At 38.4% G+C, this 124,703-nt stretch overlaps 13 protein-coding genes across 16 annotated transcripts in view; 8 read left to right on the forward strand and 5 right to left on the reverse strand.

The window, feature by feature from the left end:
• syt17 (synaptotagmin XVII) overlaps nucleotides 1-15,329 on the forward strand; it is a 17,048-nt gene extending 1,719 nt beyond the window's left edge. The window contains exons 2-8 of one of the 2 annotated variants that reach the window (XM_079894688.1): nucleotides 121-138; nucleotides 1,620-1,768; nucleotides 5,428-5,579; nucleotides 5,666-6,282; nucleotides 7,174-7,294; nucleotides 8,402-8,557; nucleotides 14,021-15,329. In XM_079894688.1, the coding sequence (XP_079750814.1) occupies nucleotides 121-138; nucleotides 1,620-1,768; nucleotides 5,428-5,579; nucleotides 5,666-6,282; nucleotides 7,174-7,294; nucleotides 8,402-8,557; nucleotides 14,021-14,217 (1,410 nt within the window). In that variant the 3' untranslated portion in view covers nucleotides 14,218-15,329. The remainder of the gene's footprint in view (nucleotides 1-120; nucleotides 139-1,619; nucleotides 1,769-5,427; nucleotides 5,580-5,665; nucleotides 6,283-7,173; nucleotides 7,295-8,401; nucleotides 8,558-14,020) is intronic. The other variant, XM_079894689.1, reaches the window with a different exon arrangement.
• Nucleotides 15,330-16,563: 1,234 nt separating this feature from the next.
• On the reverse strand, nucleotides 16,564-22,276 carry clec19a (C-type lectin domain containing 19A). The gene is made up of 5 exons (XM_079894710.1): nucleotides 22,078-22,276; nucleotides 20,058-20,235; nucleotides 19,864-19,957; nucleotides 19,268-19,400; nucleotides 16,564-18,657 (listed from the first exon to the last, which is right to left on the reverse strand). Exons 1-5 carry the CDS (start codon nucleotides 22,163-22,165, stop codon nucleotides 18,581-18,583), a joined length of 570 nt encoding a protein of 189 aa, XP_079750836.1. The 5' UTR covers nucleotides 22,166-22,276; the 3' UTR covers nucleotides 16,564-18,580.
• A 3,141-nt stretch (nucleotides 22,277-25,417) lies between these two features.
• Nucleotides 25,418-60,003, forward strand: smg1 (SMG1 nonsense mediated mRNA decay associated PI3K related kinase). Of its 2 annotated transcripts, none has more exons than XM_079864791.1 (62): nucleotides 25,418-25,665; nucleotides 27,986-28,143; nucleotides 29,425-29,577; nucleotides 29,697-29,833; nucleotides 29,927-29,985; nucleotides 30,377-30,590; nucleotides 30,674-30,799; nucleotides 30,885-30,957; nucleotides 31,038-31,135; nucleotides 31,216-31,389; nucleotides 31,564-31,785; nucleotides 31,939-32,040; nucleotides 32,121-32,390; nucleotides 32,558-32,688; nucleotides 34,183-34,344; nucleotides 34,897-35,015; nucleotides 35,175-35,262; nucleotides 35,374-35,475; nucleotides 35,603-35,746; nucleotides 35,992-36,191; nucleotides 37,006-37,202; nucleotides 37,313-37,474; nucleotides 37,799-37,953; nucleotides 38,058-38,194; nucleotides 38,671-38,869; nucleotides 38,970-39,079; nucleotides 39,405-39,549; nucleotides 39,635-39,791; nucleotides 39,890-40,010; nucleotides 40,555-40,800; nucleotides 40,896-41,165; nucleotides 41,987-42,131; nucleotides 42,235-42,373; nucleotides 42,766-42,987; nucleotides 43,072-43,252; nucleotides 43,357-43,518; nucleotides 45,726-45,946; nucleotides 46,039-46,193; nucleotides 46,315-46,537; nucleotides 46,619-46,865; nucleotides 47,699-47,928; nucleotides 48,822-49,070; nucleotides 49,173-49,311; nucleotides 49,387-49,496; nucleotides 49,588-49,806; nucleotides 51,249-51,442; nucleotides 51,590-51,762; nucleotides 51,860-52,139; nucleotides 52,829-53,101; nucleotides 53,228-53,462; nucleotides 53,549-53,775; nucleotides 53,864-54,020; nucleotides 54,163-54,352; nucleotides 54,478-54,950; nucleotides 55,027-55,164; nucleotides 55,245-55,577; nucleotides 56,363-56,590; nucleotides 56,722-56,933; nucleotides 57,025-57,125; nucleotides 57,222-57,398; nucleotides 58,097-58,203; nucleotides 58,311-60,003. In XM_079864791.1, exons 1-62 carry the CDS (start codon nucleotides 25,589-25,591, stop codon nucleotides 58,386-58,388), a joined length of 10,926 nt encoding a protein of 3,641 aa, XP_079720917.1. In that variant the 5' UTR covers nucleotides 25,418-25,588; the 3' UTR covers nucleotides 58,389-60,003. The 2 variants fall into 2 exon arrangements, with proteins under 2 accessions (XP_079720917.1, XP_079720918.1); XM_079864792.1 differs by having other exon boundaries at nucleotides 35,606-35,746.
• Nucleotides 60,004-60,329: 326 nt separating this feature from the next.
• On the forward strand, nucleotides 60,330-71,675 carry arl6ip1 (ARL6 interacting reticulophagy regulator 1). Its single transcript, XM_079889246.1, has 6 exons — nucleotides 60,330-60,684; nucleotides 61,567-61,700; nucleotides 66,490-66,609; nucleotides 67,240-67,357; nucleotides 68,291-68,375; nucleotides 70,801-71,675. The coding sequence occupies exons 1-6, from the start codon at nucleotides 60,649-60,651 to the stop codon at nucleotides 70,917-70,919; spliced, it is 612 nt and encodes a 203-aa protein (XP_079745372.1). The 5' UTR covers nucleotides 60,330-60,648; the 3' UTR covers nucleotides 70,920-71,675.
• Nucleotides 71,435-73,405, reverse strand: LOC307168948 (uncharacterized protein). The gene is made up of 4 exons (XM_079889259.1): nucleotides 73,383-73,405; nucleotides 72,763-72,921; nucleotides 72,380-72,581; nucleotides 71,435-72,276 (listed from the first exon to the last, which is right to left on the reverse strand). Exons 2-4 carry the CDS (start codon nucleotides 72,823-72,825, stop codon nucleotides 72,164-72,166), a joined length of 378 nt encoding a protein of 125 aa, XP_079745385.1. The 5' UTR covers nucleotides 72,826-72,921; nucleotides 73,383-73,405; the 3' UTR covers nucleotides 71,435-72,163.
• A 3,330-nt stretch (nucleotides 73,406-76,735) lies between these two features.
• On the reverse strand, nucleotides 76,736-80,084 carry LOC307161886 (uncharacterized protein). The gene is made up of 2 exons (XM_079876828.1): nucleotides 79,781-80,084; nucleotides 76,736-79,585 (listed from the first exon to the last, which is right to left on the reverse strand). The coding sequence occupies exons 1-2, from the start codon at nucleotides 79,848-79,850 to the stop codon at nucleotides 78,372-78,374; spliced, it is 1,284 nt and encodes a 427-aa protein (XP_079732954.1). The 5' UTR covers nucleotides 79,851-80,084; the 3' UTR covers nucleotides 76,736-78,371.
• Nucleotides 80,085-81,608: 1,524 nt separating this feature from the next.
• On the forward strand, nucleotides 81,609-87,651 carry LOC307160063 (uncharacterized protein). Of its 2 annotated transcripts, none has more exons than XM_079873875.1 (13): nucleotides 81,609-81,808; nucleotides 82,701-82,899; nucleotides 83,055-83,081; nucleotides 83,552-83,619; nucleotides 83,712-83,808; nucleotides 83,902-83,985; nucleotides 84,080-84,154; nucleotides 85,337-85,576; nucleotides 85,710-85,816; nucleotides 85,903-86,068; nucleotides 86,784-86,871; nucleotides 86,961-87,005; nucleotides 87,137-87,651. In XM_079873875.1, exons 1-12 carry the CDS (start codon nucleotides 81,720-81,722, stop codon nucleotides 86,990-86,992), a joined length of 1,272 nt encoding a protein of 423 aa, XP_079730001.1. In that variant the 5' UTR covers nucleotides 81,609-81,719; the 3' UTR covers nucleotides 86,993-87,005; nucleotides 87,137-87,651. The 2 variants fall into 2 exon arrangements, with proteins under 2 accessions (XP_079730001.1, XP_079730002.1); XM_079873876.1 differs by lacking the exon at nucleotides 81,609-81,808 and adding an exon at nucleotides 82,213-82,416.
• Nucleotides 87,652-88,011: 360 nt separating this feature from the next.
• elob (elongin B) lies at nucleotides 88,012-93,328 on the forward strand. The gene is made up of 4 exons (XM_079863230.1): nucleotides 88,012-88,133; nucleotides 89,297-89,431; nucleotides 91,734-91,842; nucleotides 91,920-93,328. The coding sequence occupies exons 1-4, from the start codon at nucleotides 88,131-88,133 to the stop codon at nucleotides 92,030-92,032; spliced, it is 360 nt and encodes a 119-aa protein (XP_079719356.1). The 5' UTR covers nucleotides 88,012-88,130; the 3' UTR covers nucleotides 92,033-93,328.
• Nucleotides 93,329-94,216: 888 nt separating this feature from the next.
• Nucleotides 94,217-98,161, forward strand: LOC307153426 (uncharacterized protein). The gene is made up of 4 exons (XM_079862864.1): nucleotides 94,217-94,342; nucleotides 94,669-94,983; nucleotides 95,405-95,645; nucleotides 96,713-98,161. The coding sequence occupies exons 2-4, from the start codon at nucleotides 94,669-94,671 to the stop codon at nucleotides 97,432-97,434; spliced, it is 1,278 nt and encodes a 425-aa protein (XP_079718990.1). The 5' UTR covers nucleotides 94,217-94,342; the 3' UTR covers nucleotides 97,435-98,161.
• On the reverse strand, nucleotides 98,114-100,775 carry LOC307153502 (uncharacterized protein). Its single transcript, XM_079862982.1, has 2 exons — nucleotides 100,558-100,775; nucleotides 98,114-99,022 (listed from the first exon to the last, which is right to left on the reverse strand). The coding sequence occupies exons 1-2, from the start codon at nucleotides 100,649-100,651 to the stop codon at nucleotides 98,388-98,390; spliced, it is 729 nt and encodes a 242-aa protein (XP_079719108.1). The 5' UTR covers nucleotides 100,652-100,775; the 3' UTR covers nucleotides 98,114-98,387.
• Nucleotides 100,776-101,153: 378 nt separating this feature from the next.
• Nucleotides 101,154-109,971, forward strand: armc5 (armadillo repeat containing 5). Its single transcript, XM_079862313.1, has 7 exons — nucleotides 101,154-102,040; nucleotides 102,165-102,195; nucleotides 103,724-103,834; nucleotides 104,396-105,293; nucleotides 106,068-106,873; nucleotides 106,962-107,094; nucleotides 108,110-109,971. The coding sequence occupies exons 1-7, from the start codon at nucleotides 101,618-101,620 to the stop codon at nucleotides 109,347-109,349; spliced, it is 3,642 nt and encodes a 1,213-aa protein (XP_079718439.1). The 5' UTR covers nucleotides 101,154-101,617; the 3' UTR covers nucleotides 109,350-109,971.
• Nucleotides 109,972-110,241: 270 nt separating this feature from the next.
• Nucleotides 110,242-112,625, reverse strand: cox6a2 (cytochrome c oxidase subunit 6A2). Its single transcript, XM_079863110.1, has 4 exons — nucleotides 112,448-112,625; nucleotides 110,933-111,010; nucleotides 110,597-110,739; nucleotides 110,242-110,444 (listed from the first exon to the last, which is right to left on the reverse strand). The coding sequence occupies exons 1-4, from the start codon at nucleotides 112,608-112,610 to the stop codon at nucleotides 110,355-110,357; spliced, it is 474 nt and encodes a 157-aa protein (XP_079719236.1). The 5' UTR covers nucleotides 112,611-112,625; the 3' UTR covers nucleotides 110,242-110,354.
• Nucleotides 112,626-124,672: 12,047 nt separating this feature from the next.
• Nucleotides 124,673-124,703, forward strand: part of LOC307153198 (uncharacterized protein) — an 18,432-nt gene continuing 18,401 nt past the window's right edge. The window contains exon 1 of the mRNA XM_079862443.1: nucleotides 124,673-124,703. This exon is cut by the window's right edge and continues 86 nt beyond it. The gene's annotated coding sequence lies outside the window, so the exon portion shown is untranslated.

A 124,703-nucleotide genomic window follows, 5' to 3' on the forward strand; every position in this document is an offset into this window, starting at 1 on the left:
TTGAATACAAATAGTGAACATTCAATAAAGAGACCTGTCCTCTCACTGAACTCTTTTTTTCCTCTATTTCCTGTGCATGAACTCAATTCTCTGCTGCACTCGACCTTTGAAAAAGAACAGTTGGAGCCTGTCAGTGAGGTATGTACAGAAAAGTAATTAATTCAACCTTCTAACTGCTCATATCTCTTCATTAACAATGATGTAGAAAAATGGCTACTGTATTTTTATAGCAACTCCAAGATCCTGTTTAACAATTTATCCATACATGCATGACTCCAAATAAGTTAGAAATGTAGTTAGAAGCTTGACACACCCTCAGACCATTAAATGCTTTGAAACATAAACTTGCTTCCATTCAAAAAAAAGAAAAAAAAAGAGAAAATGATTGTGTTTACATAATCAGAGTTGTATTTTGACCTTTTATTTCTATCTTTTTGGCTGGATTTTTTTTTTTTAAACATCCTGTCTCAAGTCATTCATTATTTAACCAACTACATATTCAGCCTCAGCGGAGGTGAGAGTGACTTGGCTTTTTGGAGCGAGTAATCTTTATGATCTTGTTGTGTTTTTCTGTCTCGTTGGAGTCAGCTAGTCTAAATCAAGCAAGTTTTGTTGTGAAAAGACTAGCATCTCTTTCTTGAAGGACTTCTATCCAAACATCTGGTCTCGGTTCTGGTCAACCTAATAACGGTCACACTGAGAAGTGACTGAGTAGGACTGAGTTGGTCCCGCCCCAGTTTCCTGTTTCAGTTGGAAGCATGTCCCAACGGGAAACAAAACTGTTTATTAAAATGTGTGTGTGTATATATATATATATATATATATATATATATATATATATATATGCATACATATATACACACTATCGTTCAAAAGTTTGGGGTTGGTTAGATTTTTTAAAATGTTTTTGAAAGAAGTCTATATAATTTAAATAATAATTTAAATAACTGTTTTGTTTTTAATATATTTTAAAATGTATTTTATTCCTGTGGTGGCAAAGCTGAATTTCAGTATCATTACTCCAGTCTTCAGAGTCACATGATCCTTCAGAAATCAATATAATATGATGATTTGCTGCTCAAAAAAACATTTCCTAATATCATCAATGTTGAAAACAGTTGTGCTGCTTTATGTTTTTGGAAAAAACATTTTTCAGGATTCTTTGATGAAAAGAAAGTTCAAAAGAACAGCATTTATTTGAAATAGAAATCTTTTATAACTTTATAGATGTCCTTACTGTCACTTTTGATCAAATGAATGCATCCTTAAGTAAAAATTATTACATTTCATTCAAAAAACTATTTTGCATAGTAATGTAGATATCTTTAATTAAATCACTCGAATTAATTTTTTTTTTTTTTTTTTGTGGATTGGCTCTGACTTATAGTTTACTACAAAGTCCCAATAGAATTTATTTCTCTGAGGCTCTTGTTACATTTATACTTCAAGCTGCAGTTGACTAGAAATAACAAACCAAAAAATATCTTTGAAGCACTGATCGTTCATTGCCATTTTATCATCATAATTTGCCTTGTAAGTATATTCTGCTGCCTGTGCAGGTCAATCAGTTACTGTTTACTGGATGGTCTCTTTGTGTCCCTTTGCGGTCTTGATCTCAGGGTCTTCTGTCCAGACTGTCTGACTTGCTGTTGTGTCGCTGGTCGTGTCGCTCCTGTTGGCAGTGGTGCTGGGAGTGCAGCTGCTGTCAGTCCACTGATGAGGAGGTGGAGATTCTGGGGCCTTTTCCAGCTCAGACTCCATCATGGCTGTGAGTACACACCCGTACACAAAATAACCCAGAACAACATGCATCTCATCTGTCTGCTCTCGCATCATAAGAGTCAGAGTCAGAATGAGACTGAATACAGAGTTACTGAAAAAGGCTCGTTTTTGATCATGTCACATTTGATCGATTTAATGCATCCTTGCTAAATAAAATGTATTGATTTCTTTCAAACAAAACATATTACTGACCCAAAACTTTTATAAACAGTAGTATGCTACATTATTGTCACATGGCCTCAATATATTTCATATTTAATTCAGTAAATGGTGCTAGCAGTTATGCAATTAAGTTGATACAGTAAGTCTGAATGTTAATCCAATTTTGGGTCACACTTTACAATAAGATTTCATTAGTTAACATTAGTTAACATGAACTAATAATAAACTGCACTTCTACAGCATTTATTAATCTTTGTTGATGTTAATTTAAACATTTACTAATACATTATTAAAGGAGTGGTATAATGCCCTTTTCACAAGATGTAAAATAAATCTCTGATGTCCCTGGAGTGTGTATCTGAAGTTTTAGCTCAAAATACCCCAGATATTGTTATATAGCATGTTAAAGTTGTCACTTTTTGAGGGTGAGCAAAAACATACCATTTTTGTGTCTGTCCCTTTAAATGCAAATGAGCTGCTGCTCCTGGCACAGAGGGCGGAGCTTCAAGAGCTTGTGTCCTTTTACCTCACACACACATGCACTGAAAATTTCAAAAACTTTTAGCCTTTTATGTCCAAACCGGAGTCAGACAAAGATGGAGAGACTCAAGAAGAAGTGACAATATGTAGACAATTCTGAATGGTTAGTTGATGATTTTATGTAGCTTATGTCTAGTTATCTTCTAGTCATTGATTAGCATATTCTGTCATGATAATCTATAAATTGTGTTCCTGGGGGAGGGGTTTATGTAAATTTTAGGGTTTGTTATGTCACTAACCCAGCAGGAATGTTTGTTATAGTCCTTAAAGCAATTTCTTTAAAAGAAAATATCTCCCTTTGCTTTCAACTTTGAGCATTGTAACTGCACATGTTGTTTATGCTCAAACAGCAACATTACACATTAACTAAAGTTAGAAAAGTGAAATCATAATCAACCACCCTTTAAAATCAAAAGTTGTATTTGTTAACATAAGTTAATGCACTGTAAACTAACATGAACAACTGTATTTTTGTATTTTAACGTTAACAAAGATTAATGTATTGCTCATGGTTAGTTCATGTTAGTTAATACCTTAACTGATGTTAACAAATAAAACCCTTTTGTGAAGTGTTTCACAATTTTGTATAAAATAATTTTGTATAAAGTTGGCACTGGCAGTCTGATTAAAAACATAATAATTCAAGAAAGAGATTATGTTCATTATGAATATGGATGTAGTAGTAGTAGTATGCCAAAAGTTTGATGTACTACTCTCACGTTGATTATACTACATTTCAGGTTTAATTCAGCATGTGGCATACAGATATCATCTCAGAATCCAGTTATCTTAGTTCATTTGTATTTTAAATTCACATGTAAAATATCTTAAATGTATCTTCAACTAATGAAGAATTACTCCACTGATTTTTATATATTTTTTTTAAATTGGAAGCATAGTGGAGCACACTGCATTGTGACATAATTTCTCCATCAGTGATTTCAATTTAACACTACGCACATTCTCCTCAAAACATTGGATTCATCCACACTGTGCCGTGCCGAGGCACAACCCACGTAAAGTTGATAATTACAGAAATAATTGCAATTGCAGATTTCGAACAGAGATGGCGACAAAGAGGAAAAACTACGGACGGTTAACAGAGCAGTAAATCATGTAGCTCTAGTTTGTAGTCATTGGTTTTCCGGGCTAATGGAAGTGATATTGATGCAACAGATGGCTTTCCTGAGACGTTCTGATCCTGTTTGTCTATTCCCTGTTATTCAAGATCATAATGACTGGGGTGTGGAGCTATTTGTGTTCCCATGCAGGAACAGCAAGGGTAATATGATTTAAATGAAGAAGTGATTCATGTGTTTGCTGGGATAATTTGTTCTTTGAATGCACACATTCACCACAAGCTGGCAAGCCTTTTATAAGCATCCTTCTTAATGGCATCATTCAGTGACTTTTACCAGGACTAAACAAAGGTGGCCGTACATGTCTATTTCTCCATTTTGCAATATTTTCATTATTATCATCAGTTTCCTGTTGTAAAACTTGGGATGGAGATGATGTGGTCACCAGAGACTACTGGTTTATGCTGGTCTGGCTGAGCTCATGCTTTGTGGGAATTGGATGTTTGTGTACTGTAAAACCAAATACGGGGACAAAATGGCTGGATGAGTGGCAAGACTTTTGACTATGAGCTTCCAAAACAATGAAGGGTGTTAAATTCATAATACATTGGAGATGCAAGGGATGCATCTTTAATTGAATAGAGCTTGTACTTCCAGACTGTGATTGTACGGTCATTACATATACCTCCCCCTATAAGTCCAGCCTCTCTCGTTGCCTCGAATTGCTCCTAAGGCCATTTGTTTTAGAATCGTCCGTTGCTATGACAACTATCTCCCTCTGAGCTGTAGTCATGGACACAAAGGGTCCTTGATGATCCCCAAGGGATGACTCGGAATCAGGCCTGGACAAAGATATCCCGCACAGAATATTTACCTCTATAGTTGGAAAACAACCAGATTAGATGATGATGTTACAGATATTACACAACGCTGGGCAATAATATGAGTGCACATTCATTAAGAAGTGGATTCAGTCACTATGTGTCAGATTTGCACAACAAATTGAAGAGCTGGATTGTAAGATGTTTTGCTAGTTCATGCCGAATGTTTCTATTTTTGTTTTTCATTGTCAGGCTATGTTGGTCAACAAACTCTGCTTTTTGTCATATTTTAAGCTGTGTATGAACTGACATCCAAATAGTATAACTTAGCCGAAGTTTGTTCCCTCTTCTAAATGTGGTTTCTTTTCAGAAGTTGGCACCAGTTTAGCATGAATTTGTGTGATAGACTTAATGGGCTGAAGCATCTGTAATCATACTGTTTCATGCAAAGTGATAACAGTAATATTACCCCACACATAATGTTTCATAAACATCATACAGCTTAAATAACCCTAGTCCTTCTGCTGGTTGACCAAGAAAGTTTTGCTATAGTTAAAATGGTAACATAACCTGTAGTTCGAACAGTAGAGGATGACGACACTGTAAATAATTATATGATCAATACGTTATGACAACATATGTTTTTCGTTACTTTTACTCATCAAAATAAGTTAAGCAATTTTAGTTATACAAGATTATACAAGATCAACTTATTTTCTTAAGTCAGTTTAATGTAATTTAAGTTGAAATGACTTAAATATCCAAGTTGATAGTACTGAATTTAAGGCAGCTACTTTTTTACGGTAAGGTTATGGGTTTGATTTCTAGTTATTTTAAATTGTAATAATGTTTCACAATGTTTTTATTATATTTGGGTTAAACAAATGCTGCATTGGTGGGCATAAGAGACTTTTTAAAAACATTAATACATCTTACCAACCCCAAACTTTTGAACGGTAGTGTAAATGTCAATGTACGTTGGTCTTTTCAACAGGGAATATGCCAGTAGTGTCACTAAGGCTTAACAAAGTCATCTCTTTCAGTGTCAATGAATGCAATGACGAGAAAGGCACAAATTCTCACATCATGGCTCTCGACCATGCTTTACCTGCTCAATCTGACACCGCAACAAACCGCAGGCCGCCCACCGCAGAAACGTCCCGATCCACCTTCAGCCTGGCTGGCCAGCTCTCCAGTGAGCCCAGACTTCACTCTCAATTTAAGCAGATTAGCGTGAGTATGTTGACTTGAATTCTTCTTAATGGCTCTCCCATATCACAGGTCTGAACGCCCGACGACCAAGCTCCCCCATGGTGGATGTAAAGCCGATTGAATTTTGGGCCATGGAACCCAGGAAGGAAGTGGTGCAGCCCCTGCGCAAGCCCCCGACACCACCAGATGACTACTTCCGCAAACTGGAGCCTCATCTGTACTCCCTGGACTCATGCAGTGATGATGTTGACTCTCTGACGGATGAAGAGATCCTGGCGCGGTACCATCTAGGCATGCTGCACTTCAGCACACAGTATGATCTTATCAATGGCCACCTTAGCGTGCGAGTGATCGAGGCCCGGGATCTGCCCCCTCCGGTAACGTGCGACGGTGCTCGCCAAGACATGGCGCACTCAAACCCCTACGTGAAGATGAGCCTGCTCCCCGACCACAAGAACTCCAGGCAGACTGGGGTTAAACGCAAGACCCAGAACCCCGTGTTTGAAGAGCGCTTCACTTTTGAGGTCCCCTTCCTGGAGGCCCAGAGACGCACCCTACTGCTCTCTTTGGTTGACTTTGACAAATTTTCACGCCACTGTGTCATCGGGAAAGTGTCTCTTCCTCTTAGTGAGGTTGACCTAGTGAAGGGAGGGCATTGGTGGAAGGCCCTGGTGCCCAGTTCTCAGGTAATACCACTCGTACCTTTTTTTGCTTTCACTTATTTTAGGGGTGCCGCTTGCACAATGACAAACATGATGAAGTGAGGTCACATAAAACTAAATTAAGTTATTTAGTAAAATGTGAAATCATTGCAGCCATATGCCAGAGTGCCCTGCCTCGAAAGAATGCACACCACCCACCTACAAGATCTGTGTTTAGGATGTGTTAAACGAAAATTAACCTTGTATTTTGAGAGGTTTAAAACGTTAAACTACCATTCAAATGTTTGTGGTCTGTAAGATTTTTTTTTATGCTTTTGAAAGAAATGCTCACCTAGGCTGCATTTATTTGATCAAAATACAGTTAAAGCATTAATATTGTGAAATATTATTACAATTTAAAATAACACTTTTCTATATATATACATTCTGAAGTCATTCTAATATGATGATTTGCTGCTCAAAAAACATTTCCTATTATTATCAATGTTGGAAACAGTTGTGCTGCTTAATATGTTTCATGAAACTGATACATTTATTCAGGATTCTTTGATGAATACAAAGTTAAATAGAAAAGCATTTATTTGAAATAGAAATCTTTTGTAACATTATAAAAGACTTTGCTGTCACTTTTGATCAAGTTAATGCATTCTTGCTGAATAAAAGCATTCAATTCTTTAAAAAGAAAAGTTTACAGACCCTAATATTTTGAACGGTTCTGTATGTATCTTTGTTCCAATTGATATTAACCTGAAGCATTTGTCAAGAAACTATCTGAACAAACCAGCAACAAATGCTTTCATTTTAAAAATGACTCTGACTTTAAAGCTTTCATTTCAGTTTTGGCAGTAAGTACAAAGTGTTAATTTACTGACGTCATGATCATGACACTGATTTCTTGAATGTGATGTTTCTCAGAATGAGGTTGAGCTTGGTGAGCTTCTTCTGTCCTTAAACTACCTGCCCAGTGCTGGCAGGTTAAATGTGGACATCATCCGAGCAAAGCAGCTGCTTCAGACTGACATGTGCCAAGGTTCAGGTAAATCTATTTCAGTGTGTTTTCCTCGTTCAAGTGAAATAGGAATAGTAATTTGTCAGTACAATAATGTTGTACTGACAAATTATTAGTTGGTGCAGTTCACTTACACGAGAGTTCTAACTAAAAAAGAACTGTAGAGAGTAATTGATAATTATATATACTTGAATTGTATTTGTATATGAAAGTAATTGATAATACTTAAGATTTACTCTTGACTTAGTGTAGCTACTCAGAATTAATGACTCCTGGAGTGCATTAGGGCATGAATAAATTAAGCAATTCCAAAAAAAAAACTGTTAATGTTACAATTAATAAATCATAAATAAAATGTATTATATAAACCCAATTAAAAGTTGTATGATTCACAAGGTGTTAATGACATACAGTTAGATCATTTCAACAGTTTGTTTGTTAATAGATCATAATTCTACATGAAAAGTAGACTAGTCAATGGTCTAGTTAGAACTTAGGCCACCTTTTAAAAGCAACCTATTACTTCTCTTCCTTTGAAAGCATAAATAACTGTGATTTCTTGTTGCATCACTGCATCACTTGGAAGGGAATTAGTAACACAAATGACGTGCAGTGCACAACCAAATGGAATAGTAATTACCATAATAGTGACTTCATACAAACCCATTTTAGGAAATCAATATCAATTTATGAAGACAACTTATGTGATGTTCTCTTAAACTTTGGAAAATGAGTGAATGCAAGAAAATGAGTGGAGAATGGAAATGAGTGAATGCAAGAGAAAGATAGCTGCAGAAGTGGGTGAAAATTGTTTTAAGAATGACAAAATGGTACTCAAACCAATTAATTAATATTAATTTGGGTTTTAGATTTTTACAATTAAGTTAATACATTAAGTACAGTTGACTAAATAGTGTTAGTTAGAACAACTGTTAGATTTTATAGTTTGGTCTTGCTCCAATTTGGTATGTAATGTGCACTTTCATAATCCAATCTTTTCCTGATGTATAAAATCAAGTCTTGCCCTGGATCTTTTATCACTGAAATATCTCAGAAATGTTACAGTTCAAAAGTGAAATTTGTTTCAGATGGCAATTTACGTAAACTTTAACAAAGTTACTTTTCTGTTATCAGATCCTTTTGTGAAGGTGCAGTTGGTGACAGGTCTTAAGTTGATGAAGACTAAGAAAACGTCCTGTATGAGAGGCACCATTGACCCCTGCTACAATGAGTCCTTTAGCTTTCGTGTACCTCAAGAGGACCTGTGTGAAGTCAGTCTTGTGTTCACAGGTATTGTTTTGAACATAAACATGTACACAGAAATATGCAAACAGAAAAACATTCATACAGATCACTAAACAATGAAATATGTGAGAAATGTCTTTATGATGACCTTTCTTGACCTTTCTAGCAAACACATTTTTTAATTTACTTAATGGCTCAAGTGGTAGGAAAATGTATCAAATTAATTTAATTGGCATGATTGTATGCATTATTTTTTATATATTTAAAAATATATATATAATATATTTTTTATATAAAAAAGTAAGGATTTATTCAATGAAATGTATACTTTTATTCAGCAAGGACGCATTCGGTTGATCAAAAGTGACTGGAAAGACATTTATAATGTTACAAAAGATTTCTGTTTCAAATAAATGTTATTCTTTTAAACTTTCTATTCATCAAAGAATCCTTAAAAATTGTATCCACAAAAAATATTAAGCAGCACAACTGTGATAATAATCAGAAAGGTTTCTTGAGCAGCAAATCATCATATGATTTCTGAAGGATCATGTGACACTGAAGACTGGAGTTATGATGCTGAAAATCAGGAGTTAGTTTCATTTTAAAATATATTAATATAGAAAACAGTTCTTTTAAATTGGAATAATATTTAACAATGTTACTGATTTTACTATATTTTTGATCAAGTAAATGCAGCCTTGGTAAACATAAGAGACTTGTTTAAAAAAAACACTTAAAAAATCTTACAGACCACAAACATTTGAACAGAAGTGTATTTTTGGTGTGATATATACACACACACACACACACACACACACATATATATATATATATATATATATATGTATGTGTGTGTGTGTGTGTGTATATATACATATATATATACACACATATAATATATCTTTTTTTTTTTATTCACACTAAATTAATGTATTAAAGTCACTGCCCTGTTCATAACAGTTGAAGCTATCTAGCTGGATACCTAATACAATAAAGGTGAATAGCCACATGTAGGACATGCCCATTTTTTAACCTGGTGATATGTATGTTGCAATTCCTCACAAATTAGTGTAATCAAGCTTGTGACGAAGGGCTGCCTTGGGAAACCTCATTAAGGTTAGCTTAAATTCAAATAGGATTTATTCAATTACCAATGCTGCCAGTCAGAACCTGACCTGTACCTAGTTGTTCATGCTGAGATTTTATGCACTGGTACACACTGACATTTAATATTTGCACTCGTCACCCAGGTGCAGCCATGCACTGTGATTGCATAGGGCCGAGAGTGGCCTACGCTTATAACCTGCCGTTTGAGACAGTAGAGAGCAGCAAGCCCAGTCCAGCGTTTAGTTTTCACTGGCTTCCTCAGCTTTAATCTGTTGAGTCAACAGTGATATTTAAATACAGGAATATCTCACTCTAAAGAGTGAGTGCAGCCTGTGCCCCATTTAGGCTGGTCAGCATGTGTCTCTCTCAGTGGTACCAGCCAGGGCCGTCTGCCCACCGCTTCTCTCTGATGTTTCTGACTACAAAGACTTGCAATCAAACACTGCCTGCAATCCCACCCCTGCTGGGCCTCTGTCTCTCACTCCTGGTCTGTTTGATGAGTCTCTCTCTTCTCTCCAGCTCGCTTTTTTGTCAGTTCTTTTACTTTTATATCTTTGCATATCCCGTTATCATTCTCTTTGTCTTTAACTGAAGGACCCCTCTGGCTGAGCAGGTAATAGGAGTTTAATGGTGGTGTTATGTCCATATGCTATCCATAAGCAGTGAGTGGAAACAGATCTTCTGGCTCTGTTCAACATGACTCCCATTAGGCAGCTATGCGCACTGGAAAGGGTCAAAACTGTGCCTATCATCATAGGTGTAGTGCTTTCACTAGTGGTCTGAGATATTTGGATTGTTCTGTTTAGTACAAAATGTACACAGACACGTCATAAATGTACTTACATGAGTGTAGGTAACACAAGCAAAATGTAGTACAAACATCCAGTGTTTTAAAATAAATTAATCAGATAGGCCGTTTAGTTACTATTCTAATTATAGAAATATGTATTTATTTATTTGTTTGTTTGTTAATAATATGAATAATATTAACCTCTAAATTGTTGATTGTATAGTATTATTTTTATTAAGATATAATACAAACATCAGTGTTTTAAAACAAAGTAATCAGATATAAGTTTAGTTACCATTCTAATAATACAATATTTATTTATGTATTTGTTTTTGTTTGTTTGTTAATATTAATAATAATATGAAACACTAAATGAATGATTGTATATTATTGTTGTTATAACTATTTTTATGAGGTTAATACAGACATCCAGTTTTTATAATAAAGTAATCGGATATCAGATAGTTTAGTTAGGATTTTAATAATAAAAATATATAATTATTAATAATAACAATAATAATAGCAATAATAATAACATAATTCATTTTCTTTATTCACATGCTTAATCTAAACGGTATTTTGTGCATTTTTCATAAAAATAAATAAACAAATTTCAAGTTCACTTTTTTTTTACTTTGTTTTTACTTCAGCAATAATCTGGCAAGTGTCATCTTTATAAAAAGATCAAACTTAAATCTGTTCTCCAAACCATTAAAGATTTATTTATTTTCAAAGCATTAAAGATTTATTACTTTTCAGGTCAATGCTCAAAAAGTGAATAAATGGATTATAACTACTGCATAAATATAATTTAGTACCATAAAATCCCCTAAAAATACAAAATATTAAGTAAAAAATATTATTGAACTAAAATATAATACAATCATTACGTTAAAATAAAATAAAAAATTAAAATAACATTTTTGACTGCCATGCGAACATTACCAGAGGGTTATTTAAAATAATGAAAGTGGGGTAAATGATAGTGTTCATATTGGTTTACTGCCGTTAAATGTTTTTTGAGCTGAAGATTTCCCCTCTTTACTTTTCAAATATGCTTCCTTTGATACACAATTGTGCCTTTGGATTAGGAGATATTCATGCGTTATAAGAAAAAACTTGACTCAGCCTTAGTTTTTCCCATTCAGAGTTAACAGGAAAGATCTGTACCTCATCACAACCCAGAGTAGGAGAGCTCCCTCAGGACCGTTGAATGTGACGCATGCTGATGATGTCAACAGCTCAACATAGCGAGCCCAGTGCATGCGTCTGCGCCAAACACTCACCACGCCTGTTCCTTTGCTTTAAACTGATGATGTCAGCCATCCAAACAGCTCAATGTTTGTCTCCTAACTGACATATATTTTCCAGAGCATTAAGACATATGAATGTGGTTTGACAAACTCTTTTATCGAATAATACGGTTATAAGAAAGATTAATGTTGATGTGTTCTTTCAATTATTCCTGTTTAAAGGACTGGTTAGAAATGATCAAATAAGTCACAAATAAAAATTCTGAAAAAAATCAAGCATTCACCCTCATGTTGTTCCAAACACATTTGTTTGGATACATTTTGGATAACATGCTGATTGCTCATTTCCATACAAGTACAATGAATAGGGAGCTTTCAGATTCCAAAAAGGATGCAAAAGCACATAATAAAATTATCATAAAAGTTGTCCATTCAACTTGTGCATATTCCCAAATCTTCTTAAAGGAGTAGTTCACTTAAAATGAAAATTCTGTCATCATTTACTCACCCTCAAGTTGTTTCAAACCACTATGAATTTCTTTCTTCTGCTGAACACAAAAGAAGATATTTTGAAGAAAGTTGGTTGCCAAAAAGTTGATGGACCACACTGACTTCCATAGTAGGAAAGAAATCATCAAAATATCATCAAAATATTCATCAAAATATCTTCTTTTGTGTTCAGCAGAAGAAATTCATAGTGGTTTGAAACAACTTGAGGGTGAGTAAATGAGGACAGAATTTTCATTTTAAGTGAACTACTCCTTTAAATACTGACTGAAATTGATTTATTTATTTTCACTGGTAATCACCCCTTTTAATTGGCTGTTAACCATTGCAACCGGAGCATTGAGTCTGGGAGGTGAACTCAAGAAATGGATTCATGATCATTCAATCATTCATTCAGCAATTCACAATGGCTTCATCAACTGAATCAGCTGATTCATTGAAGATATTAGACTCACACGCTTGGGTTGGAATATAGCGTAAGAGTCATGTGGACTACTTAATATTTGTATTATGTTTGTTTGTTTGTTTTTCACATTTTGACATTTTTCAAAATTCACTATATTCACATTTTGTTCCACAAAAGAGTGTCAGCTAATCTAATTGAAGGATCTTTAACTTGCCACTTTAAATAGGACTGTCTCCCACCTTGAATTCAAATAGTGATGAGGAGAAGGAGTAGTCAAATGTTCGCTCCTGTAGGCTGTAATACGAACTTTAGCTGTATACTTGAGCCACACCAAGGTGAAGGAGTCCTTGGCGTTCAGTTGGGTAAAGCTCTCCTCAAGAGCTGCTGATGTTGCTTGGTGACGGCGTTTCACCAGCTCTGGTCTGCAGCTGGAGTCGTGATGCTGTGAGATCCTTGTCTGAAGTGCGGCTGCATCCTTGACTGCCACCTCTGGGCTTTGTGACAATATTATTTGCGTTTCCTGCTATTTTCCCAGCACTCCGCTGCCAGTTACAGGAAAGAGGGGGAAATCAGCGGGGAAAAAAAGTCTTCAATCTTGTTTATGAGCAACGTGATGAAATTAACAGTGTCTCATACTCTGACCCAACTCCATTAACAAAATTGGATTGAGGCGGAGAAAAAGAGATTGACGGAAAAGCTGAATAATAAGCAAAATAAATGAGGATACGTTCATGTTATTGTAGTATCATTGATACTGTATGTAATTATAGTTTTTATTCCTATTTTGACTTACATTTTCTGTTTTCATTCTAATTTAAGTTAAAGTTTTTGTCATTTTGTTGTTTTTTTATATTTGTTTTTATTAAGTTCTAGTTTATTTAAAGTTATTTTAGTACTTCAACTTAAACTAAATGAAAATGAGAAATGTTGCCTCTGCATCTATAGCTGAAATAAAATAAGTTTACAGTTTTTTTTTTTTAAATTTTTTTTTATTTCAGTTAATGTTTTTTTTTTTTTTTTTTTTTTTTTTTTCAAATAATGAAAATGTTTTTAATGGTAAAAACCCTAATATGTGTGTATAAAACAATGGATAGAGGGGGGAATCTTAAAGGGATAGTTCACCCAAAACTGACAATTCCATCATCATTTATTCACCCAAACCTGTATGAGTTTCTTTGTTCTGTTGAACACAAAAGAAGATATTTTCAAGAATGTTGGTATCCAGACAGTTGACGGCACCCATTGACTTCCATAGTAGGAAAAAAATACAGTCAACTGTCTGTCTTGAGGGTGAGTAAATGATAACAGAATTTTAGTTTTTGGGTGACCTATCCCTTTAATTCATTCGCAGTTCAGAAACTCCAAGCAGCCATTATCACTAATAAGGTGTTAGTCTGATTATTTCCAAATGTAACATTGATTTGATGTCTTTTCCTTCTTAGTTTACGGGCACAACATGAAGAGCAGCAACGATTTTGTCGGTCGCATCGTGATTGGCCAGTTCTCCACCGGCCCGCAGGAAACCACGCACTGGCGTCGGCTCATGAGCTCCCAGCGCACCCCGGTGGAACAGTGGCACAGCCTGCGCTCCCGTGCCGAGTGTGACCGCGTCTCTCCCGCTTCTCTCGAGGTCACATAATACTAACACAGGAGAGTCAGTGATCTATGGAAAAGAACTTTGACTTAAAACGCAAACATCTGGGAGCGTCTTGAGGTTTCAGTGTGTCATTTGTAAGGGTTTGAATCTATTCTCTATAGAATGGGGGGCTTTATCTCGGTGTTATTTGTGTTCACTCTCCCTTATCATTAATATTATGGGGAGACGTAGATTGTTGAAGAGACCTCAGAGATCGTAAAAAAGACCTCGGAGAGTTTTTCCATTTAAGATGATGAGCAGAAGCCTGCTGTCCATGTTTTCTTTTTATCACATTGATACTATCTTACACGGGAGCTGAATAATCTCATCATCATCTGATCCTCAGCTGCATTCAGGCTGTGAGGCTCAGGCAGTTTGGACCACATCTAACCACTGGTATGGTCTGCAGTGTCTTAATCATATTGTTTCTTTTCTTCAGACTTCAATATGATTGCAGGTTTTGAGGTAGTTGGAAATCTGTGACAGCACAGATGGATTTTTTTTATTTCCCGGTTTGACTGTTTCAAATCTGATTTTACACCAAAGCTTGTTTTGTGACTCGTATCACTGTCCTCCATGCACATTTTGACCTTTGATTGTGTGTGTGTGTAAGTGTTTGTGAGTGTATGTTTGGTAAATGTTTGCACTTATGGCAGCTGAAATTTACCGAAACCTTAAGAGGCCATGCATTATTTTATTTATTTGATTGTTTTTGTCTCTTGTTTCTTGTTTTTTCTTAATCTTGACTTAATTTTTTTGTGATATGAATATATCAAAGGTTTTGTTTTTTCTTGTGGTCTTTACTTTTGGTTTTCTGTATGTTGCTCACTATTTCTCATGTCGTCTCTTAAACAATTATATATCCATACACTTCCTTTCAAAGGTTTTTCTTTAAAAAAAAAAGGATTTTTAAAAAAAATTAATTTATACTTTTATTCAGCAAGGATGCATTAAAATCATCGAAAGGCATTTATCTGTTTTCAACATTGATTATAATAAGAAATGTTTATTGAGCATCATATTAGAATGATTTCTGAAGGATCATGTGACACTGAAAACTGAAAATTCAGCTTTTACATCACAGGAATAAAATTTAAAAAATGTAAAATATATTCAAATAAAAAAGTCACTGTTTACTTGTATTTTCTGATCAAATAAATGCAGCCTTTGTGAGCATACGATACTATAAAAATATAAAAAATTCTTACCGACCCCCAACTTTTGAGAAAACAACTTTTCTTTTGTTATTTCGAGATCACAAGGAAATTAAGTCAAAAGACTCCCAACAAAAGAGAGAAGTAATCATTTATGGCCTCTCAGGGCTTCCGTAGAGGTCTGTATCACTGTGTAAATGCATTAGTGTTAGTGTCTGCACAACAGTGAACATGTCTTCACAGCTTGGGCAATATAATGCCATGCCAAGAAGGTGCAGATACATGCATTTCTCTTCGCTCTATTACCTTCACTCCTAGTCCAACGCTTTTGCCAAGTTCAGTTCATATACTGTATATTATCGACATGTTGGAGCTGTATTTTGTCTATGAAGTTCATAAGCATAAACAAGATATGATTGGGAAAACAATGTTATCATTGAATCAAAGTGCAATCAGAAACTTTACTGTATCTTTCGTCGTGTGTGTTAATCTTGTGTGTGACCTGTGCGAGATAAGTGCTTGTTTCAGGTCAAGAGTCAGTTGTATGTTTCCACCAATGTCAATGTTAGTGTAGATGACAGTACAAATGATTAGAGTGGTAATAATAACATAATAATAATAATAATGAAGCTGTGCCAGTGAAGATGTTTATATTTATTTAGATAAAAATTAATATAATGATAGATATATTCATCTCTAAAACATATCTGTATATATTTATAACTTACAGAGAATTGAACAAAAGCATGTCACAATAGAGGAAAAAAGAAATGGATAGAATATAGATAAATCAAAGGCTATTGAAATGACTTCACTGACAAATAAAGTCTTCATTATATTTTAAACAAAACAAGACAAAAAAAGTTTAGTCCACTGTCTCCTTGTCTGATCTGAACCCTCTGAGAGTGTGTTACGCTGATGCTGTCCATGTAATGGTTTATTAAGTGTGAGAAGAAATCAGCAGAATCCCTTTAAATGTCTCTTTCATGGAGATTGTAATGTGTGAATCCTTCAGAGAGATGTATTAAGTGTGGAAAGTGTATTTTGGTTGTTCCACAATGCATTAAAGTGATGTTTGTTACTGGGCTTCTACCTTGTTTCAGTATGTTTTGTAATATTTATAGGTTTTTTTATTGAATCTTCTTGTAGTCCTATTTCATACACCTGCACGATGGTGCAGATTGGACATTGGTAGTTGTTTTTTTATGTGTGAACCCTTTGTTATTCATTTGAATAATTTGTTTAAACCATAATATTTTGCAATTGCAGTGATGACACTGACAATACACTAATTAAACCACAAAAAAATGATTCAGGCTTGTTTGTGTAAAAATGTTCTCTCTGCAGGGAGATAATTACTGTCGAGGGCTAGAAGAGGGTCACTTAATTACTGGTCTTCAACAACAAGGGAACAGCTTAACCCCACTGTGCACATGAGTCCTGGGTCTGTGTCAGGCACAAAATGATGAAAGATACCATGATTACAGATGAAATCATATCAACAAACTTGAATATTGCTCTTGACATGCATTTTAGGATATGTCATGGGCGTTTACAAAACAGCAATTAAAGGCCCCCAGCTGAGATTTTCACTTGACAACTTTAAAATGTATCTCTGCTGTACTTCACAAATAGATTAATGTTCACATTGAACCATGTTGAAAGAAGAATACTTTATTTCCCAGGATTTACCCCAATTTCAGTATTACTTTTCTATCTGTGGTGTGGTGAACTGATATGGCAGAGTTAAAATTAGTTTTGATGGCTGTCAGTCACACAGAATGTACCTAAACGGACATGGTGATAAAAAAAAAAAGTGATTTTATGGTAATGCTTTTGCGTTCTTTCAAAAATGTTTTGCGTTCCCCCAAAATACTTTTTGTTTGCTTGCAAAATGTTTTGCGTTCCCTGAGGAGCTTATGCAAAAGCATTGACAAGTAATTTTTCCTCCCATCTCATATATCACTATAGCCTTTAGGGGCTTTGTACAGAATGTGTTTATGCGTTTAAAATCACGAGACTCATGGCAATGGAGATGCATTTTTTAGATGTAGTAGAACTTATTTTAACTTTAGCGCCGCACTTTTAGAACTCACTTTTAGTGACACATGCAAGACACTGCAAAAGACGCCAGTGCAATGGTCAATGATGTCCATTTTGGACAATGATGTCCCCCAAAAATTAGTGAAAATTGTGTATTTATTTCATCACCAAACTCCTCTATTGTGTGACTGTTGAATTTATTTGAATTGTAATGTAGTAAAACCTCTATTTCATTGTAATTCAAATTGAAAATTGAAATCAAAGTGAAACTACAAATCAGCTCATTTGAAAAGAAGACAGTCTTTAAAATTCTGAATTTTGCTCATCTCTGTCTGTGGCAAACATTTAGGTGCGCAAGGTTGTTTTACCAACAGCTGTGTGGACAAGAACAGGGATTTTTTTGGTCACTAATTGGAGAGAAAAGCAGAAAAGGTCAACAGCCTGGCTGAGGTTAAGCTCTTTCTGTCGTTTGAAGCTTTGCAGTCAACAGAGACTCAAATCCCTTCTCTTTCAGAATCTCACCTTCTAGGTCAGTGATAGATAAATGTGCACGGCTGGACATTATGGCAGCATTTATGGATGCCAGATCCAGACTCAGGGGTCATTAAATGGACACACGTTAAAAATAAGACCATCTTCTTACAAAAATAACAGAAGTTTGGGGGTTCAGCAAATATATATATATATAAGTCCACCAAATATTAACAGCCAAATGATTAAGGGTGGGGACCTCAGTTTTCCTTGTGAACTAAGTTTTCTGTCTATAACAACAATACTGCAGCTTACTATCTCGGTGGAGACCAGTACTAGCTAATTCCCAACAACATCACCAAGTCAATATCAACATATAAGCAACAGCTCCTCTGGTGAGAAAAGAAAAGGTTCATTTCCATAAGTGTTGAACTGAGGAATGTGTACGTCATGAGTCATGGCCCTAGAGGAACAAGAAAACAGCAACAGTGATGGAGGGACGATGGGGGCAGGGAACTGGAGGGAAGGGGAGAGAAACGCATGTGAAGTGCCTATAACAGGCTAGAGAGAGACCATCATCACTGCAGGGATGCGGACGAGCTGACATCTTGGTGCCGCACTGTGATCGAGGGATGTTGGGGTGTCAGTGTTGATGATGAATGATGATAAAGAACTGGATAACAATCTTAGATCTGAGCTTAGCTTTCCAGTGTAGGAATCTTACAGACGAATGGAAAGGCCTTATCACAGTTGTTGTCATTCCAAGACCTCAGAGCTGCAAAAGATGGAAAGATGCAAACAGTTTCTCCATTTTGTAATGCATTTTAATGTTACATAATTAGTGGGGCTGTCAATCAACTTATGAAAAAAAAAAAAATAGAATGAATTACAACATATGCTGATTCACCAAACTAATATTTTTGTAAATATACTCTACTGTTCAAATTGTTATAGTCAGTATTATTTTTCTATTCATCAAAGAATCCTGGGAAAAAAAAATGTATCACGGTTTCCACAAAAAAAAAAAAAGAAAAGAAAAACAGCAAATCAGCATATTATAATGATTTCTGAAGGATCAAGATGCTGATGCTGAAAATTTAACTTTGCCAAAATTACATTTTTAAATATATTCAAATAGAAGTTGTAATAATAATTCACAATGTTATTGTTTTAGTGTATTTTTTGTCAAATAAATGCAGCCTTGAGAAGCAAAAGAGATTTTTTTTTTTAAACTTAATGGCCACAAACTTTTGAACGGTAGCATATGTTACAATTTGTTGTTGTTGTTTTTTATCATGTTATATTAACTGTACTAAATGAACTAAATTATTCACTGTTGTATAAAAAAATTGCAACCAGTCCATTCAGTCCATTGCAACACTCACCACTGTTTTGTCTGTACCAGATCTCCACACAGTCCTCCTCCTCAGGGATGCGATGGATGCCATCATCTGGCTGATTTCCATCCCAGTAATTGTATTCATATGGTGACCCATCTGTCCATTCCATAGTGCCCTCCTACCAACAAACCTTGATTAACAACGCTATCACAGTCTGCTTGTTCCTTGCCCTTTGACCCTGAAGTGATAATTGAAGTCATCATGCCAAGCATGAGTTCACAGATTAGGAGCTTTGCATCATTTGATCCAGGATCTCTGAGAACCTTTGCTTTACCAATCAGAGGGTTTGTTACATCATCCATAAACTATCTACCTCAACTTGGTGTTAGACCAAAATGTTGGTTCACCAGTGTCTGGAAATGATTAAAAGTCACTCAAAGAAACTATATTTTCCGTAAATGAGATTATTAGTGACAGACTGGGCTTGCCTTTTACAACTCATATGTAAGCCATGTAGCTGTTAGTGTTTTTCATGCGTAAGAACTGCTTCCCATTGCAACCTAGTAAATATAACATCAATTAATCATTCATAAAATGCACTGTGTGGGAATGTTTTGAGTTGCACTTGTTATCATGTTTACCTGTCTTCTGTCGTGAAGGCCAATCCAAATATCTGTTGGAATTCCTGGTACACGGCTGTTCACAAGATCATAGACAAACACATTTTCTTCCCAGCTATGAAAAAAGTTATTAGAAAGTCAGATTTTCCAGCAAAAATCCTGTGCTCTAAAAACAAATCATGGGATCTCATCACTCAGTCGGTAAGGGATCATACCTGTGGATGGAGGTGAGTTTGGCTGATTTGTGTCCGTTTGAGAATTCAGCGCAGTACAGATCTGCCTCGGCCCAGGTGCGGTTCAAGGGGAAGAAGCGGTAACAGTAACCCTCAAATTCAGTCCAGAAGAGCGGACATGTCGCAGGCTGGTTTGAGTCTGACAGTTGCAGGGGCAGTGCTAGAGGAAATGGTAATGACATTAAATCATTTTGCAGTGTTTATTTAGATTTAAATCAGCAGTTCGGTGCATGAACGTTTAATAGGTCATACACTTGAAAACACCGTTACGTTATTTGAAACATCATCTGGAAAGTATCTAACCGATTACAAAATATATTGTCATTGTTTTCTTTTCTCAGCAACAGCCTGCATTCAATTTAGTTTGAGCTGTGCAAGAGTTAAAGGAAGTCTGTCATGCAACAAAAACTAATAGGTTACACTTTCCATGAAAATGTTGATTATTGCACTATTTAAATATTACATTACAATGATTTAACCCTTTAAGTGTCACCCCCCTTTTTTTAAATATACATGAAAATGCACATTTCGACTTTAAATGGTTGTAATTAAAGAATGCTTTGGAGTATAGACGTAAAATTGGTCTTGTTTTAAAGAAGACATTTGGCAGATTTTTGTTGAAGTGAAATAAATTAAGAAAGTGAAACAAAAAAAAAGTTATATAAGTTTGTGTTTATGAAAATGTACAATTTAAAAAATTTAATTATTCATATTTTATATAAAATATATATTTTTAAAACCTGGCCGACTCTAAAACTGCTAGAAAATCAAAGCCAAAAATCTGAATAAGTTGTGTTTCAAATTTTAGGTTGATATCTCAAAAAATGAGCTTTCAGTGAGATTTTGTTTGGGCGCAGTACCAAACATTTTCACTAGGTGACAACCAGACTCCATTACTGCCCATATAAGGGCGCCTTCATTTCCATATGCGTTATTAAAAACATATTAATATATTTTTTTCTAAAATAATTGAATGGATGATATCTTTTGAACTCTTGGCATGAAAACAAACTGAGGTTTCATCCATTCTTTCATGATTTTTCATGTTCATTGCTATTTCAAAATAAAGGTCTGAACACGCCTTATAAATATGAAAATATTCTTGTTGCAAATTGATAAATTACAGCTCCTCTCTAATTTATTTTGGAAATCATTCACCAAATATGAAAACTAGAGTTTGTAAGCTTTCAAATGATATATAGTTTGTCAAGATTAGTTTATGTTTATTATAGGATATTACTGTTTTAAATATGTAATGATTTTGGGCCCACCGGTGGGCCGGTGACACTTAAGAGGTTAAGTCAGCTTAATGTCAGAAAAAGCTTCCTAAATAAACAATTGATCAATTAATTCCAATGTTAATGCATTTGTGCATACAGAAAGCACTTTATAATAAGGTCCTAACACATTAACTAACAATGAGCGATACATTTGATACAGCATGGATTAATCTTTGTTAATGTTATAGAAATACAACTGTCATTTAACAATTGTTAATGTTATACAATGTTGTTAACAGTTCATGTATAGCTCAGGTCCATCAAATAATTGTAAAAATTAAAACATTTGATTTTTAATAATCTAGTAAATGTTGAAATTAACATTAACTAAGATTAATAAATGCTTTCAAAGTATTTTTCTACCTTATTGTAAAGTGTTACCTGCATTACTTAATATTGTGGCAATATTTTTCATGAAAACTTTTCTTGCCTATACTATGAGTCATACTTAACCTTTAAAGATGCTTTCACTGTTAGTCCAAGCTCTTGTAAATCAATAAAACATTTCAAGCATAGATTTTACTGTACTGTCACATTCATTCAATGGAAAAACTGACTGCAAAATAGAGGTAAAAACTGTACATTACAAACAGATGCATCTATAACTTGGCAAACAGCTCTGGTTTAACTTGAGACTGTCTATTCCCTATTTAAAGAAACAAATTAAAGCATATTATCTGTGTCTGTGTTGTATCCTTGTCTTTGGTTCTGGTGGCACTCACCTTGTGTGATCTTGATGTTAGTTGAAGGCAGAGCCCACGCTGGGAAGCCGGTGAACAGTAGGACTAAACTCAATTCCCAACAGAGCATGTTTAGTGCAAGAGAGATGAGACGTGTGAGTGTGTGTGTGTGTGTGTGTATGTGTGTTTGTGAGCATGTGTGCTGCAGAACTATGTGGAGTTTTGGGGAGATTAGAGGGTGTGTGAGCCTCTCTCAGCCCCTGCCTTTTTTTTTTTTTTTTTGGACTCTTCCTACTTGGTCAAGTCCAGAACACTGACATCAGACTGTGTAAAGAGAGGAAGAGAGAAGCCTAAGATTTATATTTTGGGTCATCATTAACCCAATGTAATTCTCCCTGGGCTTTCAAATGTTTGGGTTCAGCATTTTGTTTTTAGAGAAATGAATACTTGTATTCAGCAAGGGCATTAAAGACATTTATAATGTTACAAATACTTCAAATAAATTCCTCAAATAATTCTGGAAAGAAAAAATGTATCGGATTCCACAAAAATTTTAAGCAGCACAACTGTTTTCAACATTGATAATAATAAATAAATATTTATTGAGCAGTTAATCAGCATATTAGAATGATTTCTGACAGTACTCTAAATTATTTTCACATAAAGAGATCTTTTGGATGTAAATAAATACATATAAACAAATGCAAGCTTTTTTATTGTTTGAAATTGTTGATTTGGTTCAGATTTAATTTATTTAATTGCATAATTTCATTTATTATTCAATATTAATCAATATTATTAATCAATATCAATCAATATTATTTTTATTGGTGAAATTCTGTCAATATAACGTCTGTTAAAGGATTATGAATTGCTCTGAACTTATTCATTTTCAAGTTTTAAACCGTTTTACATAACCAGATCATAACCTGCATCTAATTAGCACTGTTGCAGAAACATTAAACACAAATTCAATCCGCAAACGCCATTATGGCATGAATGGGAGAAGATGATGTAAGAGTGTCCACGCAGCAACCTCCTGGAGTGAGTAAAGATTAATGATGCTTCAGAAAATGTTTGGCCCTAGAATAAAGCCAGAAAATATCCAACGGCTGGTTAACCTTAAAATCCATGGAAACATTTTACATTGTAATAATTTGTTGAAAGTATCATGATGTCCAGCTTGTTATTGAACACCCACTTCAAACTACTTGCTTAGTTCCATTAGTGTCCCCTGACACCGTCTTGCGGTTGATAGCATGTCTGCTTTATCTCAGGGCCTACAGACCACATGCTATTAAAGGCCCAGAATTCGTCTTATCTTTGTGAGGGCTGCCGTCTATAATAGCTTAGGGCAGGAGCATGGAGATATGACTCATTCTTATACTGAAGAAGACCTCGGTTTAAGACTTTCAGATGGGATTGCTGCTACATAAATGAATGGTGGTGGAGCTTTCAGCATCATACATGTACACCTTCACTGTAAACACTGGCAATACATTGATCAGGGTTCTTCATAATCACACTAAATTCATTCCCTGGATCACCAAGCATTCGACCAAGCCAACAATGAGAAAGTAGTTCAGACATTTCCATCATTGGGCGTACCCATGATCTTTTTGAGGAAGATGAACTATGATGTGTGTGCTAGCTAAAAATATCCTTTTTGAGTCTGGTATTGATTTTGAGTCAGTTCAAAGCCAACTGATGTGCAGACATGAGATAAAAACATATCACCCCTTGTTTTATTGGCAGAATTCACTACAAAAATGTTCTTATAGACTACAGTTTACACTGAAAAAGGATGATTCTTTTCAGGAACATTTTTCCGATTACCTTTTGCAGTTGCTTGTAATCCCTCAGGTGTAGTGCAGAAGGTAGTGCACATTAGATAAGCAACAGCTGTGACATTCAGCACTTTCTGTTGCAGCACAATCGAACAGCTGCACATATTGTTAATTATGAGAGCTTTCTGACCTCAAATGTGCAATTCCCATTGCTTTCTGTAGTGCTTACAAAACACAAAAACATGGCCAGTAATGAGCTGCAGTATAGTTATAGTCTTAATTAATAGTCGTAGTTAACTCAAAGGGTGCAATAACACACTGTGAGCCAGATAATCTCCATAAGTTACCAGCTGTCATCCCCATGTACTGACACAGTGTTTATTGTGCACATTGTTGCTTAGCAACTTCAATCCATGCATTGAGCTGAGTGCCACAAAACCTATCACAGCAATGCTCTGTGAGAGAGAACGGGCAGCTCTCAGTAGACCATCTCTTTCTAATTACTGGAACAAGAGCGATGGTTTGAGTGTTACTGGATTTCACTGCAAGACGTGAGAGAAAAGTAGGAGAGAAAAAAATTGGGCTGATGAATTCTGCTTTAGCTCCTTGCTACCATCTTGTGGTATAATTATGCAACCTGGGTGTGGTGAATGGATATGCATAACACAGTTTGATCTTGAATAATAACAATACACCAAACATATTTGCTTCTTATTAATATGTTGATATTGTGTAATAATGATCGAACTTCTTTTTGTTTAAGATTAAAGTCAGGGGGTCCCATCTGTTGCCATAAGCTGTAAACTATTAGTTCACAAAATCTACAGTACAGAAGGCATTTCATGCTGCACACTGCAAAAACTTTAACTCAGGAGAATTGGAGAAACTATTTTATGAGCATAACTACCAAGAACAATTCACCAACAAAAAAAAAATCAGTCATCATTTACTTACTCTCATGTTGTTCCAAACCTGTATGAGTTTCTTTGTTCTGTTGAACACAAAAGAAGATATTTTGAAGAATGTTGGTAACCAGACAGTTGACGGCACCCATTGACTTCCATAGCGGGGGGAAACAAATACTATGGAAGTCGTTGGCTACAGTCAACTGTCTGTCTTGGTGGTGAGTAAATGATGACAGAATGTTAATTTTTGGGTGAGCTATCACTTTAAGGAGGACAGAGGATAGAACCTGAACCTCTATGGTGAATGGAAAACTTTTACAAGATGCGTTTCAGAACTACAATTCTGCATTGTTTTCTTCTGCTGTTTGACTCTCTCTTCTTTCTTTTTCCCTCCATTTCACACACATCCTGTTGTCACTAGGCAACCACAGTGAATTTGGCTACACCAAGATGTTGCTATTTTCTGCTTCGAGTGAAAAGGTGGAATCTCACATTTAATTAATTACTTTTTTTGCTTAGCCTACACTTGCCACTCGTTTATTTTAAGCAACAAGCGAACAAAAACCCCAGGAGTTATTTTAAGCAAGTCCGTGTTTTTTCCTCTGTATCTGTAACGTTACTAATAACAATAGAGCTGCAGTTATTTCTATGCACCGATAGATGGAGCTGCCGCCGTGTGAACACTACAGCGGTAAAGGAAAGTGTAGAGAAATAGATGGGAGGGTCAGGCCGCTGCCTCTCAGTTTCAAACACGCTCAGAGCATTTCAAACCTGTGCATGGACATAAAGTGAACGGTGAAATCAGGGTTTGTTTGCAGACTCTTCCCGTGTTAGACGGGTCATGCTGTCTTCGGAAAGGTAATGAGCCGCAAAGCCCTTGGGTCTCGGCTGAGCAGCGCCCACAAACTGCAGCGAAACTGGAATGACTGGCAGCCCAGGTCAGTAGCGCACCACACGGCCGAGCGCTCGCACTACAGGCCGACGCTTCAGCTAGGCCTTGCTTTCGTTCACCCCTTTATCAAACACAGCAGCCTCTCTCTCCACGTGAGGAGACTTTTCTAAGCATTCGTCTCATGATACTATAGTTGAGCTCTAGCCTGTGGGAAAAACAACGCCTCACAGCTAAACCGACAAATGTCAATCGCTCATGCCCAAATTTTCAGGTTGGTTAGCAGATGTTAGCATAAGCTAACTCACAAACAATCGGTGTACACTGGCTATATTTATCATGTTAGTGTTTGTTTGCCAGCATTGGTTTGTAGACCGAGCATAAATGTGACTATAACGGCAGGGATTTGTGTTTTCGACGGACAAGCTGATGTTCCCCGCGTGTCGTGGCTTTCATTTGTGGTTTGTGTGTGGAAACACGCGTCTGGTCTGACACGTTTAGCCACAAACTCTATAACGTTGGTATTTCAGCAATTACCAAGTCGATTCATGTTGTAGAAGGTATATTGCGTGCATATGGGATAATTTTCGTCTCGTACTTATTTAACGCTTTTTCAACTCCTCATGCCACTTTGCTAACCATTATTTGTTATACCCCTGACTGTGCAGCTGATTTCAAGCGTATAACCTTGAAAGTTTACATTAAACCGTTTTAATTTGGATATTTGCGTAGATTAAATCGGACAATCCGACTGAAGCGTGGACTCAATGTCATTAAGTTCTGTGTACCTCTGTTTATCTGGAAAGCTTATGAATTGGCAGTGAGTGGATTGAACTTTGAGCTTAAAACTGTTTAATTGTTTGAGTTCAGTCTTCAGCTCGTCTTCAAATCAAATAGTCATTGTCCAGTCAGAATATGAGCATTGAAACACCATTTGAAAGTTCATTCACAGTTTGGTTTAGTTGAGTTACATTATTTGAAACCATGTGGAAAAATGAAATCTTAACTGGACTGTCAAATGACATCTTGTCTTGACCATAAGTCCCAGATGCAGATGCAATTTTATGAATACTCTGGAAGATTTATTAATTTTGCTTATAGTGACTTTGTATCTTTATCAAATAAGTGGTTCAGATTGTGAGTACTGTTGCTAATACTTTTTGCCATAGTAAAAAGGTTTTGTTTTTCATTACATGTTTGGCAGCTGCTGCAAATAGTCGAGATTACATTTTTATAAAATGTTAGAATCAAAATGTTGGTAAATTTATATTGATTATTAACGGAATTGTTCACCCAAAAAGGAAGGTTCAGTCATCTACTCATTCACTTCCGTAGACACATTTCATGATCTTCTTTCTTCAGTCTTCATTGGAACACAACATATGAATTGTTCTCAACCACACCATACAGTGACAGCCCCAAATTTCATTTAATTAAAGTTCCAAAATGGGAGGGACAAAAAAGTTAATTAGAGACTAGTGATCATCATTCTTTTTATTGGTCTTTTCAGTGAATCAACTGATCCAGTTCGCTAAACCTGAATGATCCGTTCATTTCGTGAAGTGGACTGATGCAATTTAGCCTTTTGTGTTCCACAGAAGAAAGATGTATGTGTTAAATGCAAAGTTTGTAATATTAACTTGTCCTGTTATTTCATGAAATAAAAAATCACTATCAGGGTAGAACTTAAAGTGCTTAGAACTATTTTATATTTAAAAATCTGTAAATGTATATGTAAAAAGTCACTGATTTGTAAAGTAAGTAATAAAATTAACAACTAAGTAACGCATTACATAGAAAAAGTGGCAGGTCTATTTTATTGCATTTATGCTCCAAGACTTTATTCACATATCAGTTGACATACAGTATCAGATTCTGTTTTGTTTTGTTCCATTTATTACTATGGTTATGACTGTCATTCGAATTCAGTCGTGCATTTAAACAGTATTGTCAATCCAGAAACTTTGCAAAGTGTAGTAGCATGAAAAATGTAGGCTATATTATATAAGGCTACAGAAAGCAAGCAAAAATCACTGAAGCTGACATTTATTTCAGTTTAACGTGAGGTGCACCAAGCTGCACTCTTGCAAAGACTCTCGTTATCAATGAACCTGTCCACACTGTGGAATGAATCTCTTATTGACATTGTGTTCATGCTTTATATAGTGTTATAATGAAAGAATTTGTGAGTGTGCAGAACTTGCGCTGAACAAAAACTCCACTGGTTTCTGACTAACTAAAACACATCCAATTGGCCAATCACGTTCACGTGCTCAACAGATATGTCTGTCATTGGCTACAAAGCTTAACGCTGCAAAGACACGGAAAGTTTAGTCTATGAAGTCACTGGTATATTGAATGCTTTACAGAGGCAACAGTCTGTCTGCCAGCCAGGACGGTGTGAAGTGCAGTGTCTCTAGAGATCGCGGTTCAGAAGTTCTTTTCAACATTCTGCCCTCTGACCAGCCTGGCACCCCACCACTGCACAATGATGCCTTCACTGCCACAGACATACTCGAAGAAGGAGGTGCGTGCTTCATCTGGCCCTTTGTTTAGCCTGGCTTTAATCAGCTGGATTACATGCCCCCAGTGTTTTTCACCTGCATTATTGTAGTTTTCAACATCAATTTCATTCTGCTAGTCCAGTATCTGAGGGTTTGATTCATCTTTTGTGTCTTTCCCTGGTTAAGGTTTCTGTTTATAGAAATGGAAAGAGAAAGTAACCTCAGCAAGTGTGTTTGTTTCTTTTTTGGAAGGTCCCAGAGTTTCCTTGTGCAAATAAGTCCATATTTACTTAAAGTAGATTGTTGGGATTTTTTTTATCTAGAGCTAGGAAGTACGATGATATATATTGTGGTGATGAAATAAATTGTCTATTGATAGAGATTTAAATAGTGTATAGTATCAATATATTTGTCCTGTTGTTTATTTGCATTTTACTTATTTTTAATAATCAAAAAACGATACACGTCACGATTCGATACAATTCGCGATACTGAACTCATGATACTATACTATCATAATATTTTAAGCCAAAATAGTGTTTTTTTTTATTCAAATAATTATATTACACTATAATTATTTGATGATTACCAGAACCCACAAATATTCCCCCATTGCATTATTATACATTATATTCAACATTATATATAGTTGTTTAATGTAGTAATGTCACTGAAACGCCATAAACTTTAACTTTCCTCAATCAGTACTTATACACAATACTATTGTGGTTACAGTTAGCATTACTACATTAAATCCATGATGAATGTTGGTGATTTGTGTACTGAAAAGCCTTCTATAAATTGTTTGTTCATGGCACAATGTTTCTCCTGGTTTCCACATCAGTGGTGTTTGATCTGAGATCTATCATTGTTTAAACTAGAATTCTGCGCCGAATTTGAATGCTTCTCACTAGTAAACTAGTAAACCTTCTGAGCTATCTTTATCTAATATTATCTATCGTATTATAGCTATCTTCGTCTAATATTGGTCCGAGCTGATCAACTGAAGTGCAGTTTCGTTACGCTTTTTTTTTTTTTTTTGGACGTTTTTCGTGTTCCACAGAAATGGCAGCTCTTATCAGCTAGGCAACATGGTGGGCAACTCTAACAAAATTTACTTGCGCACCAGCAAGAAAAAAGGTAGCAAAATGCGACCATTTGGTTGCAGTCTGGAGCCCTGATGAAAGCATAGCACCTACTTTGCTATTGGCACAATGTTACATATATATTTTGTTGGGTTTTTTTTTTCACAAACAAATGTTATGCTTTCAGTAAAGGGAACTGACAGTATGTTTGCTTTCTAGGGGAATATGATGCTGATGGAGGCCTCTCAGAAAATACTTATGGTAGGAAGTCGCTGGGGCAAGAGTTGAGAATCAATGATGTGACTTCTGATATAACCACTTTTCAGCATGGAAACCGTGCTTTAGCTACAAAGGACATGAGGAAATCACAGGGTACGTTCACCTCATTCATTGTGTGAACAACCTCATATGTGCTCATTCATTGCTTGCAGATTAACTAAGGCTGATGAATTTGTTTATTTACTAGCATCACATTCTCTGTTATGTTCCAGACCGACCGTTGGCTCACTCTGAGGAGTCTCGTCTGGCCAATCTTCTGCGGAGAGCATCACGGGAAGATGACCGAGAACGCAGACTGGCCACTGTGAAGCAAATGAGGGAGTTCATTGTGCACTCTGAAAATAAAGTGGTATGATCTGAGCTGACATGCACAAATGGATTTGAATGTGTACCTGGAATTATACTGTTTTTAATCTGTATTGTTTGTATCCGTGCTTTACAGGTCCTAGTGAAACAGTTGGATTCCATTTTGAGCACCCTGAATGACATTTTGAATGAAAGGTTCGACTGCACAGCCTATTTTTAACAAAATGGGAGAGGGGGGTTATCAGAATTCACTCTCTTGAGGGTATATTTAGCACTTCATTGTTCATGAAGTGTTATGAACACCATGCTGAATCCTAGTCGTAAAGCATTTAGCTGGCCATTACTACAGGACATACTTGATTCTCATTTCTCTTCATTCTGCTATTTTTGTAAACTGACCGATAAAATGTATATTTGGCTATTGTCCCTAGCAGCCATGAATCTCTTGCACTGGGTTTGGCACATAATAAAATCATTTAAACTTGGGGTATTGCAATATAATGTACAGTCAGTTAGTCATTATTGAAAAATAAACCCCTATAATACCTTATCACAAGATTCTGTGTGTTTCTGTTTGGCCTTACAGTAGTAAGCTCCTGCAGGAGCTCAGGCAAGAGGCTGCGTGCTGTCTGGGATTGCTTTGTGGCGCCCTCAGTTATGAAGCCGAGAGAATCTTCAAGTGGATGTTCCTCAAGCTCAGTGTGTCCACAAAGGATGAGGTGAAGCTGCTGTACCTGGTGGCAGTGCACAAAGCACTTGAAACCGCAGGGGAGAAGAAGGCTTTTTCAGCTGTAATGCAGGTATTTATTCAGCTTATTTTTCTCTTCTATTACACTTAAAATCTATTTCTGTGACTGAAAAGTTTTACCGTTTTGTCGTTCAGCTGGTGATGAGCAGCCTTCAGTCTATCTTGGAGAACTTGGACACACCGGAACTGTTGTGCCAAAGTGTAAAGTGTATTTTGCTGGTGGCCCGTTGTTATCCACACATATTTAGCACCAACTTCAGAGTAAGAAGGACAAGCAGTCTTAACTTTAGTCCTAAAATATGAAAGGAACAAATTTGTAAATGAACGGCTGTTTTTTGTTTTCCAGGACACAGTGGATATCCTAGTTGGTTGGCATATAGATCACACACAGAAGCAGTCTCTTACTCAACAAGTGTCTGGTAAGATTTCTTTTATATTTAGTTTCATTTCCCCTTTTTGGGAAATAACCTGTCTAACCTGTCTCAATCTATCTTTCTAGGCTGGTTACAGAGTCTGGAGCAGTTTTGGGTGGCAGATTTGGCCTTCTCAACCACACTGTTGGGTCAGTTTTTGGAAGATATGGAGGCATATGCTGAGGTAAAGTAAACTTTTCAATTGATTTCCCATTGTCCCGTAATTATGAGATGTCTGATGTTCTAATACTCTTTTCTTCATAGGATTTGAGTCATGTTGTATCTGGAGAATCAGGAGACGAGGACATTCCCCCTCCCACAGTATCCCTGCCTAAACTGGCAGCCCTGTTGAGAGTTTTTAGCACTGTTGTGCACAGTATCGGAGAACGATTCAACCCCATCCGAGGGCCTCCTATCACAGAAGCATATGTCACTGATGTTAGTGTTCAACACGCATTAACTCCGTTTCAATTATCTGTGTTACTGCAATACAAAGAGATCATCTAAGATAAATTGCTGACAATTGTAAATAAACTATTTTTAACATGTTCAGAGTACACGCACAATCTTTTACTGATCTGACATAAATTGTTTGTGTTTTCTCGCTCACAGGTTTTGAACCGTGTTTTGGCTTGTGTCACCACAGCCAAGCAGGTGTTCTTCTCTGAGGCGGTGCTGACAGCAGGAAACGAGTGTGTGTCTGTCCTGCTGGTGAGCGTGGACTTGGGCAGCCTGCTGATTGATGCTGTAATCACTTATGGCCTAGACCAGCTGGACAGCTGCCAGTGCTGCGGACCAGAATACAGCATGTCCGTCCTCACGCTGCTTACACTGGTAGGACTTGACTCGATTAATCCAATAATCAATAGAATTGATGGGCTTCATGTAAATATTGTTCACTAACCACACTTTGGCCTCTCTACAGTTGGTTTTCTGTGATTTTAAAATGATCACACATTTAATAAATTTTTGTTTGGGTGGTTGTAGATTGTTGACCAGATAAACACCAAACTCCCAGCTGCTTTTGTGGAAAAGTTGTTGGCCCCAAATTCTCAACTATTAGAGCTGCGCTTCCACCGAGAGAGAGAGGTAGGATCAGTTGTATACGGTTGTATAAATTCGTCAAACTGCATTGAGTTAACGCATCTTAAATGGGTTTTGTGTCACAGGTGATGGCAGCAGCCCATGGAGTCTATCATGCTGTGCTGAGCCTGAAAAACATCCCTATACTGGAGGCAGCATATAAACTGGTCCTGGGCGAGATGGGCTGTGCGCTGAACAGTTTGCTGAGCCCTCTGGGTTTTTCTGCCGCCTGTCCTCACATACAACATCCTGCTTTCAGCCAGCTGCAGTTCAGCCCAGAGAGAGCCGAGTTTATCCTCATCTTCAACCTCAGTGCTCTCACCACCATTGGCAACACCAAGAACTCACTCATCGGGGTCAGCTTGAATTCAAACTGTTTTTCTTCAATTCTTAAACAGTCCATTATTGTCAGTTCTGTTTTGAGATGCTGTCTAACTTTGGCACTATTATTATCAGTTCTGTGAAAGCAGTTTTTTGCAGCCATACAAAAAGAGTAATAGCACTCATCTTTTATGTGTTACAGATGTGGGCTTTGTCCCCTACTGTGTTTGCCCTGCTCAGTCAGAATCTGGTTGTAGTTCACTCTGATTTGGCGTTCCATCACCCTGCTGTCCAGTATGCAGTGCTCTACACTCTCTACTCTCACTGCACCAGGTAACAATGAAACATTTACATCTAGATGATGCTTCCTGAAAAATGTATAGTGTTCCCACAGTCATGGTTTCCAGACCGGAATATTCATGACTATACATATTATTATTATAATATAATATAATATAATATAATATAATATAATATAATATAATATAATATAATATAATATAATATAATATAATTATACACTGCTGTTTTGGGGTCAGTAAGATTTTTGAAAGAAATGAATTATTTCATTCAGCAATGATGCATGAAATTGATCACTAAGACTTTTATAATGCTGCAAATGATTTCCATGATGTTCTTTGCAATATTTTACAATATTACTTTTCTTACTGTAAGATAGTCAAATAAATGCTTAAAATAAACGTATTTCAAAAACACAAGTCTTAAATAAAATAAAATAAAAACGACCCCAAACTCTTGATCAAAAGTGGGCAGAAAATATAATAAAGTACATATATTTATAAAAATGCTCTTCTTTAGTTGTTGAACATTGAATAGCTTTATTGAGGTAAATGTAACGTTAATTGACATTGCATAGCCTACAAGCTGTTTTATGGCATTTATTGAAGCCTTTGCGATTATTGAATGGCTGGCTCTCTACAAATGTTTAGTGATGTTCATGCTGTGCATCAACAGAAAACAGCACAGACTAAAAGATTTTTGATTTAAGAAACCATATCATTACATCTTAAAATCAGTCAATCCAGAGCTGGTGTCCACTCAGCTGACACGTGTAACTGATTTATCTTATCCATGTTGTGTGCACGAAATAGACGCTGAATGCAGTCAAAATGTGCCATCGGAGAAGCGCTAATTAAAATGCACACACAGGAATCCATAAGCAAAATTGAAAATTTTATTTTATTACAAGTGTCTGATTCCAGATCGGGGATCGAGGCTTTTTTTTTTTGATAATAATAATAATTCGTTACATTTATATAGCGCTTTTTCTGAGACCTCAAAGCGCTTTACATAGATGGGGGAATCTCCTCAACCACCACCAATGTGCAGCATCCACTTGGATGATGCGACGGCAGCCATATTGCGCCAGAACGCCCATCACACACCAGCTTACTGGTGGAGAGGAGACAGTGATGAAGCCAATCAGTATATGGGGATGATTAGGAGGCCATGAAGGACAGAGGCCAAGGGGCAAATTTGGCCAGGATGCCGGGGTTACACCCCTACTCTTTTTCGAAGGACATCCTGGGATACTCTTGACCATACATCATAAGTCAGTTCACTAGTAAATCGGTCTGAATTGAAAATATTTTTTAAAAACCCTTAATTATTAATCACAAATTTACTGGTCAAAAAGCAAAAAGTGTTTAGCAAGTGGCAGTGTGCCCCCCCCCCATCCCCCCTCCCCCCTCACAGTGTAAGAAAGAACACTTTGTCATTAGACTCACACATAAGCTTGAAATGAGCCTCACACACTACAGGTGTGATTACTGATAGACTGCTCCCTTCCTCTCTATTTCTCCCAAGACATGATCACTTCATCTCCAGCAGCCTGAGCTCCTCATCTCCATCCCTTTTCGACGGTGCTGTCATCAGCACAGTTACCACGGCAACCAAAAGGCATTTCAGCACACTCCTTAATTTGCTGGGTATGCTGCTCAGTAAGGATCATCTCAACCCTGAGGCGAGGTACAGAGCTCACACTGCCTGGCTATAATGAGCCTTGTTGTGATTAATTTATCTGAACCACTGGCTCTCACAGCTGTTATAATCACTTGTACAGTGAATTGCACCTTTCTTTTTCATTTCAATTATTTTAAAAATAAAATAAAATTCCTTGTCTGCATATGGCAACAGTTTAGTATTTTAGTTTAGAATTGTAAGAAAATTTAGTTTAGCATTTTTGGGGGTCCAAAAATGCTAAACGGGAGTGTTTTCAATATTCAAATTCAATAAAAAAAATTGTTCTTAATTTTGTTTTAAATCATAATTTCAGTGAAAACCTTTACATGAGTTGGAAAATTTCTTTGTATTTGGGATGTATCGTCCTTAATCTCCTTTTGCTAGCGAATTTCTTATTTATTTTACTCGGTATTATGATGTTTTTCTGATTCCTTAAACTTTAATTAGATTTTTAATCTCAGATTTTCAGTATGGTCTTGGACCCCACTCTATGTAATTTCCTTGTATTACCATAAGACCATAATGATTATTTGTCTTTTTTTACCACCCATTTTTTAGGCGGCTGTTACTCACCTGGTCTTTAGAGGTGTCTTTGATGATGAAGAAATCTGAAACTTACTCCCCTCTGTTCTCACTCCCATCCTTCCTCAAATTCTGCAAAGGGTTACTGGCAAATTGTGAGTTAATATATCCCTATTATTAATTCTGCATTTTGAGTTCACAGAGGCAAAACAATGTTATGAACAGTAGGGGGGGGAAACAAATAATGGTTTAAGAAAAGAATAATCTGGTGACCAAGTGAATGTACATTTACATGTTGCTATTCCTCTGTGTAGCCTTGAATGAAGACCCCACCATATGTCTTCAGGCATGTAACAGTCTCCAGGTTCTGTCGTCTTCCATGACCACAGAGCTTCTCCAGAGGTAATCACACATTCTCTGCACTGTCTTCCTACTGGAACATTCATTAATGCTGCAACATTTCCTGCTGCTCTTGTCTGATCAGCACTGGTTCTGTCCCCTCTTTCTGTGCAGGTGTGTGGACGTGTGCCGAGTGCAGCTTGTCCACTCAGCAGTCCGAGTCCGGCAGGCCTTTGGGAAATTGCTTCGATCTGTTCCCATGCACATCGCCTTGAGGTTCGTCAGACTTCTGCCTCTAATCCACACAATAGAAACCTGGGGGAGGAGAAATAAAACCTACCTTGTAGTTTTATCTCAAGGCAGCTGTAGTTGATATGATGGTAATTGTCGGCTTGTCTCCCAGCAGTGCCCGTAGTCACTCTGAGATTAAGGAGATTTCTCTGGCCATCCGCCGACACATGAGCAAAGTGCCTAGCAACACATTCCACCCACAGGACTTCTCTGACCTCATTGGGTTTATTCTGTATGGAACGGTCCACCGTGGAGGGTGAGTAGGCAGCCAGGATGTCAGCGTGCAGCCACTGGTGGCATGATTTGATTTCTTAATTCTCACCTTTTTTGAGAACACGTGGGTACATGTTTGTTTGTTTGTTTGAATATATTTTATATTTGTTATTGGAACTTATTAAACCCTGTAAGATGATTCACAGCTAAAATAAAATCAGTTTGTGCAGGTGCTGGGAGTCATCTTATTCTGAATTGTTTAATAAATATTCATCCTTTAATTCGCAGTAAGGAGCCCTGGTTGGAGAGACTGTACCACAGCTGTCAGCGGCTGGAGAAGAAAGACTCTGCCATGGTGCCTCGTGCCCTGCTGAAGACTGAAGCAGTGCTGTGGCAGTGGGCGGTGTGGGAGGCCGCTCAGTTCACTGTTCTCTCTAAACTCCGTACCCCTCTGGGACGAGCCCAGGATACTTTCCAGACCATAGAGGGTTAGTGAACCGTCGCTTTAGGAATTTGTATGAACTAATCCCAAAAGCATTCCAAGATTTATTAAACATCTTGTTGAAATTCTGACACTATTCACTCACCATATGTCATTCATAATCTGTATGACTATGTTTTGAAAACTGTGCTCGTCACTCAATTCCATGTAAATGTGATTTTAATTGCAATGAGTGCAATGACCAGTCTCCCCCAAAAAATAATTTTAAAGGATTATAAAGTATTAAATCTGAAATACATTATGGGTAACTAGTTAGTTTGTGACCTGATACTTGATTGATTTATTTATTTTTCGTTTGGGTTATGAGTGCTCAGCATCATTATAGTGTTTGAAAAGTTCTCCAAGGCTGCATTTATTTGATCAAAGTTCATTAATACTTATAATTGAAAATAAATGTTTTATCTTAATGTAATTTATTCCTGTGATGGCAAAGCTGGGTTTTTAGCATCATTACTCCAGTCTTCAGTGTCCCATGATTCTTCAGAAATCATTTTAATATGCTCATTTGATGCTCAGGAAACATTTCTTATCAATGTTGAAAACGTTTGTACTGCCTAATATATTTGTGTACCATGACACATTTTTTAGGATTCAATTTATGAATAGAAAATTCAAAAGAACAGCATTTTATTTGAAATAGAAATTTTTGTAACATTTGTAAATGTCTTTACTGTCACTGATATTTATTGTCCTTGCTGAAATAAAAGTAATCATTTCTTTAAAGTCTTACTGACCTTAAACTTATAAACTGTGTTGTGTGTCGTGTGAGAATCAACATTTTGTCCCCTGTGCTGGTGTAGGTATGATCCGCAGCCTGGCGGCTCACAGTCTGAACACAGAACAGGAGTTGAGTCACTGGAGTGGAGGAGAGAGTGATGAGGGTCACCACACCAATCAGCTCCGCCTGGCTCTACTTCTGCAGTTCCTAGAGAACCTGGAGAAACTCATGTACAATGCTTATGAAGGCTGCGCCAGTGCTCTCACTGCACCACCAAAGGTCTGTCTTCTGTATAGACAGATAGCCTTGATGTTAACACTGCTAGCTTTATTTTTTCACTGACATTTCATGTTTGTATCTGTTAAATGTTTTTCTCTCTCCTTATTTAGGGTATTAGAACGTTTTTCTACACAAACAGACAGACGTGCCAGGACTGGCTTACCAGAATTCGTTTGGCACTGATGAGAGTGGGCCTTCTCTCAGGTCAGCCAGCAGTCACGGTCCGTCATGGCTTTGACCTGCTCACTGAGATCAAGAACAGCAGTGCACAGGTAAGACTTAAACCAGTGTTGTTCCACAGAGGGGAAAGAAAAAAAATAGTGAACAAATGAAAATATGAATTAAATACAATCTTAAGTTAACTTTTAGATGTTTCATTGTCCTTCACACATTTAACTTTATGTAACGCATTTTAAATTTTGCAAATATATGACTGAAATGTTGAAGGTCCCAGACTTTAAACTATTACCCTGTATCTTCCCAACACTGCTCCTTTTTGAGGTGTCAATCACTGTGAGCCACCGGCTCTTGACCTTTTGGACTGTAATAACCAAAAGCCTTACTTCATAGTCTTTGCTCTGTGTTTTGCCCTGTAGGGTCCAGAAATGGAGGTGCCAATCACCATGCTGGTGGAGGCGTTGTGTGAGCTGAAATGCCCTGAGGCCATACAAGGTCTGGCAGCCTGGAGTCTGGCCAACACTGGCAAGAGTCTGGGCTGGCTGGGCTCAGTGGCACTGCAGGCAGAGGGAAAGTAAGTGTTTGGTCTTCTAAAAAAATAATTAACCCAGTTTATACCATGCAAACTTGTCTAGTCGCTCTGTTCTCATCCAATGTTGATGTTGCTTTGTTCTCAAGGTTTGAAAAGGCAGCATTAGAGTATCAAGAGCAGCTGTGTGCTGTCACAGGGATGGACTGCTCCATTAAAGGCTTTGATCGCTCCCTGTTAAAACTCACTGGCACCAACACCTCCAGCCCTAAACACACCACCAGTGGTGAGGAGTTTACTCAAATCACACTAAATCCCTCACACCAGTTAACTTAATAGGGGTAGGAAAGAATTGATTCACATATGAATCACAATTATATCTTCTACCGATTTGAGTTGAACCATTGCACATCTCCAAGCAGCGGTGTTTCGTTGCTGAATGAATCTGTTTTTGAATGAAATATTTGAGTGAATGATTCAATGAGCCATTCATGAAGATGATGACTTGCTTTGTTTCTAAATGAATGAGCCGTATGAATGAATACATATAATAAGATTATAAAAATGAATCGCTATCATCCAGAAATGAAAGATGTGAAACAAACTTCTAGACATTTTTGTACAATATATTTTTACTATATTGAATCGAATCAGGAGATTCCAAAAGATTCCCATTCCTAATCTTTATTGATATCAGAAGTTGTTGACCCCTTGTCTATTTTAAGATGTTTCTGATTGTATCTGTCCTGGCTGTTTTAATAGGAGAGGGAAGAAAAACTGTGTTGTTGAAGTCCAGTGAGTGTTCTCCAGAGGTGCTGAACTTCCTGGCTAATAAGGCTTGTGCGTGTTACGTAGCCTTGAGCGACTGGGAGTCTGTGCAGGAGTGGCAGGCCAGCATGATGAACCTCAAAAAGAACAGCAGTTCCAGTGTCAATCTCAAGACAGACTTTAACTATATCAGGTGTGAAGCAGCAGAACTGTTGACTCTGAATTAACTTCTCCTGACTTTAGGTATGCGAGTTGTTCATTTAAATGATTGTTTTGGTCTATATGTCCTCTAGAGCTCTGAGCAGGTTTGAGGAGGGGGATTTTGCAGAGTGCCGTGCTCAACTGGAGCTGCTCCCCGGGGAGGATTATGGCCTTCTCAACTCTACAACTAAAGACAAGATTGGTATGATCACAGCTTATACTATCCATAGTCATGTAAAACCAGGAATTTTTGGGGAAAATTTTTGGCAATAAAAAAATCATATTAAATTTTTTTCCCTAGTTATTCTCAGCTCAAATATATATTTTTGACTAGAAATTGCTGTTTGTAAGGATGATCTTCATAAAATAATTTATGAAGATGAAAAAAATCCATATCCCTTAATCATGAACCTTTTAATCGTGATCCATTTGTTTTCCATTGGTCAGAACACGTGCAGTAAATTTTTATGATCAGCTTCACTCAACATTTTGGTGTGGTATGAATTAATGGTCTTTTGTTTTGACAGACCTGAAGAGGCTTCTTCCTGCTGTGTTGAGTCCAGACCCATCAGAACTCCAGAAGGCCATTGAGGTACAGCTCCTCAGAAGCGCTGTGGGAACAATCACTGCAACCAATCACGAACAGGACCAGAAGGTTCTTGCGTCATCTGAGTAAGTACATATTTCTACTGTAAGTTTTCCTACAAGTTTTGAGCGTTTATTGATGGCAGTTCTACTTTTTGGTATTAATTTTCAGCACCCTGGTGAAGTACCTGAAGCAGACGGGTCGCATCTCTCTGGGTCCGCTTCGTCTCTCCACTCTCACCCTGTCCGACTCCTTGCCCACCCTCAGCACCCTGCAGCTGCACTGTGCCAACTCTCTAGAGAACTCCCTCTGTAACCAGCACCCAGAGGTTTGAGCTGCCGCCACAACCTCATCAATTTGCAAAAACATTATCGCTTGCTAATTTCCCTTTTAAAAAATCCCTGTTCTTTGTTTTTCTTTCTATAGGACTGTCTTATTCCACTCTTTAGTGAAGCTTTGACCACCTGCAAGCAGCAGGATGTTCAGCCATGGCTGCATGCTCTCCGATACACCACTTTCCAGCGGCAGCTCTTCCAGAAACTCAAAGGTAAGATCTCCATCTCTTATGTACAAGTATGAATTTGTCTCGTTTAAAGCGTAATAGATATTGTAAGGGTGTGTTTATCACTGAAAATTGGATCGTATTATATCTACTTTTTAAACCGTATTATGGTAAAAATGGAACGCTATGGCGACAGTTTCTCACCTGTATGTGACGGCGTTTTGCTTCGGGGTTTGGGTGGAACTGGCAGAACGGCAGTTTCTTTTAGTTTTTTCCCTCTCCGTTTGGCCTAAAACACTGTGTTTGTGGTCATCCTCTTTGAAATTGACTACAAACACAAAATTTTAGTTTTAATTTTAACTAAACTTAGATTTTTTTTTTTAAAGGTTTAAAGGGGGGTGTGACCAAAAAAAAATTGATTACCGCTGCTCTAGTCAGGTAGCACTGATGTAAAAAAATAAAAATAAAAATTACTTTCTATATATAGTATAGGCAGTATATACTTTCTATGTATAGGCAGCCAAGTTTTATTGAAAGCCTAATTTGCCAGTGGTGAAGTACCCCTTTAACTCTTCAATGATTCCTCCAGGTTCCTCTGCTCCAGTGGACTCTCATCTGATGGAACTTTGTTTGACTGCGGTGAAATTTGCTCGTAAGCAAGGAAATATCGCTCTGGCCACTCGTCTGCTGAGCCTGTGCAGCAAGCCATCAGTGGATGACTCAGAGGGTCAGGACCTTGTGCAAAGCTTCAGGCAGCTGACACTAGAAGGCACTGTTGGTGAGAAGTGGGGACCAGAGCTGGAGATCGAGAAGGCTAAAGTTCTGTTTGCTGCTGGTAAGTGTTTTTGAGTTGTATCTGATTTGGGCCAGTTTACTTGGTTGTGGTGTATTTCAGTCTGAATGTTTAAACACTTCCTGTTCCCCGTTTAGGTCAGTCCGTATCAGCTATGGAAATGCTGAGCTCCTATGCACTTTCGTACTGCCACTCAGGGAAGTGCGAACGTGCGGCATGTCGCTCTGTGCTCACTCTGTGCAAATGGCTTTTGGCTGACTGGAAAGATCTGACTCCACAACTTAAAATGGTGGTGAAGAGGAACTCTGGCTCTACTAGCCTCTCGGCTCTCTCCAAAAGCATCTCTGGCCTGTTGGAGCTGCCACTGGAAGATCAGGGAATGCCACACATTACTACTGAGACTACAGGTAAAACAGATCAGACTTTATCTTTCAGCCCACATAGGCTACCAAGATTAGTGGTGAAACGGATCACAAAAATAACGGTAAAAAAAAAAACCTGACAGATATCTGGTTTCTTTCTCAACTGTTCACTTATTACATAGCCGAGAGAATACTTGCCGAGATGTGTATTTTGGCATAATTTTGTGTGAATTTGTGTGTTCAAGGGCAAGGAAACGCGAAAGCGGAATCAATTCTGAATTCGAACGCTGTCTGAAACGCACCCCTCTCTCTCTCTCTGTCTATCTGTCTCTCTCTCTCTCTCTCTCTCTCTCTCTCTCTCTCTCTCTCTCTCTCTCTCTCTCTCTCTCTCTCTCTCTCTCTCTCTCTCTCTCTCTCTCTCTCTCTCTCTCTCTCTCTCTCTCTCTCTCTCTCTCTCTCTCTCTCTCTCTCTCTGTCTGTCTGTCTGTCTGTCTGTAGATAATGCGCGAGTCCCGATTTTCGCCGCCTCTTCCGCATTTAAAATTGTTTGAATGTGTAAATTGGCAAGACAAAACATGTCCAAATTATCAACTTTCACTCTATGATGGTTAAACTTTGCAGTTAATCCGCGAATCACGTGCGTGCCGAACCGTGGGGCCTGGTCCGTACGAATCAACTGCGATCCGTTCCACCCCTAACCAAGATATAAGAATAATATTAAGGCTATTTTATTTGCGTCATGAATGGTTAAGGACAAATATGATGATAGCATTGTGTTTTACAGTGTGACTGTTGGTGTGTTAGTAGTATTTAATTGGCTTTGTTTCTGTTTCATGATCACGAAGGTTTGTTTGTTTTGTCTACAGTCAGTGTTGGCGTTGGGGAGCCAGACTTTGTCCTTGGGCAGCTGTACCAGCTGTCAACTACTCAGGCTCCTGAAGTTGCGAAATCATGGGCAGCTCTAGCCAGCTGGGCATACAGATGGGGCAGGAAGGTTGTGGACAATGCCAGGTATTTTTAACTATGAAAAGTGTTAATATTAGTAGAAAGAAAAAAATGGATGTGCTCATACTGCTATTTTTTTTTTTTTTATTATTATTTTGTTTGTTCATAGTCAGGGAGAGGGGGTTCCTCTGCTCCTTGGAGAGAAGAAAGAAATAGAGGAGTTACTCCCAGCAGGCACCAGTGATGAAGACAAGGAAACCATTTTCGGCATTTTGGGTCAAGCCATGTGTCGCCCAGCAGGAATTCAGGTTATGGAGTTCACAGTTTGTACAAATTTGTCTAGATCAGTGGTAGTCAAACTGTGGTAACACTACGCACTATGGAAATACAATGCTAAAAAGATTTAAAAAAAAAAAAAAAGATAAAAATTAAATCTTATTTTAAAATAGACATTTATTTAAACGCAATACCTTTCAGAATGACTGTTTTCTAATTTAATATATTTTAAAATGTAATTTGAATTTCAGCATCATTTCTCCAGTCTTCAGTGTCACATGATCCTTCAGAAATCATTCTGATATGATGATTTGGTGCTCAAGAAACATTTTCTATTATTATCATTGTTTAAAACATTTGTGCTGCTTTGGAAACTGTGTGGAAACACACTGGCTTTGTGTATTCATGTGTTGTATTCCTGCAGGATGAAGACATGGCCTTGCAGAATGAAGAGGATGAGGAGGACGACATGGTGGATGTGATCGGCCGACAGCTGTTGAGTGCCTGTCCGTGGCTGTCTGAGGTGGAGGACACTGTGACTGACGGGCTGATCGGAGTGTGGAGGAGAGTGGTTGATCGAATCTTCAGCCTGTACCGGGTCTCATGCAGGGCATACTTCACCTTCCTCAAACTCAACGCTGGACAGGTCAGAGGATTCCTCCAATATTTATGCAGTGATTGGACACATTTCTAAACCAGAAATTGATCATAAATTTCTTGGCGTCATCAGGTGCCCATAGATGAAGACGATCCTAAGCTACTCCTGAACACCCAGAGCAGCAAACAAAGCAGCGATGATGTCATTGTCATGGCAACCCTCCGTCTGCTGCGCTTGCTGGTAAAGCACGCTGGGGAATTGAGAGAGGGCCTTGAGCACGGCCTGGCATCCACCCCCACTGCGCCCTGGAGAGGTAAGAATATGGATATTCAATACAGTAATAAACACCTTCCTTTATACATCATGTAGATATTTATATTAGCATCAGATGGATTAAGCTGTCTGTTTTTTCGCTAGGTATCATTCCTCAGTTATTCTCCAGATTAAATCACCCTGAGGCCTACATCCGACAGAGCATCTGCAGCCTGCTTTGCAGAGTGGCCCAAGATTCGCCCCACCTCATTCTCTACCCTGCCATTGTGGGATCTATATCTCTCGGTGGAGAAGCTCAGGCGGCAGGTACGTACTGTACTTCCAGGCAGGGGCATCCTGATTCCCTTGGGCTATGTGTCCACCAAATGTCTCCATGGGGAACGAAATGTTCCTCCAAGCACTATTTTTCATATTAATATTGTGATAGTCTGAGAATGTCTTCTGGTACAGACATGGATACTCGGAGACCAGCAATATCAGCCATGTCGTTATAAAAATATTTGCATAATGGAATGCTCAGGTGAGATGATGTAAAATTAGGAGAACCTTTTGTGTGTGCCCTTTTGACACTGTCATTTGCTTGCTTTCATCACTAGTTTTTCTGTCGGTGTATGAATGGGTGAATGTGAGGCAATATGTAAAGCGCTTTGGTGGCCATAGGTCTGTGAAAGCGCTATATAAATGCAGTCCATTCTCCAGGCTTTTTTTTAAACGCACAAAACTCCTATTGTAGACAATTAAAAAAATGCGCTGACTTTAAGACAAACCGCTTTGGTTGACACAGTTAGTGGTGGAAAGAGTACTAAAAAGTATTTACTTGTACTCAAGTAAATGATTTCTTAAGTAGCAATACTTTTACTTAAGTACAAGTAGAAGTACTGGAAAATAGTATGACCCAAGCAAGAGTAAATAAGTAGTTTGTAACATAGTAACTTGTCAGCCATATGGAGCGCAAAACATAACATGCAGATCGAGATGTTTTGACAAATGAAAAATGAAGACAATAAACACGATTGCAATGATCTGTGTTCTTCAAGCCAGGCAATTATTTTTGTAAGAATGATGTATATCTATAATGCAATGCTAATCGACATAGCCTGTATCAGATTATAGAATTTTTATGAAATTATATATTTTCTGTCTCACTCTGTGTTAAGAAGCAACTAATATATATATGTGTATATGTGTGTGTACTCTTTAAGTATATATAAGTACTCTTTCCACCACTGGCTGTGTGTCCAGCAAAGCGTTTTGTCTTAAAGTCAGCACATTTTTTTAAATTAGGAGTGCTGTGTGTTTAAAAAAAAAAAAGCCTGGAGAATGAAGAGGCACTGAGCGCTGCTCTTTTTTTCCTCTTCTGGTCGACCGTTAGTCTAATTTGAACAGTCGTTGAATGTCTATCAGTCCAGTTTTTGCCGATTGAGAATGTTGAATCTGTGTCAAGCAGTCGGTGAGAGAGATCACTCTGATTGGTTGTTCAGCTTAAACCAATGCACAAAAAGAAAAACTAGTGATGAAAGCAAGCAAATGATGAAAGCAACCAAAATCACTACATTTGTACATATATATATATATATATATATATATATATATATATATATATATATACTTACATATGTAGTGATTTTGGAGCAAAACATTATATTAATCTCATAAATTGTTGTTTGACATGACATTATGCTAAGCAAACATACTAGCTATCCCTGTTGCTAAGAGCGATTGTTTCATTACTGATTTTGAAAAAAATGGATCTTTTGAATGTTTTTTTTTTAAAAGGTATGAATAGAAAAGTGCCAGTAAAAAAAATAGTGTGGTATGGTTTAGCATGTTAGATAAAATGCTTTTTTTTTTCTTCATTCTACCGTGAAAAGAGCCCACTGTTGCTAAAGCAACGAGCTACACTTTTACTTGTATCTGATTGACAGATAATTCATTTCACTGTTGTTTCTAATGTTGAGGTTATTTCAGCTTTGTACAAAGTTTGCTTCGTATGCTTCGTTATGTTTAACTGCATTGTTAAAGAGGGCAAGCTTTACCACTCAACTGAATTGTGTGCATGGATTTTAGACACTTAAATTACATTATAAAAAAAAAAAAAAAAAAGTACATTGTTCTTGCTCCTTCCATGTAATAACTGCGTTTGTTCTTACATTCACTCAAATATTGAAACGTTAGCGATACTGATTCAAAACACGAGCGCCAGTGATTGACTGTCAAAGCACGGATTGAACGCCCCGCCCCCCCAGCTGAACTGGAAGTTTTGATTGGTTTTGCACCCGAGTCAGACCTGTCAGTTATTGGCTGAAGCGCAGGGCTCCACCGCAGTAGTTTGAAAAGTGCAAAGTTCCACAATTTATTTATACTCAAAGTAGAAAAAAAAAAAAATCTACTGAAGTACTGTAACAAAAGTAGTAGTTACTTTCCACCTCTGAACACAGTCTTAAACATCCAATCAAACTTGCATATTCAAGTTTAGCCTCTTTGGAAAAAACATTTTTTTTTACCTTTGCCAGGTAATAAGCTGCCATCATCCCTGCCAACCCTTCTGGGGAACATGCAGGGAGAGGCTCTTTGTGGAGGTGGGAGTGAGGCGGGCAGTGGGCCGACTTCTCAGGAGAGCAACCGCGGGGAGGAGATGGTGATGTATTCTAGCGAGGACCAAGCCATGATGCAGGATTGCTACAGCAAGATCGTAGACAAGCTCTCCTCTGCCAACCCCACCATGGTGCTGCAGGTATTACAGAAAGGACGTTACTGTTCTGTAAGTGTGTGATTGAGTTAAAGGCCATTGTGTAAGAGTTGTTATGTTGGTTCTTGTGTGTGCAGGTGCAGATGTTGGTGGGTGAGCTGAGGAGGGTCACTCTGCTCTGGGACGAGCTCTGGCTGGGGGTCTTGCAGCAGCAACACATGCATGTTTTGCGCAGGATTCAACAGCTGGAGGACGAGGTGAAAAGAGTTCAGAACAACAACACTCTGCGCAAGTGAGTCATGACCCTGAAAATCGATATAGAAGAAACTTCATTACTGAGCGTGACTCTTGCCTCTTTGAAAATCATTTAAATTCTTAATCCCTTTTTCGTTCTTGTGGTTGATGGGTTTTAGGGATGAGAAGGTGGCTATTATGAGAGAGAAGCATTCTGCTCTGATGAAACCTGTGGTTTTTGCACTGGATCACGTACGCAGCATCACGGCTGCTCCAGCGGAGACGCCTCACGAGGCGTGGTTTCAGGAGACGTACGGAGAGTCCATCCACAATGCTCTAGAGAGACTTAGGAACCCTCTTAATCCAGCCAATCCTGCCAGCAGTTGGGTGCCCTTCAAACAGGTTAGGACAGCTGTGTGATCAAGAGGCTGATATGCATGCTCTGCATTTTCACATTTTGTAATTCTACCCGTCCTGTCACAGATCATGCTGAGTTTGCAGCAGAGGGCGCAGAAAAGAGCCAGTTACCTTCTAAAGCTGGATGAAATCAGCCCGCGCCTGACTGCCATGGCCAACACTGAGATGGCGCTACCAGGGGAGGTGTCTGCTACAGATACAGTCACCATCCAGAGTGTAGGCAACACCATCACAATCCTGCCAACTAAAACCAAACCCAAGAAGCTCTACTTCTTAGGCTCTGATGGCAGAACCTATCCTTACCTGTTCAAAGGTATGAATAAGTAAGAACATGGGTAAGAACATCACTCAAAAATGAAAATTCATCATTTAATTTACCCTTTTGTTGTTCCAAACCCACAAGACTTATGTTCATCTTTCAAACACAAATAAAAGGGGCTTTCGCACCGGATAGTTCTAGGAACTTAGTTATAGGAACTAACCACCAGGGTGGTTCCCCGAGAACTAATGGTTCTGGTTGCATTCGCACCACCAGTAGGAACTCCGAAGTGACGTAAGCCGCGTTTGTTGTTGTGACTTTTATTTTGATGGCGCGGCGGACCTTTATTTTGAGCCTGAGCAAACAAACAGTGCTCGCATTCTGCGTGTTCATTAGTTTGCAATCTGTCTAACAATCCTGTCTAATACGTTATTAGATAGAACTGTAGATACATATACATAGAAAGACAGTATGTGAAAAGGTATTTAGCGTATGCCGCGTGGTTGATATCCAGTGTTGCTAGCTGAGCAGAAATACATGTTTCGCTTGGTCCCCTCAAAAGTTGCATTGGATTTTCTCCTCAGTGTAACACGCCAAAATCCGGGAACTTCCGCCAATAGTTCTTGGAACTGTGAAGAGGTTCCTCCGGTGCGAAAGCCTCTAATGATACTTTTAATGAAACCTGAGTGATTTCTATCCCTCCATTTAATGTCCATTCCACTAACACTTTGATGCTTAAAAAGCAATTCATGTGAATCCAGTGGTTTAATCCAAGTCGCTTTATATGATGATGGTTTGGAACGACATGAGCATGAGTAAATGATGACAGAATTTTTATTTTTGCTTGAACTATCCCTTTAATGCATGCCTATTTTGATATGTTTTAGGATTAGAGGATTTGCATTTGGATGAGAGGATCATGCAGTTCTTGTCTATCGTCAACACCATGTTCACTAAGGTGAATCAGCAGGAGAGCCCGAGGTTTCACGCCCGTCATTATTCCGTCACACCGCTAGGCACTAGATCAGGCCTCATTCAGTGGGTGGATGGAGCTACTCCACTCTTTGGCCTGTACAAACGTTGGCAGCAGCGTGAGGCTGTGGTCCAAGCCCAGAAGGTGAGAGAGAAAATTAACATAATGCGCTTCTGATATTTGTTTACATAATGTTGTTGCCTGGGTTAACTAAACTAAAATCATTGAAAAAAAAAACATTTCCATTTCTGTGTTAAAAAGTAAAAAAATTAAAAAAACATTTATATGTGTAATTGTAATGGGAAGCACTTATAAACCAGCTGTTGTCAACAGTAGGGAAGCTTGAAGGTCTTGCTGTGGTTCTCCACCAAAAAAAACATTTGAAAATGAAGAAATTAAGACAGTACAACTCTAAAATTACAATACTAATATTCAAGGAAGGCTGTCAAATAATTCAATAATAATAATGATATTTTTTTAATACTGTTTTACAGTAAGATATTACTAGTAATATTTCTTAATTCGTTTGAATTCAGAAACATGTTTACATGGAGTACTTCAGAATGTATCACCCGAATGTATTTTAGATTTTCTATCTTGTCAAGTTGAATTTTTTTATATAATTAAAATTTTATGGATTGTGATATTGACCTTGTTTTGCCATGCACATAGCCCTGATGCTAAGGCGTTAAAAATTATTAAACAAACAAACTTATTCTGTTTGATATTTATTTTTAATTATAATCATAATAAATATATAATTATTAATATTTTCTAGTCATTGATTTTTCTTTTTTTTTTCTTTTTTTTTTTTTTTTTGCCAAATTGTGCAGCCCTACAAGCTAGAGCTTTTTAAAAAGCATTTTAAAAGAAAAAAAAATTATTTGATATATGTATGTATGGGGGGGTTTTTTGGGGGTTTTTTTTGGGGGGGGTTTTCAGTCACTTATTTTTGTTACTGCACCTGACTATGTTATGGACATTTATGTGTAAATTTAAACATTTTGACCAACTGTAGTACCTTTTCTTAAATTTAGGCACAGGACTCCTTCCAGCAGCCTCAGAATCCTCCCATGGTCCCACGCCCTAGTGAGCTCTACTACAGTAAGATCGGTCCTGCCTTGAAGGCTGTCGGGCTTAGTTTGGATGTGTCGCGCCGTGATTGGCCATTGAGTGTCATGAGAGACGTTCTACGGGAACTGATGGAGGCCACGCCCCCTAACCTCTTGGCAAAGGAGCTCTGGTGCTCCTGTACCACCCCCAGTGAGTGGTGGAGCGTGACTCAGGTTAGAGGAACCACTATTCACATGTCCTACTGCTAACCATGTTCGGCACAGTGTTAGACCAAACTCATCATACAATGACACAATCTTGGGTGTCTCATTTAGTCTTATGCCAGATCCACTGCTGTGATGTCGATGGTGGGATATATCATTGGATTGGGGGATCGTCACCTTGACAATGTGCTGATTGATATGACGACAGGCGAGGTGGTGCATATTGACTACAATGTCTGTTTTGAGAAGGGTGAGTGCTTGTTCATTTGTGAATGTCCAAACATTTAATTCGCACAGACATTTAAATACTTCATTATCCTGACAGGAAAGAGCTTGAGAGTACCAGAAAAGGTTCCTTTCCGTATGACCCACAATATTGAGACCGCTTTGGGGGTCACAGGAGTGGAGGGTATCTTTAAGCTGTCCTGTGAACAGGTGAGGTTTTTATCTTCTTTTTTTTGATCGATTAATGTAATGTCGAATTTAGAAAGTGTATACAAATTTGAATGATGTCCTTCCCTTTCAGGTGATCCAGATAATGCGGCGTGGTAGGGAGACCCTCTTGACTCTTCTAGAGGCATTTGTGTATGACCCCCTGGTGGACTGGACAGCAGGTGGTGAGGTGGGCTTTGCAGGAGCTGTGTACGGAGGAGGTGGCCAGCAGGCAGAGAACAAGCAGAGCAAGAGAGAAATGGAGAGGGACATCACACGTAGCCTCTTCTCTTCCCGTGTGGCTGAGATTAAGGTAAGAATTTTGCAAGCGCAAATTGTACAGAAATGCACTTTGACAACTTACATGTGAGGAATGCCGGGGGGTTTTTTTGTTTGTTTTTTTGTTGTTTTTTTGTGCTGCTTGCAACACATGGAATTGCTAAAATAATGAGTTTCTTTCATTGGTCGGACTTAGTCCAATTACATTGTTGCCATTGGTTGAGCCATGTTTCTGTATCACTTTTTAAAGGGGGAATCAACCTACTAATTGATTATAGTTATTATAGATTAATTATTCAGGGCTCAACAATAAGGATGGCCCGGGGCCAGCATGAAAGACACTTGGGCCAGTTGACGGAACTGTCACTTGCCCAATCGGGCCAGTGCTGCATCTTCACGGAAGTTGATCATTTGAGCATTAAGCCTTGCCAATTTAAACATTCAAGCGCACATAGACGCGAAAGTACCCACTTTTCTCAGTTTGGTACTCGCGTGCTGTGTGAAAACTAAGTTTTGTGGGTGACCCAACACACATTCAAAACGCGCGCCCGGAACGCCGTGTCTCACAGCACGCGAATACTCGTTCACGTCTTCCTGAGCTCAGCTTGCACGGACACATTCACGCAAAATTATGTCAAATTGCCTGTTTTGAGTCATCGTAAACATTATCGGTTTTGTCTTTTTAGTGAAATTAAACGTGAGAAAGGCATGTGTAGTGTCCGTGTAGCTCTTAAAATGACAGCAGCCTTATATTCCTTCTGCTGTCTGTTTTATATGTTAATCAAACAAAAGACAGGGGGAAAATGCTCACTGCTCTTTAATAAGGGTTAATCTATATTTATACACTGAAGACTATGCAGTGATATTTTACATTTGATTACCATTTCTGTACCTGAAAATCAAGTTTAGACCTACATGAAAAACCTGAAAAGAACTGCTTTCTAGATGTTTGTTCTGTTGTATTTATTTGTACGTTTAATTTTTATTTAATTTTTTTTATTGTGGCGGGGCCAGTGAAACAGTGAAAAAATCCTTAGTGTTGAGCCCTGATTATAGACATAAAAATTACACTCATACTGGTTTATATCGTCACAATATGTAAACTATTATAATTTGTCACACAGCTCTATATATAAAGTTGGATAGAAATTATATACTTATATGCTATATAGGAAATCTCACCTGCTTGATTTATTTCATCACGAAAGGCCAGCTCTTTATATAAAGTTGCATATATAAGTACAGTATACTCATGTAGTGTGATATATAGCAAATCGCTACTGCTTGATTCCTTGTATCGTCACAAAATGTAAACTGTTTTATCACCCAGCTCTAATCTGCTAAATGTGGCTATAAGGCATGAAGATATTAAGATGTTATAAACATTAACCTTATGAATTTCTATAAAGCTGCTTTGAAAACAATGTGTTTGACTTGACTTGGTTTGCTAAGCAAAATTTTCTTCTTGTTCCTCAGGTGAATTGGTTTAAGAACCGTGATGAGATGACTGGTGTACTGCCGCAGGTTGAGGAGGCCGTGGAGGAGTACCTGAGCCTGCAGGAGCAGCTCACACAGGTAGAGAAAGTGCAGGGCAAGGTGCTGGAGGAGATGGAGTTCCTGGAGGATGCCGACACCAGAGCAGATCATCCCATCCACTCCCTGGAGCACAGGTCAGCAGATGAGACCGCCAAAGAGTTTTGTGGAAGGGATCGTGTTGAGCTTTTCATGATTATTGCTTGATTAATTAATCATTATTGTAGATTTGATGGGATGGATTAAAGGTTCTCATTCTTATTCTTTCTCCTGTCCCTTTTCAGATACTCTGAGCACACTCAGTTGCAGTCCAGACAGAGGACTGTACAGGATGCCATTCAGGGGAAGTTGTCGGATCTGGATCAGTGGATTTCACAGTATCAAGCTGCCTTTGCCAGTTTAGAGGCCACCCAGCTTGCAAGCCTCCTCCAGGAGATCAGTAGCCCTATTGATTTAGGTACAGAATTTGTTTTGGGCTTCTTTTACTGAATATGAACTGAAATTTGATAAGCAGCAAACTTCCAATTTGTTCTTTTGGTCCTTTTAAACTGCAGGTCCACCCAGCTATGTGCCAGCAACATCTTTCTTGCAGAATGCAGGCCAAGCACATCTGATCAGCCAGTGTGAAGCACTGGAGGCGGAGGTGAGCGCTCTGTTACAGCAGCGGCGCTCTCAGCTGCGTGGCTGTCTTGAGCACCTGCACAGCTACGCCACTGTGGCCCTGCTGTACCCCCGTGCAGTGCTGCACAGGCACAGAGTTCACACGTGGAAACAGTGGATGGAGGAGCTGGTGTGTGACATGACTGTCGATCACTGCCAGACCGTCTATCATCAGTAAGTGCATTTACTAACTGTTCCCTATCAGTCAAAAGACATGCTAGACACTTGTTGGCTGCTTTTTGTTCCCTTTGAGGTCGGTTAACATTTTTGAAAAATGTTTTTGAAAAGTCTCTAAGGCTCAACAAAGCAAAAAGATTAATATTTTTAAATATTATTTCAGCTACTATTATTTAGTAGTTTAATATCTATTAAATTGCAGTTTATTCCTGTGATGCAAAACTGAATTTTCATCGTCATTACTCAAGTTTTCATTGTCACATGATCCTTCAGAAATTATTCTAATATCGTTAGCCTCATAGCATAATTGCCTAAGAAATAATGAATTAAAAAATTACTTAGGCAATTATGCTATAACGATTATGCTGATTTGCTGCTCAGGAAAAAAAAATTCTCCTTCAATATAATCTTAAAAGCTTTTAATCTGAAATAGAAATCTTTTGTAACCATTTAAAATAGTTTCACTTTTGATCAATTTGTTATTAATTAATAAAAATCTTACTGACCCCAAATGTATACACTCAGTCATGTATATCAGGATACCCATGTCCTGGAAATATCACATAAATTATTGTAATCATTTTAAAATTTTCAATCACAAAGGTTTCTGTGACTCTTCCCATTTCATGTTCATGATATTTAATGATTAATCAAATATAAATTAAAGTTGTCTTTTTTCTTTTTAGGTATGAAATGCAGTTTGCACCCCAGCCCCCTCCTGCCACATGTCAGATTCTATCTAGTATTGAGATGGCGCTGCAGCACCATGCAGCAGAAACCAACACTCGGCTGATGCGGCAGGTAGAGCGTCTGAAGGCAGAGGGCGCTGGCGTGCCTGTGTGTGAGGAGCAGCTGCAGGAGATTGAGCGATGTATCAAAGTCTTCCTGCATGAGGATGCAGAGCTCGGCTCCTTCAGCCTGGCCGGCATTATCGTCTCTGCACTCTGTGCCCTTACCAGGTCTGAATCTGTGCTGAAGCTTATAAGAATTGTTGAAACCACGTTTGTTAAGATTTTTTCTGGTTCTCCATGCCCTAATTTGTCCTTAAAGGATTAATGGATACAGTATGTTTCTGTGCTTTGCAGGCGTAACCTGGTGATGGAGGGAGCGGCAGCCAGTGCCGGAGAGCAACTGGTGGAACTGACATCCCGTGATGGCGCCTGGTTCCTGGAGGAGCTCTGCAGTATGAGTGGGAACATCACATGCCTTGTGCAACTGTTGCAGCAGTGCCAGCTTCTGTCACATGACCTGGATATCCTCAGTCCTGCCGAGTCCTCGCAAGTTGTCTACCTGGCCAATGGCGTGTACACTTGTCTACAGGTAAGGATGTTCTCAGTGTTTAATGGTACTGTGGTTTCAGTGATTTTGTTTTTCCCCTCTCAAACATTTTTTATTAATATTTGAAGGAGCTCAACACAAACTTCCGTCAGATCATCTTCCCAGAGGCTCTGCGATGCATGCTGAAGGGGGAAAGCACATTAGAGACCATGCTAGCAGAGCTTGATGCACTTATTGATCAGTGCGCAGATGGAGTATCGCTGCAGGGGTTGGGGGAAGTCCTGCAGGCTCACCTTCGTAACACCACCATGGGCCTGGAGGACGATCCGGATGACCACTATCTCGATGTCACTAGGTAACATGGAAAATAGAAATGTGTACCATACTGTGTTAAAGCTGCATTACTTTTAGGACAGACTTATCTTTATGTGTTGTCTTGTCAGGGTTTTGCGGGCCCAGTACTCAGAACTGATCCAGCCACGCAGCATGGAGAGCTCTGTGCAGGAAACGCCCAAGATGAGTGCTGGTCAGATGCTGTTGGTAGCTTTTGATGGCATGTTTGCACAGCTGGAGACTGCTTTTGGACTTCTGATTGACAAGGTAAAAAAACCTGATAGTTACCTTAAGGAAAGGCGCTTTGGGGGGGGGGGGGGGTCAGGTTTTCCTTATTTTTTTGTCCTTAGCTGACTGTAGCTTATTTAGATTAGAGTTGTGTCTGAATGAATCCTGTTCTCTCATCCAGCTGAACTCTATGGATGTGCCTGCTGCTTGGAGAAAGGTTGATGTGATCCGGGAGTCCAGAGCTACACAGCTCCATTTCTTTGATAATGTTCTGACCAGGCAGGTCTTGGAAGAGATTTTCTTTCTGAAGAGACTCCAGACCATCCGAGACTTCTTCCGTCTGTGTGGATCATTTGCACAGACGCTTTCTGGTAAATGGCTAATTAATTTTTTATTTCCTCGATATATTAAGAGTGAAGCATGAATTAAGTAATATAAAGTAGCACACAACTGTAGTATGTTCTTGATTTGGCACCCTTCTCTCTTTTTTCAACAGGAACATGCCCTACACCCACAGATGAGCCTCCACCCTCTAATGGCCCAGTACCCATAGTGAAGCCCTTGTATCGAGGCTCCACTGTAGTGAGCGAGGACCAGATGATGCGGCCCATCAAAGCCTTCACAGCAGACTTTGTGAGACAGATGCTAATGGGGCTCCCCACCCAGGCTCTGGGCCTAGCCATCTGCAGCACCCTCAGTGCGCTCGGCATGGACCTCATCGCCCAAGTGGAGGCCAAGGACTTTGGCGCTGAGGGGAAAGTTTCTCTTGATGACCTGTGTAAGAAAGCAGTAGAGCAAGGTGTGCAGGCAGGGCGGATATCCCAGCTTCTGCTCAACAGGGCCACAGTGCTGGCCAGCTCCTACGACACGGCCTGGAAAAAACTGGACCTGGTGCGACGTCTGGAGGTCAGCATCGACGCTTGTAAGGTCAGCCTTCAGAGGACTCAGCTTCACATCACAATGTTCCAGGTAAGAACCGGTTCTCTTTCATTTATTAAATAATTGACAGCGGTTTTGGTTGTAACCCTCCGATCTCTCTCATCAGTGGCAGCATGAGGACATTCTTGGTGCAAGGACGCAGCCCATGACGGTCAGTCCCCCACCTCGTTCCATCATCCTCAGCAATATGAAGAAGAAGCTCTACAAACTCAGCCAGGATGAAGCTTCTATTGGCAGCGTCCAGGTTAAAGCCTTTGCTTGTTTTGGAGAACAATGTGTAATAGAAACCTTTTAATCTAAACCGTGTTGGGTTTTGTGTTGCAGGAGAAGTTGGCAGGTCTAGAGGGCAGCATAGAGCAGAGGCTGAAGTGGGCCGGTGGTGCAAACCCCGCACTTGCCCCAGTGCTACAGGACTTTGAGGCCACTATAGCAGAACGCCGTGCCTTGGTGATGAAGGAGAGTCAGCGTGCCAACCAGGTTACTTTTCTCTGCAGCACCATCCTCAACTTTGAAGGTTTGCGTACCCGTACTGCTGAAGCCTTGAACATGGATGCCACACTTTTTGAACTTGTGAAACGATGCCAGGCTACCTGCTCCTACGCTGCCCAGTTTAGCACATCTGTTTCCCCTCTGGAACTTCAGCTGCTTCATAGACTGGTGGGTGTTGCTTGTGTCACTAGATTTTTACATCCATCACCATCCATCACCATCCATCTATACTGAATATACACATTGAATATTCAATTTAAAATAACTGTTTTGCATTTTAAAATGTAATTTATTCCTGTGATGGTAAAGGTGAATTTTCAGCAGCCATTTCTCTAGTCTTCAGTGTCACATGATCCTTCAGAACAGGAAACCATAATAAAAAAAATTAAGGATTCTTTGAATAGAATGTTCAAAAGAACCGTATTTATTTGAAATTGAAGTCTTTTGAAATAGTGTAAATGTATTTACTGTCATGTTGGATTGATTTAATGCATCCTTGCTGAATAAAAGCATCAATTTCTTTCAATGTAAAAAAAAAATCTTACTTTTGAACAGTACTGTACATTGGTGTACTGATATTATTTCCCTCCTTTCCCTTATTTTTTTATATTTTTACACTATTTTACTATTTTTACATTTTTCACACAAAATGAATTGATTTTTTTTTTTTTTTTATATATATATATATATATATATATATATATATATATATATATATATATATAAATATAAATGTGTATAATGTTCATTTTGGTGCATCCCAACATATCACTACCTTGCTAAGTTTCACTTTGAAATGTATTTGACAGTGACTCTAAAAGCTGAACCATCAACATTCCTGTTTGTACAATACATATTTTATCCATCTACTTAAGTATTTGTTCAACTATTTCTCTGTAATCTGTTGTCATTGTCCATTTCTAATTGAAAACCACTGGATTGTGTCTTTGCAGAGTCCTGCCATGGATCTGTCTATTGGTGGGCCTGAGTGGCTAGTGTATGCGCAGAATCACCTCACCCAGGAGATGTCCAGTCAGAGAGCCATGCAGGAGGACAGAGAGCAGCAGCTGGAGAGCGTGACAGAGACATTACAGCTGCTGGTGGACTCCATTAAAGGCATCCTGTCCAATCACAACCGCCAACTTGCTGATGTTAAGCACCTACTGCGTGCAATGGCAAAGGTATTTAATATCCAATGCAAAATGGTTGATTTAAGTTTATTGGGTGCCTATCTGCTACCAAAAATGTGTTTTAAGTGTGTTAGAATAGCTTTTGTGTGTGCTCTAATGTTAGCTGCTTTTCAATTTGGCAGGATGAGGAAAATGCCCTTGTAGAGGGAGAGGAAGTGACTTATGAGGGCAGTGTGCGTCAGTTCCTGTCAGAATACAAGGCATGGCAAGATAATGTGCAGATAGTGCTGTTCACAGTAGTGCAAGCCACAGGTCAACCACGCAGCCAAGAGCAGGTTGAGCTGCTGCAGGAGATTCCTGCCACCCTGAAGGAGCTAAAGGTTCAGAGCCAGGGGTGAGTGCTTACGCTGGTTTCAGAACGTAACTTGTCTTGAAGTGGCTTTTGTAGTTCAAACTGTTGTTGTTGTTTTGGTTTTTTTCCTTAGCATCTACAATGGCTTGGTGGGCTTCGCTTCTCCCCTTGTCACTGAGAGAGGGAGTGACTGTGCGAGTCCCACTTCCACAGTCCAGACCAGCTTTGCTGCAGGTAAGTTTGTTTTACTGTGTTTTTTTTTTTTTTTTTTTTTTTTTTTAAGTTGATTTCTGTTCAGTGTCACTGAACTTGATCTCTCTGTCCCTATAGCAGTGCGCTGCAGTGGAGTGAAGACCCAGCCGGACAGCATGTCTCAGAATGCCCGCAAAGCAATTCCTCGAAACTTTGGGACCCCGACAGACACTCCCCCGAGTACTTTGATGATCAACAGTAAAGGACTGGCCCCGAGCCCCAAAAGAGCTGTGCGGGATCCCAAAACTGGGAGAGGTTAGTCATAAAGCAAATGCCTTAATCTCATTTATCACTCCATTTTAAAATCTCTCAAATGTGACTTTACATCTGCATGTTTGACCAATTACTTTAACAGATAGATCAGTCAAGTGCTTTTTCGTAATCAAGTTCTCTCTCATCAACTCTTCTCATGCGTTGAGCCAGTTTGAACATGTTTTAACATCTATCTGTGATTATATACATTACTGTTCAAAAGTTTAGGTTCTGCATTTTATTTTAAATCATATACAGTTGTGCTACTTAATATTTTTAAATTAGAAATTGTGATACATTTTATCAAGATTGTTTGATGAATGGGAAGTTTAAAAGAACTCCATTTATATGAAATAGAAATGTTTTGTAACATTAAAAATGTCATTACTGTCCCTTCTGATCGATTTAATCTGTCCTTCCTGAAGTCTTACTGACCCCAAACTTTTGAAGTGTAGTGTAGGAACCTTAGATCTGTGTGTTTGAACTACAATAGACAATCATCATTGAAGTGCTTTTTTTATACTCAAGTAAAGTATGCTCATGTTCAGCCAGTTTCAACATTTTTTAAATTACAATGGATTGTTTGTATATGATCTTCTATATGAAAATAGTGCCTTTTTATTGAAGTATTTGTAGCTATGAAATGCTTTATATCAACTTGGAGCTTTGCCAAGATCACTGATCAGCAGTTTTTCCTACAGCTGTGCAAGAGAGGAATTCCTACGCTGTTAGTGTGTGGAAGAGGGTAAAAGCCAAACTGGAAGGGAGAGATGTAGACCCTAACAGGAGAATGAGTGTCACTGAGCAGGTGAGCATTCCTCCTTTACACCTATGACCTCACTGCTACTGTTGTGAATGTTTCTTAATGCATATTTTCTCTCTCTCTCTCTCTCTCTCTCTCTCTCTCTCTCTCAGGTGGATTATGTCATCAAAGAGGCGACGAACGTGGACAACCTTGCACAGTTGTACGAGGGATGGACGGCATGGGTGTGAACGGGATCCTTGTAGATCACTTTGGTCCAGCGAGGGTAGAAATCCACCAAAATCCACTGGGTCTGGGGCAATGGAGCCACAGAGCACCATGCAGGAAAAGGAGGTGGGGTGTAGAAACCCTCCCTCAGGCCCACACCGGATCCCCGTAGCATAGCTACATCCGGCGATCCAGCTAACACAACGAAATGGGTCTGCATCTGTCTCCCCGGGATGTGTGGGAGCTCACCAAGATGGGGAGGCGGGGTGGGGGGGATAAGGCACATGGCTTGAACTACCCCCCCAACCAACCCCTGTATCAACAACAACAACAAATAAACGTCTGTCAACTATCAAAACAAATAGGATTTGCCACAGGGAAAATTTGCAGGAGACAGTTTATCCACTCTTAGAGCAGAGGTCTGCGGTAATTAGCGAGTTTCTAGACTACATTTGTGCGAGAGTGGAAGGAAAGGGTGATCCGTTCTTCGAGGGATCCTCTGGCCTCTGTTTTTGGATGGCTCGGGGTCATGCATGACTTGCGGCTGAGCTGTCTCCTGCTGGAGCGGGTGTGGAGGGCTGTGTAACCGGAAGGCTCAAGGGACTCCATTCAAAGCCAGAAGGCCTTTGACAGACCTTAGAGTTTGTTCTTAACCACAAAAAGACCTTTTCCCCTCAAGCGTATATAGGAAACATTGCAAAAACTTGTTTTACACCTTCTCTAATGTATTGCACAGATTTCACGATTAAAAGGTGAATCGCAAAGTGGCTTTGGGAACATTCACTGTCATGAGTTTCTCAATGTTTGGCTCAATGAATGATATGCTTGGAGTTGGTAAGTGCTCAGTCTGAGGTCTCTATTTGATTTGATCTTTGAATATGACCCAGGCTCAGTGTGGTGAGATGTGCAAATCAGTTTCTAAATGCTTTTTTTCTTAGTATGCATCTCTGATCTTGTTTGTGTATTGTAGATTTTTCTCCCTGTCCTTCTTTACTATAAATTTAGTTAGTCTTGATTGCTCCTTTTTTTTTTTTTTTTTTGACTTGCCTGTGGTAGTGTATCATCGCTGATACATGTTCCCCGTTAAAGCTTGCGTTTTACTGAACTTGACCTAGTTTTACATTTTTAGTGGGAGAAATAAGTAATGGAATAGTGATGTGGTGATGGTTATAGTTGTTGTCTCAGTGGTTTTACTCCATTTTGTTGGTCAAATAAAATTATAATTAAACCTCTTTGGTCTTCATTTGAGTGTTTGCTGTATTTGGTTGTGTTTGTCTGATTTTTATGCTTTTGGCATTTTCATACTTGGAATTGTTTACCCAGGTTAATTTTTAACTTGATCGAACTTGTTCCACACTGTTTAGATGTCTACCCTTCATACTACAATTTCACCCTGTTCAGGAACAATGCTTCATTTCCCTTTCATAATTACAAGTGGCGGTGTGTTGCTCAACCCAGGTTTAATAGTAACCTTAGTCTGGGGTTAACCAAATGTTGAAAGTTTTTTGAGCATTACATATTTTGGCTATTACACTACTGTTCAAATGTTTTGGATCAATGTTTTGTTTTGTTTTTTAAATATAATTGTTATACAGCAAATACATTAAACTGAAAATGTGACTAAATATTTCTTTATTTATATGCTGTTTGTGTATGTATAATTTACATTTTATTTTTGTACTTGTTTTTAATCAAGTAAATGTAGCTTTGGTGAGCATAAGAGACTTAAAAACAATCTTACTGACCCCAAACAGTAGCATTAATAGCATTGATATTCAATTGTAGTGAAGGTTGTACTTATTTACCAAAACTAATATTTAGCTCTGTCTTATGTTTTTGAGTCCAACCCCAGTTGATGCATGATTTCCCCCATTGCAAAAAAACAAAAACAGATTGTAGTTTGTCAAGCTCAGCTGTTTGGGGGAAATGTAATTTTATAAGTAATTAAAAAATAACATTTGGTCTCACACCATTTAATTTTTACTGAGTGGCAGGTTACATTTTACAGTTACTGATTCTTTTTCAACAATTAATTGACGAGCAGCACATTTAAAGCACCTTTCGTTGATAATTTGTTCTTAAGCTTAAGTCCCATTTTGTACCATTGCCATTTTGTTTTTAATGTGAACTACATTTCCCATGACTCCTAGTATTCCGAGTTTCAGATAAAAACATCCTGAAAATAACGGTCGGTTGACAGACTGCGGCAGTAGAGGGGAAGCGGGTTCATATATAATCGTTCTCTCCGAGGAATACAAATTCTGAAATTCCCCAAAATAAACCATGGCTGAGGGCGATAATAAAAGTGCAAATCTGTTGGTAAGTGCTCTGTTAATGTTCCTTCTTACAAGCAGTTCGCCTGCTGTCGAAACATTTCCTATCGTGGTAATCTTTTTAGCAATATGCTACGCGGACATCTAACAGACTGCTGTCACCATCTTAACCAGATTATAAAAGTACGCGACAGGGTACCATAAAGCTTAGTCTGTCTCTTATTTGTTATTTTTTAGACGTGCTAACGCGGCGAATAATCGTTCTCTAAATACGCCACGGAAATGAAGTGCGTGATAAGATGTTAGCAAGCTAATGCAGTGCTAACAAGAAGGATCACTCTACATCTAGCATCTTACTAAATTGTTTTCTCACACAAATCTTGGATTTATATGCTTAATATATTAACCTTTTTGATTAATATTTTTTAAGTTGTAACGTTACCTTCAGAAAGCATGGAGCTTTGGCTGTAACGTTAGATAAGCGAGACGAAATTATCCTCATGCGTGTCTAAATGGTTTTGAGATTAGTTGTAAAGCCACCAAGAACTCTGGTTGAAGTTTATGCTTTAGCCTTTTAAAATTCATAAAAAAAAATTACACTGACTTAGTTACTTCTATTTTTAAGTAATATATCACAGAAAGGAAGTGGCCATTTAAACTTTACCTGCTGGTTTAAACGGAACATTTCACAGTCCCTGTCTTAAAAAAAACACGTGCTCCTTTTTTGTTTTTATATACATTTACCATTTCATTTATCTCTCATAAGTGACTATTTTGTGTTTGCATATATGTTAACATTCCAGCTGGATGTGCCCATCCCAAGACTTCATGACACTCCCTTTTTAAAACAATCCCGATAATGCCATGTCACATGACACAAGAGAACTCATTGTTTAAACAGTGATATTGACTAGAGGCATTTCTCTAGGCTCAGGAGACCAGTCAGCTGGAAGAGCAGCTGCAAGGATGGGGAGAGGTCATCCTGGCTGGAGATCAGTTCCTGCGCTGGGAGAAGCCGTGGTACCCTGCAGCATTAGTGGCCGCCACCACAATCCTCTTCACGTGAGTCTGCGGTTCATAGTGTGCATTAGTTCTACTTCTTGACTTAAGGCCTAATCTTTCACTTAAATGAATCAGATAAGGTCACACACTAGAAGCTTAAGTCCTTAAAGTATTTAATGATTTTTACAATCATCGATTTATCTCTTGTGCCTCAGATATGGGTTGTTATGCATTCTTAACTTATATCAAAGTCCCTTTAAGACAAGTCATTTCCCTCGGTGGCCGTCTTTGAAATGCCTCTCGGGCATGCAAGTGCAGCTCCTATGGCCCGGTCCCAAATGGCACCCTAAGCACTCGCCGTCTTCCTACGAGTCTGCGCTTTCGTGACGTAACGCCGCTTTGACTGTCAGGAAGAAGTCTGCTGTGGAGCTCGCATCAGTGCGGGCTCGGCAGAAGTGTGCATCGAGGGCGCATATCGACCGCAAAGGGGGCACTCGCGAGCACCCTTCTGAAGCCTAAAATGACAAATGGGACACCCTACGGCAGGGTTCACCAATCTCAGTCCTAGAGGGCCGCTGTCCTGCAGAGTTTAGCTCCAACTCCAATTAAACACACCTGAACCAGCTAATCAAGGTCTCACTAGGCATACTAGAAACTTTCAAACAGGTGTGTTGGAGCTAAACTCTGCAGGACAGCGGCCCTCCAGGACCGAGATTGGTGAACCCTGCCCTACGGTCTCATAGACTTAACAGACATGCTCATGCGGCAGCCATTGCAAGTCCACAAGACCGAAAGTGCATATGAAGTGTGCCATTTGGGACAGGGCCTATCTCTTTGAATGAGGAAACATTAAATTCTCCAAAACTGTTCAAGCTTACAATTAAATTTCATATTTGAAATCACCTAAGAAATCTGACAATTGTCTAAACATTCGAATCATGACAAAACAAAAAAAAAGGGCTGGACCAAGCTCATGCGCAGTTTCTATAGAAACCGGAGCTTTTAATGGCAGCTGCAGTGATGCTATGACTTTACTAATCAACGATTGGCTCTGTTCTTTAGAAGGCGGGACTTACTCTGCAATATTGCATATTGCACTTTCTCTTATTCATAGTCATAAGAGTGCACTGTCTTTCTGTAAATAAAGTATTTGCCTATATATTGCAATCTATCTGAATATTCAGAACAAAATCACGATTACCAGTGTAATTATTGCTTTTATACAGTTGTTCAATAAACAAGTTTTGAGTAATTTACATTTTAGAATAATATTTTAAATGTAAAAAAAATATTGCCAATTGCATTGTCTATTTTTGCATTTCCAAAGGAAGCCACTGCCGAATTAACCCTTGCACATTTCCTTGCAACACACAGTAGTGGTGTTGCTGAATGAATTAGTATATTTGAACTAATCATTTGAGTAAATGATTCACTGACTCACTTGTTAAGACAGTGGCTGTGTCTGAAATTGCATACTCTCTTGATTGTGGTATGAATGTAATCCGGACCAGAGCCGTTGAAAAACAGAGTTGCGACATGCTTTGATTTTGTGGCTACGTGGTTCATGGAGCTCAATAGGTCCAAACAACTCCAAACATTTAATCTCTTTGAATGTGTTCAAGCAGGATAGACAGCAGTTTCACTATATTTGCAGCAATTCTTGGTACCTGCTCCCTCAGACCAGAGCCAATTGTGATTTTGTGCTATTTATAAAAGTAGTAGAATTAATATTTTCTCATTTTATTTGTCTTATCTTATCATTTTAGTGTTGTTTTAGGTTTTAAAAGTTAAAGTTTTAGGCTGCTCTGTCTCAGCAGTCTAACAGCACTTGTCAATGTAAAATGTTTAACACGCTACATGAAATACTACTGGCTAGATTCCTGAGAGGTCAACTAATGTGTTAAATTGTCAAACAATGCAGTAATTTCTTCAACTTACCTGTGTGTGTGTGTGTGCTTGAGAAACACTGACATTAATGGGGTTTAATGCTGGAACTATTCAGTGTTTGAAACTATTGGTTGCCCCACGACACGTTACTTCCACATTCATCAGTTCCTATGCGTAACACTGTTTTTCAACTGCCCTGATCCGGACGTAACTTCATTTGTCATGTTGTCATTGTTATGTGACCTACCAGGGGCAGTTGCATCATTTCACTGCCATTTACAAATCCTCTCCCGTGGCCTTGTGGGATGGTAAAGTGTCCATTGGATGCAGACTTTAGAATCTTGCTAGAAGTAGTAGCCCAAGTCATCCGAGTACTGTTTACCTATTGTTTTAAAAATACAGTGAATTCAGACATACTATACTTTTCATGGACTGTTTTTCGTCTCCTATGTGGTCGGAAATAGGGCTCTGCACGATTAATCGAAATTGACAGACTCCTCAAGCGTGGGAAAGACAGGACTTCTCATTGGTTCACATGCAGTTTCTCCTCTGCACTCATCTTGAGACCAATCCCTAATGTTTAAGCCAACTGCCATAAATTCTTTAGGGCCTTTTGGATGCAAGAGGAAGGCCATAATATTTCATCCAAATCCATTCATAACTATGATTGGAAACTTTAAAAATGATTTAAACTACACACATTCATTTCATACTTATTTAGAGAAATGCGTATTCTCAGTAACGGCTATTTGTAGTGCAACATCTTACACAAATTTAGCTGTTAATGTACAAATGAATGCCTACATGACAGTTCAACCTCTTCCCATCATGCTTTGTCTCTATTTGTTTAGAACATTGCCAAAGGTAATCTGGTGCTGGTTTGGAAAGAGAGAAATGCATTGATAAAACTTTAAAGAGATTATTCTAACTGTGTGTGTTAGACCATGCTAATGAGTTCCATGGAGAAAGAAGGGTGGGCTACACTGTGTGTGCCCCCTCGGATGCCAGCAGCCAATCGCAGCACTGGAATGGAGGAGTGCCAAATTGCAATCTCCTCCTCATCGGAAAGGGATACATGTACTGTTTCAACAGACACTCGTTGTCACAATCATTGGGACAGGATTAGTTCTTAGCATGTATGTATGATATATATGCTAAGAACTAATCCTGTCCCAATGATTTGTATGTAAATTAATTGTTTTGGACATTATCTGCAATGTTTATGGTGGTCTTTAAGTGGTATGTAGAAATTGTTGAGATGGGTGTCTACTGCACACTGACAACTGAGCCAACACAAAATGGATTTCTTTTACATAATTATGCCGAACATATTAAGCATGAACGTATATAACGTTTATCCGTATAACGTATAATAAATGTTATACTGCATACAAGCCCCTATTACAATGTTGTATTAAAAATCTAAGGTTTACCATGCATCATCTTGCTTGGAGCGACGGTATGTTTGGAAATAAAGCTTCATGTCTTTAAATCCATACGCAGTCAGCATTATTTCTCTGAATAAGTTTTGAAGCATGTATATTATTTCTTGACTTACAATCGTAAATCTGTATTCATTTCAGAAGAATCATTTTGACATTTGTAATATATATGCTAAGGTGTCTTGTCGGCCATCTGATCTGATATTTGCTACTATAATGAAGATGAATGTAACTTTAAATAAGCGGGGGAATTTCCTGACAAATAACCATTTAAATGTTTAGGATGTTTGCTTTGTAAGAATGTACAGGGAGACTTCAGATATAAAAACGCTGAGTTAGGTAATGTTTTCTCATTATTCAATAGAATGTGAGGGAGTACTAGTAGGGATTACCAATATGGTGGCGCAGTGGCTTCACTTTTTATGATGTCATGAGCAATCCAGTCATATAGGTCAGTGGTCTTTGCCTTTATTAGTTTTATCTTTCCATAAGGTAATGTAACTGTCATAGCCGCACCCGCCTTTATCACTTGTAATCTATGCATCTTATGCACTTAATTCCTTTATCATTCATGATATTCATTTAGTAGTTGTTGATTTACTCCTGTTTATCTTTTTGGTAATAAAATGTGTTTTATTAAACTTCTGTCTTCCTGGTGTTGATAATACAGAAGAGGCTCTACAAGTTAACAATATCTCACAAATCCTTAAGATTGGTCAGATGACAGACTCCTTGCCATTAACATAATTTTATTTATTCAACAATCATCTTTGATCGTTAATTTACTGTTTTTGGCAACTTTCTTAGCTGGTGCCCCAAGGTAAGCGATCATTTGACATTCTGACACTCACTTTAAGTGACATGACCGAAATTTACAATATTAATTTGGTGCCCATATAGACAAATGCCTTACATTTATGGTGCCCATTTTGAGCATGAATCACATCATATGCACACTTCAGAATCTCGCCGAAAGTAGTAGGTCATCTGGGTACTTGGTCATCTGGACATACTACTTTTGTCACATACGGTTTTTGCTTGCTATATAGTAGGGAGGTATGTGATTTCAGATGCAGCCAGTCAATTATTTTGTTGCTGAATGAATTTGAGTGAGTCATAGAATCACTGACTGAACAGATTCATTCAAAAACAAAGTCTTTTCACTGGTCTCTACCTACTGGCTTAACCATGTAACCTGCTGAAAGAATCACCCACCACTAAAACACAGGCCAACAGTCTTGGAAAGCAAGTAAACAATTACACTCTTTAGCTTTAAAATTTAACCTGTTTAAGCTTTAACTTTAAGCTGATATTTTGCATGTTTGCTTTTTTTTTGAAGTGTAGCATGCCACAACAGTTAGGAGAATTAGCCAGTTCTAAATAGTGATGCCCTTTCCCTTCCCCCTTTTACTTTCAAGCAATCGTGTGTCACTCTGTGTTTTCTGTTGTGGTTATTTGTGTACAGTCATCAAATAATGAAATAAATGCAAGAGTTTTGTTTCCTCTCTCTTCGTTGGCAGGCTGATCTACTACTTGGACCCCTCTGTGCTTACTGGTCTGTCCTGCAGTGTCATGATCCTGTGCCTGGCTGATTACCTGGTGCCCACTGTTGCCCCCCGTGTCTTTGGTTCTAACAAATGGTAAGTGAATGGACAACAAGCCCCGCTCTTAACCACAGGCTCTCATCGCAATCCCTTCATCTAATAGCAAGGTTAATATCAAATAACATGTCTTTCTTTAGAACTCAAGTGTTTATTTCTCCATGTAATAAACGGCACAAACTTCAGATCCCCTGAGAACACATGCAGGTATTTGCACAGCATGTATGTTCTTGCATCCTCTGATTCCATTTTAGTCTGTCACACCTGGCAACTTCCCTTGCTCTAGTTCAGGACCCTGGGTCTCTGGTGTCTTTGATTGACAAGTTGCAGTTGCTGTCGAGTATCCAGTGTCAGGCAGTGTTGGTTTGACTCAGCAGATCTCCACTGTGCTGATCCCGCCTGTTCTCTCTGCAGTGAGAGGTCTTGCAATGCGAGATCAGAGCCCTGGTGTTTATTTTAGTGTCTGGCAGCTTCCTGTGGCTCTAAGCTTTAAGTCTTCAATATGGTCATGTTTATGCCCAGAAATAAAATGCATTGGCCAAGCAGAAATAGAAGCAGATTTCCTCATCATTGGATGCGTGTATTACCCATAAAGGCACGTTCATTGAAGAATTAAGATATCGTTTATCATGTATGTTTTTTGAGGAGTGTTGTTTTGTTCCTGCACAGGACCACAGAACAGCAGCAGCGTTTCCATGAGATCTGTGGGAACCTTGTGAAAACTCAGCGCCGTGTGCTTGGCTGGTGGAAGCGTCTGTTTGCCCTGAAGGAAGAAAAGCCAAAAATGGTACGCTCCTTTGACTTGTTGAACAACATCTTCCTTGTTTCATGTCTCTGTTAGAACTCACTAGTGACTCATAAGCATTTCACACTGTAAACCGCCATTTCACACCACTAATTTGGCTTTCACCCTGTTACCCAGCAGTAAGAACAAACAAACATGAGCCTGAGGTCATGGCTCTACCCATACATAATTAAAGAGAACTTGGTGCCGTTAGGAGAACATATTTAAGGGCACAGTCGATATTCAGTATTGTGTCGTGCAAATACAACAGACATTTGCACAAGCATGTATTAATAATGATTATGGAAGTCAGAAACAAATACAAACAGCAGCCCTGATTCATTTATTAGTCAGTAACAATCAGAATATAATTCTTAACACATTAACAGTTCTTGAGCATTCAAATATGTATATTTAGGGTCAGTAAGCGTGTTTCTGGGGGAAGGGATTAATACATTTATTTAGTAAGGATGCATTAAAATTATCAACTTGGGACCATAAAGACATTTATAATGTTACAAAACATTTCTATTTGAAATGAATGCTGTTCTTTTGAATTTTGTTCATCAAAGAATACTGAGAAAAAAACAACAAATTATCTATCATGGTTTTCAGACTGGAGTAATGGAGACTGCTTTGCCATCACATGAATAAATGTAATATACTAAAATTGAGAACAGTTTATTTAAATTATAATATTTCACATTATTGCTGTTTTTACTCTATATTTGTGCAAATAAGTTCAGCGTTGGTGACCATAAAAGATTTCTCTCAGAAACCTTAACTAAAGCATACATTTGATATTATGTTGCTCATACAGGTTGTTTGTGGTAGTGAAAACATTGTAGCATTTCTGTAATATTGTTTTAACTTCTTCAGAAAATAGGCTCCTTCCCAGTGTACTCCATGTAACACATTTGTTCTACTTCTCTACAGTATTTCCTCTCTGTGATCAGCAGTCTTGTGGCTGTGGCCTGGATCGGACAACAAGTGCATAACCTCTTCCTTACTTACCTGATCGGTACGTATTCTGTTTATCTGGGCTAAAAATTAAGCAAACCACATGGAAGAAAATCCCCTGTGTTGAAAGGCTGTCGTATTACATTAGAGCAATGCACTGACACACACCAGCCTGCAAACTGTACAGAAGTCACGGTCCTTTATCAAAGCCTAGCTCATGCAAACGATGACTAGGCTGTGCGACAAAGAGGCCATTGTATTTAGGTCATGGAAAGCCAAAGTTCCAATCCAAAAATATGCTGCCTCTTACCCTCCCTGCACATAAGATTTATTCAATCTGTTTGTACCAATTAGGTGAAATGTTCTTTTGCACTCATTTTTCATTTGTTATAAAAGTGTTACTCTTTATGAAATAATAGCACTATATACAGGGGTGCGCATACCTTTTTTCAGCCTGGTTCTCAAGGAAGCGCCTTGAGATGCTGCTTGGTACTAGGGGTGTGCCGGTTTCAGAATTGGTGATGACGGTTATGACGTGAGTCAAATGTGACGGTTCGTAACATAACCGTCGTCCGGGGGCGACGTTCGTCTGTTATAGGACAACTTATTTTGAATAAAATTAATATTTGTGTTGTGTTCAATGTTGTTATCAATAGAGATACGCGGATGGGGTATTATTTCATCCGCAACCGCATCACATAACTCATCATCATCCGCACCAACGTTTTTTGACCAGATTTCAAAGCCGCACCCGCCCGCCATCCGCTGATTGTTTTGCGGTCTTTGGACGATGCAATGCTCTGCTGATGCGGGCTGCAAGAAAACCCCTGTCTGTTCTAGAAAGGATACAGCAAAGATATTTAATGCTAATGTATAAGGCATAGGCCTACGCTGAGTTTCATTCATTTACGATGAGATGCGCTCTAGTTCAACTTCACAATGCAATGCAAGTGAATGCGGCGCATCGGAGCCTCAATGTCACGGTTATTATATTATCTCCTATATACTTTTTATTTATTAAATACATGCAATTGGTTGATGAAACATTTATTAAAATTAAGATACAATTTCGTTGTACAAAACGAAATTCGCTTTAAAGAAAGGCTTTCTAAAAAGCAAAACTTAATGAAGTGGTAAAAATCATGTCTGACGATTTACAAAACAAAACTTCATTAAGTGGTAAAAACCATGTCTCCCGATTGCAAATGTTCATTGCTAATGTTTATTATTGCAAATGTTTTTCATTTGTTTAATAAATCTCATAATGTTGGCACATCACTATATCATAGCTTTTATTTCTATCTCAAATGATTGGCGGTCGGTCAGGTACTTGGCAAAGAATCAAATACAGTTGGAAACGACGTAGACCATTAATAACACAGGACTGTTAACATTTGTTTTTAATTAGTATTTAAACATTCTCTATGATAAAAAAATGTTTGTAAAAATATTTTAATAACACGGTTTTGGCGGTTATAGAGTTCTAATGACGGTGTTCAACTATAACCGTCGGTCTCACGGTTATATACTAACCGTCACACCCCTACTTGGTACTCACACTTTACGTGACACACTTATCCTACAAGCTGCCTAAATGTAAAATAACACTATTAGAAATTAAATATAGGTTCATCTTTGTTAAAGCTGTATTTTTATTTTTTATTTTATTACCATTAATGACACAAAGTGACAGCAGCCTAATATTCCTGCTATTGTCTGAGACCGAATGCATGGATGGACCGAATATACTGACACAGATCCGGTTTCTTCCTCAACTGTTCACTTATGACATAACCGAGAGAACACTTGAGGAGATGGGTATTTTGACGTAATTTTGTGTGTACGTGTCGTTCAAGCGCAAGTAAACGAGAAAGAGAAATCAATTCGGTGTTTGAGCGCTGTCTGAAATGCCTCTCTCTCTCTCTCTCTCTCTCTCTCTCTCCTCTCTCTCTCTCTCTCTCTCTCTCTCTCTCTCTCTCTCTCTCTCTCTCTCTCTCTCTCTCTCTCTCTCTCTCTCTCTCTCTCTCTCTCTCTCTCTCTCTCTCTCTCTCTCTCTCTCTTCTCTCTCTCTCTCTCTCTCTCTCTCTCTCTCTCTCTCTCTCTCTCGTTAATGAACACGCTTCTCATCATGATTGTTATCTTACCAGAGATGGGGGAAAAAATCCTACCCCAGTAAGTAAATGTGTCTCTGTCCCCAAAAATGCCAGAAATGTTGGTACTCAAAAGCGATTCCCTCCACGTTTTCTGCTGCACATTGTTTATTTTTACCGCACCTGTTATGTGCACCCCTCTATACTATACTGTATGTAGTATGTCATATACTATTTATTAATATTATGACACACTACACCAAATTCCATAATCCAAAAGATTACTTTTTCATTTTAAAATGTCAGTGGCACAGATGAGTTGTGTAAACCGCTTTAGTCCTTCACAGGGCCGTCCAATTAGTGGTTGTACACTCATTTTCTGTTTTGTATCAACAGTGAGTTTCCTTCTGCTTCTGCCTGGCCTCAACCAGCATGGCATCATCACCAAGTATGCTGGCATGGTGAAGAGAGAGATCAACAAACTTCTCAAGCAGAAAGAGAAGAAGAATGAGTAAAAGAAAAGGCTCAAGTGAAAAGTTAAATTGACAAATTTAAGAGTTAAACATGGTCCTGTCCCCCCCATGCTTACAGTCAAATCTCTGAAGACCAACGTGAAGCATTTGCAGATGCTGAGCTGATAGTGAAAAGTAACATCTAGTAAACAGCTTAAATGTATGCTGGAATCTCTTGAGGTTCATATGTAATTTTTTTCTGTTTTTAGGTCTAATTTCAAATTATACATTTGTTTGCCATCAGAAGTATTTTTTTTTTTCCAACACTGAAATGTGTTCATTGTCTCGCAACTATGATTATTTGCATGTCATAGTAAATGTTAAGTCTGTGGAAAATGTAAAGACCGCTTAATTTCTTCCAATCAGTGAAGCAACCACCGAACATTTACTTTAACCAATTAGATGCACAGAACGCATCATCAGAAGTCTTGAAATGCAGCCTTTTCTTCTTTGGATGGCTTGGAAACATGCGTTTCTGCACTGTTCTGAAAATTGCACTGGAAAACAGAACTGGAGTATTTGTGTAGGGGATTTTAGACCCTTACTGCTGTACTAGTGCTGTGTGGACCTCATTACTGTCCTCAGGCTCTAGCCACTTCCCAATCCAACACCTGTTTCTGGGCTGTGTATATATATATATGTTCATTTTTTTTTCTTTGTATTTCTTTGGCTTGTTTTAAGTTTGTCTTCTCTACTTGTTCTTTTAATTGTCATTTTGTGTTTGAGTGTGTTCATTACAATAAACTTATTCAAAACTCATTTTGTTTCCCAAATCAGTCTAATTGTAAACTAAAACTATTAAAATTATTTTTGGTAATTGGGAAAAAAAAGCTGAAGTAAAATATAAAAAGTTGATGGAAAAACTAATGAATAAGTTATTAGTACTGAAATTATAAAGCTAGAAACAAATAAAAGTGGCAAAAGCACATACCAATTACTAAAACTTAAACCACAATGAAAATAAAAGCTAATTCAAAATCTTAATAAATTCTATTGTATATAAATAAGCCCAAATATGATATATAAAATATAGCATTACAAATATTTACTCACCCTCATATTGTTTTAAAACTCTTTTTCTCCACTGTCTCACATCAGGAAAGTTCTGATACTTTCTTGTTTATGTGAAGCTGCTTTGAAACTATTTCTATTATATAAAGTGCTATAAAAAATAAAGGTGACTTGACAATGACTTGTCCAATTTTGAGAATTTATTGGTGTTGTGTTGTGACTTTTAGCTGTGAGATTCAGTACAAACGAAAAGAGTCGCAATGTGTCTCCCAGCGCCGCGCTGCCCACAGAATGCTCTCCCCAGACTGTCTTCTGGGCCGCCCAGGCCCCGCTGCAGCCTCCTCCTCTCCTGTTACCCAAAAAATAGCAATATGGCTCTTTGCGTGGTCATTTATGAGTCGCTTGCTTACTGCAGTACACAAACATCATCCACTTCTGTAGAAATGAGTTACCTGTGATAATATTATGCCTGTGCCAGGAGACAGGTTGTCCGCTTGAATCATTTGTTTGATATCTGCTGGAAGTGGAGCAGTGCACTGTTTGATATGTGGTCTGGTACAGTGTGGCCTCAGTGGGGTTGGTGACCTCCTTCATCACAAAACCATCACGGTTCTGTGCCCTGTTCTGTACCCCCACTCTGTGTAGGACATGATGCTGTACACATACACGACACAGCACCCTTTATATTAATTAGATGCATTGCACGGTTGAACAATGTGTTTTAAGCAGATTCTTAAACCTTTTTATATACTCTGTAGGTTCAATATTGCCATCTACTCTCAAGATTCACTACAAATAGACAAAAACACTCTGTCTGAACAAACACAAGACTTACTGGTACGATGTCTTTCGGGCCATGTAGATCTCTGGAGTGTGTCTGTGCTTGTGTCACAGGCATGTTACTGAGGTCACTTCTATTATGCTGAGAGGGATAACGTGAATCTCGGGGGAGAAAGACCAGTTCTTGACCGTCACGTCCTCTCCCTGAAAAACTCTTTAAGAAACAGAACTGGAACTAGTTACTGTCACCAACATTATTCATTTAGATTCAAAGCTGGCTTTATGAGTGATGAAAAATTAACCGTGCAGGTTTCTGTCATCCGTCTTAAGGCCACATTTATCTCTGCAGACTTGTATGAATAAAACTCACTTCACGAGTTTACACATAGAATAGGCCTGGGTGTAATTTGGATAAAGTGGAGAGTGTGCGTATTTGGCATGCTGTCCGAGGACTCTGAGCTCGGAATTTGGCTCATATGCAGCCAAAAACAACAAGCCAGCGTTGTTCTGCTTACAAAACACAGCAAAAATGTCTTTCCAAGAAATTTCAGTACATAAAAAAACTCTAGACAACATGAGCTGTGGAAAATTATAAGTGATTTAGGAACTTTATAGCTTTTTACAGCGGATGCCATTGAAAACACGGCAAAGTCTCTCACAGCCTCGCTTTCATACCTGCCATGGCTTCTTCTGAATAATGTGTACTTACCTGTCAACACTCCCGTTTTCCCCTGGAATTTTTTTTTTTTTGTTTGTTTGTTTGTTTTTTTTTTGTTTTTTTGTCTTGCTTGACTAGACGTGTAAAAGACGTCAGTGGACGTCTATTCACGACACCTGTACTAGACCGGCGTGTAAAGGACGTCAGTGGACGTTTTCACAACCTCTTAAAAACTACTTGGGCAATTAAATTAATTATTGCAGTATTAACCATGCAAGGATTAAGCACAGCTTTTGCATATTTCACAAAGATTTCATAGAGGGCCATGCTGGACTATAAATAGGCCTACACGTGCAAAGACGTCGCCAGGTGATGTCCGATACACTATGAACTACACGTAGCTAAAAGTCAAAATAACAATTATACATAGGCTACAACCCCAGATAACTGTAGACATGTAGCCTACAAATTAATCTGAATGCATTTTTAGGGAATGTTCTGTGTTACATATTTTTACCGATTATGCCGTCCTACCGCGACTATTTTTGGCCAGGGACACGACCGTCGGACCAATGTTTGCTGGGTTGGCTCAAAAGAGACACAACAAAAATAGGGACACCCGAGAAAGCCAAAATAGAATGCAAAATGTATTAACAATACAGAAAAGGAAAAAAAACCTACGTAGCCTACAACGGTAACAGTGAACAAATTCATAATCCGTGCACGCTTTCGCAATCGTTGTTTTGTAAATCGTTCTTTCGCAATATAGTTGTATAATATTCAGTTCCTGTGAAAAATTGTGAAATACTGTTCCAATAGGTGAAGTTACACAACAATATGCGGATTGATTAGGCTACATAACAATATTTGGATGTAATATTCAGTTCCAGTGAAAATCTGTTCCAGTTAATGGAGTAGGACACAGGTGTGTCATTTTCAGTACCAGTAAACTCCACCCGCTGGAACAGTTTCTTACAGTAACCGAATATTACACAACATCACCTGCTCACCCAAATGTGGACAGGTATGGTATATGATCTTAACTTGTACTGTTGTATCCATGGTAACCAAGTGTACAATAATAATAATAATACAAATATTCAATTGCGCTCAGTATGCTCTTACCTCTGAGTGTGTTGTAGAATAAATAGATTTGGTCTGATCGCCAAGAGTCAGTGTGCTTTGATGCATTGGCCGCTTGCACATTACTGGACTCTCTTTGATTGAACTCATCGGATGATTTTCAAAAGACACCACTGCAGTTGAAGTTCTCCTCTTCAGTGATGACACGACTTGATAAAATCTGAGAAACACAGTATGATCTCCTCTCAGCTTTCCGCCTCTACTTTGATTCTCATAGCCTACAGATCGTTTGTTGTTGATTATTGGTCACAACGGGCGCTAATAGCAACGTCCAAACAATATCATTTTTATCTGAAACTGCAAGCGGTTGGTGGTCTAAAATAGAGGAGGGGATCTAAAATTCTAGGATCTACTGTAAAATAGAGGATAGACATCACCAATGGGTCTTTGTGAAGGTGTAAAATTTCGGTAACCTCTAATGTTGTGCTGTCGGACTGACCCAGCTGTTTCTCTGCATCTGTTCACATCAGAGCAATATATTTTCTAGGAAATAAAATGGAGGAGGCTATACATCACCTGAGTGAAATTGGGTAACATTAAATCCATTCTGTGTGAAATAAAGGGAGGCAAGTTTCCAGTAACCTTTAATGTTGTGTTGGTGGATTTGGTGACCAAATTATGAGATCCATCAGACCCAAATTATTTCTAAAATAACAGAAGAGAGAGGTTTAGACATCACCAAGTAAATTTAGGCAGAATTACAAACAGTATGTCCCAAAAAATATATATATAAAAAATATTAAGATGGTTTATTTCTCAAAGTAACCGTTTTACAACACCGCTCACTCGACGTGGTTGTTTCTCAGCTGACTCTCCCACCACACTCATGATAACTCTGATACTAGTACTTATCACATTCTACATTAACTTCGAAAAACAGCAGATAAAATGCTTTATCTGCTGTCTGCCAACCCACACATTTAGCTGTTTCATCCCTATTTTATGTGAGCATAAGTAGGCCTATTGGTCCTGTTTGTATTAATTGATCACACATAATTTTGACAAAACTTTTATATATAATGCACAATCAGCACACAAACATTAGTGGCCTTGCTTAAAGAGACAGTTGTATTCAATAAACAAATTTAGAATAAAACAATATTTAAAAAATAAAAGACCCCATGATCAAAGTTGACTGAATTTGCCCCCACACTGAAACAATTCCAGAATAGCCAAAATGGCCATATTTCTTTTATATATTCACTCACAGTACAAGTCATTGAGCTCATCGGACACGATTTTCATTTAAACAGAACATGAATTGGGTGTGCTTTGAGAACACTGCTTTTCTCTGTGATAGGTTAGAGACCTTTAGCTGAGGGGAAACTGCTTCCGCAAGTGTACGGCTTCAGTGTGAATAAATGTGTGTTTAAGATTATCTTTACATCTGAATATTTTTCCACACTGAGAGCAAAAGAAACGTTTCTCTTCTTTGTGACTTAATATGTGTGGGAATCTCTTTCCGCATTGAGGGCAGGTGAAAGGTCTCTCTCTCCAGTGTGAGTTCTCATGTGAACATTTAGACTTCCTTTTCGCGCAAATGTCTTTCCACATTGAGGACACGTGTGAGGGTTTTCTTCAGTGTGAATTATCATATGTTCATTAAGTCGTCTTTTACGTGTGTAACTCTTTCCACACTGAGCGCAGGTAAAACGCTCTTTTTCTAGTGTGACATTGAGCAGCTCTCTGGTGTGCAGTTTTACATGTGTTTTCAGGATTCCTGATTGCGTGAAACCTTTTCCACAATATGAGCCGTTCTCCAGTATGGATTCTTTTGTGTTTTATCAGATAGTCAGCTCTACTAAAGGCTTTTCCACACTCTCAGCACACATGAGTTTTTACACTCCCATGTTTTTTTCTGGTGCCTTTTAAAATAGTTGATTTATGTGTAAGGACTGTCTCCAGAGTAAACTATCTTATGTTCAGTGAGGTTGCTTTTATGTGTAAAAGCTTTTCGGGTGCTGCTTTGTAAGAAATAGTTTTCAGTTTGGGAGCAACTCAGTCAACTCTGATGCTGATGTTTCTCCTCAACTTCATCCAGATCTCGACTTTCCTCTTTCTCTTCCATCAGGTCTGAAATGACAACATTAAAATGATGAAAATCATTTGGGATATCTAAAAAAAAAAAAAAAAGGAAATAAAACTGAACCCCAGAAGAGATTATGATGGTTTGGATGCATTTTGAAGTCATTTACTTTCTTTATTTTGTTTTTGTTTTTTTCTTCTTCTAATAACAACATACGCTGCATCTGGTGACCTGACTGAAGCTTAGGCTATTACAAAAAAAATTAAATGAATAAAGAAAAACTAAGAATGGACACCAACCTGCTTGTTTCTCATTTTTTATTATGCAGGGTTCTAGATCCCACATTACCTCATTCTCCTTTTTGACAAAAATCATCTTTACAGTAACATATCACACACTTGAGAGATATGTACAGCTCCCCTCCAATCTTAAGACACTCTTCTTTTCTTTCGTTTAACAGCGGCACGCAAACTTAAATTAGCGCGTTACCGCCACCTACTGTTAGCATGGACCGGAGGCACGCTATACATTTCATTCTTTCCTTTTTATTACAGAACGTTAAGCATTAACAAACACAATGAGTAATTAAAATATACATGTGTAACATGCCAAGAGTATGAGTAATCATACTTTGTACATACATTACATTGATTTATATTTAGCTTCGTAAAAAATATACACCAAAAGAACAACAACAACAAAAAAGACAGAAAAAAAATCAAGTCAGGGGCGTAAAATGAAAGTATAGAAAAAGAAAGTCATATTAAAAATGTGTTTGTTTAGGTTTTTGGTTTCTTACATGCTTTAGAATCTCACTATAATGCATAGTATATTATTAGTATATTCTTTTCAATACAGTTGGGTCTTTTAATTTGATTGGTTGAATCACCACAATGGATAATATATATTTTTGACCAGGAATAAAATTCATTAAAAATAAAAAAATAAAAAAACGACTTTTAGTGTCCTCCAGGTAGCTATATAAGCTTGGCCTTTTTAAGTATAGACACATTATAAAAACTGTACAGTCAGTGTTTCAGACCCCAATCTGACTACCTTGGTTTTATTTCTTTCCCTTAAACGTGCTCTATCACGCGTTTTTTAGGCCAAACATTTTTTTGTCACATACAGCAAACATCTCCTCACCATCCACTAGCTGCCTGTCCCCTGAACACACTGTAAAAAAACGCGGTCTCTGTAGACACCACAGGCTCCACAAACGACAACAAAAACAAACTGGGCCAACCTGCACCACGAAACATGACAAACTGTTCCAGCCAATAACCGACAAGAAGGATTTGGGGGTGGGGTTTGGGGGGTTAGTGCGCAGATGAGGAGGAGGGAGGGTCTAGCTAGCCTCCGTTTAGTTTGACAATACTTTAAACGTCAACAAGAAGTGACGTCACCCAACATCACTTAGAGCACCTTTAAAGTCGGCATGAAACCGAAGTTGTGATAGTCTTTACTTCCCTATTGTGACGTGCTTCTCGAACAGGAAAAAATGTAGGACGGGTCTTGATTTTGTCCACCCGGAATTGATTGGATGGTTGTGGTTTGCTATTGGTCGATCTCATGTGAGTGACAGGTTGATCCCGCCCTCACGCCAGTAAACACATCATCTGAGAAGCTGCACGATAAGTTATTTTGATTAAAGAAATAAATCATTTATAATCAATCCTGCAATATACCATAAAATAACAATAATTGTCCATCTTTACATTTTCTTTGATAAACGACTTTTGAATGCACAAACATTCTGCTTCCATTTCCATTTGACTGAATGACAGATTATTCCCCACTAAAGGTTCTGGACGCAGCAGATCTTTTGGCAGAAAGCTCAATCTTTGGCCAATTCTGACACTTTTTTGATTTCAGCAGAACATGAATTGGGTGTGCTTTGAGAACACTGCTTTTCTCTGTGATAGCTCAGACCTTTAGCTGAGGTGAAACTGCTTCCGCATTGAGCGCAAGCGTACGGCTTCTCTCCAGTGTGCAGTCGTACATGTTCTCTCAGGTTCGCTTTCTTACTGAAAGTCTTTCCACAATATGAGCACGTGTACGGTCGCTCTCCCGTATGGACTTTTTGGTGTTTTAACAAATAGTCGGCTCTAGTAAAGGCTCTCCCGCACTCTGAGCACACGTGGGTTTTCACACTCTCGTGTATTTTCTGGTGCGCTTTGAAATACGAATGCCATAAAAACCCTTTCCCACAAACAGAACAGACATACGGTTTCTCGTTTTGATGAATTTTCAGGTGTCTCTTTAGGTACGACTCCAAAACGAATCTTTTACTGCAGTACTCACAGGTAAACTCCCTTTCTTCAGAGTGAGAGTGGCGCATGTGAATTTTCAGACAGCTTGCCCATGCAAAACCCTTTCCGCACTGATGGCATTTGAAAGGCTTCTCTTCTGTGTGAATTCTCATGTGACACGTGACGTCTCGTTTACTCATGAAGCGCTTTCCACACTGAGGGCAGGTGAAAGGTCTCTCTCCGGTGTGGATTTTTGTGTGTTCCTTAAGGTGTCCGTTATTGACGAAACTCTTTCCGCACTGAAGGCACGTGTAAAGACTCTCTCCAGTGTGGATTTTGATGTGGTCATTAAGGCTCCTTTTATAACTGAAACTCTTTCCACACTGAGAGCAGGTGAAGGGCTTGCCTCCATTGTGATTCAGTAAGTGACTCTTAAAGTGTTCGTTACGCTTGTAACTCTTCCCACACTGAGGACAGACGAAAGGCTTCTCCTCGTTGTGAATTAGTATGTGATCATTGAGGTTTCTTCTGCGTGAGAATCTCCTTCCACACTGAGGGCATGAGAACGGCTTCTCTCCAGTGTGAGTTATCATGTGATCGTTGAGGTGGCCTCTATGGGCACAGCGCTTTCCACACAGAGAGCATGTGAAATTCGGCTTTGTGTCTGTTTTTTGTGAAAAAAATGTTTCTGTTTGGGAGCAACTCGATGATTTTTCTCCAGAGAGGAAATCAAGAGCTTTTTGATGCAGATGTTTCTCGTCCACTTCATTCAGATCTTCCTTTTTCAGTTTCATCTGGCCTGAAATGACAACACAGGACAAATAAGAAAATATAAAAATGAACAAAATCGTTTTGTTGTCATTTATTTGCTTCATCTGTATATTTGTTTGTCTAAGCGGCTGTTAAGATTTGTATAACTAGACACTGAATCTGATGCTGTCTATAGCAAGTTTTGTCAACATTTCTTTTAAAACAATCAAGAATAGATACAAACCTCCTTGTTGCTCATTTATGCAGGTTTCAGGATCACACGTGTCCTTTCTCTCCTCTTTAATAAACATCATCTTTAAAGTTGCATATCACCTCGAGATATTTCGTCTTGTTTGGAAACGTCGATGCGTCTGAGATGACGGTAATATTGCAAGCGTTTTATTGTATTTAATATTCATTCGTGTCTTTCTACTATGGACTTAAAAGACGTTTGAATGTGAAATATGTGTTTCAAGTTTGTAGTCAGATTTACTGTCATTTACTGGGTTGCGTTGTTGTCATCGTCTTCTTGGTTGTCAAGAAAAAGCACCTTTTGGCGCATTACTGCCACTAACTGGACCGGAGTGCGGACATGAGAGGACAACAAACTTTTCTGCAGCTTCATTTATTTGTTTACTTACTCGTAAGAAAGTCTGTTCTACTGACTTGTTATTTAAACAATACTTTAACTATAATGTAAACCATGTTTAAACAATGCAGGCAGCCTTTTCATAAATTCATAAATGTATGAAATTCATAGTCAACCCGCCACACACACACACACACACACACACACACACACACACACACACACACACAAAACATGAAAAACAAAATTATACATAGGCTATATATTATCAAAAAGGATTCATTAGTTAATATTAGTTAACATGAATGAACAACACTTCTACAGAATTTATTAATCGTAATGTTAATTTGAACATTAAACGTAAAATCAAAGGTTTTATTTGTTAACATTAGTTAATGCACTGTTAACTAACATGAACAAGCCAATATAAGGCTTTACAGTGATTTATAGTAGGCTATTCTTGCTGTTATTTCTTAGCTGTTGAAGTATGAAGGTAGTGACCTATTTATATTTTAAAATGAGTAAAGGTAGTTTTTTGGTGATTTTCCATAAATAATAAGTGCATTTATGCCATATTTTAAATTCAACATTTTTATCAAAGAAAATTAAAACAAGTTGCATTTCAAAGTTTGTATTTTTTAACACCAACAACAAAAAAAGCCACAATCATAAAATAATTGGACAATGATCTCTTTTCCCTCTTTACAAAAAACACAATTAAAGCCAATCATGTCTTTCCAAATCTTTGCAATCAAGGTTTTGTTCACAACTCACTTAAAGGGGTGGTTCAGGATTTTCGACATCGGACCTCATTTTCAAGTGAGCCTGGTTGTTATTCATCAGTGGAGACAGTTTTCAAAAAAATTCATCCAGTCCTTACTTTTGGATAACTTAGTTCACCTATGCTAGGCTAGCGCGAGTCAACGGTGCACGTTAGCCTGCCATTAAAAACAGTGTTACCCACTCCACAGTACACCAAAAGCAAATAAATTATAACGCCAGACTATCGATGTAAATGTCTATTGAGAGAATAATGTTAGAAATCAAAGTACTCTTGTATCTCAATTATCTGCGGCAGGTAATACACTTGCGTGATTGTCATGTGGACCGGCTCTCTCGCTTTCCTAGGTAACCAAATATAACTCCGTTGCTGTAGACTGCTTATAAATACAGGGAACAAATTATAACTAATGCAATGTGATGAAAGGGTAGTTTGATTTCTAACATTATTCTCTCAACAGACATTTACATCGATAGTCTGGCGTTATAATTTATTTGCTTTTGGTGTACTGTGGAGTGGGTAACACTGTTTTTAATGGCAGGCTAACGTGCACCGTTGACTCGCGCTAGCCTAGCATAGGCGAACTAAGTTATCCAAAAGTAAGGACTGGATGAATTTTTTTGAAAACTGTCTCCACTGATGAATAACAACTGACTGCACGACATACAGTGTACGGTAGATGGCGGTAATGCGTCTCTCTGTGAACAACAGCATCCGGAAATACAACAACAGACAGAGCCGTTTTCGGCTGTTGCCCTGTGCGACGTTAACTGGTGAAACTGAGAGGAGCAGTAACATATTCTGATAGAAAAAATGCCAGTTTGTTCAGCTTATAAATGCAAGAAACGCTCCGATGGATCATATAAAGAGGCATACAAAAGGGGCGAGTTTTCTTTTCACACGTAAGTTTTTTTTTGTTCCAAGTTCCAAGTCAACCTCAAATGGAAAGTCCACTAATCAAAATACACACACACACATGACAACTGTTTCAATATTGTGTAGTTGCCAATCAGACATGCCACAGTTTTGACAAAGTATTGTAATGGTAACCATCTTAAGGGACTGTTGTCATCACAACGTTGGCGTGTGTGTTGCGATCTGTTAGGTCGCGATGGGGAATACACTGTATTCCAGTGACTCGAATCTTGTGAAGCTGGAGGGTAGTATATTTAGTTTAATTCAGAGCTGAAAAATAAGTGAGTCAAGAGCAGAACAGACAGCGTTCTGCAAGAAGGAAAGTGGGATTATTATTAGAAGTACCCGGTAGGTGGCAGTACTATCAGTATTCAGTCTGTCCTAAAACCCCACTCGAAGGACAGTTTCCGGAAATACTAAATACGCTCTTTCAATGATGTCTGTAATGTATAACGTGTTAAATTGCATCGAAGTTTAATAAATTCTGTCTCTCTGTAAAAAAAAAAATGCCTGTGTGTTCAGCGTATAAGTGCAAGAAGCGTTCAGATAGAGAGTATAAAGAGGCATACAACAGGGGCGAGTTTTCCTTTCACAAGTAAGTTTAATATCTCATATTCGTAGTTTCAAACAACCACACAAAAACGTATCTCATATTTACATTTACACGCACATTTGTCCAACATTTGTACAGTTTTGTCACGCATGCATTAGTCAAGTCAATTGTATTAATATAATGCTTATACAATACAGGTTTACAGTGATAACAGGAGAATCATGCACTTCTGCTGTTGTTCAGTAAATTCAATGTTGATTCAGTTCCATTAACGCTTATGCATTTCTGTATGTGTCTGTTTGTTCATTCGTGTGTAAAACATGCAGATTCCCATTAGCTGATGGCTTGAGAGTGAGAGAGTGGCTCCGCCGGATGAGATGGCAGAACTGGTGGCCAACTGGAAATTCAGTCCTGTGCTCGGATCATTTCGAGAAGGACTGCTTTGAACAAATGGGCAGCCACAAACGATTACGAAAAAATGCTGTCCCGACCATCTTTAATTTCCCTAAACATCTCCAGTGGAAGGCAAGTCAAAACAGTATTTGAATGTCTTTAAATGTTGTGGTTGTTATCATGCATATGTGCATATTTCTTATGGCGCTGCTAGCCTACATACTGCAGATTTTCCTTTCATAAACTCTTTTTAATTTTTACCTTTCTTTGTAAATGTTTACACCCAGGTACCAGCTGTCAAGAGACGATCTCTGGTATGTATTGGAGGTTTGAGTAATCACTCTTCATATCTAGTAAAAAAGTTTAGTGGTTCTTTACATCAAGGCGTTTCTAAATAAACCAAAGTTGTTGGTTTTCCTTTTCAGCCTTTGTCATGTTAATATTTTTGCATATTGTTGGACTTATGCAGTTAATGAAAATAGTTTGATTATATTTACATTTATTTTCATGCTCTGTTGTGGGGTTTCCCAAGCTGGGGGTTTGTGAGGGAACTGCAGGGGCCATAAACATGTAAAATAACAATAAATAATTTTAAAATAAAAACAATACAAATAAACACTTACACATGTAATGAGACCATTAGCCATAACCATTATTAAAAATGGCCTTAATCTAAGGGGGTACTTTGGGACACCACACCTCAAATCATAACCAGTTGAGAACCGCTGTTTTAAAGCTCTTTTTAAGGAAGTCTTTTATCTTTCATTATCATGTTTAAAACCAGAATCGTAAGCCAGTCGAAGTGCCTATCAAACCAAAACCGACCCCAGTGTCAGCACCAGTAACACCACGGTAGGGTATTTGCAATTTATTTAATTCTTCTCAAATAAATTATTCTCTCTAATTGTTTTACTACTTAACATCTCTCGGTCATGGTTTGGTAGGCTTCAGGGAAAGTTTGTTCGCGTGACTGTGGATTCTGATGGTTCCAGTGGCCCCTTTCATGCTGGCAGCTTTCACGATGACTACTGCAAACCGCAGGTTCATAACTGTTGATTTTTTTATTTTTAGGCTTCTGATTGTCGAGCACCTTATACACTTGTGCATTGTATGCCACACAATGTGTTTTCACAGAGCTTTCAGTGGATGAAGCTATCAGAGGGGGGTGATGATGATGAGGATGATGGTGATGATGATGATGACGACAATGACACTAGTGTATGTAGACCTTTACAGTCTTTCAGGTTGTAGAAGTAAATACTTACGCCTGACAGATCTGGAAATCTCCTGAATGATTTTTTTTTACATACAGGATCCTGGAAATGATGTCGCTTATGATGATGCACCTCTTGACACGCCTGATAATCCAAACACACAGTATATCAGGGTATGCCTCTTACAGATTTGTATTTGAGTTCTCTGTTACTGTTATTGTTTTGCATGAAGATTTGAAAGTGTAGTCATAATATAGTTATGAAAGGGAAATGTTATGGTTACTTTCTGTGAAGGCCATGACATGCCAAGCCGACGGTCGGACTTTGTGGCCGTCAGTGAGCGTCCGTCGGGCTGGTTTTTGCGGTGGCAGTGTGACCGATTCGGCATGTTGAATTGGCGTCGAGGCCATCGGTGAGAGAGATCACTCTGATTGCTGTTCAGTTTAGCAAACGAGTATGAGAATAAAAGCAAAAGTGATAAAAGCGAGCCAAGTCAAGATGACATAGACAGAAGGCTGTTTTAATTTTACGGCATCTTTCCTGAGCATTCCAATATGTAAATATTTTCAGCCGTCTGGAATGAAGCAAGTCAAGTCACATATGTTTATACAGTGCTTTATACAATACAGATTGTTTCAAAGCAGCTTTACAGTAATAACAGAAACATTATTCAAATAGTCATTGTTCAGCTCAAGTCAGTTCAGTGTTGATTCAGATCATCAGTTATTAGTTCATTTCATCTATAAAGCAGTTCTGCAGAAAACAGCGAAGTCATCGTCCAGCTCAGTTCAGTTCTCATCTGATGGTATCAGTGCAGTCAAATCAATAATATTGCTGAATATAAGTGTCCCCAACTAAGCAAGCCGGAGGCGACAGTGGCGAGGAACCAAAACTCCATCCGGTGACAGAATGGAGAGAAGAAGAAAAAAAAAACAGGCTCAGTCTGGGGGCCAATCCTCCTCTGGCCAACAAACGAACACTGTGATCGTAAAGTGATCAGCTAGATATCAGCATGATTGATATTCAAAACTTTGTTTACGGTTTGTATATCTGCGGTCCAAGTTTCGGTTAAACTTTTTGGAATGACGAATGTAGACTATTGATGCCTGCTGATATGGACAGATATTTACTTACACGCAAAAAGCACGTGCAAGTTGACAGTCGAAAGTTGACAGTCGTCTTTAGTCCTTTTGGTGTGTTCAAACGCAGCTTTTTTGTCCCAGATGAAGCTGACGCAAGGTGATAACACAGTCAGCTTTCGTCGCCGCTTAATCTTTAATGTCAGCTTGGTGTGTCACGGCCTTAAAATCATTTTTACATTTAACCCCTATTACCTTAAGGTCTCTATTTTTCAGGTGACCGAGAGATGGCAATGGCTGAGTATAGATGTAACAGGGCCATTTCAAGAAAGCAAAGGCGCCTATAGCCACATTGTGGTCATCTGTGACTATTACACCAAGTGGATTGAAATCTTTCCATCGGAAAAGCCTAATTCTGATTCCATTGCCCTGCTTATGTGTGATGCCATTTCCCGGTATGGTTTTCCTCTGGGATTTCTCACACCTTGGGGTGCCAGAGGGATTCAGGTCAGAACGGTAAGCCCTACATTATGATTTGGCTATTCATTTAGAATTGTGAATTGTATTTTTATGTTTTCAAATGTGCTGAAAAGTTTCTAAAATGTCTCAGTGCAGTGATCATCTCACATTTTGCTTATTTTTTGTCAAGGTTAACCGAGCGCTCAATAATATTCTGATGATAAAGGATATTTCCCTTGTCTCTCGACATCATCAGGCTTCACAGCTTGAGCCTCACACACAATACCACATCGTCAAGTGAGTTTGGAATTGTTTGTATGTGAATCACCATGTTCCAGAGCCTGGAGTTATTTTGAAACATTTGTGGTGCTGTTTGTCTACAGTATGGTAGAAAATCTGGTGAAGAAGCATCCAGAAAGTTGGCATGTTCATTTGCCTGTCAGCGTGCTGCGCTTCAACTGCAGTGTGCACCCAGAAACCAAACACAGACCTCTGTCTCTTCATCGCAGTGCGGGAACTAAACCGTATACATCACCCAGAGATCAGCCAGTATGTATTGTATTCACTGAAATGTTACTGTGACATTGCAACAGCTTTGTCCACACTGGCAGCCCAAATCCAATTGATTATTGGTTATGATTATGTCAAGAATCATGAGCAGAATTACACTGCTATTTTAGTCATTTTGTTTAGACATGGGCAAATGCGGTGGTTAGTTAAGTTAAGTTTTGTGATTCTACACATGCATGCACAACAAAATAATTGATATACACCGTTCAAAACTTTGGGGTCAGAAATATTTTTTATAAGAAGTGTCTTGTGCTCAAATACAGTACAAACCGTAACATTGTGAAATATTACTATTTAAAAATAAGTGTTTTCTGTTTCAATGTTTTTTTAAATCTAATTTTATTCCTGTGATGTCAGAACTGAATTTTCAGCATCATTACTCCAGTCTTCAGTGTCACTTGATCCTTCAGAAATCATTCTAATCTGATGATTTGCTGCTCAAGAAACATTTCTTAAGCAGCACAAGAGTTTTCAACAGTAGAAACCGTGATATATCTTTTTTAAGTTCAAAAGAACAGCAATTTGAAGTCATTATAAATGTCTTTACTGGCACTTTTGATCAATTTCATGTATCCTTGCTGAATAAAAGTATTAATTTCTTTCTAAACAAATTCTACTGACCTCAAACTTTCGAATGGTACTGTATACATAGTATATTATTCAATTTGAGTATGTATTTTGTTTTTCAATCAAGCTTAGTGAAGATGACCTTGCAAAGTACACTTTCAAAATACAGAAACCAAACCCTTTCAAAGAAATTGAGGCACTGAAACAAATATTCCGTGAGTATGATCACCTCATGTCCAAATCTCTATCAGTTTACCTTTCCTTCACATCTGTGCTCATTATCAATTAACTTTTGTTAACACAGGAGAATCAGCAGACTGCATTGTCGTTTCATAAGGCAAAAAACATAGTAAGTATGAATTAACCGTAGTACTGTATTTGTTTTCTACATTTTTTATTTCTTGTCATGAAATTTTATAAATTGGAAAATGCACTACTACTGCATATTCAGCTGTTTTACTTTGTTTCCTCTGTTGCTAGTGCGCCTGAATATCGCAACTGGTGTGTGACTTCAAACTGAAGGTCAAGTGAGGAAGCTCCGTACAGACCACATTGATGAAGGGATGGAAAATAATGACGTTAAAGTCCATTTAGACCTAGACTGAGGTGTTGTTTATTTGTGAATTATTATTTATTTTTTTCATATTGAAATGTTATGCAGCATTGTGAATAAATGCCGTTAAAGGTATAAGAGAATAGTATTAACTGTAAAATAAACTGCTTTGAAAGGAGTGGGAATTTTCCTTGGTCATTTTTAACTGTTTATAAATAACTAATTCCACCAGACTGAGCCAGCAAAAGATAATCTAATGTTAATAACCAACAGCTATGTTTACCATGATGCCATTATAAACTCATGATGCCACAAATATTCCTGAGAGTTGCAGGCAATCCTAAAGGATATTGTGGGGGCCTGACTTAAATAAACCTTTTTATACTGTTGACTCAACAGTTTATTCCAGTAAAGTCTTATTCAGAATAAACGGTTTATACTTATTTTGATGTCTATCATTGTGTATTTCATGCCCATTTGTAATTCCAAGCCACACAGCCCCAAGTACTTTCTAGAATGTACACTACATAGCCAAAAGTAATATGATATCCTATTCTTATTAACACATTTGACTATTCTGGTAATCCCAGTAAAAACAAACGCTAATGCTACCATCATACATTTCATACTAAAGCACGAATATTAAATGCATTAAGATTTGTTCTCACTGGAATAGCCAAAAAAACAGTACACTAAATAGCTGGAAAATGTAAATGGCTTGTGCCTAAGCAACAAGTGTTAGTTAAAAATAAATGTAATGAGCTATGTGAGGCCACTAGAGCGCGACCGTCTCCGGGACAGAAAAGAGTTCACGCTGCTCGCGCAAAGACATCTGGGATTGTGGAGGACTGGCTCGAGCGCTTTGATTTCCGCAGTGCAGCGTGGGATAGTGGAAGAAGTCAGCGAAACAGCCGTAGAGAAATGGTGAGTGAGCAAGCAAATGAAAGCTAGATCAAATGTATTTATTCGTTTTGTCGTTTGAAAACGTAACTATGAATGTTTTAACCATACTAGCTGCTGGATGAAGTGGCTAGCTTGTGTAAAGGTAGCCTTTTCACAGACCTCTTTGTTTCGCAATATTTTTAGCAGCCCGGCTAACGTTCCCTGCTAAATCCGCCCAATGTATTGTGTAACTTGGTAACGTTAGTTTGACACTAAATTGCGCTCGACGACGGACATGGTCAGCCAATATGGAGAATCGATGTACAATCGGTTTTGTGTTGTTTATTCGTATAAGCGCTGCGCAGTCCCTGTGGCCGAAACGGGGCTGTTAATCGCGGTGTTGATTTCGTGGTCCTGGTCCTGTCATTGATCATTCTGGGCTGTGCCTTTCAGATGGTCATCCTAGAGATTTAATCTAGCCTCACATACTGAAGTAGATGAACAGTAAAAGGATTTTCGAGAGCAGATTGGTTGCTACATGTTTCTAGCCTGCCGTCGTTACTTACTAGCTGCAGTTTGCACGTCCATTTTTAAAAGATAACTTGCGCCAGCTGAATAACGTTATTAAAGACTTCGTTCAGCCGCTTCAACGTTAGTCTCGCCGAGAATCCAGCTCTCCGTAATGCTGGTTAGGGGTTTGCAGTTAACAAAACGCACAACAACGCGCTACATTTCCTAGGTGTTGCCAGTAACTAAGTCAACAACAACTTAACACAACTGCAGCTGTCGGCGTTTCATTTGTGTAGTTGACATGTTTCAGCTGTTCACCATCTGCTTTTCTTTTCATTATTTAATAAGCCAGTGGTTGTTTTAGTTCAAACACCGCTTTAGGGTTAAGATATATTAGTTAGTTGTTATATTTATTAGTTATATTTATTAGTTGTTATATTTATTTAAGATATATTAGTTAGTTGTATACGTTAGTTGTTTGTTATTATGTACCCGTTTCGATGTTCAGGATTATTTTCCTAAAATAATTGATCTGATGCTTCCCTATGTTTTGTGAAGGACAAGGAATGCTCCGTAAGGTTTTTGAGCCTTGAGTGGATACTGCGGACGGCTGAACACAGTATAGACTCACATCTCAAAGATAAGTTGTAATAATGAGATGGGATTGAAAGTTGCTTGCTTTTCTTTCTCTTCAGGATGTCTTTTTGATGATCAGACGTCACAAGACAACCATCTTCACAGATGCTAAGGAGTCTACCACAGTCTACGAGCTGAAGCGGATTGTGGAGGGCATCCTAAAGCGAGCACCGGAGGATCAGAGGCTTTATAAGGTCAACAAAAAAGTTTTTAATATTATTATTCATTGATTTGTATGTCAAACCTTTTTATAATTATTATTTATTTTTTAAAGGAATAGTACTTTTATTCAGCAAGGAGGCATTAAATTGATCAAAAGTGACATTTAATGTTACAAAAGATTTCTATTTCAAATAAATTGTTCTTTTGAACTTTCTATTCATCAAAGAATCCTGAAAAAAATGTATCCTTGTTTCCACCAAAAACAAAAAAACAAAAAAAACACTAAGCAGCACAACTGTTTTCAGCATTGATAATAATTAGAAATATTTATTGAGCAGCAAATCATCATGTTAGAATGATCTCTGAAGGATCATGTGACACTGAAGACTGGAGTAATCATGCTAAAAATTCAGCTCTGACATCACAGGAATAAATTACATTTTAAAATACATAAAAACTGAGAAAACAGTTGTTTTAAATTGCAATAATGTTTTAACTCTTATTTTTGATCAAATAACATTTTTGTTCCAAAAACATTAATAAACTATTACTGACCCCAAACTTTTGAATGGTAGAGTGTGTAGCCAATTAATACCACAAACTATCACAGAATTAATAAAATCCATTGCTAATAATAGCTAAAACCCCTTAAGCTATATAAAATAAAATAAAAACTCACAAATTAAAACAGGGTTTTTTAAATGTGAGTGGCTGCTGTCTTTTTTTTTTTTTTTTTTTTTTTTTTTACAAGATTAACAGAATAGAAAGTGAAAGACTTAAAGGTACACTATGTAACTTTTGGAGCCTTGCAGTTAATAAACAGAGAAGTAGCTCCAGCTACAAAGTTCTTCCGCAAGACGCATGCAGTTTTATTTATATATATGACGAGTCACATGGGTAGTGGGCTACTCCACAGCGCTTGTCGTCCCACTGGTCTAAAATAGTCAGAATATAAACGCGTACCATAGTGTTTCAGGACATAGGCGCTGATCCCCAATCGTTTGAGATTCGGAAACCTCTCTGATTGGTGGATCTCATATCATGTCCCGGCGGGTCGTAATACACACAACTCTACCGTTATATTTAGCGCTACAACATAAACTGACACAAAAGCTTGTGCTTTGTTTTGCTTTTTTTTTGCATGATGATAAATTGTATTTTACATAATTAACTCCAAAATTATCAGGTATATTAGCGAGAGAGCAACTCGCAATAGCACTCATGAAAAGAATGTGTTTTTGTTTGGTCGGTAATGTATTTGCTGTCCATTTGTTTCTCTTTGCGATGTACTAATAACTTTTGTGTAATGAATTCATAAAGCGCAGAAAAAGACATTACTCTTGAAAGCTAACGCCAAGTATAATTAATTAATGAGCATGTAAAATGTACTAAGGGGCTAATTTGTTGCGTACATATATAGCCCCTTTCACACAGAGATTCCGGAAAATACACAGATAATGTGTCCCGGGATTTGCTCGGGATCGTTTGATTTTGGTTCATTCACGCTGCCTGTGATTTTCCGGAAACTGTGAGTGCGTTCAAACGCATCCCGTAAAGTCACGTGACTTCAGGATGTGACGTGTAATGTACACTGACGCATCGCATCGCGTACTGTTCCACAAAGCTGGCGAACGACCTCACTTTCAGCGCGGATAGTAAGGAGCTGCCTGGTCTCTGCTTCATTAAAGTTTGCAGACATTTTTTCGTTCTTTCTTTGTTGATGACGAACACAAACGTTCTTCTAAGAGCAACAGAGTCGCGCGATGGCACGTGCGTCATCACTACGACACACCCCTTACAGCATTGGTCCTGGCTTTTGTTCACACGGCGCGTTCGGGGACTGATCCCGGCAATGTTACTAGGTCCCCATCCCGGCATCAATCCCGGGACGTGTTTGCGTTCACACAGAAGGCACTCTAGCAATTTTACGGCAATTTCCCGAGATCAACGCGCTGTGTGAAAGGGGCTTATGTCACCTTGCGTAGCCCAGTTATCATTTGCTCATGGAAAAATCGGTGAATTAAGATGTTTATATTTGGTTGGTAATGTATTTGCACTTGTTACACAGTGTACCTTTGAATTAATTTGAACAGCATTTCCAAGAAAACGTGTTTTGTACATTGAACATTATAGAAAGGAAAAAACGAAGGCATATCTGGCAGCATGGGGAGAAAATGGCAACATCTGTACATGAATACAACAAACTAATAGTATTTCTTTCTTTCTTTTTTTTTTTTTAAATTGCATTTAATAGTAATCAGGAAATACCAATTTATCAATGACCTTTGAGTTGAAGTGGTGCACTTTAGTAAACAATCTGTCCATGTCCCACAGGAGGACATGCTGCTTGAAGATAGTAAGACTCTCGGAGACTGTGGCTTCACAAACCAGACAGCCAGGCCTCAGGCTCCGGCCACAGTAGGGCTGGCTTTTCGCATCAGTGGTGAGTTCCCATTTCCAACACTTGCCTGTGGTATTTTGGTGATTCGGATTTGCTTACTGTGTCTGTTTTTATCACAGATGATGCTTTTGAGCCTCTAAGAATAGAGGCCTTCTCCAGCCCTCCTGAGCTTCCTGACGTTATGAAGCCTCAAGACTCGGGCAGCACCGCCAACGAACAAGCCGTGCAGTGAAGGAGGAACCGACGAGAAAAGGGGTTGGGATGGGGGGGAGGGGGGGTAAGGCAGAGGCAAAGAGTGTCCAAAACAGTGGACAAGCAAAACGTGTGTGTATTAAGATGGTGGTGTGTATCGAGTTACATAAAGAAGGGGGAAGCATGAGTGAGAGTGATCTTGTGTGATATTGTAACTTTGCTGAGAATTTGAACCGCTCTCCCTGTTACGCCTCACATCCCATCAAGCACTAGCAGCTTACTCTCACTGTATCGTCGCAAACCCTTCCAATATTCAGTGTCTGCTCAGTGCTCATCTACTGGTTAATCCACCAATCACACCCTTTTTGGCGCAGGCACATTTTGATTTGGTAATGTTTCCCTTCATTTCTGAATGAATTGCTCATTTGTTAGTCACCCGTCAAAGGTGGTTAGATATCAGAGTGTTTAAACCTGTGCTCCTTATTTAATTCATGCAAATGTTATGTTTGGAGAGTTAAACAATTTGTGCTTTTTTGTGTGTTATGATCTGTTAGGGCCGGGGTAGGGTTTGTGTAAGTGGTTTTACAAATGCCCACTTTACTGATCGCATTTACAGTACGCTGTTGTGTGTTAATGATTATTGATATTATAATTATTCTTATTTAGATCCTTCATAATTTTATTGGGGCGCTAAAGGCCATAGGCGTTTTATGTTACCAACTTAGTGTAAATGCACATGGAACTGACTGAACATCAGAATGGGCATGGATGCCATCAGGTTATACCTGCAGATTAATTCCCAGCACATGGTTATGGTGAATTCTGACATACAGTGGTTTCATTGTAAATACATTTTTCCACATACATTGTTGCTTCTTGAAGTGTTTTGCATTTCTTTACAATTTTGTGTTGGAGTTAGTGTCTGCTTGTTTTGTTTTCAGTTTTTGTTTGGAAGCTTAAGTATTGACATTTAATTCCCTAATTTTGTATTTAAATCAAAGGGGAGTGAAAATGCTAGCGAGATTTTTTTTTGTGTGTGTGTGTGTGTGGCATTTTAAAATGGTGGAAAGAATCAACTAAAATGTAAAGATCAATAAGAATGAAGTTGGGCATAGTTGCTTGAACAAGTGAATGTTTTAAATTTAACACAAACGCTGACATTGTGTTCATCCCAAAAAAACAGACGCTCCTAATGTTTTTGCGAACTCACCTTTATCCTTCTCAGTGCTCTTGCAAAACAAAACAAAAACAAAAAATAGAAACTGAAAAGAAAATCATGCTGCAGTATCTGTAACTGCGTTTAAATGAATTAAAATCAGCCCTTTTCCACTCCTTGTTTAATGTTCAATGTCTGCTTATTGATAGTATTGTTTGATTTTTATAACGTGCAGATACAATTGCAATATAACAAGTGAAGGAACAAAAAGGCAAGGGGAAGAAAAATAACAAGAAATAATATTACAAGTAAATGACAAAAAATTGGAAGAAAAAACTGTATTTTCCTTGCTTGTGTGTTTTCAGATACAAAGCGTTTTAAAGTACTGTTGAAGAAATGCATTCAATTGTGGGCTATGACTGGAGAATTGTCCTTTATGTATGTGAAACTTATCCGAAAGAAGTCATACAAATACTAAACTCTTAAAATTTCTTTATATGTAGAAATTAAACCAAACAACACCTATTTCAAAAATAAAGACAACGGAAAGTTCACGTACATGCAAAAACTTTCCCAAATACTTTTAAATAGCTGGGTGAATCAGTTGAACCGGTTCACAAAACCTGAGCGATTCAGGCGTGCTCGGTTCCAGTGGTTTTCGTATTGTCTGATTCGTAATGAACCATAGTATTTGAAATGTATGGAGGACTTGACTAACTTGATTGTGTGGCAATTTTATCAAAAAGCATATGGAATAGCGGTGGTTTATTAGGCTAAAATGTGTATTAAACATTCAGCTGAGAGATTCGTATTTATTATATTTATAGGTAGCCCATACATTTTTTTAAACCAGTTGACGCATGAAATTCTAATAAACATGATCCTTAACAATAAAGAACATCATAATCATAGTGGGATGTCAGAGACCACGTTTGCGTCATGAGAGAAATGGATAGAATCTCCGATCACCAGTGTCAAATTCAGAATTTTGTTTTATGAACGTAGCTCATTAAAGATCAAGTAAAAAAAAAAAAAAAAAAAATACCAAAGGGATATCAAGTAGGACCAAACACCGTTGACTATGCGCATGCGCAGTAGATCCATCTGTTTAGCAGCAACCGAAGCTAATGGATATAGGATCGTCTGTTTTAAAGACCTTTCTGTTGAAATATCTTCCGCGTGTTTTGGTTTCAGGTTGTAATTTATCAAATTCTTACCACTAAGTAATTTAAGAATTTCAAAGTCGCATCTCTCTGTTAACTAAATCGCAAGTTAAGCTATCCACCACTTCATTTAGTAATTTAACGTTACATTATTTCTGCACGGTGAAGTTAGCTACTTGCATATCTAACTGGTTTTACCCTCATTATTGCTTAAACTTAGATATTTACTCCGGTTACTCAATTTAATCTGTTGTAATAGCACCGTTTAAGAGACAAACCTAACTTATTTGGCTAGGCTAGCTTTGACCGACATCATCCGTTTTCTCCCACATTAATCCGATTAAAACTTGCATTCAGATGGAGGCTCGTAAAAAGAAGGTGGCAGCCGCAGGACGGGTGATAATGGACGTCATCCAGGCTGAGTGGGAGCCACTGTCTCACTGGGAGCTTGACCAGCGACTAGACCGTGCCGTGGAAGAAATGATAGAGGCTGACCTGGTGGCCCAGGTTCAGGAGCAGTCAGCCTCTGCGACCATGCAAGCCTCTCAACAGGAGGATTCAACGCCTCCTGATCAGGCGCAAACAGAGACTCCTCCTCGGTTGACAGAGTCTGTTTGCGCATTGCAGCGTTCACATATTACTGAAGCGATGGAGGCAAATCCTGCCATACAGGTAGGTCAAGTGTCTCATGCACTTCCATCATATTATATCACAGAGCAGTTGTAATGCTTAATTTCCATCAGTGGTTTCCAACCAGGGGGGCCTCAGCAACTTCCAAGGAGGCGTCAAGATGACTAGATGGATCAAATAAGCCAAAGTTATTTCTTATTTTTCTTATTTTATTTATTTTTTGTTTTGTTGAAGAACCAGGATTCCTGTGGCTTCCTAAACCTGAATATATATGGTAGCCTAATTGTAAAGACCTGGAAAAGTAATGCAAATTAATCAAGTATTTTGAGTTAAAACATTTTAATATCATCAATCCTTATTCTGTAAATCATGAACAACTGCAAAAACAATGGGGCCTTGGAATTTAAAAAAGGTTTCAAACTTCTGCTTTACATATTATATGTTGTCTTGTTATTTCTTGCAGTATGTAACAAATTTTCTGCAAAGCTCCAACAAGAGCTACAGCAAGAACCGACTGTCTGGAAGAGCTCGACTGTCCCTGTCTCACACTGTCCTCCTGTCCCTCACCCTCCTGTCCAAACGCATCAGCTATCGCAGTGTGTCCTCTAGTTTCCACCTAGAGAAGGGAAATATTCACAGGATCTTCTTTTCTTTCTGTGATCAAGTGATTGCACAAAAGGATCGGCTCATTCAGTGGCCTACAGGTATGAGTTAATAAGAGCTGATGAGTTCATTTCAGAATCTACAGCTGTTTTCATGGCAAGAACAGGGTCAAATCTGTTTAAAAAAAGATACATGAATAGGAAATTATTTATAAATAAATTACATACAGAAGGATAACATTTATTTAGATTTTTTTAGGGTAGTTCACACAGTGGCGTATTACTTAATTTTAAATGAAAATACACAAAATACCTTCCAGAAGCATTAATTCATCATAGTCATGAACATAGTAGAAATAAAATATGAAAAACTTAAAGCTAGTTGCTAAGGCAGCATTTCTCATTTTTGTTTAAGTACTAGAATGTAAACTTGAAACATTTTTATTTATGATTCATATTTTTTTTATGATGCATTTAGGGGGCAGAAAAGGGGATAAACATGACGAAGGGTAATGATTAAAATAATAAAATGCATAAATGCATGCTCATTAACACATGGCAATAATAGAACACTGAAAAGTACAAGTATAGACAGACAAAGTAGTAGTATTACAATTATAAATATAAATCTTGATTATGATGATAATGTAGATGTGAAATATACTGGCTGGGATGGAAAAGCATTAAAGTCCAACTGAAATCAAAATTGACCCTATTTACTTTGTTAGCGCATATTACTAGTCTTGTGGTGAAGAATTAATCCATGCAAGTTAATACACAGAGAAAAATTGTTTGCCGTTGTAATCTTTAATCAAAGTCTGAAAAGTTACTTCCGGTCTGGAATGGCATTCCTTCTCTGATGATGTAGGTTTGACGGCTTGGGTTGGGAAACGCTTAACCACTCCCTTCAAACCGTTAGTCTGCTATGAGTGAGAGATGGAGAGGAGGAGCGCTAGAGTAAAACCCTGCCCTCTGTTCAATATTCTTTTTCACTGGGAAATACGTCACAACACTGGAGAAAAGTCGTTTGCAACTTCCGGTTCACGCGGACTTTAATCAGCCAACTCCTTCCAGTTTAGCAAGATTTGTGGTCTATGTGAGAAAAGCAATAATATCAATATTTCAGGATCAGCAGCAGGTTTACAGCTGTTTTCTGCTTCCCTGTGTAGGACAGGAGGCCCTACAGCATCTGCTTCCTTTCTCCAGCTGGCTGAGTCGCAATGAGGGTCTGGAAGAGAGAGGTCTTCCTCAAGTCCTCGGGGTGCTGGGTGACACACGCATCCCCATCCGCCTTCCCGCTGGCAAACCGGACAGCGAGAGTGAGGCTCCGGAAGCCAAGAGACTTAAGAACGAACCACATCCAGATTCATGGCTGAACTTGGAATTGGTCTGCAATGACAAGGGCCGCTTCATTTACTGCCACATCAGCAAGGGCTCGGAAAAAGGCAGAGGAAGTGCTTTAGCTGAAAGGCTTCAGCAACACCCCGAGATGGTGCCTCCAGGGACCTGCCTGATTGCCGGAGTTGGATACCCGCTCAGAGAACAAATACTCACTCCTTTTTCAACAGGTCGAAGCCCACAGGAAAACCTCTACAACAGATCTGTGGGAACCCATTTAAGCCGATTCAACCAGGTTGTGGCGGACCTTAAAGAGCGATTCCAGAAATTGAGATATTTGGATATGGGGAACTACGATAGGGCAAAAGCTGTGGTTCTGACCGCTTGTATATTACACAATGTTTTTCTGGACATGGGGGACGTGACAAAGGGACTGGTAGAGAGAAGCACGGCGGAAGATGTGGAGGAGGTAAACGAAGATGCTGCTGGGGTGAAAATGAGGGAGACTGTTGTGAATCTTCTTTATAGTGCATTGGAATCGGGAACACAATAAGATTTTGACCTTATTGTCAAAATTTGCATATTTAAAGGGATAGTTCATCCAAAAATGAAATCTCATAATTTATTCACCGTCATTTCATTCCAAACCTGTGACTTTAATTCATCACCAGAACACATATGAAGATATTTTTAATATTCTCTCTTCATTTTTGTCTATCCATTAAAAAAGTATATGCAACCATGCATCATATGTCCAAAGTAACAATTGTAAACCTAATCCAAATTAACCTAGCAGACTTCAAGTCTTCTGAAGAGACACAAGACATAACATAATTCATTTAAGGCTAACAAATAAAATAAATAAAAACCTAAACTAAATCTGTTCATCATAAAGTGATCTTGTTCCTTCAGAATATGTGGGATAAATCGCTAAATTCATATGGATTTCTTTTCTGGTGTCTTTATAAACTTTTTGAACCATCAAAGTTTTTGTTACCTGGAATTTCAATGGAGAGACGGAAATCTCTTTATTTGTGTTTTCATTCAACATGAACGAAAGTCTCAAAAGTTTGGAATGACGTGAGGGTTAGTAAACTACAGAATTTTCATTTTTGGGGTGAACTTACCCTGTAAAGCTCTGATATAGACCTGCAAAATTTCATATTGGAACTCTGTAAATATGTAATCAATGGATATTTGGTGGTTTAAATAAAGGATTGCAGAAACATTTTGATAAACACATGATGTATGATTTTTATTAAAACACATAAATACAATGTACAACTTGTCTTTACTTTTTTTTTTTTACATGAATGCACCAATTTAAACTGCTCTGTAATATTTTACAATTATTGGAGGAAAGGAAAACCAAGCACACTTTTAACAAGTTACTCTTTAATTCAAGTCACTAATTTCTCTGAAAAGGTTCAACATATCAGGCATTTCTCTAAAAATAAAAATGTAACTGTTTATATGAAAAGACGATAACAAAAACATGACTAATTCCTATTGCTGGGTAGAAGGGGTGCCCGACGCAACACACTCTTTGGGTATTTGCATGGAATTGTTCTGGGACAGACAAGTAATGGCCCGTGCCAGATTATTGATGGCCTCAATCTTCCTCTCTTCCAGAGCTTTCTGCTGAGCCCACATGTTCAGTTTCCTCTCCTGCAGCTCCAGGTACAACTGCAGCAAATCCTGAGGAGGCCTGGCGTTGGGTAACTGTGATGCTGTAGCTGTGGGTGTGGGCAGAATTGGGGTAAATCGTTTACTGGCTATGGCCTTGCCCAGTTTAGTGCCATTAAGCTTTGCCTTGCGCTGAGCCTCAACCTCCTCGTAGCTCCTTCCCAGCACTTCATGCATTTCCTTGAAGAACTCCCAGTGAACACTACTGGTTCCCAGTCTTTTGGCTCGCTCCGCATTTTTGCGGTATGTCGCTAGCATGTTTCTCCACTTCAGGTCACATTCGAAGGCTTTGACTGAAACATCTGTGCTTTCATCGGCTCGTAGCTTTGCTGTCACCCTCTCGGCCACAGTCTCCCACAGCTTCTTCTTTTTGCACACAGGCTGGTCAAACTCTGGGTCCATGTCCAAACGAACGTGGACCAGATGCCATGTGGCTTGTATTGTCCACACAAACTCTGAATAAAACAAAAATATTACAGTTATTTCAGAACAAGAATTGAACCAAATATTTAGGATTGGAAGGAAATGTAATTTATTAAAATTAATTTATTAAATATACAAGGTTTCGACCCGAAGGTCTTCGTCCCGCAAAACAACAAGTACACAGAAAGGTACACCAATGCTAAATTGGGTACTATACGGTTATCCGGACCACACCTGACCACAACCGCTCTTGGTTGGTCGTAACCCCAGTGACGGGTAGGTTTAGGGGCGGGGTTGGGGTAGGTCATCACATGTGGTCCGGATAACCGTATAGTACACTAAATTGTTCTATATGTCCTAATAATTTGTTAACAACATGTATTCTTTATTTCAATGGGCTCACCGTTTCTGTCTTAAATTAATACATTGTGTAAATTAATACATTGTTAGCTAACTGCGTGATTTGTATATGTACATTTCTGAAATGCATAACTTAGACAGTCACCTCTGATAACAGATCACTTTTAAATTGTAATGTAGACACATGCACCTTCTGTAAAGCTGCTTTGAAACAATATGTATTGTTGTGAAAAGCGTTATACACATAAAAGTGAATTGAAATGTACAATTTAGCCTATATCAGCATGAGCATCACACCTGGCCTAATAAATCAACTAATTACCCAATCATCCATTGGAATTTTTTTTTCCTGGTTTCACAGACAGTTCTTAGATTAAGCCAGGATTAGGCCTTAGCTCAATTAGGGCGTTTAAGTAGCTTTTTAAACGTGCCTTATAGAAAAAAAAAAAAACATTACTGGTGTGCATCTTGAGACAAAACAATGGCACTGACATGTTAAGATATGCCAGTGCAAATTGCTTTTAGTTAAAACAGCTCAAACGTGCATTTTAGTCGGGGACTATCTTAAGATTTGTCTGTGAAACCGGGGAATAACTACCAAAAAAAAAAATACACAAATGAACAGAAAAATAGACTACAAAATGTCACCAGTATACACACACAAAAAAATAGCAATTCACAAAAAAGGTTTGAGATCAAACTATGACTTAAGACCTTTTGGGGAAAGAGTATTCAGTACATTTATCTATTCGAGCTTCTGCTTAAAGTTTCTAGATGTGTGCATAAAATTATTTTGAATAATTAAAGAATGAACCATTTAAAAAATGAGGATATATCACAATCAATGTTCAGTAAAAATGAGGACATATCACAATACATGTGATAAAATAAAACATATATAATTTTATTAAATGTACCATTATTGCATGTTAAGAGATTTTTAATCATATCACAAAAATAATCAATTATAATATTACATTCAAAATGTTCTAGAAAACGAGGTTGTTAGTTTAAAATATAACGTTACCATAATAAATATATTGTTTTGAAGGTCTGAAACTTAGTTTAGGTTTAAAACTTAACTTAAAGTTTAAGTCTTAAACTTGTGTGAGGGCCAATCAGTCTCTCCATCAGGCTCATCGTGTCCTCCTCGCTGTGGCGATGCACAGACTGCACACTACTTCATTGACTGACTTACATATCTCACCTGCTTTTGACTTTTCGCTCTCCAAAGTCGTAACCGTAGTTGTTAAATCCTCCACCTCAATGGCGTCTGTGACAATTGACTCAATGACCTCCATGTTGCATTTATTTGTATTTAAATCGTCAAACGTTATGGCGACTAATCGTGGATTTTAACAACTCCAGCGATGAGTTTTTTTCGAGCGTCGACAACAGCGATGATAATAACAACGACCTCGTTTGCGCTGGACAGGGTGTTGTTGTATTTTTTCCGGAAATGAACATTGCGTGTGATGCAGGATTTGTGGGAAATGAATGCCATTGTTTTTACAAGTCTTTCTCCCGCAAGCTAGAACGTCAAAACGCACGGCCTGTTTTGTTCCTTATAAAAAAAAAACAGTATCTGCATTTATGAATTTATACCGTTTTTATTTTTCCGTTATCTCAAGTATTATAAAAAAGACATTAATTGAGATGTTCTGAAACTACAACTCCCAAATGCTTTCAAGAGGTCGAGTCTGCAAATGCCCCTCCCTTTCTGAAAACCCTCCTGTTTGTCGCTCTGCTAAAAGATGGCGCCTGTGCAAATCTGAGGAGATTGCGCTTTGTAGCGCGTAGGAAACTTGACGTGAGTAAGATGAACAGTTAACGAAGCCTTCTCACACTTCATCGAAACATCAAAATACACCCAAATAGATTACTCTCAGGCAGCACTGTCAATGTTTTTTATTTTTTTGTGGCCTACCACCCACTGTAGGCCGTTATGAAATATATCGCACGGTTAAAAGACTTCTTTTCCCAGAAGTCATTGCTTTGGGCTTGCTTTGATTGGTGAACATGGTAGTTGTAGTTTTCACATGTTTGTTTCTCTGTTGATGAAATGTTCTGGTCATAGAATAATTTTGTATTAGTTTCTGTGTTCTTTTAGTTAATTTTTATTTTTTTATTCTAGAAATGTGTTTGGCATTGTAGCAAACTTATTTAAAGCCACTCAAATATTTTACCTTAAATATTGAGAAGATTAAATAATTAAGTTTCAAAAGAGGGGTGGCGGTGGGGAGGTGCTTCTGGACTCCTGGTTCATCATGTCTACATCCTCAGAACAAGGAATTAAACTAAATTCAAAAAGTTTAAACGGCATCTCTGAGGCATCCGCCACTCTCCCAGAATCCTCTCTGACCTGGTGTTTGGCTCAGCTGTCCAAAACAAGCACATTAGCAGACAGTCCCAGTAGTGGACTAACAGGAGCTGACAATAAGTTCATCACTGGAGGAGACAAAGCCAGGGATGCAGACAAGAGACTCAGAGCTGGTCAATGGAGGGCACTGGTGGCCATTCGGACACAGCACATCAAGGGAGGTGGCGGCAGGATAGCCCGCTACCAATCACGAGGAGGACTCCCTCCTTTGTTGGATCTCCTCAAGCGACCAGAAAGCTCCAGAAAGTTTCTGGACCTGGCACTTAGCATACTGGCCAACTGCTGCACTGAAAAAGGGACACGGGTAGAAGTAAGAAACATGCTGACATTGACAGAATTTTGCTCTAATGTTTAAAGCATGCATTGATTTTATATACTGCTTTTATTTTTTGTTTAATGTTTTCTGATTAATGTTTTTTTTATTCCTCTCATAGGTAAGAAAGCTTGATGGCGTATCTGTTGTTGGTAAGTCACTCAAAGGCTTCTTAAAGATCAAGTGTGTTAATTTGTTAAACTACATCTCTAAAAAAAATCTCACTTTTTTTGTGCACTGTTACACACTACCATCTGACAAGGTTTTCCACTCATATTTTTTATATATTCAGGGGGAACATATGGGTTGGTGAAATCCCTCAGGAACATTGACTTTTTAAAGTGGCCATAAAATCAAAATTTACTTTTTTTTTTTTTTTTTTTCAGTCAGTGTTTATTCTAAAAGATTTATCTGTGCACATCATTATTTGTTTATTTAAATTCACTTGCCCTTGTAATCTTTAAAGGGGTCATATGATGTTTTCCTTTTCTTTTAGTGTGTAATGTAAGACCTGCAAAGTTACAAAGCTCATAGTCTCCCACAAAGCGATTTATTCCATCTAACAGAGAACACTGATCCAGACCTGCCTAAAATGCCTCAGTCGAAGTCCGGATATTACTTCCTCAAACGTCCACGTCACAATGTGAAATGATGGCATAATGCCCTCCCAAAGGCTTACACTAAGAAAGAAGGCGAGGTTTCAGCTAACTGTTATCATGTCGTGGAGACGCTGTGTGTTTAGATGAGAAAGCAAAACCGCATTCAGAGGTTAATCAGAGTTTAAGATTAATTCATAAAGCTGTTTCTTAGCAGTATAACCCAAAAGGACAGCTTCCTGAACATGGGAGAGTACAATACCGGCTATATACAAAGACTACTTACCACTGTGAAACATTCTGCTCAAGTTGTGCTTGCAGAGTTGGTTCTGATCGGTCAGCTTGATCATCTGCATTTTCAGAATCCAACTCGGACTGATACGGTAAAACCGACAACATTGTTTGTAACTGTTTGTTTGCAAATGCTTTAGAAGCCTTGGAAGCTGAAGCTCGCGATTATGGTATGGGGCGTTACACTTCTGACACACGCTTGAGGTGTTTGGCCAGTCACAACGCAGTGGGTCAGCTGGCCAATCAGATCACTCTGAGCTTTGTAGAAATCAGCGTGTTTCAGACAGATGGGGAATAGAGGAGCTGCAATAATGTGTTTTTTGAAAGTATGTTAACCTATTCTATTTCACCCGTTAATCAAAATAATGAACTTTTATAATAGCATCATATGAACTCTTTAATCGATCCAATCAATTCCCAATGGACAGAATCAAATGCCACAAAGCTGTTTCACTCAGATATATAACACAATAGAAAATACATTATTAATATGATATTAATTAAAAAGTTCTTCACACTAAAAAATGGTCCTTTTAAGAAACTTTCACTGAAAGGTTCTTTGGGGAACTCAAAATTATTTTAGAGAGGGAAATATTGCTTTAAAATGCTGCTTCTGTGCATAAAATGTTACTTTTCTCATCGTAATTGTGTCACTGGACACGCCCAAGTCCTGTTGCCAGGGGTCACTCTCTCTCATGTCATGTGACTTCAGGTCGCTTTGTTTCTGTAGATCACTGTCATTGTGAGTGTACATTTTTTTTGTGATCTGCTCACTCATGTTTTATTTTTGTAGTGGATGTTCTCAAGAGGAATGTCTCTGTGGAGACTTTGCAAAATCGAGCAGCACGAGCTCTGGGAAATCTCGCCATGGACCCGGAGGGTTCTGCTGAGGTCCACTCTGCAGGTTAGTCCCAGAATCTCCTGAGGTTATACGAATATAATTGTAAAACAATATATACATATATATATTTTTTTTTTACTCCATTATTATATAGTCACAGATTGTAAAGCATTCTGAGCCATGCAATCATTCTATGTTCTGTCTCTCTCACAACAGACAAACAGTGCTGATCAGTAATCTGATATGCAGTATTAAGCTTTGCATAGTTTTTTCCTTTAAATTTAAAGTCGGTTTTTCATGTCTGAAAGGATATTTAGGTCACAAACAGCTTCTTTCAAGCTAAGCGAAATGTTCTTTCTTATATATGCATTAATGTTTCCTGTGTTATGTGCAACAGAGCATGCATGGTTTTTAACTGTTATTTCTTAGAACTGTTTCCAAGAACTTCTCTGAGCCATATAATCATCATATTTCTCTCTCTCTCTCTCTCTCTCTCTCTCTCTCTCTCTCTCTCTCTCTCTCTCTCTCTCTCTCTCTCTCTCTCTCTCTCTCTCTCTCTCTCTCTCTCTCTCTCTCTCTCTCTCTCTCTCTCTCTCTCTCTCTCTCTCTCTCTCTCTCTCTCAGGTGGTGTTCCACTTCTCCTGCTCTGTCTGTCTCTCTCTCCACCTCCATCCTCTCCCTCTTCACTTCCTCCAACCCCTGAACTCTGCGCTCCTAAGGTGGAATGTCTCCAATCTGCCGCCCGGGCGCTCATCTACCTTTCTGACACGCCGGCAAACCGACTCCTGCTGCTTTCACAAGGGGCTCTTCCATCTCTTGCTTTGTTCATTGCTCCAGAGTACCCTTTAGGCCTGAGACGAGCTTCTCTTCGTGCCCTTCATGAGCTCACCAGAGGTTGCAGTGCGGAGTGCGCCAGGGAGATTTCCAGGTCCGGCGCGTTGACTCAGCTGGGAGTCCTCGCCTCAGGAGAATGTGGTCGGCCTTTGGAAGAGCTAGCTTTGAAGATTCTGGCTAACTTGTGCTCTCAAGGCTGCCTGAGGCCACTGGTCGGTTCACTGGGAGTCATTCAGAAGTTCGCAGAGGAGGTGAAGAAGGATCCTCTGAAATCGGGTGTGTTCTTCAAGGCCCTGTGCCTGTGCTGCAGAGAGGCTGTGAACAGGGCTAAAATAAAGGAGAGTGGGGGACTGGAGGTGCTGATCAGCTTTTTATCCACCCATCAAAACCATCCGCTCACTCGTTTCGCCTTTCTAGCTTGTGTGGACTTCGTCTACGATGAATCGGCTCTTGAACAGCTGCAGGAGCTTGGGTTGGTGCCGCTTCTGATCAAACGGTTGGTGGAGCTTGCTCAAGGAGAAGAACTGACCGCAGGAAAGATGGACACCAGCCTGTCTTCTAGCTTTCCATGCTCTGAACTGATGACCACGTGTTTTGACTCGTTTGACTTCTCAGCCCTTGAAGGGAACAAGAAGGAAGATGTGAGTAAAGACCAGACGTCAGGATCCTCCAGCTTCCTCAGCCTCAGGTCAGTTCTTCATAACTTTACCAAAAGCAGAGAGCACAAAATCATGGATGTAATAATGATGAAAGTTTTGCGCAAATAAAAAAATGCCCTTCATACCTAATTTTCCTATGTGGCATCAACAAAATGTTATGTTTAAAAGCGTATGATCATCACTGTGATCATCAAACATTTTTGTCAGTGATTTCATTGACCAGATGACCAAAATCAGAGAGTGCAAAATCATGGATGCCATGTTGATTGAAATTTTACACATGAACATCCCAATCATACCATATTTTCACAATTGGCATTTTGACGAATCTCAGACAAATTTTTCAGTTAATATTAGTTCTTTTTTTCTGAATAAAATGGCATCTTATTTTAGTCTACAAAATTATTAAATGAATATATTTTAGTTGATGAGAGGGCACAATCAGGCCAAATTTTCTATATATTCTAGATTCTAGCATTTTTTCTTCTTCAAAAACTTTGTTAGTGGATTATTATCTTGTTGTGTTTTTTTTTTTTCTTGCCCATATTATTAACAAAATTGTAGTTTAAAAGTGTTAGTTTAAAATAAGAAGTCATGTTCAAGTCATGTTGACAAAATCAGGGAGTACAAAACGATAGAAGCAATTTTGCAACTATGAACATGCCCACCATATAATTTTTACACTTGGCAGTTTGACCCTAAGTGATATGATAAATGTCTGTTATTCACATTGATATTTGTGTTATATGAAATGTATAGCTTGTATGTTGCGCAGTTTCATCTGTGTGTTTTCCTTCCTCCAGGTCTTGGCTGGTATCTGAGGGTCTGATCTCGTCTGAGGGTGAGCTGACTGAATCTCCTACTGGATCTGATGTCTTTGGTGGAAGCCCTCAATCCTCCGTCTCATCGTCACCACTTACACCTTGCTCCGAGCTCTCCCAAACCCCGACCTTGCGTCCGCCCCACTTCTCTCCCTCCACCCGCTCTAAACCCGTCCGACTGTCTTCATCCTCCTCCACCTCCACTCCAGTATCTCCACGAACCATACCGGGGTCGCCTTCCTCTTTACAGCCCTCCTGTACCTCCACCCCTCAATCTGAGCAACAGTCTTCAGTGACAAAACCTTCCATCACCCCCTCATCTCCCCTCCAAATCTCCTCTCCCCCCAGAAAGAGACTCCGTGCGTCTTCGACCTCTTCTGCATCCTCCTCTTGCTATGGTGTGGTCGCCCTGGAGAGCCCCCCTGTGATGTCAAAAACCCCAGTCTACCATCACCCATATCACCCTGAGGCCTGGGCTCCAGAATCCCCCATTTTTCTGCTCCTGTCACGCTTCTCCCATGCCTCAGACCCCAGCACAGCGCTCATCAACACAAACGTTTTCTCCGGGCTGTTGTACTACCTCACCCAGCACCATGACCCCAGCGGGCGGTGCTTTCGGATGCTAGGGCGGCTCAGCTGCAACCCAAACTGCTTGCAGGCTTTGGTTAGAACTGGAGCCGTGGCTCTGATCAGACAAAGACTGTGTGTGAGAGGAGAGGAGATCGGGGGATGCAACGGAGGAATAGACAGACAATCAGAAAAAGTCAGAGGCAAAATCACACAACTAGGTTTGAGACTTTTTAATATAGAGTATTGATGCATATTATATTTAAGACTGCTGTTCATTTAAGGCTAATATGTTTTCTGGCTCCTCAGGTTTGTGTCTGCTCAGTAACCTGAGGGTTCAGAGTGAGTCTGGATTCGGCTCTGGAGTTCTTACACATATCATGCTGTCAGGCTCCGAATCTGACAAGCTGTACTGTGTCCTTTCTCTGCCTCTGATTAACAGGTATGATTTATTGCCTTTCAGGATTGTTTAATCCTTTTATAGTCTAATGTATGTGGGTCAATGACAAATAGGTGTGTCAGCAATTAAGAAAAGGAAAAACTTTTAAAAATCTATGTTAGAACTAGGGATGCCAATTTACACAAACTCCCATGATCGATTGCCATTTAAATTATCGATCAATTAATCGTTAGCCTAAATGCTGCAATATGTGTCTACCGCAGTGGCATAAAGCCTACAGAATGACAGGTTGTGCAAATGCTGCTCAAAACGACATGTTCCTCACCAAATTAATGAGAAAGGTTTTTAGTCTAAATAAAGGGCTAGTAGGATTGTAAAATGAGTCGATTTGATCGATAATTTATTAAATTACTTATTTAACAATCAAATATAACGTCTAATACAACGTGTAACCAACCTCGCCTCAGATGCATGTTATTCAGAATGTGTAACTCCTATTGTTGTGTTAAATGATTTATAAGCTTTAAACCAAACCAAACTGCTAAAAGGTGCATCAAAACATTAGACTTTCATTTAAAGCATTAGAAAGTTAGACAAAACTACAAGACTGTGTACTTGACAGTTTTAATGAGGGAAAGAACTTCATGAAGCACCGTGAATGACAGTCAAAATAACAACGATTGAGAAATATTGATTTAAAGATGTTGACTATGTAGATAGAAAAAATATATTTTATGTTTGTTGTATGTGTAGGTGTACTGACAACTGAGTCATTCGTCATGCTTCATAGGCTAAAGGTTCTTTTGGTGTGATTTTCTAGTTTGGTTTCTCTGATCGGTAGACAATTCTTGGCGTAATATTGGGTAACAAGGAATTCCATTGTTGAACTATTATTTAAAAAAGAAAAATGAACATTTTAACTGAATTTTGAATGCCAAATTTTAATACAGAAATTAAAAACCTGCTCATCATGGAAGAGGTGTATGAATTTTATTTTGTATCTTTACATCCTTGACCCATGTTGTTAATTTGACAACCTCCTTTTTTCCTTTTTCAGCAACAGAGTTCTTTTGAAGAAGCTGTTGCTGGATAGTGGTGGGCTGGCTGCAGCTCTTGAACTGATTGGCTGTAACAGTGATGATGATGATAATGAAGATGGACAGTCTGACAAATGTAGGACATTTCTTGCCGGCTGGTTGCATCCTCTTGAGCAAGTGTCCTCTTTGAGATTTAAATTCCTGTACGTCTCTCTTCTGATTGGCTGCCTCTCCAATCTGCTGTCAGTTTCCAAGGAGAACGGAAAGAATTGTAACATAGATTCCAGAATGGAAACAACCCAAGTTCTAGATAAGTCCCAACCGCAACAGAGCCAATCATGCCCCTACCTAAAAGCAACTCATGACATATCTTTCCTTCTTGATGATGGAACCCTTCTCCTAGCCAATCATAAGGCTGTCACTGGGGAAGAGGAAGCCAATGACGTCGGGTCTGAGTATTTCAGAGCCCTTTTGATGGGAGGGTTTGGGGAGGCACAGAAAGCTGAAGGTGAAGCCATCCGGATCAAGGATGTAAACAGTGGGATGCTCTTACCAGTTCTCCACTACCTGCACGGATGTCGTTTGACAGATGGAAACAAAGACCACATGTCAAAGCAAGAGACAAATTGTCTTGTTCTGGCCTCTCTAGTCTCTGGTGGGCTGGGTAGACCACAGGACGAGTTTAATTCATGCTTGGCAGAAGAGACGGAATTCCAGAAAACCCCATTTGCTGAAATGATGAGTGGGGCTTGTAGGTTTTTAGTACCTGGTTTACAAAGGGCAGCTGAGGACCTGTGTGTTGGTCTTCTCTATTCTGTCCTAAGAAGCCTGAGCAAACGTTGCTGTTCAAATGATAACACTACAACGACCAGCAGAATGGATGTGGGCTCAGTCTGCAAGGGTCCTGAAGGATCACCACATTTGACTAAAACTGAAGTGTCAAAGTGTTACAAACTAGATTCTAAACCCTCTCAGTGTTCCAAACAGGTTCCATCGTCGTCATATTCTTCGGACAGTGACACTAAGGGAACTTGGCTGAGGTCTCTGTTGCCACAAGTGTACTGGTTCTCACAGCGCTACTCTTACCTGCGACTGGGCCAGGCCTGTCTAGCTATACTGCTGCGACCTCAGGGGCTCCATTCTGCACCCATTCACCCCTCTATGTCTGTCGATTGCTTCCTGCGCTTGGCGCGAGAGGCGGACTGCGCCAAAGGGCTGAGGCAGGACATCTTAAGCCTCATCAAAACAGCCCTCAGCTAAAGGGGACACAGTAGTGTATAGTGAAATGAATGTAATAAATTGTGTACACAAATTTAGTAGCTGCTTTAATGCACACACAACATACAGAAAGGGATTGGGAATTACTGGATTTTTGGGGCATTTGGGATAAGTAAAAATATGTTAAATTTTAGTTAGCAAGTAGCTATCAATATATTTTGAAAATATTTCGAACATTCTAATTCCTAATATTTTCGTCCTCACTTTTTTTTTTTTTTCCCCAGACATGTTTGTATATGGAGTAGAATGACCAACTTCTTTTTTATTTAGAAGTTGTTTTTTGTTTTTTTGCGTTTTATCTTATTTTGCCAAAAAAGGGTTTAATGCTGATACCACATTCATCATGGTGCATCCAGATATAGTACGTGATTTTGTACAGTATGTTATGTGAATAAGATGTCATAGAGAAAGAGCTGTTTATGTTTGCTATATTTTTTTCTTTTTGTATATGGCACTGTACAATTCATTTATAGAAATCTAGATTATATATGATGTTTGTTGGAATGCTCTTTTTTTTTTCTGTATATATGAGAAATTGAATCGTGGAAATGGCCAAATGTTGGTGAAGGCAGAGGATGGTTCTCAATAAATGAGCTCTGCATTAATGTTGTCTACAATGTCTTCTTCAAGAATTTAAATCTGATTCATTTGGATTTTGAGCAATTTTTTCAGGGATTTTTTTTCAGTCCCAGACTTTATTTGGGCTGTCTGTGTAGCTTCTCCTTAGCAGCATTGAGTAAAATGTTTTGGAAACAAATAAAAGATCGCTCTAATGACAAATCTGATAGCAGTTTTAAAGAAAACTAACTGAAATACTTTTTACCATTTATTTGGAGTGACCAGATACTTTTCTTATTGAGGTGCATACAATGAATTCATGTGAAAACAGTTGTTTATTTGTGTTTAAAATGTTAAAAGCGTGTCCGTCGGTCGCTTCTGAATGGAGACTCTGTTGATTGGCATCTGTGACCGACAGTTCCGTCGCACTCAGTGGTGAGATTCCTCGTAACCGGTGGGCAGAGCGTTTGTATGAGAGTTGTGGAAGAGGGAGTGATTCCCATCACCCCAGGGCCATGGCTGAGAAAGAAAGATGATGCTATTTGAAAAAGAATTCATGTCTAATTTTGATATGCTGTTGAAGGCATCAACATTTTATTTAGTCAGTACAGGGATCAGAGAGAAGTCACATCATGCATACTTTGAAAAAAAACAAACAAAAATATAGGCACCTTGGTTCGAATGCGGAGGTGTGGGTATGGCACAAACTCCGGGGTATCATGGGAATGGGCCTGCATCTTCATGTAAGCGTTTGCCATGCAGACACTCACACCTGGCAGGGCCAATACGAAGGACAGGATCTTCCAGGTCCTTGCTGTGTTTGATTCAAATCATTAATCTCATTTAATGTTGATGAGCATAATTTAACAAAATGATGTTTTTGTTTTAATAATATGATCTGATTTTGTGTCAGTATTTCTGACTTCCGTGTGGAATTTAATGACCTGAAATGACTTTATTTGTATTTATAGATAAAGATTAATATAACACATGAAGCCATCTCAAACCTCCTCCTTCGTGGCTCCCTTGCGATGCAGCCGCGAGAGCCCGACGGGCCACCATAGCAGTGGGTGACATCGCCATTTCTGAAGCAAAGACAGTAAGCAAGACTTCATTTTTTTATACTTACAGAGAAGCTATCAATCTCGGGGTCGGTAATATATTTTATGCCTTATAAACTGCACTTATTTGATTAAAAATATTTTGGTGTGATATTTTGAAATATTGTTACACTTTAAATGCATGTTTTCTAGTTAGGCCGTATGAGCTCTTTCCCCGCCAGCGTTTTTGTAAAAGACTACATCTAGTTTGGATTCAGAACGATAGATGGAGTAGATCAAGTCTATCAACACCCCTAATGCTTGCACAGTCCCATAACTCGTCCTGGGTCGACGTTTCATTCAGTAACATTAGGCACTTCACTTTATATGATGTTTGTTTAATGTTGATGATCGCACTATGCACATATATGCATTGTGGCAAACATTTTCTTATTATTAACAATGTTGAAAACAGTTGTGCTGCTTAATAATGTTTTTCTTTTGGAAACTGTGATCCATTTTTTCCCCCCAAGATTCTTTGATAAATAGAAGGTTCAAAAGAACAGCACTTATGTGAAACTGAAATATTTTGTAACATGATGAACGAATGTTGTCTTGAATGTACTGTCACTTGGGGTAAGTCAATTTAATGCATCCTTGCTGGATAAAAGTATTCATTTCTTAACTTTTTATATATAGTATAAAACATTCACAATATTACAGATAAAAAAAAGTGATAAAGAATATTTTATGCTAAAGAAGTTGGGCAAAAGTCAAATGTAACTATTTTGTTTTTGTTCATAAAACCATGAAATGTCAACAGTCGTGGCCAAAATCGTACAGTGTGAAAATGGCTTAAGTCTCAGTGATATTTGTTAACATAAATCTTTATAGAGCCTTCATCAAAAAGTTGAAAACGGAAGCACGGCAAAAAAAAATTTGCGCGTTTAGCCTACTGGGGTTTTGAACAGTAGTTAAACGCGAAGGTGATGAAAAAGTCTAAGGTCAAATAATGACCAAACCTGACATGAATATCCATTACATTCATGTAAACTTTGTATGGTCTCTTTATACAATTAGAATAGAATGTTACATAAATGTTCTTCTACAATGCTGTCTAAAATTAATGAGTGAATTGAATAAATAAATCCTTTTAGATAGTTTCACATGGCTGCGGCCTGTTGCTTATCTCGTCCCTTTTAAAACCTCTGCAGTTTTTCCTGTCCTTCATCACTGAATGCTATTTGATATCTTAACTCCCCTTGCATATGTAGCATTAAATGAAAAAACTGTCATACATTTAGATTCGATTATTTTGATCAGCCTCATGTCCCGTGCACAAGGACAAACAAGCTCTCAGCCGTGGGTCATGTGTTGCTTTACTGCTGTTAAAAGAATGAAATGCTCCTCCAATACTGTTAATATTTAATGCCAACAGTACAAATCAGCTAAAACGATACATCTAATGCAAAGGACACTTACGTTCTCGTCTTTCAAAGAGGGTGGTCAGGTGTTTTTGTTCTTTGTTCCTCACTTGTTTGCCACTTTCTCTTTCTACACCTCTGTCTGTTTGTCCTTTGGTCTGTCCTGGCCTAAAAGCATGAGACTCCTCCCTGCTGAAATCTGTCTGTCTGCCAAGAATCATGAAGTTTATATTTGGTCAAGTGCATGGGCAGATCTGTAATGGAGAGATAGAGGGAGCTGTGAGTATAGCCTAAGTGACAGGCTACAGAAGAAAACACAAACTGTGTTTCATTGTATTTGTAGGACTATGTCAGCTCACAGCAGGTATAAGTTTGGATGTATGAATATGTAGACAAGACAAGCATAAGTAGTTAATGAAGTAAGCTAGCTGTCAGTTGACAGCTAGAGGAGTTGGGTTACTTTCTTAGTGTTTGTGTGTACGTGACTCAGTGACCGTAAGTGACCTTATGTCACCTCACTCTTTCCGTTTTTCTCTTTTTGTTTCTACATGTTCATTAGCCTACTACACTTCTCTTTTGACAAACGGTTCAGTTCAACTTCCGAGGTTCTGACGCCTCAGCCACCACACAGCGTGAATTTACGAGTCCCACTTCTGTCGTCGTGACTGCTTACTTATGAATATGAATAGGCTTGTTTGAGATGAGCAAAATCAGAACCGATCACCGCGAGATGCATGCCGGTTAAAAATGTCTCCGAGTGGGGTCCGACTTGCTCTGATGTCTTGCTGACGTGACGTACGTATGTCAAAAAACTGATCAAAAGCATGATGGCAAACGACTTGCTGACGATCATGTATTGTTGTCTTTTAAAATGTTTGATTTTAAAACTCTGAAATCATGTTTTTATGTGTATAAATTATGTGTGAGTATTCCCAAACTATCTGACAGTGTGATGGGTTATTTGATTGTTGTCATATAATTAAAAAAAAACATGTCTGTAGGCTAGGCTAATTCAAGTAAAATGATTGATAAACACGTCTTTGGTTTGTAATTAAATAGCAAGTACTTTGGAGGTCTCGTTCATTATATTTATTTTCATATAAGAGCAACAGAACTTAAATTAGGCTACATCCAGTTTATTAGCAACACCGTGCATGAGCGTGAATCCCGCGATATCCGCCTCTGATCTCTCAGGTGTCTGATCCACTGCGAGAACTAGAGAGAAGTTCAGTGCACTGTCCATCTTGCCTGCACTTTTTCACTCATCCCCTCACACTGCAGCCTCAAACAAACAAGCCTAATTATTTTGTGTGACTGGACGTTGGGGAGCGGTCGTAGTAATGTCAGCAAGTCCTTATATTCATGAGTTCAAAACGTAATTGGTTTGCTAATTTCGCTAGAAACGAATGTTTGGGCATTTAAATAAATTAAATGCCATGACAGACAGAAAAAAAATAGGAAACAACGTGCAATACCGTTGCAATATTAAAACGATTTTGAAAAGTAACACGTTTTAAACTTGTAGGTCTAGATAAATGGCTAGATAAGCTACGCCGTAATTGTAGAAAACCCTTCGTTCTATTTTGTATTTCAGATTATTTATTCGTTCATTTATTTTGTATACTCAAATTATTTAGTGGTTCCCCTTTGTTGTGTTGTACCAGCGCTATGTAACTTTTAAGTTCGGATCATTTTTATGTTCTCATAAAACAATGAGCCAGTAGCTATGTAAAAAACGTACATGTCACAAGGTGGCGCTGTAAGTCTTGCATTGCTGGTACCTGTATCACAGCAATGAGAATCATCTTACAAATATTGTAGGCCTAATTGTTAGATGTATTGTCCTATAGTATCTTATTAGAATTATTAACAAATGCAATATAACATATTATCATACATAATCTATCTATAATTTTTTTTTCTATAGTTTGGAAATTGGTGCTTACACTGAGTGTTTATCCTTGGCCAGACTGTATATAGTCATGTGACTGATATTTGATACCACTTCCCTTCATTTTTTTTTTGCGCTTAAAGCTGGATTACTGGTCTTGATTGTTTTTTTTATTATTCAGTGGTCCCTGATTTAAATCCTCTTGCCATCTGAATAATAGAAGTTCCTTTCCTTTGTGAGCTTGCTCGTAGCCTACTTCAAAAAGGAAAAGGCCCTTCTGTTGTTCTCTTGCTCATCATAGCATAGGAATTCATTCATAGGAGTTTCAATTGATAATTTCTCCCACTTGAATAAACTCACCTTCACTGGTTGTGAAGGTACTTTTTTTTTCCACAATTGCGAATGTACTTTTGCACCTCTTTTGTTATGTCAGGGCTGTTTGAGATTGTGTTCTGGCTATATTTTCAATGAGTTTGTGTGCATTTGCCCACCATAAACCAAGAATAGGATCTTAACATTTCCTAATGTTGTCTCTTCAACTCAAAGACATGTTGTTTGAACAAGAGCACGTAACCTTTAGAAATGTTCCATGCATACAAATGGCGCTTTGGATGCAGGCACTGACTAAAATACAACTATCAAAACATGGCAGCTTTGTGATGAAAACTAGCTGTGAAATGTTTATCTATCAGAATAATCATTTAATATTTAAGCCTATTGGTAGATGATCCTATATGTTCTTGTATATGTGCATGAATAAGTTTGAAAATCATGTGCATATTTTTCTTTCAAACTTGCCTTGCTTAAAAGCATCAGTGTGTAACCTAAATGTGTGAATCTCATTCTAGAGTCGTCTGCACATCGCTGTCTGCACAACTTCCATTTCCATGTTTGCAATACAAACAGACATCAGTGCCAGGCATGAAGTCATCCTGCAGCCCAGGCCGGGATAGAGGATATTCGTCTGAGCGTCTGTTCCCATGTTTTTGTGGGCAGAATCTCCGTCTTGCTGCATGCACACACACAGATGCAGAGAGAAGCTTGTAAAAAGCGTGTTTTAACACAATATCCGCACGAGTACCAGCATTTGATTGCTATGCGAGTTTGAAGAGCCATTTTGCAAGTTCATATGGAAAACAACTTTTCTTTCTCTTGCATTCTCTGGGTTAATCTAGCATACACCTGTTTCTGTAAACTTGGCACAATTTAGAGTCTTAGGAGACATGTAGACTCAACACAGTTGAATATGTGTATAAACAGAGTAGTAAAGATTTCTTTGGTTTTGACTAGATCCACAGTAAAAACTACAGAAATCTTTAACCATGAAACTGGTCAGAAACATGACGCTATATCATCACTGGCACATGCTGCCACCCTCAGAGGAGGCCGTGGTCAGTGTCTTCAGAGGATGAATGTAGCCAATATCTGCTCTGAAAGGTATTTACGAGACTCTTTTTCACTGCCTTCCTCCTCTTTTTAAATATTTTCACACCCACTCTGTTTTCACCTACTGGTCATGCACGTTTCATTTCCAGTCTGTTTGGCTGCACATGCTGTGATAAAGGAAATCAACATCGTTATGTGGTCAGTAGTTGTTGAGGTGGGATGGAGGATTCCTGTGTGTAATGGGCATTGTCATAGGACCGTCTGGCAGGCAGATTGGCAGAGGAAAAGAAACAGGGATCAAAACATTCAAGTGATGATGGGATGGGAAGGAAAGGGATACTGAAAGACAGGGCTATAAAGTGATATGTGCTGTGTCCTGGAATGTTGTTTTTTTTTAAAGAAATTAATACTTTCATTTAGCAAACATGCATTAAATTGATCAAAAGTGACAGTAAAGACATTTATGATGATATAAAAAACGCTTTCTATTCATCAAAGAGTCTAAATGATGGTTTGCACAAAAGCAGCACAGCTGTTTTGAACATTGATCATAATGAGAAATGTTTTTTGAGCAGCAAATCATCAGATTAGACTGATTTCTGAAGGATCATGTGACAGTTTGGAGTAATGATGCTGAAAATTCAGCTTTGATATCAAAGGAATAAATTCTTAAAATACACTCACCTAAAGGATTATTAGGAACACCTGTTCAATTTCTCATTAATGCAATTATCTAATCAACCAATCACATGGCAGTTGCTTCAATGCATTTAGGGGTGTGGTCCTGGTCAAGACAATCTCCTGAACTCCAAACTGAATGTCAGAATGGGAAAGAAAGGTGATTTAAGCAATTTTGAGCGTGGCATGGTTGTTGGTGCCAGACGGGCCGGTCTGAGTATTTCACAATCTGCTCAGTTACTGGGATTTTCACGCACAACCATTTCTAGGGTTTACAAAGAATGGTGTGAAAAGGGAAAAACATCCAGTATGCGGCAGTCCTGTGGGCGAAAACGCCTTGTTGATGCTAGAGGTCAGAGGAGAATGGGCCGACTGATTCAAGCTGATAGAAGAGCAACTTTGACTGAAATAACCACTTGTTACAACCGAGGTATGCAGCAAAGCATTTGTGAAGCCACAACACGCACAACCTTGAGGCGGATGGGCTACAACAGCAGAAGACCCCACCGGGTACCACTCATCTCCACTACAAATAGGAAAAAGAGGCTACAATTTGCACGAGCTCAGCAAAATTGGACAGTTGAAGACTGGAAAAATGTTGCCTGGTCTGATGAGTCTCGATTTCTGTTGAGACATTCAGATGGTAGAGTCAGAATTTGGCGTGAACAGAATGAGAACATGGATCCATCATGCCTTGTTACCACTGTGCAGGCTGGTGGTGGTGGTGTAATGGTGTGGGGGATGTTTTCTTGGCACACTTTAGGCCCCTTAGTGCCAATTGGGCATCGTTTAAATGCCACGGCCTACCTGAGCATTGTTTCTGACCATGTCCATCCCTTTATGACCACCATGTACCCATCCTCTGATGGCTACTTCCAGCAGGATAATGCACCATGTCACAAAGCTCGAATCATTTCAAATTGGTTTCTTGAACATGACAATGAGTTCACTGTACTAAAATGGCCCCCACAGTCACCAGATCTCAACCCAATAGAGCATCTTTGGGATGTGGTGGAACGGGAGCTTCGTGCCCTGGATGTGCATCCCACAAATCTCCATCAACTGCAAGATGCTATCCTATCAATATGCACTGTAAAAAATTTCTAACCCTCCCAAATCAAAAATTTCAAGTGACCGATAACATCTAAATTTTTCAATTGGCCCAAGTGAAATTCTGTAAATTTCAATTGGCCCAAGTGAAAATCTGTAAATTTAATTTGATAATTTACAGAATTTCACTTGGGCCAATTGAAAAATTTAGATGTTATCGGTCACTTGAAATTTTTGATTTGGGAGGGTTAGAAATTTTTTACAGTGTGGGCCAACATTTCTAAAGAATGCTTTCAGCACCTTGTTGAATCAATGCCACGTAGAATTAAGGCAGTTCTGAAGGCGAAAGGGGGTCAAACACAGTATTAGTATGGTGTTCCTAATAATCCTTTAGGTGAGTGTATATTACAATAGAAAACGGTTATTCTAAATTGTAAAACGCTAATATATTGCAGTTTTTACTGTATTTTGAGCAAATAAATGCAGCCTTTGTGAGTAAGAGACTTCTTTCAAAAACATTACAAATTCTTTACCGCAAACTTTTGAATGATAGTGAGTATGTCAACTATATCAACTAAAAATCACGTCAGGAATCTCGGTGTGATTCTGGAGTCAGACTTTAGTTATAGTCATGTCAAAGCAATAACTAAATCATCATACTATCATCTGAAAAATATTGCTTTGTTTCCATACAAGACTTGAGAAACTTGTTCATGCTTTCATCACCAGCAGGGTGGATTATTGTAATAAACTCCTCACTGGCCTTCCCAAAAAGACCATAAGACAGGTGCAGCTCATACAGAACGCTGCTGCCTGAAAATATGAACATATCACACCAGTCCTCAGGTCTTTACACTGGCTCCTAGTCCCATTTAGGGTTGATTTTAAAGTATTATTACTGGTCTATAAATCACTCAATGGCCTAGGACCTCAATATATTGCATATATGCTCACCGAATATAAACCTAATAGATCACTCAGATCATTAGGATCACATCAGCTAGAAATACCAAGGGTTCACTCAAAGCCCAAAAGGAGAGTCTGCTTTTAGCTATTATGCCAGCCGCAGCTGAATCAGCTTCCAGAAGAGATCAGATGAACTCCTACAATAGTCACATTCAAATCCAGACTCAAAACACACATCTGTTTAGCTGTGCATTGAATGAGCACTGTGCCAATGTTCGTCCAACTGCATTGTATTTTATTTCCTTTTTTTTCTAAACTCTTTTAATATATTTTATCACCTTTTTTTATTTTTATTTCTTTTGATTATTTTAATTCCTTCTATATAAAACACTTTGAATTACCATTGTGTATGAAATGTGCTATATAAATAAACTTGCTTTGCCTTGCCTATATGATCTGAGGACATGTATATGACAGGATCTTGAGACTTAATGAAAAGAAAAAAATATTTTGTTGCGTCCTTTCACGATAATGTCAAATATCATAATTAGCTTTCTGTCTGTCCTTGACCTCATTCTCCCTCTTTCTTGCTGTCTCATTTCTCTGTGTGTTTTGGAGCAGGACAGGACTGTGCTTGTCAGTTTTTACTAGAGGCGTCTTGCTGTAGACTCTTGAACAAATCTTTAACATGGAAGAATGCACCACTAATATTGTCCCTGTCTGACTGTCAGCAGGATACTGGAAAGCAGGAATAGAAGTCCTACATATCTGTCTGTCTATCGTTCTATCTGTCTTGTCTGTCTGTCTCTCCGTCCGTCCGTCTATTGTTCTGTCTTGTCTATCTATCTATCTATCTATCTATCTATCTATCTATCTATCTATCTATCTATCTATCTATCTATCTATCTATCTATCTATCTATCTATCTATCTATCTATCTATCTATCTATCGGTCATTCTATTTACCATTCTTTATTCACTGCAAATTTCTTTTTGAACTGTACACCATAAAAAAAAATCAATAGTCTGAATAGTATATTCCAGTGATAGCAAATTAAAAAAACATTTTTTTTATTTTATAAAACACTGTATAAAACAATGTCTAAAAACATGGCTTCATTGGGCCCTAAACTTCAGATAAACTCACTTTTACCATATATTTTGACAAACAAGTATAACTAAGTTGATATGAGGGACAAAGTGTAAAAAAACTCCACCATGTTTCTGTGGTTCTGTGTGTGTTCCCACCGTTTATGCTACACTCTGTGGAGCGAAACGCTAACAGCACCACCATCACAGGTGCAGGCAGAGTGACTGCCATACCTGTAGGCTAAAAACATGGAGCGCTGTGCCACAGAAATACTAGGTGTGTGTAGAGTTACACTGCAAAAGTGTGTTATGCAACATGAGCATAGAAGACTGTTGCAGTGCAGTAAAAGTGATAAACACATGAAAGCGTTGTCATTTACACCAAAACACACATTCTTACAAATACATGCGAAAGCTTTTACAGAGAATGAATCTGTCAGTGATTATTTATCTTCACCTCTTCTGTGGTGGTGGCACACTGTCAAACTCCTGCGGGCCTCAAACTGTGTGTGAGGTATATTTAAAAATGGTAAATTTGCTTATTAATAGGTCTGACACCAGCTATCAGGTATTATCCTGTGGTATAGTATGTGTTCCAAACTTCTGGGTGGCTTGTGGTTAGTGTCTGGGTGTCCGTTTAAGTGGACAATAGAGCCCACAGATTCCCAGCAACATCAGGCCTGTCTCTCTCTATATCTATATTAGGGTTGTGTACTATAATCTCTGTAACTCCATTTGAATCTTCTATTGTTTGTAACTTTAATAACATAACAGTTGTTTCATCATGATCAGCTGACGTTTTAGTTTGTGCACTGACTGCAATGAAATCTATTGAATAAACATGACACACATGGCACACTGGTTTTGCACAAGCTTGCAGCTCATTAGCGCTTTTTTTAAAAATCTAGTCTGCATCCGAAATCGCATACTCTCTTGAGCAGGTCATTATTTTGAATAAGTAATTACTTAACGACTGCTAAAGAAGTACGTTCTATATAGGATGCATGTGTGTAGAATGTAATCTGGACATACCATATACATAATGGGACATACTACAGTCGCCATGTTATCATTATCATGTGACCTACCAGCGTCAGTTACTTCACTTCCACTCACAAATCCTCTAAGTGTAAAGTGTCCATCAAATGCACAATTCATATATTGAGTCAAACTTGAATGCACATACATATATTCTCGCCGTATAAGAAGTTCATCCGTTTACTTTTTGCCTACTCTTTAATGACTACAGTGAATTCAGACAAACTTGCCTACTTTTGTCACATACTGTTTTTGTTTTGTTTTTTTTTGCCTACTATATAGTAGGGAAGTATGCAATTTCAGATGTAGTAGTGTCTACAGGTAATGTGAGTGGAATGAGACTATATTTACAGGTATAATCCAACCAAAAAAATGAACATTTTGTTATTATTTACTCACCCTCATGCATGTCCCTCCAAATGTATATGCATTTCTTTCTTTCTGCAGAACACAAAGAAATATATTTTGAAGAATGTTTAATTTTTTTTAAACCAAAGCTGTTTGGCAACCAACATTCTTTAAAACATTTTCTTTTATGTTCCACAAAACAAAGAAAGTCAGAGTAAATAAGTGAGAGAATGAGTAAATAATGAAAGGATTATAATTTTGGGGTAAATTACCCCTTTAGTAAGTTGTAAAAATGGTTGGTTTTTAATTATTTATCTTTTTTAATTAATATAGTTCAGTATTAAATGAATTACATTTAAAAATGTAACATATTTCTAATATTTCCATTGCTTTATCCATCATTTTGGAATTATTATTTTATTTAATAAAAAAAATGCTGAGCTCAGCACTTTTTGGGATTTTGACCTTCAATCGTGTCAGGACTGCTGTCTAAATCTATTTTAAAAAGCCCATAAATAAATAATGAACAATATTAAATGTCAGTTATTAAAGTGAAAGAGAAGAATATACCTGTACAAAATGAACTGCATGAAAGTGTTTTCCAGAGTGAAAGCCAAGTTAATATTGTCCAAACAAACATATTGAGAGCTTAATGAGCATATTCATCATTCATCACACTTTTCGTATAGTACGAAGTCAGCACAAACACATAGACGACCAGACAGGGCACTCACATAAACAGGTGTAAGATTGGAGATAGATGGATGGATGTATGGTGAAAAAGCCATTAGTCTAGTTCTACACCTGTTTATGTGTGCATTCTGTCTGATGGGTGTCTGTGTTTACTGCTAAAGATTATAAAACAAATAGATTGTTCAGCGAAAAGGGTGAGTGGAAAGTGTGAACCTGGCAAGTGTTTTACTCAGAGCATGTTCTATGTTCAGTGCAAGATGGTTCTTCATGCCTTTTGAAAACAAAAAGGCATAAAAGAACGAATGCAGACAGAAAACGTCAAAAGTCGAAATAAACTGCTGATGATGTTATGGTGGAGGCCTTAAATTGCTGTTCAAATATGACTTCACTGGACTGAGTCTCTGCCAGTGACTGTCCTCCCGTGAAAAACAAACTTTTATAAATGCTTAATGTGGAACTCGGCATCTCCACATCCTACACTGGTTCGTATTATTCCCATGACATATTTACAAAGCTTCACTAGCAGTATATTTACACGGTTTGTAATTAAAACAAAGTCGCACAAATTTACAGAAAACTAGCAGGCAGACCTGTCTGGACTCGAGGTAAACCTTTTAACCTTATCCACAACAGAGTCCCTGTCCTTCCTCCATTGGGCTGTTTTCATCACAGGACACGGACTGTTAATAATTTAGACTAACTCATTAGACAAATGCCTGCTTAGAAAACAGAACAGTACGAAAGCCTATTTTTTTTCTGAATTTTTGCCAACAGGAGCTACAACTGCAGTGACTCATATAGTGTTTTTACTGCTATAAATCATGGCACTTGATTTTCAGTGTGAGGTGGAGCCCTGTCTTGAATGTCAGGCCATGTGTTTAAGCAGACTGACCTAAAGTAATCGTTTGATTCAATGCTCAGCCCTCATACAGACATCAGTAAGTAAATTAGTAGCTCTGTTTAGAGATATCTGTAGTAATGTGTGGACCTGTGTGAAAGATGTTTCACTGTGCAATAAATCACTTTGTTAGGTTTTGCACTGAGATTTTAATATCCTGTTAAAAATGGTATTAACAATACTTTTTTTTAATAAGAAAAATAATTTATGTGATCTGTGTTGTGTTATGCATTATTGCGATATTGTTTCATAAAATTATATTACATATGTAAGGAATAATTGACGACAGGCCGTTGAATTATTAGAAAAATAATGCACACCCGAGGTGGTAATGCGGTCACGACGCGAAGCGGAGTGGCCGTTCACCTCGGGTGTGCATTATTTTTCTAATAATTCAACGGCCTGAAGTCAATTATTCCGCTTATACTACAGTTACCACACCTCGAAACATTGTTCAGATTATGTATTTCAAGACGTTTGTAAAGTTTTTGTCATTAAAACGCTCTTGTATGTAGGACTAATTTCTTACGCATCTAAACCAATGCCTCCGTTGCTAATTCCAAAACGTCATTTTAGAGTTAGTAACGGAGGTTTGAGCCACTGATAGCAGACTAATAATGCTGGGACACACGACTAGCTGACACATTCTCTGACTGTTTTCATCGCAGCAGCAGATTTTAAACACCGACTTTGAACACAGACTGAACGCGCTGAACGCGCGTTTGGGCATTATCAGTCATAAGTATCAAATTGCATTCATAACCGGCCTTAAAGTGTGTCCCCGGCTTTATGCAGTTATTAATGCAGTTATTAGAGAGAGATGTTGCAATAATGAGACAGAAAAGCATGTGCGTCAGTATTATTAGCCTATTTATTTATTCATTTAATTCGTTTTAATTAATTCGGTCATTCTTTTTTTTTTTTTTCTTTTTTTTTTCATTGACAGATGACAGTAGACTATAGCCAAATAAATGAAACACAAAGCCCTTTTAACAAGTGGGCCTATAAATAATTATTTATTTATTATGATCTGCAATAAAAATCCGTGCTGCAGGACTATCCATTTATTTAGCCTATATTCAGTTTAGTTGTCTATTGATTATAATATAGACAGGACTATATACTTTATTTATTCAAATTAAACTGCATGTTTCCATTGATTGTGAAGCTAGACATTGAAAATTGCAGATCAAGGGCATGGGGCTAAATGTTTTTTCTTGTTATGAATTGTATCCTATTTTCCGTTATTACCGTTAACTAGCCTACGCGAAGTGATATGGAACTGTAATGCGGTCAAGACCTGCCTGGAACTACTTTAGCTGTGCGTTTCCCTGTAAATAATGCACACCTTAGAACGTTCGTCAACCAATCAGATTCAAGCATTCAACGGCCCTGTAGTATAAATTTCAATAATGACCGACCGACTGTACGTTATCCCTTTCTTCATGTGGACATATTATATTGTTTTAGTTTAAACTATTTTATAATATTACCTGTAGGCTATATTACATTGTATAGTATATTATATTAACTTTTGCTAAAAAAAAAAGGCCACTAAAACAATCAGCCTAAAAACAGTAATAGGCCTACTGTAAAATTGAAGTCCTTGATGTAATTTTCAATACAATTGATCATGAAGACATAAGGTGGCTTTCATGAGCTGATATACATCCTTGCCATGGACGATGGTAACACTTTATTTCAATGGTCCACTTTAGACACAACTATAAGTAACTTTGCAACTACATGTCAACTAACTCTCATTTATTACTAGACTGTCTGCTTGATATCTGCTAACACTTTATTTTGATGGTCCCTCAACAGACATTCTACTGACTATAAGTAACTTAAAATAACTACATGTCAACTTATTCTACTAACCTGAACCCTACCTAACTCTAACTCAATAGTCTACTAATACTTTAATGAGAGTTAGTTGACATGTAGTTGCAAAGTTACTAATTAGTAAAATGTGTAAAGTGGGCCATTGAAATAAAGTTTAACCTTAGAAAACATGTGACCACCATAGGCGCCATCTATAGTGGTAGATCACAATAAACATCTGGATGAAGCTGGCTGCTCTTCAGGCTTGGTAGAGCATGAGGAAAAGAGGTAGAATGGGACGAGGAGTGAAAGAAAGGGAGAAAGGGCAGGCTATTTGGTCAGGGGTGCCCAATAGCACAGCAGAGGGCAGGGCTGGTCAGAGGAAAGACAAGGGTTTCCAGAGAATAAATAAAGGCCAGGCGGGCAGATTGGCCAGTGGTGCTGCTTTCAACTAAGGCTGCTTGACTCTCACTTCACCTGTGTGCATTTCTGACTGTCCGCTGTCGCCAAGTC

The sequence above is a fragment of the Squalius cephalus genome, assembly GCF_949319135.1.
Source record: "Squalius cephalus genome assembly, chromosome: 1".
NCBI classification, from domain to species: domain Eukaryota; kingdom Metazoa; phylum Chordata; class Actinopteri; order Cypriniformes; family Leuciscidae; genus Squalius; species Squalius cephalus.

What these genes read in the sequence shown, in the direction of transcription:
- clec19a (XM_079894710.1), bottom strand. Translation starts at nt 22,165, where the DNA reads ATGCTCTGTTGGGAATTGAGTTTAGTCCTACTGTTCACCGGCTTCCCA. An exon ending in TAACATCAAGATCACACAAG is followed by an intron (nt 20,236 to 22,077) that starts GTGAGTGCCACC and finishes CATTTCCTCTAG; the next exon opens with CACTGCCCCTGCAACTGTCA. An exon ending in CTGGTACAGACAAAACAGTG is followed by an intron (nt 18,658 to 19,267) that starts GTGAGTGTTGCA and finishes CATCTTTTGCAG; the next exon opens with CTCTGAGGTCTTGGAATGAC.
- smg1 (XM_079864791.1), top strand. Translation starts at nt 25,589, where the DNA reads ATGAGCCGCAAAGCCCTTGGGTCTCGGCTGAGCAGCGCCCACAAACTG. An exon ending in ATATGGAGGCATATGCTGAG is followed by an intron (nt 31,136 to 31,215) that starts GTAAAGTAAACT and finishes TTTTCTTCATAG; the next exon opens with GATTTGAGTCATGTTGTATC. An exon ending in GAATGAGTGTCACTGAGCAG is followed by an intron (nt 58,204 to 58,310) that starts GTGAGCATTCCT and finishes TCTCTCTCTCAG; the next exon opens with GTGGATTATGTCATCAAAGA.
- arl6ip1 (XM_079889246.1), top strand. Translation starts at nt 60,649, where the DNA reads ATGGCTGAGGGCGATAATAAAAGTGCAAATCTGTTG. An exon ending in GCCACCACAATCCTCTTCAC is followed by an intron (nt 61,701 to 66,489) that starts GTGAGTCTGCGG and finishes CTTCGTTGGCAG; the next exon opens with GCTGATCTACTACTTGGACC. An exon ending in AGGAAGAAAAGCCAAAAATG is followed by an intron (nt 67,358 to 68,290) that starts GTACGCTCCTTT and finishes ACTTCTCTACAG; the next exon opens with TATTTCCTCTCTGTGATCAG.
- LOC307168948 (XM_079889259.1), bottom strand. Translation starts at nt 72,825, where the DNA reads ATGCCTGTGACACAAGCACAGACACACTCCAGAGATCTACATGGCCCG. An exon ending in GCCCGAAAGACATCGTACCA is followed by an intron (nt 72,582 to 72,762) that starts GTAAGTCTTGTG and finishes GTATGTGTACAG; the next exon opens with CATCATGTCCTACACAGAGT. An exon ending in CAGGCATAATATTATCACAG is followed by an intron (nt 72,277 to 72,379) that starts GTAACTCATTTC and finishes TTTGGGTAACAG; the next exon opens with GAGAGGAGGAGGCTGCAGCG.
- LOC307161886 (XM_079876828.1), bottom strand. Translation starts at nt 79,850, where the DNA reads ATGATGTTTATTAAAGAGGAGAGAAAGGACACGTGTGATCCTGAAACC. An exon ending in CATAAATGAGCAACAAGGAG is followed by an intron (nt 79,586 to 79,780) that starts GTTTGTATCTAT and finishes TTGTCATTTCAG; the next exon opens with GCCAGATGAAACTGAAAAAG.
- LOC307160063 (XM_079873875.1), top strand. Translation starts at nt 81,720, where the DNA reads ATGCCAGTTTGTTCAGCTTATAAATGCAAGAAACGCTCCGATGGATCA. An exon ending in TCAGCACCAGTAACACCACG is followed by an intron (nt 83,620 to 83,711) that starts GTAGGGTATTTG and finishes ATGGTTTGGTAG; the next exon opens with GCTTCAGGGAAAGTTTGTTC. An exon ending in GGCACTGAAACAAATATTCC is followed by an intron (nt 86,872 to 86,960) that starts GTGAGTATGATC and finishes TTGTTAACACAG; the next exon opens with GAGAATCAGCAGACTGCATT.
- elob (XM_079863230.1), top strand. An exon ending in AGGATCAGAGGCTTTATAAG is followed by an intron (nt 89,432 to 91,733) that starts GTCAACAAAAAA and finishes CATGTCCCACAG; the next exon opens with GAGGACATGCTGCTTGAAGA. An exon ending in GCTGGCTTTTCGCATCAGTG is followed by an intron (nt 91,843 to 91,919) that starts GTGAGTTCCCAT and finishes TTTTTATCACAG; the next exon opens with ATGATGCTTTTGAGCCTCTA.
- LOC307153426 (XM_079862864.1), top strand. Translation starts at nt 94,669, where the DNA reads ATGGAGGCTCGTAAAAAGAAGGTGGCAGCCGCAGGACGGGTGATAATG. An exon ending in AGGCAAATCCTGCCATACAG is followed by an intron (nt 94,984 to 95,404) that starts GTAGGTCAAGTG and finishes TATTTCTTGCAG; the next exon opens with TATGTAACAAATTTTCTGCA. An exon ending in GCTCATTCAGTGGCCTACAG is followed by an intron (nt 95,646 to 96,712) that starts GTATGAGTTAAT and finishes TTCCCTGTGTAG; the next exon opens with GACAGGAGGCCCTACAGCAT.
- LOC307153502 (XM_079862982.1), bottom strand. Translation starts at nt 100,651, where the DNA reads ATGGAGGTCATTGAGTCAATTGTCACAGACGCCATTGAGGTGGAGGAT. An exon ending in GAGCGAAAAGTCAAAAGCAG is followed by an intron (nt 99,023 to 100,557) that starts GTGAGATATGTA and finishes TGTTTTATTCAG; the next exon opens with AGTTTGTGTGGACAATACAA.
- armc5 (XM_079862313.1), top strand. Translation starts at nt 101,618, where the DNA reads ATGTCTACATCCTCAGAACAAGGAATTAAACTAAATTCAAAAAGTTTA. An exon ending in TGATGGCGTATCTGTTGTTG is followed by an intron (nt 102,196 to 103,723) that starts GTAAGTCACTCA and finishes TTATTTTTGTAG; the next exon opens with TGGATGTTCTCAAGAGGAAT. An exon ending in AGGCAAAATCACACAACTAG is followed by an intron (nt 106,874 to 106,961) that starts GTTTGAGACTTT and finishes CTGGCTCCTCAG; the next exon opens with GTTTGTGTCTGCTCAGTAAC.
- cox6a2 (XM_079863110.1), bottom strand. Translation starts at nt 112,610, where the DNA reads ATGATTCTTGGCAGACAGACAGATTTCAGCAGGGAGGAGTCTCATGCT. An exon ending in CCTCTTTGAAAGACGAGAAC is followed by an intron (nt 111,011 to 112,447) that starts GTAAGTGTCCTT and finishes TCTTTGCTTCAG; the next exon opens with AAATGGCGATGTCACCCACT. An exon ending in ACCTCCGCATTCGAACCAAG is followed by an intron (nt 110,445 to 110,596) that starts GTGCCTATATTT and finishes TTTCTTTCTCAG; the next exon opens with CCATGGCCCTGGGGTGATGG.